This window comes from Cinclus cinclus, chromosome 8, assembly GCF_963662255.1.
Source record: "Cinclus cinclus chromosome 8, bCinCin1.1, whole genome shotgun sequence".
Taxonomy (NCBI): Eukaryota; Metazoa; Chordata; class Aves; order Passeriformes; family Cinclidae; genus Cinclus; species Cinclus cinclus.
In genome coordinates this window covers 19,473,617-19,605,232 of record NC_085053.1, presented here as the reverse complement: position 1 = coordinate 19,605,232, position 131,616 = coordinate 19,473,617, and the positions used below count along the sequence as shown (strand labels likewise).

General features: G+C 39.4%; 1 protein-coding gene across 1 annotated transcript; it reads left to right on the top strand.

The window, feature by feature from the left end:
- The first annotated feature begins 60,478 nt into the window (after positions 1 to 60,478).
- Positions 60,479 to 129,457, top strand: ST6GALNAC5 (ST6 N-acetylgalactosaminide alpha-2,6-sialyltransferase 5). Its single transcript, XM_062497583.1, has 5 exons — positions 60,479 to 60,544; positions 61,191 to 61,412; positions 116,986 to 117,395; positions 122,475 to 122,582; positions 129,226 to 129,457. Exons 1-5 carry the CDS (start codon positions 60,479 to 60,481, stop codon positions 129,455 to 129,457), a joined length of 1,038 nt encoding a protein of 345 aa, XP_062353567.1.
- The last annotated feature ends 2,159 nt before the right edge of the window (positions 129,458 to 131,616 follow it).

Here is a 131,616-nt window from a genome sequence, read left to right as displayed (position 1 = left end):
CTGACATAACAGACATCATCACAACCTTTTCATCCCCATTAAATGTCCAGATCACATCCTTCTGCTTATCCAAGGCCTCTTCTCAAAAAGAAAAAACATTAGTCTGTATATACAGCCAAATTCCCTTTCCATCTGGGCTGGGAGGCTCCATCTGCAGACTACTCCTATCAGTTACATCAGTAAATGGGAAGGACTGATGGAGAGCTCTACTTAGGAGCAGATGGTGTTCCAACTTCTAAAAAATGCCCCTAAAGTGCTTTAGGCAAGGAGTACCCGTTGATCTCTCTTGGAAATATTTTACTGAAGTGTTCCATTTCTTCAAATGCCTTTAGCTCCTGTGTAGAATAATTGTCCTACTCTCTCTAGTAGGAATTATCAGCAATGGGAAAGCATGCCCTTTACAGGAAAAAATGGAGGCAAATTCTGTGTTGTTAAATATTTCCACATAGAAACCACCAGGGATATGAAGAAGTCAGCCTGACACAAATTATCTGAACAATCACTGATTTAGGAATCTCTGAGGACTCTCTTCAAAACTAATGGAAGTGGCTTTGGCAAGTTCATGAGTACAGCACCTACCCCAGTAAAATCTTTGCATTCCTGGGTGCTAAGGTTAGCTGTGTTTTGTCTGGGAAGTACCCTGTACACAAAATGCTTTGCAGAATTAATTAAGAGAAGCCCATATGACTTTTGGAGGGCTGATGCTGATCGTCTTCCATTATTCACCTGCTTGTGGGCTGGACTGAAGTAGGACCCCACACAGAGATAGCTGGCAACAGAGCTCAGATGCTCAGCCAGAACACATGTCCAGGTAAGTAAGAATTAAATAAGTAATCCTTTGTGAATTATAACTGGCTGATTCTCTTGTTAAGTAGAAAATCAGAAGCACTTTACATATTGATGCTTATAATTTGCTGCCTTTTTTTTCTGCCTGTATGTCAGAAATAGTGTGTCTTTAGTTGTGCTCAAGCAAGCCTGGGGTTTGTTCCTGATGAACTTTAAGGTACCCACAAGAGTGAACCTCAGTGTTAGTATGACACAGGAGCTGTCTGTGAGCATTGTGATGGACTGTGAGCAACAGTCATGTATTTACTAAAATGTCCTGTTGTTCCTGACTATATTTAATTCCTTTGGGGAAGATATGTTTCATTTCCAACAGATGTGTCTCGTTCTGTTCCCTCTTTCCTGAGAGGATGCACAGTAACCATATAGAGGAGTTAAGCCACCCACCAGGTTCATATCTATTTTGCTGGGTGTTGCTGTGATGTATACAGCTAAAGTCGTAGGGAAGGGGAACCTTTTTGTAAACATTGTCTAGCATAATCTACAGAAGTCTTGTGTGTGTGTTCTGGATTAGAGTCTCCTAGGCAAACCCTCTAAAAGGGGCTGAAGGAGAAAGAATAGGTCTCTGTCATTGAAAGACTTCTGTGGAAGCCATACTAATACGTGTAGTGCATCTGGGCCTGCTCCCCCGGCTTTTTTAGGTTCCCACCCAGCTGCAGCTTTGGGCTCTTTCCAGCCCCACTGGAGAAGAATTCTCCATCTGACTGATGCAGCCCGTGAGCTACACAAAGCCTGCCCATCCTCCCCTTCTGTGGATCAGGAAAGAGCTGGATCTGCCCTGGGGGTGCAGTGTCAGAGCAGGGACACACTTTCCAGTCAGCAGTGTGATTTGCTTAGGGCACAGTCTCACCTCAGGTGCTGAACTCAGTTTCTTGGAATATGATAGGAAAGATATCATTGGTGTTGTTATTGTTTGTATGATTAACTCACAAAAAATTACTATTTTATGGGTGTCTTAAACAGCTGATTTCATGTCTTTTTTTGCATTGCTTAGTGCTATTCCTGGGAATTCCTCACAATATGCAGCTGTCAACATCTGCCACTGCTGTTCTAATTTACTGGAGACTGTAAACTTGAACTAATGCATGTTCTTACCATGTATTATGCATGATAGCATGTTACACATTTTATTCTCCACTATAATAAATAATGTAAGTTTTGTGTAAACTTAGTTGAAGCAGCAAAAATAGTACTTTTTCTCTTATAATGTGTTGCCCAGAGCACTTTGCTGGAGCTCTGTAAGTGCCATTAGCAGCTGGCAGCAAATAAACTGTTGAAACCAGTCAGGAAATTATTACTAATTTTGACATTTTTCACTGAAATATCAGAAATAGTTCAGCTTGCTTTTGTGAACCTACTCTGGCACTCGCAGTCACAATTCTATGTTCTGTTCTAAGGAAATCTCACATCCCTAGTGTAACTTGGGAATGACATCTTTGACACAGATGTTGTTTAAAGGTTAGGAGGGCAATGATCCCAAAGTTTTTGTATTTACAGGAGTATCTCTTTAATGGGAATTGAACATGTAGAAGATTGGCTAAGATGCCTGCAGAGTTTTTTCATAATTTTGCTACTGGAGATAATATTTCTGAAGATGGCTGAAATATAAACAAATTTTGTGCCCACTGCTCTTTTGGCTGATCGCCTGTGTCCTCCTCATACACACACACACTCACACACATCTGCAAATAAAATGAGTGTCTGTAGGGAAGGTCCCTTTTTTATCAGGTAGGGGCAAGTAAGAACAACTAAGACTAGTTTACATGGTAAATACAGCTTATAGTACTTGTTGATTAATGTTTATTCTGTGTATTTCCAAAGCCCGTGTCTGTGTTAGCAAAGAACTAGCTTAGCTGGATAGGATCTGTAGCCTGAAACTGTTGGTGCTAAGGACCTGATCTCCACACTTATCTCTAGTTTGGTCCCAGGGGCTGAATGCCACTAGTGACTGGAGCACATCCTTTGTTTCCACCCAAAAGGAGTCTGGCACACATCCTCAGGAACACTCCATCATGCAAACTAAAGCTCATTAAGTGAGGCCACTGTACTGGACTATCCCACAGGAAAGTGGAACTCCTGCTAAAACATTTTATAACTCAGGCTTTGCATGGGTATTTTTTGTCCATGGGTATTTTTCTTTCAAATTTGAGATCTGATTCCTCCTGTCAGATCGTGGGAATCAAGGGTTCCTGATTCTTCCTAAATTTACCATCCAAATGTGCTCCATAAGTCAGGAGTGTGATATAGGACTAAGTGATCCAGCATGGGTACAGCGTGGTAAGTGCTTTGTTTGATGAAGAGTTAATGTGATTCTGCTCGTGGATGTAATTTTATCCTGAACATGCTGGGTGCTTGCTAATGCATGCATTGTTTTTATATACTGCAAGACACATAATAATTCCCTTTATCATTTTCCCAGGGTTATTTTGTTCTTGTGGCCTTCCAGTTGTATCTGTATATGTGTGCATATATGCATTTATATACAGTGTGCAAGCATTCTTTTGTTCTTAGAATGTTGCTACTATATGCTGCTAACATAAACTTTTTTAGGCTGTTCATGTTACACGATTTATTACTTGTGTCCTTTGGTTGCCTTTCTGTAATGCAGACAAGTGTATTGATAGCAGATACCACTGTAGACTAAGAAAAATTTCATACTGTTTATACTTACTTTGTATGTTTTGCCATGTGTTTTCTTGCTATATGTTACTTAGGTTTTGCTCCCATTTGGAGAATATGCCTCTATGTATTTGCAAAATTGTGCCTGGATTATTTTAAAACATGAATAAATGTATACAGTTTTCCAGTTGTCTGACATAATTTATGCATGATTTTGTGCAAAATACTTTTATTCTTGTTTATGTGTACGCCACTATAATAATATCTGACAATTCACTGAACTCAAGGAAAAAAAAAGATCTTTTTTTCTAATAAATGTTATAAATCAGCTGTACACACTTTAAAGGCATTTTAAGGTGTCTGCCCTAAAAGTATTCAGCAGTATTGAGTAAACTCAGCCACAAAGCCTACACGTAAAATAATTCATTATTGTATTTCTGTGTGTTAAAACACGTTGCAGGCAAAAATGCACCTTGTGGGAAAGGTCCATTGGATCCTGGTCGTAAAGGACACGTCCTTGCCAGAGCATGGCAGTCTCAGGGGTGCAGCCACTGAAACCCCAGGAGTGGACACTGAGCACATGCTTGGGAGAGCTGTGTAAGTTTGAAGGGCTAGGGGAAAGTTCACATTTGAGGAAAAGGTGCAAACCTCTACTTGCAACTATGGTGTTGACAGGAGTGTGAGCAGGACCTATATAACTTTTGTTCCCCATGGTGCTAAGGGAAGAAGGGAACTAGAACACATTCAGCCTCTGGTCTCTAATTTTCCTATTTTCCTGTTCCCAGCTAAGAACATGGTTAACAAGCAGTAGCTCCAATCTGTAAATCTTAGCTTGGTCTGTATGTGCTGAAGTAAACATATGTAGAGTATCTGGGTTTGTGAAAGGACTGGAGATTTTGGGTATATCTGTCAGCAGTGGCATATGTATTGCAGCAGCTGTTACCACCTGATTTTGGGCCAGATTCTGGTACATACTGCTTAGAACTGGGCTGTTTTGTCAGCTACCAGAGTAAGGGAAATGAAAAAGTATTTCTACGATAATGATAAGACTAAAGGGAAGAAATGCTTTTCACACACTCAGCTTTGAGGGTCCTTCAAGTCTGATTGGCTGCCAAGGGGCTTGTTAAGAATTTGTGTGTTACTTTTTCAGGCATACTCTCTGCATAAACCATAATGTTCACTTCAGAACTATTACAGTGTGAGCCCTGAATGCATATTAGTAGCATATGACGTAATATGGGTACATTTCATCCTTTTTCCATGCAGGATGGTTGCATATATTACTCTTGAAGTACATCCAGACATGGTAATAGTGACATGGGGTGTGAATTTGACCATTTGTCATAGACCAGATAATCAAGTAAAAAAATAGTTTAATTGTTGAATTAACCCTCTTAGAGCTTTCAAACCCACATTAAATAGCCAGCCTAGACTCCTGAAGCTTTTGCTCCTTTGGCTTTACATTTGGATCTTATTTTATTAGTTTGCACCAGATCACCCAGTAATACTTGTCAACAGTCTCAGTGGTAATTTCTTTTTATTGCCAATTTCTTCCATAATGACTGAGTCTTCTGTGAACCTTTGTGCTTTCCCCTGAATTACTGATAAAATTGTGAAGTAGTGTACGGCCAGAAAGCTATCCCATCAGAATACCTGTTCTGTGATCATTCCCCATTTAAATTTCCATTTTGAAATGTCAGTTAAGCAGTTTTCCATTCCTTTAATGTGAGACATGTCAATTATGTATTATCATGTTTTCTTAACTCAAATGTCACGAATAGCACATCAAATGTCGTATAGAATCAAAGTGTATCAACAGTGTTGTCTTTCACATGTACTCACAATTGGAAAAAAAGCCAACAAATGTGTTTGGCAGTATCTGTTTTCCATATTGCACTTAGGTTGGCATTTAGCATATTTCTCCTCTTTAATTAGTTAGTAATTGAGTCCCCTGTCAGCCATTCCATTACTTTACTCCAGATCAATTTCAGACTGACAGGACTGTAATTATCTAGGTCATTAAGTTTATCCTTCTTAAATATTAACACAACATACGTTTTCTTCCAGCTTTCTGGAACCTTCCCAATTGTTCCAAAACTTAGCAAAAAGCATTAATAATAGTTAGAGATTCTGCAGTCAGCTCTTGAACAACTCTTGGATACAAGTTATCTGAAGTTTCTTACACAAGCGTTTCTTACTTTTCTTAGTTCAGTAGCTTCCATTTAATTTTATTTTTCCTTTTTTTTTTTTCCTTTTGTCTGGTAGTTTATCATCCTCATAGACTATCATCAATTGTATGTCTTTTCCTTAAATACTGAACACAAATACTTATTGAACACTTCTTTCTTGTCTTCATTACTCTTAACAAATCTTCCACTTCAATCTGATAAAGAACTGGTACCATTGTCAGGGTTCCTAATGATTTTGAAAAATATTGTCCTTAATTCTCTGGCCATAAATTTCTTCTTACAATTTGACTACACTTACTGGAGGAATTATATATCAAATGCCTTAGTTCTACTCTAGATTCAGTGTTATTACCTTTTTTCATTTCATTGATTTACAATTAAGTAGAGGTTTTCATTAACCCTTTGATGTAGATATTTTTTTAAACACATACAAATTTCTTTCCTGATTTTTCAGCTATTAAATGTTTGTATTTTCCAATTACTGACATGTTTTCTCTCCTAGCCAATTCTGCTTTTCAGTAATTTTTGGGTTGGTAAAAAGACTGCACCATCCATATAACTGTGGGCTTCATTCTCTTTGTGCCCATAAAGAACAATCAAGTTATCATCATAGCCACTAATATTAATTTACTTCTCTTACCAAAAGCGTCTGATAATTTTTCATTGTTTCTGAGATGCTGTCTCACATAAAATTCTCACTCTTAGAGAGTTCTTCATTTTGGTTTAAGAAACATTCATATAGAATGTTCAATAATTCAGTGGAGGTACCAGCATTGTGAAACTCCAGGCATATATCAGGCAGGCTGCAGTCTCAGATGATTGTGCAGCCTTTTTGCTCCTACACATTACAGAAGGTGCAAAGGCATCCAGTCATCCTGCTGTCTTCTGTGATTTGGTGATTTGCAGACAGCAGCTACTATCCCATCTAGTGTTTTATCTGTTAGAGTATTGATCCATTGCATTCTCATCATTTGCTTCTGAGCTGCCAGTGTCCTGAAAACAGACTGGGGCTCTTTTACTGTGGAGTGCCACTCTTCTTCTCCCTCTCTCTACTTGATCTTTCCAAAAATAGGTTATAACCATTGATTTTAATGTTTCCGTTATGCAGTTCTTCCCATCTAATTTCAATAATACCTGCTACACTGAATTTATAAATATGTAATTTTAATTCATTTCATTTTTTACCCAGACTATCTGGTATTGTTTTACAGAAAATCTACTACTTTTACATTCTCCATGAATTTTGGTTTTGCCATCATAATTACATCCAGAAAGACTGGGAGGTTTTGGTTGGATTTGGGTGGGGTTTTTTATCACTTCCTCCTTTAGTACTTATTTTTAGCCTCTTTCCTAGCAGGCTGTTTGCCTTTCCAGAGAACAGGAGACCACCTAAATGGTGCCATCCTTTCACCTGCATCAAAAGACAGCTGCTCCATGTTCAGAATCTTTTTTTTTCCTGTCTTCCTTCATTCACCAGCCAAGGATAATATCCTGGAGGATCACACAGACATTCTTCTTCTTAAGTAATGTTCAGGGTTCCCTGACCTTGTCTGAGATCTGTGGGACAATCCCTATGCAGCAGAGCCACTGATGTGTACAGTCTTTCCAATCGTCTTTCATCTCCAGCCTTTTCCCCGGATTGGTTGGGCTACACATGACCTAACTGCCCTTTTCTGAGAAACACTTCAGCCTCTGGAGAATTCTTGCATTTGAGTGGGGGTGAATTGTAGATGGAGGGAAGCTGTCTGTTCAGAGGAGGGTGAAGGCTGTGTTGACACATCTGCTCGGGCCGTTCTGTTTGTTGTTGCACAGAGTAACCAGATCTCTGTGAGCTACACAGTCCCTGGGCTAGCAGCTCCCATATCTCCTCAGGACTGGCAGAATTTGGGAACTAGGGAGTCTGGGTTCTGAGACTATGTATAAAGTGAGCAAAGGAACTGTCAAAAAATTAAACATTAAGATTTGTCTTGTTTTGTCATAAAATTGATCAAAAGCTGCATGTTGTATGGGAGATTTAAATTACAATCAGCTAGCACTCTTCACTGGCAAAAAGAAAACATTCTACCAGAGAATTTCTGATTAACTCTTCTCCTGTCCAGAGGAGAGCTATCTAAATTAATTGTCTTTGACAGGTGAGGTCTGTCCTCATTTTGGTACAGGAGATAAGATACTGGTTACGACACAACTGGGTAGACTTGCACAGCTTTTTAATTACAACAGAAGTACTTATCACAAATGTCTTGTAAACTGAGTGTCAACAGTGCCTGGATTGCAGCTGCCTTGGGGTTTGATGACTTACCTCTTTAATAGACATGATGAAACATTATCCTGCATTCTGTGACCAACTTTCCTTCAACCTGTTTTTATAGTGCCTTATAGTTTATCAAGCCCTACTGCATAGGTGTAAAAATAAGGCAAATCAAATCAGTTGGGTCTCACATTGCCTTTTTTTGTCAGCACTCTAGAAAAGATGCTTAGATGCTTGATCTGACACAAGTTGCATTGCTTCATCATCTTAGTGACCTGATTGATGAAAGACACTTGATGTGTGGTGATGTCACCAAGTAAAAAGTCTAATTGCTGCTTTGTCCTGTATATTAGTTCTGCAGAACTAGGAAGGGAGCCAAGCAAATGCTTCCCCTGGATATACTGTATAGAAACTAAAAATCTTCCAGCACCTAATTTTGCAGGATAGATCCACATGGTACAGTACAAGCCCCATGCCATGCAGAGATATTCCTCCTGGTTCTGAATGAACAAAACACGTCTGCAAACAAATGGCAAACCATTTGTTACATTTTTGTAAGGAAAAACATGAAAAAATATCTGTTGGACCACAGCCTTGCAGCTCCTGGTTTCTCTGGCCTGCGCTGGGAACAACAGGTTGAGTTACTTGGAATTGTGAATCAATTGGTATTGTGTTGATCAATTCACACACTCGCATATACACACAAAATGGCATGGTAAAAATGTCATACGCTAAAAGATCAAGTCACTGTCATGTACTTTTTTTCTACAAGTGTTGTGGAAGGAGGGGGAGACAGCAGAGTTTATACTTGCACAACTGGCTGAAAGCTGTGTACAGTAAGCACCTTGATAACATCAAGTTATTGTGAAGGGAATTATTATGAACACTGTAATGATTTTATTTTTTTGTTATTTCTTCATGCTATTTTGAAAAAGATCAGTTCTTTTCATCAGCATCTCAAAGATTCTTCTCCAAAAAAGTACAAAGCAGACTGACAAAGAATTTCTGAAAGTGGTTTCCATTACATGAAAAGAAGCAGTGGGAATTTAAGAAGGGCAGAGAAAAGAGTGAATATTTAAACTAAGGACATTGAGACCTAAAATGCCAGCATTTTACATACTGTACTTCTCACTGGTATCAATGGGACCACTTACTTAAAGCTTAGTACAGAATTCAGGGATTCCTTCATATCTGCAAATGACACAGAAAAAAAAAAAAAAAGAGGCCAGTCGTTTCTGGTGTGAAGCCTTTGTTTTATTTTTCATGATACTTGAAATGGCAACCAGCTTTAGCGATGGTTCAAGTGTCAGAATTCACTTCGCTTCCCCTCCCCACCCAAGAAAAAGAGGACCAGAGAGTCAAATTGCATCATTTTTCTAGGGCAGCCTTGCAGTCCTTGGGAGTTTTAAGATGTAGAAAGTAATGTATTAATTTGAGTGTATCAGTAGTGAATGGGATAATTTAACAGCACCTTCCCCTCTCAAGTATTTCTGTTCTTGAATAGATTATTAGACAGCATGGGTTGAGGATACAAACCTTGAATCATGAAAGCATGTGTACATGCTGAGGAGGTATTACAATGAATTATAAGCACTGGTAATAGTTTAGAATCCAAAGGGCTGGTGACCTTTGCTTTTAAAAACATGCCCTAAATGTTATCATTCTACAGCACCGTCTTCTCTACTCTATCTCCTAAATGCTTTTGGACACACAGACCACGGGATTAATTATATACTGCAAGCAACAATTCATGAATATTTAACACGCTCATTTATACTTAATGAATAAATTTGCATTTTGACAGTGTTATTTAATGTGGTTTAAGGAAAAACTGCTCATTACCTTTCAATTTTGCAGATTAGGAGAATGTAATTGGAATGATAAGGTAGGAGAGAGGCTGCATGATTGTTTCACACGGTTTGTTCCCACAGGTTTTTTGATCAGAACGGCTCAGTTTGGTTTGTTCGGGGGAAGTTTGTCTTTCTCGGTGACTCCATCCCGCTGCCTTCGGGGAGGCTGAATCAGCGAGGGCTGAGTCGAGAGACAACTCAGCCCGGCTGCCCCGGGCCGGTCCGTGGGCTTTGGGCCGGGCATTCCCCGAGGAGAGCGGGGCTGCCGCTGCAGGAGAGCCGGGGGAGCCGCCTGGCCGGGGCTCTGCTGGAGGGGCAGAGGGTCCCTGGCAGCAGGACGGATCCTTGTGGCGATGGCGGGCACGGCCCGGGGCCCGGCGGTGCGCGGGGCCTGCGGTGAGCTCGCCGCAGCCTCGGCCGTGGCAGAGCCTGCTCTGGAAAGAGCCCTTCCAGCCACCTGCACCCAGCTCCGTGAGAGCGGCTGCCGACCTGGTGTCCTGGGAGAGCTTCCCTGGGCTGGGAAGGGCCGGGCGAGGCTGGGCAGGGCCGGGCAGGAGGTGCCGGGGCGGGGGCCGAGCCAGACCCGACCGCGTCCGCCCTGCCCTCACTCCTCCTGCTCTTCCTCCCCCTGCCCTCATTCATCCAGCCCTCCCTCCCTCCCCTCCCCTCCCCTCCCCTCCCCTGCCCTTCCTCCCCCTGCCCTCATTCCTCCTGTCCTCACTCCCCTCCCCTCCCCTGCCCTCCCTTCTCCTGCCCTCCGCCCCCTGCCCTCCCCTTACTTATTTTGGTTTTGTTTTCTGTCAGCAGTCCTGATATGAGGACTCTGTCCCATTTACATTTCATGGATTTTTTCCCCCTGTTGTTTTAATAAGGCTAACTACAAAACCTTTATACCTGGGTATCTTTGCTTTGCCTTTTAAGAATGTATTTAATCAACTCAAATGTTTCCTTAGGCACAGAGATACCATAAAGATTTTTTTAGCTGGTACAAATGAGAAGAATCAAAAATAATCAGGAGTTTAAAAAGAATTTCCCAGGACTTGGTCTCGTATATTTCTGTATTGGAACAGCAGTGGAAGAGAATATCCCTAGGTTCCTAGGCTTTAATACCAAAGGTTAATTTTGTAAACCAGTTTTTAAAATGGGTTACAATTTGCTTCTTTAGCGAAGTATATGCATTGTTTCTATTTGTCACTTTGAAGTGCCATATGGTGGCAGATACTAATCCACAATATGTTTCCATAGTTCTCTCTGATCTCTCTTGAAAAAAACATAATTACACAAATTGAGACTTGACCTTTCATTCAGCTTTAATGGGCTGGTTTTTTGAGCACATTTTTAATCAAAGAGAATTGCATGAAATGTTATTGTCTAAGTTGGCTACATACATCTTGTCTGGGAAGGGAAAAATCTTCAGGCCAGAATTGGGTTGTTCACCAAATCCCCATTCAGCAGACAGAGTAATGACATCTTGATTCTCACAAGGGGCTCTGGAAATGTCTTTGATGTTAAGCAAAACAGAGATTTGAAATGTAAAAACTGTGTTAATATCCTTCCCCTCTGGGCAATGATGCATAAGCAAAGATAGCCCATCTTTGACATGCCCCTCATCCTGTGGGAATATCTACACACAATATTAATAGAGGGGAATGTACCAGATAAAGCTTAGATCTGCATTTTAGTGTTATTTTCCCTTAAATTTTGTAAGGCTTGAAATCTTAGATACTGTTTTGATTGAATCAAGCAAGCTAAGATCTCATGATTTGCACTTAGATTCTGAAACTGCCTTGGCCTCCATCACTGTACATCTCCAGATGAAGAATTATGTTTCAGTCTCTTGGTGACTTAATCTAATTCTGTTTTTAATATATCAAAATAATCTAAGCTCCTGGTAGGATATATGGGGCAAATCTAAGTGGACTTCCTGTACATGTGTCCTTTTTATTTAATACAAAATGGAAAGGATTTGAGAGGGGCCAAGGCAGGTGTGTGCAGGCACAAGGTCAGTTGTTTCCCATTGCTGTGTCTGCAGCTGGTGCTGATGGGCTGTCACAGGCTGGGATATGCAGCTACCACAAAGGACAACTGCAACACTGCCCGTTCCTCCTGACTGGGAAAAGGTTCTTTTCCTACTTGGGAGGAGAGTTTGTAGCTATGGTTAAAGGTTTTTGACCTTGTTTTGGTCACCAAAATGGTTGATAATATTGACAATGCATGAACAATAGAACCAAAGGTTCATTATATTGCATAATTATTTTTTGACACGTGCAATACCCTCTTGGTCTGGAATTTGATAGCCCCCAAAACAGTTTTCTGTCTGGAACATAGGATTTCTATCTGAGGATACTTCCTGGGATATTTGTTGCTGGAAGTGTATGTTGCTTGCCACCATTTTGATAAGGCAGAAAAGCAATAGAAGTCCTATCTTTAAAACTTATCCCACTGGGAAATCTTGAGTTTGTGAATATGGTGACTGATTATATGCATCACAAAGCAAAAATGCATAATTGAACAGCAGCAACTGTCTGAAAATAATCTACTATTTCAAACAGTTGAAGGCTCCAGTGTGACGAGTCACCAACTATTTAAACTCTTTTCCCATGCTCAGTCTACATGCTACCTTGATGAAAGGTATTAGCTATGAATACATGAAAAAATCATTTTTATTCCTCCCATGCCCCAACTTTAAGTATGCCTAGAGTCATGTTCGATGGGGCACAATAGGCACTAGATCAGATGTCATCAGGCCCCTGTAATACTAGCTGGTTAGTTTTACTTTTTTTTTCTCAGTATTAAAGGTTTAAAACTTCAGGGAACAAGAAGATGATTCAGGATAAATTAAGCTTGTCTTCTGACTTTGATGATTCAAATTTACTTGCATAATGTAACTCAATAATGTTTTGCTTGATAATGCATGTGAACTGGGAAATAAACAAGTGAGGAATCTATAATTTTTCCTGAATTGTATTCCAAATTTACTTATTTCTGTTGAACAGATTTGTCAGTTGTATTCAGATGTTGGGAAAACCATATATGATGTTTGCTTTGGATTTTATAAAGCGGAGCTACTCACATCCAAGTTATAAAAAATTAGTACATTCATAATTTGTAATGTATAAGGGATAGTTAGCATCCAGCTTGTTGGCTATAGGAATCAAGCCTGGGGGCATGTTTAATTGACTCAGAGTCAGACATATTTCTCCTGTGAGCAGGAAGGTAACTTTTCTGAGACAGAGAAGTCTCTCTCATTTGTATCTTGTGCCAAAGATCTTTAAGCCTCATGAAAATCTTCCTCTCTGGAGCATTCTTCCTTCCACTACTGTATTTCCTCTTAACATGGTATTGCTCTTCTGCTGTTAATGTTAATGAGAGTACTAAAATCTCTTAATAAGAAAATGTTTGAATTAATGAAGACAATGCCTTTGCTATTCAGGATCATCCTGATTCCTTGTTCAGAAATTTCTATGGACAGTTTTACAAATTACTGTATTTGGCCTAGCCAGGGGCTCTCTGGCAACTCTATAATTTCAGGGAACAGCATAAATACTCTAGTCAGCCTATTTGGGAAGATAACACAATAAAATATTTTACCAATGTATTATCTCAACCTAAAAATGTTGACACCTGAACAGAGCAAGTGCTGCTACATTCATTTATAATGAATTAACTAGGCTTGCCCAAGCTTTTGAAGGTTATGTGACTGCATTTATTGATCTCATTTCAGTGATATCAATAAGAGCTGAAGTTTCTTGTTACCCCATAAAGCCATTCATGCCATTGTCTCCCAGATTCATATGGAGCCTTTTCTTTGATGTAGAAAGCTAAAAAACCTGCATGAATCTTTGGAAGAAGCTCTGTCTGATGAGATTGCTCTATTTATTGTCAGTGAAGGGACATCAACAATAGTCCTGTTACTAGTTCTGGGAGAAATTAAGTCTGGTTAGCAATGGATTTGTCCTTAATAGTCTGCATTTCTCCATTGATTTTGCTCCACATTCCCCATGTCCCTTAAAAACCTTCATACACTGTGATATCCCTATGTCTTCTGTTTTTTCCACACTGCCCTATGGCTCTCTTGCCTATCCCATGTGTATTTCCAGAGAGATTTTCTACCATGGTAACTGAAGTTAAGGTGGTTTCAGTGCTCCTTCATATATTCTCTACCACCTTTTTTCCTGTATTGTGGTCCAAAGAAAACACACTTTGGCTGGTTTAAAGTTATGTATAGACTTCTGGTCCAGTTAATAAATGTGTATCCACTTGCTGTTTTCTGCTTCTTCCCTCTGAGCAAACTGAACAAAAAGAAAAGACAATTTAAACTGCTCCTGCCTTTCCATCATTTAAAGTTCTAGTCGGGGCTCTCTCCTATTATCTGGCTGTTGAGCTTCATGAAACTCATGCTCATATTTGAGACCTTTGTTTTTCTATGAAATTAGTTTTAAATTGCCCAGTGAAATCCAAAGTTACTTAATGGAGGTAGACAGGCATGCAAACAAGCAGGGTGCCCGTGATCACATGAGCTTTGTTTGCATTGGCACATTAGGCTGACACACAAATAAGTGGGAAGATGGAGGTGGTGATTTACTAATCCTGTGGACACCTTTGCTAACTTTCAGGACCAGTTATGAGGCAGATTGCTATTTCCCTTTTTGTCACAGACATAGATAGGCTGAAGGGAGGCAGCAAGCGAAAATCTTGGATGGTTTTATCACATTTTGTTTTATGTGTCTTTCTTGTTCCTATTTGATCATATGACAGGTGGCAGTCATTTGATTTTTAAGAGGTTGTCTTGGTACCTGGAGAACTGGAGGCACCTGTTTTTTATATGTTAGTACTAGAACAATAAATCAGATGTAAAGACAGAAGCAAAGTATGCATGGAGACATTGTGTAACAGTAAACTGTGGGAAGAGATTTGGAGAGGTCTGGATTGCCAGCTAATGGGGAGGAGAGGAAAGAAAAGAGCAGCCTGACCTTTCTGTGGTGCCCTTATAAGAGGTCAGAGGAATGAAACAATAATGGCAGCCTTCAGTCTCGAAAAGGGCAGCAGGAAGAGAAGGGCAGCAGCAGAACTCAGCTACTGCTGTATAGTCGATTAACATTTGCTGCTCACAGTCCCATAATTTTTCACTGAGTAGGAGCCAGGATAAAAGCCATCTTACTTAGTGTGCATTTCGCAAAGTAAAATCTAATTAGTTAAATGTTTAAAAGTTAATGAAGAATATGCAATGTCAAAAAATATGTTCTAGTGTAAGTGCAGCCCTCTCATACAAGCACTCGTGCTGTTGTAAACTCAGATTATGTAAATAACACCTCAGTGCCAATGCTGTAAAAGGCCATTGGCAAAGGTCCAGGAGGATGCCATGCAAAAATGTCCAGTCATTGCTTTAGGGGTTCAGCTCTGGTGTTAATGAAGGCACACAGACACATACGTGAAAGGATCTTAGTAATTTCTGGAGTTTGCGTGCCATTCACATCTGTAACTGAAGAATGCTAGACAATAAACCTGAGAAAGTGTTTTATCTGGGCATGTGGGATGCATGCACTGCTTTGCTTTAGGACTGCTGCTCATACATAGGTGCAGTCTAGCTTGAAACACTTGCCCAAGAAATCAAGGGGGAAAAAGCCCTGAGAATTGTCCGATGAGCTTCAGATATCACTGGAGTACCTGAGCTATCCAGCTGAAAGTGCATTTATTTGACAGGTAAATACTCGATGCTTGAATACAGAAGTTGGAATATTACATTTTGAGGGTTCCAATATCTCCAGATGAAAATTTATGCTATAGGACTAAAATTCAATATTATGTAATATAATATTTTTTCTCTACACAGTGAAATTTCAGCACATTCATCTCTGGAAAAGTTTCCAGGAATTATTATGCTTCTCCAGGAGATGCATCAAAAAATGAAAAAAAAAAAAGAAATCATTGAATCAGACAAAGGCAAACCTGTTAAAAAGAAGTATTGGGTGCAATAGTACCACAGAGAACAAGGCCAGATTGTGTGTGGGAGTACATCAGCATTACTCCATTGAAGACAAATGGATGGTCTGGACTGAATGTTGAGTCCTACAGAGATCTTAGGTAATTTCTTTCTGAGCCTCTGTTCTTCTGTCTGAAAGCTGGTGGATTGCACCCTAGCAGAATCTAAATATTATCATTTCAAATGTGTCCTCTTTTTACAATAAATATTCATGAAAATTAATTCCAAACTCCAGTTTGTCAAGATTTAAGTACAACTAATATCCAACTAGGATACAGGTGAAGCACAAAGCCTTTTCTCATTATATAGTTATCAGAAACACTCTAAAAAAACTACAGTAGGAAAGACATTCTTTGCTATTTTGATCTATGAGTAATTATATAAAATAGAAGGGATATTTTAGAGGGAGCTACAGAATAATAATTCTGTGACTTGAAGAGAAAGGAACAAAAGGTTGTAGCTGGAAAGTGATATTTTTTCTTAAAGAAAAATCAACGTCCAGCAGGAGGTAGATGTGATTAGAAGAAAGATATAAAAGTGATCCCTAAAGAGTGAAAAGTAGAAACTTTTTAAGAGGTGGCTGAAAAATAGTGAAAGAAACAACTACCAGGCCTCTCTGGAGGAGTTATTCATAAGAAAATGCTGAAGAAAAGTGAGTATTCTAGAGACTTGATGTGTAGTGTGTATTCAGACTCAGATAAGCATTCACATTTCACAGCCTTTGCAAGAGTAGCTTCTGTGAATATTTTAACATTAACCTGGCGATCACCTGTTAAAGCTGTCACTGTTATCTTATTTCCTGCTCTCTGTATTGGGTTGTTTTGGTTTTTATTGGCAGCTGTGGTTAGTGTGAAGATCCTAGTGGATCAATTAGGAATACTTCCTACTTGAGTTGGAGTGGGTTTGCCACTATGAGAGAACCATAGGACAGATTTTGATTCAAATTTCATACCTTTTTACACTAAGTAGTGCATCAGAATCAGAACATCTGCTGTGAGGTTCAGTGTGACAACAAAATTCAGGTGTTTGCATGGCCACAAGTCCTTCACCCCAGTGCAAGTTCCCATATCTTTGTAAGGCTTCCACAGCCTTGTTTTGCCAAAAGAGATTTTCCTGTTGCTGGGTCAGCAGTGAGCAGGGATTAGGGCATGTTGTGGAAATTTAAAGCAGCACGGAACTGCCCCCTACTGCTCTCAGGTGAGTTAAATAGGAGCAGGATTAAGCCACATATGTGGGATGGCTGCAGATGCTCCTCCATATCTGAACACCTAGCAATTTTTATGGGGTACCTAAGGAGCAGTAATGCTAGGTCTGTGATATTGGATGGAAAACCAGCTTGAAAGCTTTCAGACAGAAATCATTGAACAGTTAAACCATAGGAGTCTCCCTTTCTCCCTTTTAGGGGGTTCTGGAGATGTGTATAAGTACTGCAACTGTCTCTGTCCCCTGCCTTATGCTAGACTGGTTTTGCTAAGAAAACAGAATTTCTGAACCCATTTTTAGTTTTAAAGATTTTGTCAGTTTTGGGGATTTTTCTGTGTGTCTTAATAGCACAGTTTACAAAGACTGGTAGAACATTAGTTACAAACATCTGAAGTTTACACCATTTCTTCTGCTGCACCAAGAAACTCTGTGGACTTAATTTCAGGATTTACTCTTGGCTGGTCAAATATTTTGAACAGTTTTTATCATTTGGATGGGATGTGAAATTAGAAAAGGAGCAACTCATTGGCTGAATGTGGCCACTTTCAATTTGTGAAACTGGATACCTCCCACAGATCTGGTAAACATATTTTATTAGCACCTTTGTTGTTAAGATATTGATATTTCTGTGGCTTCCTCATGGACTTTTTAGTGAATAATTAACGTTTGAATGGTGTGAAGGGATGCCTAATCACATGGCATTAGTCCTGTTCCTTGAATAGATGCCCACAATGCTTTTAATCAGAAAATTAGTTTTGGGAGAGCCTGTTAGGAAATTACTACCAAAAAAAAAAAAATAAAAAAAAAAAAGAGAGAGAAAGAGAGAGAGAAAGAGAGATGGCTCTATAAAGGGCAGTGGAACAATATTCTGTTTGTGGTCCTGAATATTGCACATGAAATAGCAAGGACTGCCTGCCTACCTCACTGTTAGCTTGTAGTAATTGTATTTAAGTTATCTTTAGTTTTTCTCTCTTCAGCGTCCTTCCACACTCCTCTTAGTCTTACTTCTACAGAGAATTTCAGAGATGAGGGTATAAACTTTTCTGACCTAAGGTGTGTTTGTGTGTGAATACACTTAGAGAGGGTCCATGAACACTGGTGTGAATGAGGTAGGTCTGTACAGACACTGAAATGCTCCTCAGAAGATAAAAACAAAAAGCCATTTCCCCTTATCCCCAGTCTCTGAGGCAGGGTGAGCACACAGAACAGCCATGACAAGAGTATTTCTAAAATCTTTTTGATTGAAATTAATTCATGAGGGCAGATTCTCAGTTGGTGTAAACTACATATTTCATTCATTAATCTTGCTATGCTGATTTTCACTGAGAGCCAACTCCATAATTTTCAGAATATCATCCTACATGCTTCTTGCCCAGACTGCTGTCTCACAGGACGGTCAGATATGATGACAATGGATATGGTATAAATAAGCAGAGACAGATCTCTGAAGGGATCATTTTGAAAAAGCCAGATGGCAACAACCACATTTATTTTTTTTCCCAGTGTCACAAATATGCTTTGCAGTAGGGTTGTGCTTTTTCATTCCAAATGAACCCAACCAAAACCCCGTGTATCTTTTCCATGTATATTTCAGTTCCTCAGGGAGACATCTATGGGCACAATTATACAAAGTCCAAGCCTCATTTCACTGATTTACCATCCAGGAAATGCAGTGACATAACCAGATTGCTTATAATTGTGGTTTTTTAATTGGCTTCCTGAAACATTAAAAAGGAACAGTGAAAAGCACAGTTACTGATACAGGGTCCCATGAATACCACTGCTTTGCATGAATAAGCCTCTGATTAATTCTGAGATCCCTTAAAACACATCTTAGTCATCCTAAAACCTAAACAACATTTCTGTGTTCAAATTAAGAGCCACATCACTCACTCAGTACTCTGCTCTTGATATTTCTTCCACTTCTCTGCCAAATTTTTCCCATTCTATCTTCTATCAGCTGGTAGAAGTTCATACCTTTTCCTTGATAATTCTATGCATAGGAGACAGTAGCTGTCAGATGAATAAAATCAGTTTTTCTTCCCTTACTATGTCTATAGCCAACTGTAAACTTTTTTGTCTGTAATGGAGGTAACACTATCCAGAGGAGGTGTTCTTTTGGCACTAAGCAGCACTCTTGAGTCCAAAGACTCATTAACTGAGTTGTAAGCACACTGTATAAAATTCTGGATTCTGGATTTTTAAACTTCATACGCGAGATCATACGTGTGCCTTTTCTGCTTTTGCCAAGTTTTTACTAATAATCATTAAGAAGTACAATTAGATCCAGCATTTTTCAGCCTAAGTCTTCACTGACTTGAGCATTTTTTGCATAATAAGAATTGCAATTTGTAACGTTATAATGCAGAAGGGGAGAATTTGTGGAGGGCAGGTTCCCACTGAAGCACAGCTCCTGTTCAGAGGAGGAAGGAGATAAACCCAGATTCCTTTCCCCTGCTCCCCTTGCTGGTTATTTACATTGACCCTAAGGTGAGGCCACCCAGCTAACCTGCAGGAAGGGCTTTGCTTCAGGGTTGCTCTCACTCAGTCTCTGTTGTGGGAGATGCCTCTCCCCTATCTGTAAAGTGTTCTGTAATCTTGTTTGAGGTGTTTGCTTCTCCCTCTTCTCCCGGTGAGTTGACGTTCCCCTTTCACCAGGCGCTGTGAGGGTGGTGGAGAGGTGCTCAAAGCAGCAAGACAGCAGAGGAGCAGGAAGGCTCAGGGCTGGCAGGTGCAGCCTCAGCCCATCCTGCTCTCGGGCTCAGACCGAACAGCACCCAAGGCAGACGGCCTGAGCTGGGTGGGAGATGCAGGCTGTAGAGCTGTCTTTGTGCCAGCTCTGTCCGGTGATCACACCATCAGCTGCCTGATCTTTCAATATGTGATACTGAATGTGGTCGGCAGTGCACTGGGAAAATGCAGGGAAATATGTTTCTTTGTATTTTCCAACTGTGGTCTGGACAGGGAGACAAGTGATTTGGGGATTTTTTTGTGTATTTTTATTTCTGCTCAGGGGAAGTTTACAGCCATTTTTGATCTGTCTTATGTTTAGGGACAGTAAAATAAAGGAAGCAATAAGCCTCTGTAAATACAGTTTTCTGGAGAACAGTGGCAGTGATACTGATTAGTGATAAGTGCATTATTGTTCCCTGATATCTCTATGAAGTGGAGGCACAAGTATTTTGCTCCCTGGTGATCACTCACTTGAGGATAACTTTGCAGGAATTTATGCTCAGCTGCATTCTGCCCTATTTCCTGGTATTTTTGGTAAATCAAACTGGCGCCTTCAGCAGTCTTGCCTTTGTACTTTGAATGGATTGTCATTGCAGAGATGACAAATCCTTTATACATATTTGAAGGATAAAAATTATATGGCTTTTATATTCAAATTTGTTTACAGAATGATATTTGCAGATAACTCTCTAAGTCACCCTCTTTATTATTTTTATTTTTTTCTAAGTCATGGTGTAGTCAGTATCTTGTTCTTTGCTTGGAGGTGTATTCCTTTTATGTCCATTATTCAAGATGGTTCTGTGCTTATGCTGTGGGAATCTTCTGCACTCAATAAATACCATTTCATAAAATTGATGGACTGTAGCTGGCACAAGTTTATCTATAATAAATTAAAAGATAATATATCATGCAACCAGTTTGTAAGAGGAGTTTATAAGTTTTAAAACATATACAGATTTATTATGCATTTTCTGTTTGCATTGCTCTGTCACCTCCATGACCAAGTCCAGATGCCTCTCAAAGCTAGAATTTGATTCTGTTTTTCTGTTGACATGCAGCAAGCCCTCTTAAGGATTTCCTCTGCTATGTGACCTTATACATTCTTCTGGGAAAATTACAAAGCTTTCAATTCTTATAATTATTGCATTCTAACTTAATTCCTTCTGCTAGTTCTAACAAGGGAAACTTCATCTTCTCTTTCAAATACTTGTGTGCAATTTCAGTGCTGCACACTCATGTCTCTATGCAGGCATTGTTTATGGTGTAAAGGTGAATAAACACAACAACATAGAGAAAAATTACAAAGAATTTTGAGAAACACCAGGGTTTCAGTTTTGTATACACATTAAGGGAAAAATTGCTGTTGTTATAATGGTCTAAGAATACAGATAATACAACATTTTCGGGAAAAAGTCATATATATTATTATAACAGCTATTTCAATTTTTGAGGGGAAAAACCCCCCTCACTTGGCCTTGCAGATCCGAAGTTGAGCTGTTTGTCTTTACTGTGTTCCCTTGTATAATAAAGGATACCACCACTCCCTAATGTGTCAAATTTACATTTTTCATAAAATCTGACCTTGCTTTTGTATTCAACAAGTAAAATTTTCTCACAGCCACCAGCTTTTTTTTTTTCTTTTGGAAAGTGTGCATTATAATAATGAGCTAAAAGTTACATAGCATGGAGATTGTTATTATAGTGGACAACACAAACATGATGGCTTCTGCACTCATCACTGTAAAAGTAAATTGCAGATGGTGTGAAGTTCTGTGGTCATCTGATTACTTTAGGGTGGTAATACATTAGCTTAATGTATTGAGGGTCAGGAAGTGTACATCTCAGTGGCACTAAACTGAAAATCTACAGAATACGACAGAAACCAGCAACAAGTATAATAAGTGATAATCATTAAGAAATTAATTTAGCCAAGGAGAGTTATTTCTAAGCAGTAGTGAAGAGCAGAAGGCTATAGACCTGTATGCAATTTTGCAACCACTTTTTCTTAAGGAATGTTTTATTTGTCAAGTGCCACTCTTCCTGCAGACACAGTTACAATAGTTTCTCCTTATGCATATTGGTCACAAAAGTCTATCCATTAAGAATCAGAAATACAGGAAATGCAGGATCAGAGCAGATTTTTGAATACTGATGGTTAGTAATTTGGTGGTTTGTAAGAATTCTCATTTTATTCAGATTATATTGTTGGTCAGACTTTTAGATCTAGAAATATGGTCTGGATTCTGTGAGCACACAAATCTACTTGACATTTCACAAATGCTAGAATCTGTTAGGCTGTTCTTTGTTGGATATGAATTGGTTTTGTTAAGCTGTTCATTAAGAGATGTAAGAACATATAAAGCAAAGTACAAGACAATTAATTTGTTTTGCTCTGATCTGCTGATGCACTGGAAGACATGAGAGAACCAGAAAGCCTAGCAACTTCGGTATGTTCCTGGGCTGATACTGAGGTAATAATCACAGACTGTGTTTGGCAAAGCATTTCTTAATCCTAGGAACATTTATTTTTTTTTCAAAGACTTTAGAGCACTGAAAATCTGAAGACAAGAAAATTATTTTTGATCAATCATGCTTCACCTTAGACTCTCATTCTGCCTAGCAACCTTGGTCCGAATAGATCCCTCCTGCCTTTTCTTCTTCCACCTAGTTCTGCTTCCTAGTTGCAATAAAATGGATCTCACTTTTCAGACAGCTCCTGAAACTCAGTGTTCAGGTAGAACTGCAGCTCTCAGAGCAAACCATGGGAGAATTTCACTTCTTTCCTATGCAGGCTACTTTCTGAAGTCCATTCAAAGACTTTACTGCTTGGAAACTCTCTTTCTTTGAAGATGAGACATACACAGCTGAGATCCCACAATGACTCTCAAGTTTGTAGTGGTTTACATGTTTTCTCTCTCCTGCCACTGTATGGATGGTTTAATCCTAAATGGAGCTTGTAATGCAACAAGTCAATGACAAAACATTTGCCTTTAGCTTTTAGTACAGAGCTATCATCTTTCAAAATGGACAAGTCAGAAATACTGATCTCAATGGCAGAGCACTCCTGAATGCCTTCCACAGTTAGCAATGCTTCTACTGAATTTTATTATTCTTCCTTAGTGACCCAACAATAAAGAGAGCATTAATTATTTCTATTGTAATCTGAAATATGGTGTGGCTGTCAACCAGCCTACAGGATTGTTTAGTTTATGAGAGGTGATGAGTTTTGAACTGTAAATACTGTGCAGTGCTTTCCCATGATTTGCAACTATGACATATGTGTATCCATGTTTAGTTCTTACTTAATTTCTTAATTTCTGAACTGATCCCGAGCTGAACTGGAGAAGCTGAGCTTATATCTCATTAGTCTCTTTTTTTCCCTTTTTTTTCTTTTAGCAGTCAGAAGAGCAGCATGTATAAAACACTGATTAGAAATATTTCAGAAATGCAATATAGTTATATAATCAGTTTCCAAAACAGTATTTTTGAAGACTTTCTACCTGTTTTTCTTCCCCTTTCTTGTCTTTAGTCAAAAGGATGGTGTATTACTGGATGTTTAGTGCATTAATTTTTGTGGTATACTGCTGCTTAGAAATATGTGCAAGCAGCCTAAATTTGATGGGAATATGCAAATATCATGCAATATGACAGCCTGTGCTAGAGTGGAAGAACACAGACAGTGGATCTCAGTTTTATAACAAGGTAGTTTGTTGTTTTTAATGAGGCCATTGGACAGAATAAAAAGGGTGTGACTTTTTTTTCTTTCACTCATTGCAAGTATATCTCTCTGATCTTCCTTATCTCTTATCTTTGGATGAGCTAGATTATAATAGGATCCCTCAGAATCCTTTGTATTTTTTGAGCCTTTCATATCTCTCATCTAAGAAATAATCTTTCTTCTTTTATAACAGACTTTCTAATGTAGCTTTCTAGCTAGCCTGTTAAACTGCTTTTTCAGACCTGTTCTGTTTGTCCAGTAACTGAAAGAACCTGGTCTGTCACACTTCCCAGTAACTCTCCTACAGACTGAAAAGCATCCTGCCTCAGAACACTCCACTCATAACTCAATATGCAGACATTACCACCTGCTTCCCTATTTCATCACTCATTGGCAATTACATGACTCATGCATGCAAATTAGGGATAAACAATTCTCATGAAATTTGAGTTTACCCAAACTTTCCAAACATTTTCTGATGTTTGCAGATATACTTTAAGTTTGTGAAACTTTGGGAGGCATTATTTTTTTTCTATTTTAAACAACTATGTCTTGCTGCTAGCTATGGAGATGCCAGTCCAGTTCTAAAGCATAGAAGGAATCTAAGCAAGTAATAAATAATATAGTCTAGTTGCACTCTCAAAAAATGCAGCCATGCATAGAATTCTCTTTTACTGTCTAAAAAAATAAAATACAGACAAACATTGAAAATATGTGAGCTAATTATTTATATTTATTTCCCCAAAGTAGTGAGAATCCAGAGGTTTATAATTTATTTCAATTAGGAATTTGATGCTGTAGTCTGCTGACAGGAAATGTTTAACTTCTGATGGACCAGACCTGAGAGACCCTGTCACACAGTCAGTGCCATCTGAGTTGATGTTTCCCACTCATCTTACTGAGTAGTTAATGGCAAGAATATTGTGGGTATTCTGCTCAACCCATTTAAAGCCTTTCTTCACTACCCACTGTGCTCTTCACAGGCACACCTTTGGATGTATTTTTAGCCATGTGGGCAGATTTATCTTGCACTGTAGAGTTCCTATCTTCCAACTTAGTAGCACCTACATAGGTGTACACAAAGCAGCTTGGATCCAAAGCACCCCCTTGGTGTCACAGCAGGGATTCTTGGGGAGATCAGCTCTGTCCTGCTTCAGGTCCCAGCTGCAGTGTCTGTGTGGTGCTGTACCAGCACTGGATTGCACTGACTCACAGAATTGTCCTGTATTTCACTGCACAGTTGCCCCAACACAGTAAGTGGAATTCCTTCCATTTATTTTTGTGAAAAGAGAATGTTTCTTTGAGAGGAAGCTCTTGGGAGAACAGGGCAAATCCTTGGTTAGCAAGCTCTCATACTCTGGTAACATTTAATTTAAAAGTTTTCTGCAGACAGAAGATACTTGTAGATAGTCTACCACATAATAAGAACATATTTGGAGCAGACAGATGGAGCTAAATGAACCAGGAAAACCTACAGCTCATTTAAAAAGGTCTGCTGTAGCACAAGAATAAAACAAAGGGGAAAAAAAAAAAAAAGTAGCTTTATAGGGTAATCCTGAGTGTTTGTCCCTAGTGTATTGACTATCTGAATGGCAATTTTTAGAATTCAGGAATCAATTATATCAGCACATTCAAGAGGATTAAAAATTACCTAATCTTGCTTTATCCTTTGCTATAGTCTTTGTGTTTTTTAACAGTGACTTTCTGTACTATTTGAAAGATAATCATGCTAGAAAAAAGCACACATATTGTAAGAAGTTTCAGAAGGTATAAGAGCAGGGTCTTTCTCTCTGAAGGATAATGAGCAGAGGGGCACCCAGATGAATATGTACAGCTTGTAAAGAAAAAAGTAAAAACTCCTCTCAGCAATTTCTGAGGAAAAAGGAAGTTAACAAGAAAGAGAAAATTGATATAAACATACTGTCTGACTCATACAAATGCTGAATACCAGCAATTAAAACATTTAAAAGATGGCACTGCATGCTAATGCTTCTTCAAAGACAGTGTCTATTCTTCTCTAGTCTTGTGTAATATGCATCATCTCTGGGAAGCTGAAAAGTTTGAAGGGAGGTCTTCAAAATACTGTTCCTCCTTCTGAATGAATCATTCCTCCCAGAGACAGTTAACTATTGCCATCTCTTTGCCATAAAACAAATGATCACCTAAACTCAATTGTAATAGTAATGTGGTTTTCTGTAGCATCATTTCAAAGCAGGGAACCTGAGGATATGTTTATTTATTGCTTGGTGAACAAATATATTCTCAGCAGATGACAACTGAGGATAACATCCTGCTTTAATGGCACAATTTCATGGTATGTTTTTTTCTACTTTTCTTCATACTCACCTTCTTGTATTTTATATTTACTAGTTTCTGATATACACACCAACACTAATCAAACAGGCTATGCTTTTAAAGCTCCGTTCTTAGTCATGCTTAGGTTGAATGTGTGAAATCACCACCTTCCCAGCCACTGATACATTGCAGTCTGAAGAGAAATGTTTGAGGCACTGACAGAACAGCCACTGGCAGCCACTGCAAGATGTAACCACAATTTGCATGCTGATGCAATACACTGCTAGTGTAAGTATGGTCTGAAACCTCTACAGCAGTTTCTTCAGGAAGATGGAGGAAACAAGGAGGAAGTATATGTGGGAAAGAGATATAATTTATAGTATCATGACATTTTGTCTGGCAGGAATGCTTAAGAACTGATGGTACCAGTGTCACTAACTTCAGGGTACACTTATAGGTAAACATAATTTCTCTTTCAGGGGAATTATCATACTGTATTTTCTCACTTTATCATTCACAAGTCATCTATAAATATAGACATTTATATATTTATGCATTTCAGAAGTAAATTAGTTCTGACAAGAAATACAGGGTTATGTTTACCTTAGAGCTCCTTAGTGGTCTTCTCTGCTGTCTCTAGAACATGTTTCTCCATAGCCTATATGGTCCCTACTCCTGAACTTGAAGAGATTTCTGCTCTCAGTGATCTGGGGGCTCATTTCCAGCAACTGACACTTCCTGAGGAAAGCATGCAGGGAATATGGATATATTGAACTAGCTCCATAAAGTAACCAAAGCATGTAACGAAAGTTGATTATTTTGTTCCTGGCCTTAGAAAAACCATTCATAAGGCTATTTTTTGTGTCTTTTAAGACTCCATTCCCCAATTAGTTGATCCTATTTGCTTTGCCTTTTAAAGTCAAGTCTTGGTTTCTTTGTTACCATCTGCACCAAATGATAAAATATGAGACTTGAGGCTCTTCCTTTGGTTACACTCTCTGCCATTCCCAGTTAAATTCATACTTAAGTTTTGAGCTCTTCTGTGGGAATGGCTGAGAGCTGAAGTATGTTTAATAAAGCTGTCATGATACACTAAATGAAGTAGAAATCTGATCAACGCAGACTGATTACTAGTTGGGCTTAGGATGCATGTTTTAAAAACACTTCCATGACCTGGTCTGGAACACTTAACTTCCACAATGCTTAACACAGGGTCACCAGTTAAATCATTGGCCTGGGCAAGGTTGGCATGGCTGTCCTCTGAATTTCTGTCAGATCACTAAATAGGTGGACAAACAACATATCCTGTATCTTGTACCAAAACTTTCACCAACTTCCCACCCTTAATTTTTTTGCCTCTGGTTATCTAAAGGAAGCTAGTTTTAAAATTTATATACTGCTTTAATCAAATATTACACTTCCACATGAAACAATTGAGACTTTCCTCCATAACCTCCCTTGTTTCATCTGGACCACTCTTTACTTCTTTCCATTGCCTTATACCCTCACTTGGATATATACAGCTGAAAATTAAGCAGGCCAAATAAATTATATCTGAGTCCCACTGTGGGAATTTCTTAAGGTGCCTAATGGGTATGGCACCTAATCTGTCTTGATAAGAAATAACTAATACTTAATATTTTCATTCATGAAGAAGTAGCTACTTAATCTGCTTAGAGGGTACCTTAAATTTTTTTGCATGCTACTTATTTTTCACTTCTGTATGTTCTTAAACATCTTCCTCTGTCTGTTTGTTGACTGATAAATCTAGATGTTATAGTCTTGGTGTAGACATCATTTATACCTAGAAAAGCATATCTGAAAATAGATTACCTTTAAATACTGGGATCCATCACATCTGAGTTCCCATGTCTGATAGCCAAAAAGCTCCTTTTCATTTTGGAAGAAAAATTGCTTCTGTCAAGGTAAACAGAATGCATTATCCCCCTTTAATAACCATTTTTAAGCATGCTTCTGTATTACTTTTTCACAGCTGTATTGCAATAAGCCTTAGAGTAATTGCCAGTTCTTCTGTCTAATAGGTTCATTATTCTTTTGCCATAATTGCAGCCATTAAACGTCCAATTGTTAAATTTCCACTCCTACGTTTACTTAGTGTTACTTTTTATAATGGGCTATGTCATTACAGCACCCCAGTGGCTACAGCTGTTGTTCAAAATGTTTCTAAAAGTCAATGAGACCTGAGATATGTCTGTATTCTTGATTTTTCACATATTCTCTCCACTGTACTTCATCATCTTATTTTAGGTTTTAAAAAGATAGCTGCATTTAGATACCCTTTACTGAAAGTTTAAGAACCTGACCTATTCAAGATTACATAAAACTATGACTTTAATATTTCTAAAGTACCATTTTTTCATTTTTATGAAATGATTCATATATAACAAGGTGATGGAGCAAAGATTTAACTAAGGGAAATTAACACTTATGGCTTAATAGCTTTTCAAGAGCACTGATTTATCTTTTGTCATGTTAAATTTGTTGGGCTTTTTCTTTGTTGCAAGAGAAGCCTAGCTCCTAGTGTTAGCTACATTTGTGGTAATAAAACAACCTTTCCAGTGCCCTTGCTTCATAACTTGGCATTTCTGGACATGCTGATAAGTATTCTAGGGTTTACTTCTTATTTGTGTGAGAGGGACTTCTTGATTTGAAATATTGCATGTAGACCTGATAATGAAGTTTTATTTAAAACAATTAAGTTAAAACTATTAGGACTCCTCTTTTTTTTTCTCTTTTTTTTTTTTTTTTTTTTTTTGTAAGACACTCATCTATCTAGTTTGTGTGTGATATCTGGTCACAATTTGCTTTTTTAAAATAACACTGAAAAATGGCTTTGAGACACCTATACTAATACTTGCATTAGTTTTTTTTGTTGACAAACATGGAGAAGCTGTCCTGGAAATTGCTGGTAAGAACCATTGTCAGTGTCCTGGGAAATCAGTGTCCTGGGAAAGCTGATACATAATACCCAATCACAATTTGTGGGGTTATCCAGCCTCTTTTTAGGATATAGCTTCATGTCACTTTAAAACTTTCATAGGCGGTGTGTCATTTTTATTACTTAGATTTCATCCTCCTCCATAAGGGCTTGATTAAAACTGCATTTGAGATGTATATCACATACGGTTTTTTTATAGACCACATTTTCTTTCTTAACCTCGTTACCAAGCTGTAATTTTTTTCAGTGATTAACCTAAAATTGCAGCATTTCCTATCAGTATATGGAGTATCTCCTATCTTCTCCGTCACACATTATAATAAACATAATATGATATGGAGTACAATTGATTTATAGGAAAAAAATAGATTTTTATTTAAATACTTTTAAAGAGAAACATTTTTACCAACCAAATTCCTTCTCATATTGTACAGCATACACTGAAGACAAAAACAGAAAGAAAAGGGTTCACAAAGAAAATCAGCTTGTTTTTTTTTTTCTGTGTGGAGCTAGACTTTGCACAGAGGAAGGCAAAAAAACCCCTTCTGATCCCTACTTCTAAATTGCAGCTCAAATCTACATCATTATCAAAGAAGAAAGTTGTGACCACATCGTGTCTGTGTACATTTCATGACATTTATCTGCTTGTTATCATGATGTTTCCAGTGCTGAGGTAGTTGGTAATTAATTCTTTCAGTGCCTGGCACCAGATTGCAATTATTCTAGATATGCCAAGGTGTTGAAGATGGCATTCAGATGTTCTGTTCTCTTGTAGAGAGGTTCTTTTTGAGCAAGGTAGATGTAGCAAATTTCTACTGTAATTGTCAGCTTTACAGCTACAGAACAGGCTTCACTTTCCAGTATCCCTGAATTATGAAATTCAAGGACATGCAAAGGTTGAGAGAAAAAACTCACCAGCTAATAATTTGGGAAAAAAGAAAAATAAAGATGGAATTATTGTTAATATAAGCAAATAGGTAATAGAAAATATTTAATTAATTTCACCCTGTTTTTATCTCTTTGGGGCACTGGGTAGAAGAAAAATATATTCTTGATTTAAAAACCAAGAGTATCACAGTCAGCAGATTATCAGATTGTGAATTTCAGATGTTTTAACCAGATGTACAATTCACAAGTAAATCACAAGCCATTCTGCAAGCCATAACACTTAGTTAATAAATAGAGTTTGCAATTCACACAGGCTAGAAATAATTCCCATTTACATTTTTCATTAGAGTTGTTACAAGTATCATCATCTTCTCTCTTTCACCCACCAGCCATTATGGCTATAACAGCACAATTGTGCAGAAATCATCAATTCAACTCAGCAGTGCTATCAAGAGGAGGCTGCAAATGCTGAAACTCCTGGCTGGCTGTGCAGCCTACAAACCTGCCCATGCACCTTTAGGCAATTCCTGGCACCCTTTAGGAGCTGTGGGTAAGCCTGGGAGGCTGGGGGAATAATCTGCAGCATAATCTGAAAAGCATGGCAAGGCTTTTGCACTGAGTTTAAAAGTTCAAGTTGTTTAAGGCTCAAGTTCATAGGTGAAATTTCACTGAAAGACTTAGGACCATCCATAAATTGAATGTGAAGGCAAAGTGCTTCCCAAGGTGAGGAAGAGTGCTGTGTCACTGGGGCTTGAGTGCTGGATGGGGACTTGGAATGTATCATGATCTCTAAAAGGTGCTAGAAGTGATGTCAGGGGTAGGCTGTTTTCTGGCCAAGCTCTGTGAAAGTATGAGGATGCTCCTCAACTTTCTGGAAGAGGTTTTTTTTCCTACCAGAGAGTGTTGAAACCAGTTACTCAAAGGCAGAGCTGAGCCTACTTTTATGGGGGCAAATAAAAGTACACAAATCAGGGACATGGGAACATGGCACTGATGGATGCCCAACACCATTTTTAAGGCTTAAAGAGCCAAAGAGCCTCACAAAGGTTGCCACTCCCCAGGATGCTGCATGGGAATGGGAGAGGAGTGCATGTGTACAAAGGTGTTGTCATTTGAATGGTAAAGTTCTATAACAACTCTTGCTTGTTCATCCAACTGAAGTATCTGTGCAGTAAACAGGACCTTTTTTCTGTCTGTGCTGCATGAACACCATCGACTATATTCCAGATGTAAAAGTAGTAGTAGAAACAGAAAATATGGAAGAAATGTAGTTTAACTTTCCGTTCCCAAATGATGGTTCTTGCTCACATTGTATTAATTGCAAACAAGGCAAATCCTTTCATCTTCTAGACTATTAGTCAGAAAGAAAATTTCCTGTGGTTTGGGAGTAGAATGACTTTGATATGGTATCACTGATGTTGAATGTAACCCACAGTGGATCTGCCCTTTTTTGTAGTGGAGTAATCCCAAAGTCATTACTACAGGGACTTTTTCTGACTGACTCTGCTTTTACTCCTGCTATTGTATTCTTTTCTTTACTCCCAGTAGTGCACCAGCATATCAGCCTGAGCTTGAAATAATAATAACATTGTAGATAGTTTATGACACAGCCTTAACCTTCTTTAATAGCAGTTTTATGTATTCAATATTCTGCTGCTCTAGTTGGCTTGCAGTCTTTCAGAAGCGCTGGTCACTAAATAAAATAAAGTTCATATTTATTGCTATGTGTCATCTAAAAGCAATCACTCAAAGCAAGAATTATAAGATCTTCTACAGATGAAAATGTTTTTGTGATGGAAGTTGGCAAGGCCAATCTGTTATCATGAAGCATGGAGAAGAAAGGCCAATGTTCTTGACTGTTTAGTGAATGCACTTATTTTCTTTTTGTAATTTTCATTATGGCAAATTGTTTGACCTAGCAGAGAGACACCTTCTCAAGGCTGGGATCATATTGTTTTGCTAGTATAATTCCATCACAGTCAACAATGGATATAAATGGAAAAATGAGGCAGAAAGGTACAACAGTATAGAATGATATGTTTTCAGATCAGTAATCAGTGTCTATTTAAAATAAAATAGAAATGTATTAAATGACATGCTTTGACTCCATTTTATTAAGGTGAAGTGAAGTTTTATTACTAGTCTTATGATCAAATGAAGGAAAATAGGGGTAGTGAGAGCTATGCACAGGAGAATAAAGGCAAGCAGCTAAAAATCTACTATATTAACTTAACAGTTTTTGACATTCTGTAAAGTCATTGAGATGTGATTTTTCATCCAAAGCTAAAAAGTTGCTATGATAGAATTAGTTAAATAAAAAAAAAGGAAAATAGAAGTCCTGGATACTGTGTACATCTCCATTGCAGGAGACTATTATATTTGATTTTTTTAGGGAAGTGTAAAAGAATAAAAATGCTAATTTTTCTCATCTAAATTCTAGAGAATAAATAGAAAAACAATAGCTAAAATAGTGAAAATTTCTTGCAGAATAATAACTTCTACAAACAAAAGCACTGCTTTTTCCATTGCCTTGCCAAGTCAATACAGTGGCATTTAACTGTTCATATTCTTACTTTCTTTTTTAAATGAATTTGTTTCTTTTTTGTTTGATTTTTCAGTGTAATGAAAATATCAAGCCTAAGGTCATTCTTTCTTCAATTTTTTTAAGTTAGCAAATATTATTTTACAGTATAAACCAGTATGTGAAGGATCATCAGCCCTTAATTTATGCTTTTGCAGCCCAGTACTCTCGTGTGGTTACACTGGACCATATTTAACTGGAGGAGAAAAACAGACACAGGTTGATCTTATGAACTTTTAAAGACGTGAGGTGTTTGCTCATGTCTGTGACTTCACAGAAGTTAAATTGAATTATGCAAATAAGACCACATGTATACATGCTGTCAGGTTCCAGTTAATAAATGCTCTTAGTCCTCTGTTATTTTCATGAACTGTACAAAAAAAGATGCTTATGTAGACAGTTCCTCAAAAAATATGAATATAATTTCCTATGAGATGAGCAAAATAACACCATTTAATCTGGCTGTGAATGAAACTGCAAATACAGTGTTTCACTTTCGGAATTTCTGAACTGTTTTAATTACATTATGAATTTTTCTCCATATGGCTGCTGACATGCATTGAAACCATAGTTATTAGCCATTTGAATTTATGTTCTGCTGGTCTTTGGTGGGGCCTGATCCTAATTATTACATGAAGTGTCTGACACCTGTTGAGCAGTGGAGAGGAGCATTTCAAAAAATCTGCTGAGATTTGCTCCCCATTTACAGCCTCATAACATGGCCAAAAGCCAGAGGTACTGTTGCCGTAGTGCAAATTATAATCAGACCCAGCACTTTCATGCACCTTTACTTTAGATCCTGGCATTGCAGGTGTAAATATGTACCCATGTCATAAGAGAGTGGACAACTACTAGAAACTTGTGTAACATGGCAGTAATCTTTGGAAGGAATCACTGCCATGCACGCACACACTTACAAACACCCAGGAGACTGTCTGCAAGCACCAGTGCCTTTCAGAGCTTAACCAGCACAGAGGCACAAGGCTTATGATCATCTTCAGCAGCTTGTGCCAGCTCTTGCAATGCTTCTCAAGCATGTGACTCAAACACACTCACAAACACCCAGGCATTGTGCTCTGCCTCACCTGGCCTTTTGATCACCAGTGGTTTGGCTTCCTGAGAGAAGCTGGGAGAAGTGAATGTATTATTTGGTCTTAGTTTCCTCTGGGTGTGCAAGATATGATAAAAGGAGGTGTGCCTTGCCACGTATTAGGTCATGTTCAGACTTAGTTTAGTTCAGACTACTGCAAGCCAGCTCAGAGAAGTGGGAGGAAATACTGCTGTGTCCTTTCTCATACATCCTTGCATGAATTTGCTTTTGACTAGTCCTGCACTCAGACGTGGTGGAACATAGAGTGGAAGTTGCTGCCTTGAAATAATGAAGACATTGTAAAATAAGGTTATTTTATTTAGTTACTGCTTGCCAAGCTATTTCTTACAAACCCAAAATTTTTATTTTCATTTTACTGGTGCATTTTAGACTGAGGTGAAGTTTTTTTTAGTTTGAGATCATGACAAATTCAACTGTTTAACAATCTGTTTTTTAAGAAGTTTTTCTGACTGACCTATGAGTTGCAAATCAACTCAATCTTTCTTATTCTCTGTTTCATTTTTGAGCTTTATTGATAGTGATGATTCATATGAAAAAGATTTTACATATGTTAGTCGTTACTGGAATTGTTAATATAGTTAGCAATGACTTGCCGTAGCAGTGGATGAAATTTTTTTTATGGAAAATTCTCTGAGTGGGAGCTCACTGTTGATATACATTATGGAGTGGCTGGCCATGTTTGGTCCCTCTTCCAAAATTTTGAGAAGTCTGCTATATCTCATTATAAACCTGACATTTAAGAAACAAAGGGGTTTTTTCCTTTTTCTGAACACTCCAAATTTAACAGGCGGACATCTTAGATTTACTGAAGAAACCTATATAAGCTACAAGAAGAAAATACTAGTTCATATTTTCACTTTGGTTCTCTTCAACTCTATTAATTTCAATGTTAACCAACACAAAGATGCTGGTCCTGAAAACATACATATCCATGATCTTATGTCATGAGTTCATTACTGATCAGACTGCCTGAAGTCCAGATGCTGTCTGTGCAATTCCTCCTGCATCACCTTGCTTTAAGACTGGGTGAAAAAATGACAAACTGCAGGCACTCAAAACAGAGCCCTTACATCAAAGATGTTGCTCACTTACCTGTTCAAACCATGTACTCTGCAAGTACACTGCTTAATTGAAGTAATAATAAGAACAATCAAGCTGACTGGGGTGGTTTTTTTCAGTGTTTATTAGGCTGTAAGGACTGTGAATATGCTTTTTCCCAAATGTTGCTGAGGACTCCCTGCCATGTGCAACAGGCATAGTCCAGGTGAGTGTACTGTCTGCTAATTTGCCATTAAAAATTCCACTCTGAAAGCAGTCAGAGGAGTGAATATTTGACTTATTTTAAATCAGTGTAAACTATGAGATATTGACAATATTTATCATGTATTTGAAGAGAAAACTTATTTTCAAATGGGGTAATTAATTGTGGCTCCTCCATATCTTACAATTTTTGCAGGAATGTATTTATTTTAAGAATACAAACTAAATTTAAATTGCTGCACACTTCTGACATTCCCAATCCTACACTTTCCAAAATTGGATTCAATTTTATCTTCTTTTTAAGCTTTGAGAATATTTTAGAAGCTGTTTTACCATACTATTTTATCTTCATGAGACTTTTTTGAACCAGATCAAATTTTTCAAGACTGCATAGAAACTGTTTTTACAATAGCTTTATTTTGAATATATTTACAATTGTGACAGCAAGTGCTTGTGGCTGTATAGCAATGGATGATAAAGGAGTAGTCAGAGCTTTCTCTGGAAGTTACCATTGAGAGCAGATGAACTGTCAGAGCTTGAAGTGACAGAAGTCACGTCCACACTACTGAGGTGCCAATTAGCCAACTTTGAACATGGTCTATTTGTCAGATTTTAGGGACCGAGCATTGCTGGTAGCAAGAGACAGGGAAAGCTATTACTGGTGTAACACATGGAAATATTCAATTGCTCTCTACAAGCTGTAACTTTTGTTTCATCAGCAAGTATGGAAGCAAACCTGGTCAGGCTTCCTGACTAACAATTGTAGCACAGCTTTCTTTCATCAGATTTTGATAACTTCATCAGAAACAGGTAGCAGTCTCTGGATTTTGACATTGTCAATTTAATATAACTTGATAAATTCTCTGAAACGTATTAAAAGACTCGGCTAAGTTTCAGCTTTTAAAAATTCCTTGGTGCTTTGTGTGAGTATCCTGGGGCACAATATAAATATTAATAATAATTCTAAGGTAATGCTGATTTGTCTGCCAACATGAAAAAAAAAAAATAAATCCATTCTTTATCTGTTTCTTCCCACTATTTTCTATCAATGGTGGTTGTTAAAGTACAGAAGCAGTCATGAACCTAACATTTCTCTGTTTAAGGCTTTTTGGGAAAATGTCTGTCAATAAATTGTGTGTACTTCTACAGAGCCATAACTGAAGCTAGTTATTTAAAAATAAATCACAAGTTAGGTTTTTTTTCTTTAAGTCAATAAATATATATGGACTGCAGTGAAACAAGCACCTTTTCATAGTCTGATTTAGATGTTAAAACCAGATATGAACTGTGTTTTTGAAAAAACATATTGTGGTAGAAACAATGGAAATACTAAGTGACTTCTTTCATAGAGAAAGAGGATTTATGTGTATTAGTCAAAGGACTAGTATTTTTCTCTTCTTTAACCAATTTTAGACATTCTCTAAGCTTCCTGTTTAAGTCCTACATCAATTACTTAAGTCATTGCTTCTTTTACCTAAGCCAAATCTTGAAGGCAATGAATACTTGCAAATGTTTTACTCTTGGTGAGACTGGCCCAGGAGGCTGCACCCTGTTATCCAGACTAAAATAAAAGTGTTACCAAATCTTTGCACACTCATGTGGGGCCCATGCTCCCACTTCTGGAAATCCCCGTGACAGAATGGCCTGGTATCAGCTTTGGCCCCTCTGTCTCTCATGGGGATGCTTTGCTGGGGCTCATGTTAACCCTGGTAACCTACGTAGATTATCAATTCCTTGGTCCTTGTCCCCTTTTTGGTTTACCTGACACTCTTAGGGTGCAATAATTAAAGCTATAACAGATATCAAGGTACCTGGCTTCCCCCAGCTGGCCTCCATCTCACTTATAAGGCAGGATCACTTACAGGAGGAGGAAAGGGACATAATGTATAGATTTAAAGTTCCATTTCTCATTTATTTGGTAGGATGTTTTTTTATTTCGATTTGCATCTTTCTATGATTCCTAGTAATCTAAGTGAACCCGATCTAATTGTGTCATCCTTGTGACCAGGACACTCCTTTTTTCCTTTAGTAACTTCCTCCCTTGCTACTCAGCTGCTCAGAAAAGAACACAACTGAAGTTCCATTTGCTTCTTAACAGTAGTGAGCAACTAATTCATTAAGTCTGAGAAATATCTTTAATAGCTGTTTTACCTGACTTGATCATCTTTCACTGCCTTCTGGAAAGGTTTACTGGGAGATCCTATTTTTCAAACTCCATACTCCAAATTGAATCTGGAGTCTAGTTCTTGATAACATTAAGTGAGATAGAAAGTTAGATAGAAGTGAGATGACACTCTACCATGTGCTCAGAAAGATTCATGAAGCTGACATCCATTTCCTGACTTTCACTGAGTTTCTCAAGCAAGTTCTGCTACTGATGACAGAGAGAGTTTCTTTCATTTGCAATAAACACTGAAATTGGCCACAGGCTTAGGAAGCTCCTTCTAATATTCTGGTTATGTTTGGTTTTTTTTGCTTCGCCTTGTTATTCATTATTGCAATCCATTTTATAACTGAAAAAATTCACTTCCTTGTCAAATGTAGATGTTTGTAGATGTTATAATATTCCCTATAGCCTTTCTTTAGCAAATCTTAGCACTTCTTTTAATCCTCCTTCAAAAGCATCCTCTCTAATCTGCACACACCCTCTCAGGCTTTTTTCTGAATTATGTTTAGTTCACTGGCAACTTTCCAGTATTACAGTGCCAAAGCCTGGGTACAGAATTCCATATGCAGTGTCACCAAAGCCACAGGGAGAAAGATTATCACCTCATTGGGCTGTGATACAATATTCCTACAACACAGAGCCAGTTTCTGTTTTGGCTTCTTCAGGTCTTCACTGTGAGGTTTAATTTACCATGCTTGGATCTCTAGACTTTCCAGTGTGTCCTTTCTATGGAATTGTAGTGCATAACAAAGCGTGGCTTGGATTTTTGGAGAAAGAATTTAATTCTTAATATTTTTATTCATATTTCTAACATTTAAGAGGGTTTTTTGTATGATTACTCTTTGACTGAAATATAAAACTGGCAAATTTAGTATGCAATTATATGCTAATATATGAAATATATGGAATCTTTATTTTCTACTTCCTTTAAACTGTCACTATTAAAGCATTCTGGCCCCCTGTTTGTGGTAATTTTTGCTTGTAGTTGCTAAAACCATGATGACATCTGAGATAATTTCAGTACATTTTTAATAAGATTGTGTGAGAGTTATTTTGTAAAGTCTGTTTATACATCAAACTCTAAAGACAAAATAAGTGCAATCCCAGAACAATCTTTCCTGTGTCTGGTTTTATAAGCATTTTGCTATTGATTGAGATTGTGAAACAGAGGATAAAAAAAAATTCAATGTAGATCAGACCAAAAGGTTGGGAGGGCCTGTAAGGGGGAGATCAAAACTGAAAATGGTGATGAAAGAACATTGCCAAATGTTGGATAAACATTCTGAAATCAGTAAGGTGACATCCAATAGAGGCAGATCTGTAGATGGAAACACCAACACACTGTGAATTGATTAGCTGTGCAAAATCACTGCAGATAATTATCTGGCCATAAACTGAATAGGAATCACTCCACAAATGTGAGGCTGGATGAAAAAGAAAGCAAACGTGACTGTGAAGTGTGGAACAGGAGTGTGATCTAATTATGCCATGATATTTGGTACTGCTGGGGCTCTCCAGGACCACTGTACTCCACTTGCAAGCTCACACTTAAATGTGTGGACAGTTTGGAGAAAGCTGAGAGAATGCCAGCAAGTACATGAGGTTTAGAAATGAAAGACTGATAGAAGTGTTTGCAAAAGAAGCAGCTGAATGCAATAATCACCTGCAAGAAATGTTGTCATGAAACAGACAATTATATGGGGGGTTTATTTCCCTGTTTCTACTGACAATAAAATAAAGAAATTTTGAAACACATGTTGTTGTTCTGATGTTAGGAAATCCTTTTGATTTATAAGAAAAGAATTGGGAGCAGGCTACCTCTGGGAAGTTTTGCAAGATTTTACAGAGGATTTTGGGAAAAGCAAATAGGCCAACTATTACCTGTTCTGACTCAGATTAAGAAGAACTCCTCTTAAGGCCTTGTCTACTCCCTATAGTCATATATTTCCATGCACAGTTCTGTTGCCACCTCTTAGTGTTAAAGCAATATAAACTGAGTCAGAGAGGACTGACTTGATACTAACTGCTAATTTTACAACCCAGCCAGCTTTAGGATCCCTCTTGCAAATGTTAGTCTAGCTTGGTGTAGAAATAAATACACTGAAGTCAAGTTTCATTGATAACAGCAGTTCATTGAAACATTTAAGTTCAGCAAACTTTCCCTGGAGTGAAAGCAGAGTCCTGGTTAAAACATCTATCTCCAGGTGAGTCTGCCCTAGGGAAGGGTGGTATAATTTTAGGCTCCTGAGTCAGACATAGAGAAATAACAGATTTTATTTGCTTCTTAACTATCCACAACACCTTTCCTTGCTTCTCTCTTTTTACAGACCAAACTTGGAAAAAAAAAAGAAAAAAAACCCAAATCCACAGTGTGGGCAGATCAGCCGTGTTTTGAATTAGTAAGATAATCTTCCTGATCATTTATTACCTGGCCTAATTTCTCATTAGTGTGCTTTATCTTTTTTGATATCTTCAAATATTCTTTTATTCACTGTTTCTACTTTAACTAAAATTACCTCAGCGCACATTCTCTTGCTCTTATCTTTGTCCAGCTCTCTGCTCATTTATGTAAAATTCTTTCAATTTCCAGAACATTCTTGCTGCCCTCCATTCTTTGAGTACACATTTGGGAAGCTGTCTACCAGCTGCTTGGCATTTTCCTTCCTTTATCAGCAGAATTATATTGTATTCTGATGCCTTTCAGGAATCTCAGCATCCTTGAACTTCAATATCTACCACTTGAGGAATCCATTCTTTAGCATGCACCAAAAGACTAATGGGCACTACCAGGGAGTATCCCTATTATTTAAAATCAGCTCATAGTATGAAAAATTACAGTAAAGAAGGTTAGATCCATGTTGAATAGTCTTTGCCTAGAATCTTTACTTTTATGTCTCATAAAATTGTCTCTTGTATACCTTAATTTTCAGATTTAAACTCTATTATTTTGCCACTTTGCAAACACAAAGGAGCTACATCCAGGCCTTATACATCCTTCTATGTATACTCAGAAACTATGACCAGCCCTAGAAATTATTACCTATATACAGAGGTCAGGAGAGAGATACTCCAAAACCACACTGGAGCTCATTCTAGTTATCCCTGTTTTGTTGACATGGGTAATAGAATGCAAGTAAAAGTAGTAGGAAGAATTACTCCTTTGGCAGCTGTCAAACAGGGAAACTGAACCTCTGCATTTCTCACACTCTTTCTAAAAGGAACAGGAACCAGAAAACTAAATGGAGAGCCAAGGCTGGTCATTAATTCACACTGGCCATCCAAAAGTGTTTGAAGTGTTTCTGTATATGGTTACTATAACCCTCACTGGATCACTCCATTAGTGGTACAGGTTTTACCTGAATTCTTCTGTGGCCACCTCTCAACAATCCTGGAATGTCTCACAGCCATTAAGTTTGTCTATCCACACACCATTCCCACAAAGTCACTGTTATTTGTGCTTTCTACATAGGAAAAGTGAGTGCCAGGTAAAAGTCATGTTTAAAGCCCTAAAGGCTTGCAGCAAATCCCAGGTTTATAGGAACCCTAAGATTATATGTTAGTTCAGGTTATTGAGAGCAGAAATACCTGAGGATTGAATGAAATAAAATAACCTATAAATAATCTTTTTAAAAATCATCATTGGCTGTGGCCACTATGCATCCTACTTCTTTAGGAGCAGCAAGTGACTTCTACTAAGTGTAATGAAACTGAAAAATAAAGTTTGACAAAATCAACAGATTCTGAATCTCCTCCTCAAATTTGAAACACCAACATTTTATCCCTGCATTTCTTTTAATCAAACAATGCCAATCAGTTCTGCAGAAATCAGGACATAGCAGTCCCAGCTAATAAAACCGTGGAATGTGTTGGTACTATAGATGTAGCAGTTTGTGACTGGTTTAAAAAGTAAAGTTTTTATTTGTACTAGGGATCCATGAGAGACAGGCAGCAAAAAAGGGGAAACCATAAGATAAGGAAGTATATGTCATCAGATACTGATGCAGTTATAGGTAGATGCAGGTAAATGGAACTCCTCTATTTTTAATTTAGAATAATTTGGTATTTCTTATTACATCTGTGTTTACCATTATAACATTGTCTGAAAATTAACACATACAGTACTTCTGGAAACTGGGATTTTACAGCTATTGCAGCCTTCACTTGTAAATCAGTAACCAGAGTTTGAACTTGAAATATACCCCTTCAACCTTTTAATTTATGGAATATATTAAGCTGTTGAAATGTAAATAGGCATACAAGGGGAAACCTATTAGCTAGATTACATTCTTGATTTGCCAAAGCAAAGGAAGACTGACAAACAGCACAGATATTGCCTGTGCATTGTCTTATGGGAAGATCCATGTGTGGTGGATAGGGGAAGTAACACGCCATCATCCATTCTAACCAGCCCTTGAGGAACACGTTCCAGATAACAGAGCCAGAAAAAGCTCTGTAGATGAAAGCAGGAGATACTGGGCACGGACAAAGTCAGCCCATGAGCCATGGCATACAGTGTTCAGAGAACAAAGCAGAGATTAGAAAATGAAATACAGAAATAAAGCAAAAAGCATATTAAATAGTTGTATGGAGTGAAGTGGACATGCAATTAAAAAATATTTTGTGACCTCCTATAAAGCTCCTCTTTCTTCAGATTATCAATTTTGCTCTATTGATAACTACGTAGAAAGAAAAAGAGCAAGTACTGTCTTTGTTTATACTCTTGGTATAACAGTAAGGAAATTTCAGGTGTAGAATTTAAATGAAATATTTAATTTAATTTTCTTTGCACTGCAGTGACACTTGGACCACTTAGTCAAGCCAGACGAGTGGACAGTGGGAATTGTAGATCTGCATTTGCTCTTACATGTTTTACTTCTTTAGACATATTTAGTTTTCTTCCTGGGGCCTGATAGTAGCCCCAGATTTGGACTCAGGCCACACAATTACAAAGAAAGTGGGTTAATAAAAAAGTACTGCAACTGATTGCTTAGTAACCAGGTGAAGTTGGGATTGATTTGTAGGAAATTTGAACTGTGTCCTACTACACGAATAAGCAAAGTAAATGACTCATTCCTGTATTAAAGCAAGGTAACAACTGTGAAGATTGATACCTTTATTTTCCAAATCTCCTGAGTGGACCCTAAGTCAATCCTACTAAACAGACAGCAAATATTTTAAGATCTGATTAGTGTGTAAGCTGATGGCTTTATAACCCTAAAACCTTTATGACCCATCTCTGCAGGCAGGGACGGTATGTTTTGATCTTGTCCTGGATTACAGTCTACAGTTGTTAGAGAATAACTGACAGCTTAGAAAATCAAAGCAGCATTATTTTTTGTACACACATATGTGTGTCTGTGTATGTATTTCTATCCATAAAGCCTTAGAAAATTCAAAAGCAACTTGAGCACCATGTTGATTGGATCATATGCAGATTTTATTCCAGCAAAATTCCTGTTTAGTTCAGAAAAATTAGAAAAGGATGGCAAAGATCTGTCCTTAATCATCAGAATGGCATATTTTCTGTAGCAATTTATGTCCCTGGCTGGTCCACATACAAAATTCTTAGCTATATATGCTATATCTTTCTGCCAGCATCTGAGTCCAGAAAAAAATTACAGTTGGCAAATTAATAGAACTCAAAGTAACTTTCAAATGCTTTGTTTTAAATTAATTTATCAATATTTGGGAGCCAAAATTAGCTTCAGCCTGTCACTGCAGATCGAGGTCTGCTGAAGACTTTCATCAGGCTTGACTCCTAAGCACATCAGTCATCCTTTAGATATAAACGTCTGCTAAATTGTGGCAAGTAAAATATGTGTATTTGTGGATGAGGGATGCAGGATGAGTGCTTGCAGGATTAGGGCTGTGTGTGGAACTTTGCAAATTATTTTGTCACCAAAGAGTTTCACAACTTTACTTCAAGTACCAAAAATTCATTAATTTACAGCATACATTAATTGCAGGAAACTTTGCTCTTTTTTCTTTACATAAACCTGAAAAACATCTTAAGCCAATGGGGTAAACAGTGTACAAAGAATCCAAAAAATATTGCAGCTGCATGCCATTCTTCAGTCATTTTTAAGCTCATTATTATTGCTTATTTATAAATCCCTAGAAATAGGTGTAGCCAATAGATCTGCTGATAGACCCTGAGCCAGTCACACAAAGGGCAGGCTCTAATTAGACAGGGGGCAGGGGAATGAGTCTGATGTTCTGCCAGTGCTCGTTAAAACAGGTTGTGTACTCCAGTGCACAGAACATCACTCATGACTGGTAACAGAAGAACATACTACTGGCTGAGTAGGGAGGAGAACATGAAATTATTTTTCTAAAAAAAAAAAAGAGAAAAAAAGGAGAAGAAAGGGGAAGTAAAAAGAAGAATGATTTTTTTCTTTTCAAGGACTGAGATAATGCTGTTCTGACCATATGTTGGCAAACAAAAATGCAATAGCCTGTTACCATTTATTAGCAGGGCAAAGGTTTACTCCTCCAAGGTGCCAAGGCCAGAGTCAGTGTCTGTACTGCCCAATCTGACTGTCATTTATTTGGCAAGGTGAACAAATTTTTTGGCAGATCTGGTAGTTGCACTTGCCAGTCGTGTTCTATACATTCCTGTGCATTTATGTTTGACAGTATAAAAAGATCTGTGTGGTGCCATGAGCTGCCATTTCTCATAAAAATGATGCAGTTCTAGAAAGCATTTGATCTGGGGACAACTTTGATGCATCCTTACTCATCCTTGCTTTCTAATGGCCAGGTTTTGAACCTGAAGGATGCTTTTCATACATAGATAACACAGATCAGCACCTGTCCCAGCAAGGTCAAACAAAATACAAATTGTTATCTTGGTTTTGCTGTGTTTACTTTGGCCAGGCAGATTGGACACCCTGCATAGGGTAGCAGAAGTGGGGGGGGGGGGGGGTGGTGTGTGGAATGCTGTTGGATGCAGTAATAGACTCATGAAGCTTATTTTGCAAACAAATATTCTGTAGTTCACAGAAAGGTAAAAAGCAGTGAAGCAGGAGTGTGTATAGCAAAATAGCCTTAGGTGCATTGATACCCACTTAAAGGAAGAAGGAAAAAAAAACTGTATAAAATACTAAGATACAGTGAAAAATTAGAGCAGATGTAGACTTGAAATTAAGGTTTAGGGTAAGTTGTTTAGAAACCAATTAACAAAATTAGTGTAATGAAGCTTTCTGTTAAAAATGCAAGAATATTTCCTTTCTGTTGATTCCCACATAAGAGGAAGCTCTGGCGAGTCTGAAGGTTGTTTCAGACATAGCATGTCAGAATAGGAGGCCAAATTTCAGCACCTCTTCTGCACAGATCTTGACAGAGAACATAGGTCCTTAAAGGTCTAACATTATCTGTTAAATACTTCTTTGGCTTTCATAAATCTTGCCTTAGTATAAGATATTATTCTCTAAATCCTGTACCAAGTAAAATACCATTCTTATTTATATAGGGCAGGTGAGAAGACTTATCCCCAGTTTGGTTGAACTGAAGAATTGAACAGAAATTCAGTTAGTAAATGGTATGTATCTCCCAGCAAACTAGATTTATGATTCCTTGTTTGAATGCAATTCCGATATCCCATGGACATATTGTGTCCATATTACATGAAAAATATGACCCCTGTTCATTGCTTATTGATCAGAGATAATAAAACTCCCTGGATCCGGGTCTGGTTTCAGTTGCAGTCCTATAAATCTAATGGAAAAGCAAAGCTGATAACTTTTCCTCTGTAGAAATGGGTGAATCCAGACTGAATACCTCCCAGCCATTCTTAATCCAAATCATGATCAAATGACCACATATTAACATGTCAGTGTAAGATTACAGTGAGGCAAAGTACTGACAGAAATGCTAATGAAAAATAATCCTTCTTTATTCTAGGGAAAGCAATCATCTCTAAGATTTGCTTTGGTAGCTGCTCTGGAGTTGGGGGCCATAGGTAGATTGACATTTGCTGAGAATCTGGGTTAGAGATGCTCTCCTCTACACAGTAATTTGGGACTGGATCTTACAAACCAAGACAACCATAGAAATCGTGGCTTTTTTGGAAAGGAAACTTTTTAGTGCTTCTACTGCTCTAGTGTGTTCTCAGCTACAGTCATAACTCTTCAATCTATGCCAGTGGTTGGACATGCTTGGCAAATGCATGGAAAAGTTTTCATTACAAAATCCAGGGAACAGCAGAGAATGGTCCTGGAAAAGGGGAATTTTCGGGCTCTGTGGTACATTGTAACTGGTGAAATGGAGAAGTCAGCTGTGCTATCAACAGTTCTTGACTAAGAGATTTTAGGATGTAGATCAGGACCAAGCAGATAACTTGCTTAAGCCATCATACAAATTCATAACCTAGAATAACCAAAACCTACAATTATTCATAATACTAAACATAGAAATTAATGGTAAAAGTTGGGAATATGTAGTAGAGGTCCCTACAATACTTCCTACTTTTGCTGTCTTCCTTATGCAGACTTTCTCTTTGTAAATGTATGAACAGGTGTTAAGATGAGCCAGCAAAGAGGTTACAAGAATATTAATTGCTGCTTTGAAGTGTTATCTTTAGGGAAAGTAAATTAAAACATAAACAAAGCAAGTAATAAGTATGCTCCTGAGGCAACAGATAAGACTCACTCAGAGAAGTTTCAACACCAAATGACCCAGTATTATACTGCCACCGAGGGAGCAGAAAGGCTGTCCTCTATCTCAAGAGGCCATTCCTGAAGTCAGTGAGATATTTAAAGTGGATACCAATTTCTTGTTGTTCTGAAGTGAGAAGTTCAAAACTTTTACATCAGTTCTTCACCAGAGGACTATCCTTTAATTAGCTGAATCTGCATGTCTGGCTAAATGGATGCTCTTGCTGTTTTGTACAGTCTGTCTGGAGGCCTGGCACACCCTTTTTGTGGTAAACTTGTCCAACTGGGTATTTGAGAGTTTTTTTTTAACCTTAGTAAACTCCTAAGATGTTTGGTTGCAACTCTGTCTCACCTGGGATAGCACTTGCAACCTTGAAGTTTACATGACAGGTGAATGAAGTCTGGATAAAGGCAAGGGAATTAATCCTTCTTTGGCAAGAATAATTTTGCCACCAAATTTAATGGTACAGAAAAGGTTTTATCTAGTATATGTAAATCTGACTCTTCTCTTTTGATCACTGGTCTGTCTTGATTTTAGATGTACAGCAAGACCCATTTGGAATTAAAGTGCTTTTGGGTGTCAGTTATTGTGATGAACTCCCAAGATATATTCCAAGCTCTGGAATGCTTGCTAGATTTTGGTCCTATTCAGTCATTTTTGTTTCAGTTCTGGGATCTGATATTTCATATTAGTAAATGGTGTTTGTGAGACAGTGGGCATTAATATCTGAGTGGGCAGGAGTTTTACAGACCCTGACATTTGATGAAGAGCTCATCTACCTACATAAATCATCTTGGCTATTGGAAGACTGTGATGTGTTTATTTCTGAACAATAACATAAGCCAAACAGATACATCAGTAAAGGGAAGGAAAGAACATATCAACAGGAGTCTGAATGGAGACCAAATATTGATGAGAATGAAACCTTATCTCAGGATGCAGGAGTTGGCATTTCCTGCTGCCAACAGCTTTCACAAGCCAAAGAAGAGAGAGAAATATTTCATAAAAATTATAAAGAAGTTGGTAGACTCCCTTAGATAACTATCCACCTACATGTAGCTGTCCCTGAAAAACCAAACAGCAGGAATGAAATCCAATAAATGCTTATTCTTCAGTACAGCCAAATGTCAGCTGTGGGGCTTCAGTGAAATGAACAAGCTCTGTCCTGAGTAAATATATATATTAATAGCTTGGAGCTGCACTATCAAAGAAAAACAGCTGAACAGCGGAACAACAAAACAAAGAAGCTCTGAGGCCTTCCACTGCCTACAGCAATATGCAGTTCAAGATGAATACTCTGCTCATTTCCATACTAAACTAAACTCTATCTTCAATGCCATCAATATTATCAGTGTCATTACTGCAACTGCAGTGTGAGTTTAATGCAATAGCTATTAATTAGACCATTTTGCCCTCCTCCAGAAACAGCCCTAGTGCATCAGTTCCTAATGGAGTTCATCTTATGGTATTTTGATTTCTCTCAGAGCAGCCTTTCTGAATTGTAAGTTACTGTATGGTAGTTCAAAGTACAGCGAAGGTTATAGAATACCCTTCATACTTTACCAGCTCATCTGCTCCACAACATTACACACCAGCAGCATAAACAGCCAACTCAGTAATGAAGAATGCTGACATAAAAAAATAGCACCCTACAATCACACACTCCACCTCTTTTCACTCCTCTCTCAGTGGTCAGCAAGGTGAACAAAATTAGGAATGTCAAAGAGAGAGGGCAAACCAGTTAAAACTTCACTTTCAGAGGTAAGAACTTCTCATCCTTAAAACATCATCAGATGTTCCATTTGTTTTGTACCACAATGGTTATCCTGTATAGCTTCAATATTTCTGGATTAGTGTGAATCTCATTGTTTCTTTTGTCAGCCTATATTTAGCATGTTATCTAACTTGCTGGTTGGAATCTTTCCATTGCAACATGAAAACAGCAGTAAGTTAATTTGCAGTGTGGGAGCACAGGTTGCTGCATCATCACTGCATGGGGAGTGATGCACCTCTGCCTGTACTGACATTGTTCTGACATCACTGTGCTCCTGCCTCCTTCAGTAATTGAGTACACAGGACATGGAATATATGCCTTTTCTTATCTACCTTTGTCTCCTCTGGTCCTCTGTGTTTTCATAGCCCCCATCACAAAGAGAGATCAGCTGCTCAGCTTCAGCAAAAGGAAAAAAAGGAAAACTCAGGGTATCTTCTGAAAATACAGTTCCTTCAGTCTGTTCCAGAAATTAACCACAAAAGTTAAAGATTTCCTAACATCCCAACCAACAGTCAGCTCCATTTCATAATCTGTGAAGATGACAGTTGTTTCCCACCAATTCATGAAAATGTAAACTGATATTTGCTTGTAATATTGGAAAGGGACAGTGGGTTTAATTGATCATTGCTATTGTAGTCCTTGCTGCTATTGTCAGTGAGTTTCTGCTATCTCTCTCAAACAAATTATCTGAAGTTTAAGAGCTAACCTATCAACCGAGGCAGTTTTGATAGCTATACTCACATATATATACATAGATAGATATACACACATATGTTAGTGTGTATGTTAGAATCATCTGTTTCATGAAATTGCTATTTCCTGACTTTGGATTGTGGTATATTTTGAAGGAAAGCACATTCTGGTCAAATTTCATTTCAGTAATTAGTGAGAAATGTGGGCTTGGGGTTTTTTTAATGGAAAAGAAACTAAAATGGAACCTCATTTTTTGAAACTGCAAAATTTGATTGCTTTGACTCATATTTAGTTCCAGTTTCTGCTTTTCAGGTTTATTGTAACCTGTAAGCCAACATTTAACTAGATTGCAGGCATCTGATCCAGCAGCTTCTATGCAAGCAAACCCCCCACTGACTCCTGCTGACTTAAGGGAAGCATCTTATTGCTACTGATGATGAGTTTGAGTTCCTACAAGTGTGAAGCTTTAGGTCCAAATCTGCTGGGAGGCTTAAAAATATCCATGAACAGAACTGTAGATAATCAGTGTTGCTGAAATGTCAGAGAAGTTACTCAAAAGTGTCGTGGTGCACTTTCCTTATCACTGAAGCTATCCCTGAAAGGAAAGAGAACTACAGGGGCTTCCATAATCTTTTTATAAAATCATTATGGCTTCCTCCCTTTAGAATACTTGATACTCTTGGCTCCCTGGAGTGGAACAAGAATGAAGTGAGCAAGTGGGATACTTAGTCCTGAAATCTTTGATTTTGAGATTCAGTGCAAGTTCTGCCTGAGTGATTTATGAGGAAGATGTTAGGAAGGAAGCTTGAGGATTTAGCTCCATATATCTTTCTGGTTTGGACTCACAAGTATTAAAAACCCCATTATTGTTTTAGTAAATCTGTTTAAGAATTTGCTGAAAACACTGTCTCCCTTGATTCTTAATGTCTACAGGATATTTCTTATGATAAATATTAATAATTTTCAAGGACATGGATGAATGCATTTTTATAATTATCAAAACCCAGACATACTGGTTTAGTGTTTAAAATTAATTATAGTATGGAAACCAGCATTCCGTAAGGGAATTATATTAACTCATCAGAATGAGTTCATTTTGCCTTTAAATTTACATTTGTTGAATTTTGTTTACTGATTTTGTATTTAACTTCTAAGCACTTATTGAAATCTCAGTTTTTATAACTAGAGGGCCTTATTTCTGAATGTTTGACTTGACGTGTATTTAATTTAGATCACCGTGTATTTGAACCTGTAACAAGTACATAAATACAAATAACTTCAGAGGAGGATAAGAGTAACTAATTTTCAAAAAGTGCCTTCAGTTGCAACATTCTTTATCACATGAGAATGGAAGATTAGTATTTAAGCATTTTGGATTGGTTTTCCTTCAGGATACCTCAGTTTACCATGTTACTGAAAGGCAAAGGTGAGCAAGAACAAATGGCTGTTACACAATGCTGATTTCAGGGCCCACTAAATGTCCCATCACCTTATCTGGTTCTCCTGTGTACTACAAGAAGGATTACATTCCACCTAAGAAACCTATTTGCTTGGCCACGCAGTGTCAGCAGCAATCTTTTTCATAGTTGGCATGATGATCTTATTACATTTAATTGCAGAAGCCTGTGACAAATGGGAACCAGCTGCTTAGTGAGTTTCATCAGGTACCTCTCAGCATTTCACCTGGGCTTTGCACATTTCCCTGTTTCCATAGGGACTAATTCTAGCTTCCCAAATCTGCAGCACTGGGACTGGTGGAGGGATACAGGTTATGGCTCTAGAGTGAGCTGAGTGGAAGGATCTCTGCCAATGCCTGTCCACAAGAAGTTCCAGGCTCATGTGGTGCATGAGAGAACAGCAACAGTAACTAGGGATGGGAAAGACTCAGGTGAGGGTTGATCTGCACTGGAGGGTACCTGTGGGGTAGGATGTTCTCTCAGCATTATTGATGCAGGAAAGCAGTACAAAAAAACCTCAAAAATATCACAGAAGAGGGTTCTTATATTTAATGTGGGGAAGCAGGAAGCTGAGGAATAGAGGAAGGACCTGGGCTGCAATTGCTCACATGATGTCTGGTTTGACTGAAGGTATTTTCTTTCTGTTTATAGAGCCAATGACTTTTCATCCTAATACTGCTGGTGTACTTCTGACTCCTCCAGAACACTGAAGAAATGTAATAAAGAAATTGTCTAGACTTTTGAGAGTTCATAAGGATTTGTCCTTTATCTTCATTGTGAAATGTCTTACTGCAAGGGGAAGAGCCCCTTTTCCTTCAATCCCCCAGTGATCACAACATGGGAGAGCAGTCCATAATGTTTCTAAAGAATTCTTCCTTCAAAAAGCCATGTGAAAATCCAAGTCTGAAGAGAAGTATTTTTTCATTTGAGGCCCTACTGTACCTCATGTAGGTCATTGTGAAGGTCCTCAGACTTGTGAGTTTTCAGTTTTGCTGTTAGTGAAGCACTCAGAGCAGTTCCACAGTTATTGTGACTTCAGTTCCAAACTTCTTAGCTGAATCCTAATCTACTGCATATTTTGGAAGTTGTTTAGAAACCGTAGTTCCCTGCAGACTCTGTTTTAGAGAGTCTCCAAAGGGTTGCTAATGTATAACAAAATGGGACACCATTTTAAGGGCAGTTCTCCTATTACAAGCTCTCAGCTCTAATGCAATCTACTTTAGTCTCCACCCAATCTCCACAATATTTTGAAGACTGGTTTGCTTCTAATAGCAAAAATAGCACTGAAAGTGGGCACCCTTGACTACTCTCCCTCGAAAGTCAAAATTGAGATAGTATTGTGACATTAGTATACATCCTTGCTCAGAACAGTGTAACTGATGCAATACATTTAGAGCAAATTTTAAAATTTCCATCATAGTAAAGAGAAACTGTCATTCAATCCAGTGAAATGCTTTCTCAGCGTCAAAAGATGCTATTACCACAGGACTGGCATCATTTTTCATCTTAAAGAGGATATTAAACAAGCACAGCAAATTCATGCAGGTGAGCCTACTGTACTAAACATAAAATAAAACCACGCATTGTTCAGGATGAATTATTTTAATGCTTATATTTTGAGTCAATTGGCCAATAACTTGGCCAATTTGTTAATACCTGCATTTAGGAATAAAATGGACCTATGTAACCTATATTGCTATAAGTTTCAGTCTGTTTCAGTGTTGCCAGAATCAGCACCCTGCAGTCAGGGAAGTATCTGCTGGTCAGCACCTGGTTTGCATAATGTAGTGTTACAAAGATGAAAAAATCCAGCCAACATCAGCTGGCAAAAAAAAAAAAAAAAAGTTCCCCTTTTGAAATGTGAAGGCTAACCTTGTCTAATGGTTACAAGATTTATGAACAATTCAATAGCAATAGACTATAAAAGTGATAGGTCAGGCCACGTGTACACAAAGACTAAGCAGCTTTGGGTGAGATAAAAGATAAGTCAAAGATCCAGCTTAGATGCAGAGCTGTATTTTCAAGACAGCCCAGCATGCTGAGCAGTAACATCTTTATACAGAAATACTTAGGTTTGAGTTTAGGAACATGTTTTAATCACACAGATTTGAATAAATTGCCTCGCTTTTCATGGATCTTGAGCTCCAGGCAGAGGGAAGAAAAGATGTTATTTCCCTTTATACCCCTTCTTTATTAAGATTCATAAATGGTATTTCACTTATATTAGGTATGATCAGGGAGCATCTATTGCAGACTATACTTTGTGTGTACCATCTTCAACTTCTAAATCCTGATTAGTTGGCTTGGAATGTCAGCAGCCATGGGTAGCTTTAGACCACACAGATTTCTGTTTGTGTGAGTGAAAATGCAGATCAGACTTACTCTTTTCATAATGTTTTGATTGACTTCTTGACTGTCTGTGATGCTAAGACATTGTTTATCCCTGAGACACCCTTCAAAGTTCTTCCCATCCTGCACTGTTTCTGCATTTGCTGCATATACTCTTTCTACCCTCCTCTAATCCCTTTCCCTTCCTCTCTCATCCTTCAAATATGTAAAGCTGTGAAGAGAGCAGTCTTTCTTCTGCACGTTAGTTAATAATATCCAGATTGTGAAACTACAACTTACAGTACTGCATTTCTAATTAATCTGAAAGACATGCTGTAATAATATAGCTAAAGACAAGGAGCTCTGCTAGCAATCACTCATTGCACTGTTGAAAAGCAGCTTGCCAAGCAGACCAATCATTAGCCAATTACATCATGGAGCTCTGTATGGAATGGATTTGATTACATACATGGTAGAGCAGATGGTGGGGAAGAGTAGCCAGGGAGGACCTGGTTCAGCTGCTCAATAGCTGGACAAAGAAAAGTTTAAAAAAAAAAAAAGGAAAAAGAACATAAGCAGTTTTAGTTGAAGATAAGAATGGCAGGATTTGAGAATGGTTTCTGTCAGATACTAGTTGCAGGTGTAATGTGTTGGAACAATTAGTACAGGTAATCTGAAAGCACTGCAGTGATCGTGGCTCTTGGTTCATGGTTTCTGGTTCAGGTCTACATGGTTTCCTGTTGTGCCTTGCTGTCTAGACAGGAAATACAAACCAAAAAGGGCTGAGGGAAAGGAAACTGCAAACCAGAGTTGGACCATATGCCTGAAACATTTGCTATTAGAAGCTGGCTCAGCTTCTCATGAAATGAGCCTGAGCATAGCCTTTGTCATCTGGTGAGAGTGAAGAAAAGTTTTCTTCCGATGTGCATTAGTCTTCCGTGTGTCTCATCAGCTTTTGATAACTGCTAATGGTAGTTCAGGAAACACTGTGAGGTTTCATAATTTATGGTAGCTAGAAATGTGCAGAATCAGAATCAAGTAAACGTCTAAGCCAGTATTTGTTTGAGGTCACTTCCCACCCAATTCTGTTTGAAACTTCTTTCAAGCTGAGGTGGCAGCAGCCATCCTTGGGTGATGCTGAGAAAGTAGAATTCTTGGGTTTGAGAAGTCAAGAAGATTCAAATTTCCAAAATAGCCTTCTAATTTTCAGTGCCCAGCTTTAGGCTTTGTGGGTTTCAATACTCAAGGTACTGAATCTTCACAGCTATAAGGTGACAGCTTGGAGTTGAGTGAGCAACATTCCTTACCTTCACTACACAACAGCCTTCTGGAAATAGAGATTAAGCCATATAGATTTTGTGAGGACTAGTTAGTATGTAGACAATCCTTGAATATGAATAGTGCTCAGGAAAAAAATGTTGAGGATCCAAAGAAATTTCCAAAGTCGGGTTGATTAAAATAACTGAGCCAGCTATACAAACAACACTGGTACATAATTCCTTCTTTCCTCATTTAGGAAGAAACACTGTCCATGTTTGCTTACTAGCAGGACATTAAAATATATACCACAAAAATCTCCAAAAGCAGTGACTGAGCAAACACAGAGCAACTATTACATTATTTCAAACTAACATGTCATGCTCCCTGATTCCCTTCTCTGCTAAGCTTTGGTTCTTCTTTACTGTTTGCAAGTTCTTGAACCACATCCCACAGTCCTTCAACCCAGCAGACTGCTCATGAGATGAAGCTGATGTGCAGATGGACTCGAGCTCCTCTGCACAGGCTCCAGACTGGGTGATGTGAGCCAGCTTTACCCCAGAAGGCTTTAGTTACAGTGATGTGGTTCTGTGCCTGAGTTAATGTGCCAGAATAGACATGCTTTCACATTCCAAGCTCTGCATTTTCCAGACTGATATTGCTTAGAAGCAGAGAAGCTCTCATTTATCAATGGACAGAAACTGAACCCACCAAAGTGGAGGAACCATTGCTGGAGAGTGACTCAGGACTGTGACAGAGATGAAGCGGTAGGAGACTGAGCAGAGGAAGCTCATACAATGAGCAAGAACAGCTTGTGTCACATTACCACCTGTTCCTTTGACATCTGAATTTATGGTCTAAACCATAAATGGCCTAAGGCCTCATTTATTTGAAGTCAGGATAGAAACAGGACATGCTCTACAAAGCTCAGCTTCACATTTCAAGTACTAAGCACATGCAAAACCAAACAAATCTTATGGAATTTGGGGGCTTTTCGGTAACAAAATTAGATACCGTGCAAACCTATTGTAAGGGAAAAGACATCTAATTAATCCCATCTAAACTAAAATAAATCATAAAAAAGGCAAAAATAAACAGATAAATATGAATGTTTGAGGCCAAATGCAATTCCCACCAAGGAAATAATCAGATGGCAGTAAAAGTACAGTGGCAAACTCCAGTTAGTAAGTTCCTGGCCCTGTAGTTTATAGGAGAGGATAGACATATAATCATCACCTTGAATAAAATATATGTCATGATTGGAAAAAGGATAGGATTTTTTGAAATTATGTCACTTGAATGAAAACTACAAGGCAGGTGGGGATGACAAAGGTTAGGGAAGTGATAACATATATTATTAGCCATTCAAAGAAAGAAGGGTACAGCTGCTGCAGGAAATGTTGGATCCAGCTCTGCAGCTGAGCTGAGCTTGGTCGTCTGCCCTGAAGTGTTAGAAAGAAAAATGAGCGTATGTAGCCATGGATTTGCTCTAATCCATGATTTGAGGATGCCAATAGACACCCAAGATATCTATCCTGTATGGAACAGAAAAGGCTTGTTTTTTGTATTTGTTTAAGAGTGGCAAATATCAATAATATGGCAGAAATGTTTAAACAAGGACACAGCACATCGTAAAGGAAAACAATCCATCTGTTTCAGCAGCTGGTTTCAAGCATCCAGTTAGGCATCTATTGCAGTGAAGAAACTTTCCCACTGTTTCAGGCTAATTCCTACAATACTCATTAATCCCTGCTAGAAGGGTTGTCTAGGGTGGTTTGCAGGACCTGATTTGGACACAGGAAATAATTTTATAGCTGCTCTGTATTCTCTTGTAGGTTTAGATTCCATGTTCAACTGCAATTAACCAAGCAAGCAACATAAACATGATCACTGTTCCCATACCTTTCAAATGAATGCACTGCAGCCTGAGATCTCTGGTGTCTAGTAGCAGAGGTCTGTCCCCATCTGGCTCTGCAAATGGCCAGAACCAGCACTGCCTCAGCAGCTCACCTGAGTGCAGAGATCCTCCTTCCATCTCTGTCAACTTCCTTGGGAAACAAGAGTACTTAGGACCTCTCAGCACTATGGTGAGATCCCTAGTACTTTATTTATGTATCTGTCTCTCGAGTATGCTGGGTAAAGGGAAGACATTTAAGACATTTGTACATTACAAAGGTGGCCACTACATAATATCAGAAGCAAACACGACTCAAGCATGAAATTGCTGAGCTATGACAGAAGTCACTGACAGCTACTCTCACACTGTACATTAACATTATTGCTCTGAATTAACACATGCATTTATAGTGATATACTAGGTGAATAGTAAAGATGACTCCTCTAAGCCTGTAGATAAGAACAGTAGCTATTACCAACATGAGATCTGAATAGCTTGGTCACTGAAGGACTTCACTTCATTCTGTGTCTGTGCCTTTTCAGCTGGATGCTGGTGGATCCCCCTGTTGCCACAGTTGTTCAGCCTGTCATCATAAGTGATGTTTGTGTTTGTGTTAGAAATAGCAAGAGAGTTTTCTATCGACTTTCTAATAATATATAAAGAACTGCAAACCAATCCATAATGAGCATTTATCCTTCTTTGCTTCCTTTTTTTCTTTAATGCTTCATGTCAGATATTTGCTTGGTAAGTTTTTTTTTCAAGTTTATAAATTCTTTTTCATTTAACACTTTGACTTCCTGTTGGTGTAGTTGTTCTCTCCAAAGGAACAAACACATATAGATTGAAAACTGAACCATTCAGGATCCTCATAAGATCTTGTACATTACAGCAAAGATACCCCATATTTAAATTTTTCCAGTCTCTCACCAAATCATAAGTAATGATGTCCTCAGTTGGTTTAGTTCATGTGTTAAATCTGTGCTCTGTTTATAAACAGGATATATGCCTTCCTTCTCTTGTTTTGGTAGTGAATGGTAAAACAAAAGGCCATGGAGGAGATCCTGGTCATGCCTGTTTTTCTTCCACAAGTGATATTGGGTAAACTCCAACTCAAGCCTCCTGTGCTAATTTCTTAATCTTCAACGTTTCTGACTTTAGATGAGGAATTTTGAGTGCACAGTATATTCCAGGATATGTCTTGTTTAACTTCTCCAAAAAGTGATTAGAATGAAACACAGTGTTTCATGTGTGGTATTAAAGCAGATGAGTCAAGTCAGTTGAGCTAGACATTGTTTCTGAAACATCCAATACCTTTATTTAGACTGGGGAGAAAACTAAGAAATAAGAAGGATAAACCCAGCAGATTCAGTAGATCTTATCTCAGTTATTTCCCCCTCCTGTTTTCATTTGCACTTCTATTTCCATGCAATATTTCATTTCTTTGCGCATCTATCACTGCTTCTGTCAGAAGTTCAAAGGCAGCCTGCTTTCATAAAGGAGAGGCAGTATTGACTGATCTATAATATTGTTTCTACCTTTTTTGACCAATCCTCAACGCATATTTCCAGTTTTGAGAAGCATTTCATGAATCACTGGGCAGTTTGAAAAATCTATAGTGTAGGCTCATTACTTTGCTGGCTGCTGAGTGTTTTCCATTGGTTGTGTTGCAAGGCAAAAATACAGCCCTTTCTCATAAGAAAAAGAGGTTAAAATTTCATATCTACATAAATAATAAAACAACACATAGAGGTGAGAGCAGTGCGATGTATTTCATTTCCTATATACCTTCAACTGCCCTGCTGTCCACTAATCCACACGAACTCCCATCATATTCCAACCTCCTTAGCACCTTTAGTCTCACTTTTCTAGGTAGTCAGTCAAAAAATCTTGCTTCTTTCCTCTGAAATGTGGCATTCCCAGCCATCCTCCCAAATGTCACTGGCTGCAGGCCCAGGACAAGCAATATTCTGCTCTATGCTAGTGATCATGGTTTAAGCTCAAACCTCATGAGGCTGCACAATTGGGAGCTTTATACTTCCAAGTGAGCTGCCTGCCCCAGCAAGCAGACAGATGAAATGGCTGTAGGAGTTTACTTCAGTAAGGCCAGGAGGCTCAGCTCCTGAGGAGACAGATCCAGGGCTTCACAGACCACAGAATATAATGGAAATGACAAAATGATGTAACTTACCAGGAGTCACTTTTAGATTAATTTTAAATATTTAACAAATATTTTATCATGTTTCCCACCTATTGAATCTTGGTAAGTCAGATTCTGCATTTCAAAGGCAGAAGGATATCAAAGTGGTCCTGATACAGTTAACCTCTCCCCTCCAATCTATTTTAAGCACTTCTATCACCAACATTTTTCTCAAAAACACCATCATACACATAGTGTGATGAGAGTGTATTTAAGTGCTTTCAGCACTCCTGCAGAGTGACATGTAGAACTCACCTAGAGTTTAACTACTAATATCACACCAGATCCCTTTTCTTCTCACTCTTTTGTGAAGGGTAGTAGATAAACAAAAACTTCCTTTCTCTTATTCTCTTTAAAATTAGACACAGATCTAAATCAGTTTTGTAAAATATCATCCTTTTTTCTTCCCCCAGCAAAGGACCCACACTGCCATCAATGAGTCACAAAATAATTAAACATTTAAGACTGTCTGGGCTTTTGTTCTGAGGAGGTGACAAGGCTGAAGGGTAGCTGCAGCTTCCAGTTTAGAGGCATTCTGTGTTCTGACTGTATGTGAAAACACTCTGCCTCTGGTCATGGTGGAAAGGAGACAGGGACAGCAAGAACACAGGTAGTAGACAGTGCAGTTAGGGAAAACAACATCTGGATCATCAACAGAAACACCAACCATTGCCTTCCTCCCAAATTCCAGTGAATATTTAGGCTACCAGTTGCTGAGGTGCACTTGCACAGAGGCTCCTCCACTCAAATACTCATTGCAGACCAACCATCACATGGAAAGTATGTTTATAATTGTACATTAAATTAAGATGTAAATTATGCTATATAATCTCTATATGAACTTCATGAGAAATCAGCTATAGCTTGAAAGGGTTATTTTATATCTATCTAAGGAAATCTCTGAAAGACAAACTGTATTATAAAAACGTAGTTATTTCATACATCCAGACATCTCAGGGTTGCCATTTGAGTAGTTTTATTTAGGAATCAGTGAAAGAGCTCTGCTGCTCCAAGTCCATTGTCACTTTTGAGAGGTTTGTCCCTTTCTGCACCACTACTTCTTACCCAGATTTCTCACTCTGCATGGACTTTTATGGTGTCATTAGCATCTTAGGTCCTCCTGAAGCTGTCACAAGCAGGTTTTTATTCTATATGGCTATTTTGTCAGCCTGTAGCTACAAGAAAGGTGTAAATGAGAAGGATAAGTTTGAAGAGGAGACAACCCAGACCATTCCATGCAGATGAAAAGCTCTCCTCAGTCATACTTGGTTGAAAACCCCTACTACCACTCTGCCGTTTTTCCTCCTGGGCTAGGGAAAGCATAACATGAATGGTTTAACCTCCTGTCTTTACTCCCAGCTCTAAGGAGGAATAGAAATACATGGATCGTTCATTATCCCTTACATATAGAAAACAAATTGGTTGAAGCAGAAAGGCAAATGGATTTTAAGAAGTTTTCTGTATTGACTCATTTCCAAGTTGATTAAATGCTTTTAAGTGCAGCCTATGCTCTTCTCCTCGCAAATCTAGCTATTGGGTATACAGATTCATATTTACATGTATGCAGATTCCAACAGTGTTAAAAACCCCCAAACCTCCAGATAGCTAAAACTATTAGTTCATAGGAATTTAAAATTAAATTAAATAGCTGGGCTGCTTTCCAGATGATTTTTAAAGTTCCTGTGCTTACACAAAAACCTCCATAGGATTTACATTACACTACTGTATGTGTTTCAGTGAGCATTTGACTGCCAAGAATACAGTCTATGACCAAAATGGCAATCTAATTAAATATCTGACAAGCAGAAAGCTGGACATTATTCAAGTCAAGCATTAAATTAGAAAATTTAGTTTGCCTTCTTTATCAGTAGATTTTAAAATCAACCCATTCTACCAAAACCCATAAGTTTAATGAATTTGGTCAGACATACTGTGTAACAGATGTCTAACATACAGCCATGAGCCTAAATCATAAAAATGATGTTTCACTTTGGCACGGCAAAATATATATGAAAGACTCAGAAAGGTCAGTAACCAGCAACCTGCTTGCTGGTAGTTGAGAAACAGCACTGTAAAATGCATGAGCTGCCTTTTGTAGTCTCTTATAGGGAGCCTTGGAGAGACACAGATAATTTGCTTTCAGTGATTCATCAAGTTGGCCCTTTGTTTCACTAATTTGAGCGTCAAGTGCAACTGCAAAATAAAGAATTACCAAGACCTGATAAGACTCTTCTTACATTGCTCTGTTTGTCTGAACAAGTGGTTCTGTTGAAACCAACCCTACAAACTGCATAAACAGCAAGTGTGTGTGCAACTGGCATCTTCTGTAAAATGATAAAGTGTGTTTACTGCGTTATCTGCTGGTGAACCACACCTTCATGTTTCTTTTTCCTTTCTTAAAAGGCACTAATTACAGCGTGCTGTGCCTATGCTAAGAGATGGCATTTGTTTCACTGGTAGTCCTCCAATGAATTAACAAAGATTAAAAAATGGATTTCAAAGACAATTCCAGCCTTGAGAAAGGTGCTATTGTGACCATGGTTGAGTTACCCTGCTGATAGTTTTCCCCTTAAAGCAATCTTTAATACTATATAGCTGTAGGTTAGATGTGAAGCCATATATTAGAGTTACTATTTCAATGAGTAGTTTCAAGTAAAATAACTTCATGATTAAAGAAATAGGTTTTTTTTTTAATGCTGTTAGTCTAATAACTTCATAAGAGATCAACCCTAAAAATGGTTTGTTAAGAAGGGGCACATTTATAAATGTGTAATTCCCACAGCAAAAGATATGTTATCTGAGATCTGATAAAGTTATCAAAATTGAACTGTACACTAACAACGCAAAGAAAGAATAAAAAACTTTAGAAGGCTGTTTGAGAGCGGGAAAATATCCGCCTTCAGAAACCAGAGAGATGGCATGGGGAGTAAGTTTGTGAGATTTGATTTATAAGATGAAGAAAGCTTCTGTCAAAAGGGTTTGAAACCGGTTGTTATTGCTCCGGCAAGATCGTGTGAGGGGGTACTGCCAGCGCCGCTCAAGGAGTTGAAGGCGTCGGGTTTTTTACTAACGTGGATTTCAGGTATTGCCTGATCACTCCCAGCTCCACGAAACCCAGGCAGCGGTGGGAGAACGAGAAATTTTCCGCTAGGGGAAAAAATACAAATAATGTAACGTGAAGATCGTGGCCCGGTACCACAAGCAGGACAGAGGCCTGGGCAGCCGTAGGGAAGCAGGAAAGGAGCTCCTGCCCCTGCTCCGGCTCGCTCGGGGCCGGAGAGGCGCCGCCCGCCCGGAGCCCGCCCGGAGCCCGCCCCGATCCCGCCGCTGCCGCCCCCCGCGCCGCGGGCTCGCCAGCGGAGCAGCGCCCGAGCGGCGGGCAGAAGTTAACTTCCACCTGCCCTGAAGTCGCCGCTGCGCCGGCAGCAGGAGGCGGAGGCGGAGGCGGAGGCAGGCGGGGCAGCCGAGGACCCGGCTCTGGCAAGCTCCGAGGGTCCGGCCGAGTGTAATTCCCCCCTAATCCCCGCCACGGCGGCGCTTCCCTGGCCGAGCCATGTCTGCGGCTTCCCTGCCATGCCGAGCCTAGCGGGGAGCGGGAGGACTGGCGACCGGGAGGCGCACAAAATGAAGACCCTGATGGTAAGTGCATTGTTGGCCCGGCTCATCCCGGCTCCGGCGGCGGGGAGGAGAGCAGGGGAGCGGCGCGCGGCGGAGCTGCCCCGGGCACCCCTGCACACGCTCCAGCCTTCGCCGGGCTGCGTCCCCGCGGCTCCCCGGGATCGCGCGAAGGCGACCAAACCTTGGTGGCGGCGGCCAAGAACTTTCCGCATGCTTTGTTTTATTCGTGTTGTTCGTGGTTTGGGGGTTTTGTGTGTGCGTGCGTTTTAAGGAGCGTACAGAAAACCGATCTGCTTAAAGAACGAAGCTGGAGGTAGCTGGGCGCGGGGGGGTGTGTGGGGGGGGAAGCGCTACAGACCCCAAGACTGGTTAAAATGCACGAATAAGGTGCCCAAAGGGGGACGGGAATGAGAGGCGCGGGGTAGCCGGGCGCACGGAGGGGAAAAGAGGCGAGGCAGCAGGGCTGGGGGACAAGGAGGGAGGCGCGGGAGCGGGCTGGCGAGGGGGCAGGAGGAGGACGGAGGGGCTTCCCCGGTTCTCTCCTCGCACTTCTGCCGGGTGTGTGGTGGGTGAAACTTGCGGGCGCGCCGGCGGGGAAGCGGCGCGCCCCGCCGGGCTCCGTGGCGGGGGGAGCCCGCTGAGCCGGCTCTCTCTCTGCCCCCCGCAGCGCCACGGGCTGGCCGTCTGCCTGGCGCTCACCACCATGTGCACCAGCTTGTTGCTCATGTACGGCGGCATCGGCATCGGCGGGGGCCACCCGGAGCCGCGGCGGCGGCAGCAGCAGGTGGCGGCGGTGCCCAGCCGCCCGCCCGAGCGCGGCCAGCGCCGCCCGGCTCTGCCCGTCGGGGCCGGGCTCCTGGAGGGCTACATCAGCGTCCTGGAGCACAAGGTGAGCCGCCGGCCGCGGGACCCCGCGCTGCCCCGGCCTCCCTCGGGGGGCACCGACCCCGAGCCTGCCGAGTTCTCCCTCCTGCCCCCGGGAGATGCTCGGCTCCCCTCGGCGGGGTGGACGTGCCCTGCCTGCCTCGCTGTCGGGGTTGGCTTAAGCGGCCTCCGGCTGCCGTCGCGCCTGGCCCGAGGGCAGGAGTTACCGGGGTCAGGAGCCGGGCTCCAGCCCGCGGTTGGGAATTTGTGCGGCGCTGCGTCTCTTCTCCCTTGCACAGCAGAAGGGGAGGGAGGGTGAAGCGTTTTCTTTCTAATGTGTTATGCTCTAGGTACAGTACAAATACATGTTTATGATGGTATTTGTAAGGGTTAAAGAATGAGGTTTACTTACTGGAGGGCAAAGTCAATAGGTACGTGTTTATTCTTAGCTCATTTTGTCATAGGAAAGAAAAAAAGAAGTCTCCTGCAGAAATGACCTTTTCATCCCCCTTCTGGGAAGCAGAAGTTGTGACCCATACTTTCAATTCTATAAATTGGGGGCACTTCTTTAATGGTGAACAAAACTGTGTTCCTCCCCTTGACAGAAGAATTACAAGGCTGTATTGTCGGACTAATGCTTGTTTACCAGGGATAGGCAGAGTAAGCTTTGATAGCTCACAGAACAGATACAGTGACATAAAGTGAGCAAGGTGGCACATCCATGCCAAAGAGATGCTCAAGCTTCAGTAATTTTCTTAGAAGGCAGATTCCTCTGCTTTTTATTTGGTGTTTGGTTTGTTGCTTTCAGCTGGAAATTCCAAGGTTTTCCTCTTCCAAAACCCCAGATATTGTTTAGTACACACACATCTTGCAGTGAAAATTTGCTTAAAAAAATAAGCAAGAGAAATGTAGATTTGCAACTTTCTTGTTTTCACATCCAGACTGACAATCTTCTGAAAGATATGTTGTCAGACAAGCTACTGGGCTCAGTTTAGAGGTACTGTGTGAAGACTAGTGACTTTGATATACAGAGATTTTTATTGTTCCTTCTGGCATAACTTTCTATGCAAGAGTTATCTGTAGGGCTCTTAGCACAGAAAAATAGCACATGATGGTGCCTTGTAGGCTTTATCTGCTTTCTTACATGGTTCTTCTGGAAATTCTCAAATGTAATGTCTGTAGAAAAAGCAAGTTTGGCCATGGGCTTCCTACTGTCTTATGTGTACTCTTGTAATTCTTTTGTTCTTCTTGGAGATGACTGTAGTGATAGGTGTAGATATATGTGCACATGGTTTTTATATCCAGCAGTAATTGAAAAGACATCTGTGGGTACTTTGGCATGCATGTGTGAGTAGCCTTCTGATTCTGGTAACACCTCACACTGGTTTCTCCAGACTCACAAACACCCCTCATTAACAGATCATACTTAAAATCACTATTCTATTATTTTCCAGGGTAATTTTAATATTTCCCTGTGTTTTGGAGAAAGATGATCCTTTGGCTTTCTAATATATCGTAATATGTCCCAGGCCCCACAGATACTCCATTTCTGTCATTCCATTTCTGTCATTTCACACAGCTCATGCCACACTGTAATAATCTGCAGAAGGTTTAATAACTTTTCCACCTAACTTCTGTGGGTCAAATAGAATATTGTGCCATCCCTGCTGTGTTCCCAGCTTGCATTGTCTTATTTTAATGCACATGAGATCATGCAGAGAGCTGTGCCACTGTGGTATACAGAGCAGTGAGGACACTGCATTACCATAAAGAGACTGGGGAGAAAGGGGCTTTGTCTCTTAATAGTGTATTTATTTTTGTAATTTAATTTGGTAGTCCATGTACTTGTAACAGATTTACAATCCCAGAATACATAGGTTTCACACATAATAAAAAATGGAGAATGCAGAAAATCTCAGGAATTAGTGGTTTGGAAAAAAGAAGGATGCAGAATTGGTGATGGTGAAAATAGGGAAGGACATAGAAAGAACTGAGGAGACATGTTCAGAGAACATGTGGTTTGGGTGGGACATTGGAAACTGTAGAGAAGACAGCTTGAATAGCAAGTGCAATGAGGAAATTGGGGAAGTTTTAAGCAATGTGAAAAGACCTGCAAGAAGATAGCAAGGCAAAATTCTGTAGCTGTGGAAAAAGACATGATATTTGAAGAGATGGGGAGGTGTGGAAGGAGATGGAAGTATCTGTTTTTGGAGGACAACAGGCTTGCAATGAGTTCAGCAATGGTACATGTTATTTTGATAGCACAAAGATAGATGATGGTATGAAATGACAATGAATGGTAGATTTTTCACAGTATAGCTTTCTTAATTTCCCATAAAGAATCTTGGAATTATCTACCAGGTTGAATGACCTGAATCTGAATGACCATTATACAAAATTCATCCTTGGTATGTGTTCATGCATGAATGACAGGTAGCAGTAGACTGAATGTCTGGATCATTCTTGTGCTTGTTTCTGGATCCCATAATTTGCTTTAACAGGAAAATCTCATTTCATGTTCGTGGTGTTATACCCATTCTGGTGCATTTAATGAGAGTAAGTATGCACATATATGTAGAAGCTGTAGGACAGGTACTGAAGTTTTTAATCCATAATCCCAATGCGAGTATTGACACATGAGCTGTGTAAGTATGTGGTAGTAAAGATGTTTCTCTTCAGGGATAAAATTTAACAATTGTCCTCATTGTGAAATATCATGTATTACAAACGTCTGTCACTCCTAGCAATACAGCTCATTTAGTAATGCCAGATGATCATGTATGGAGACTATTTGCCAGAAAATCTGGGCACTTAGTACTAAGTAACAATGATTTTGAAATATAGCCTGCAATATCATAATTACCAATTATTTTTCTTCTTTTATTTTATATTCAGTAAGAATTGCAGTTCCTCATCCATACTGTCAAGATAAGCAGGCAGTCTCTGAGAACACAGTAAAATATGTCTTTTTTTTTTTTTTTACTGGGTTGAAGAGGGTTTTTGCAGGAGTTTCTAGTCTTTGCCTTTAACATTTCTGCAAGCCAATTTTTCCATGAGTCAAGCATCAGAGATCAGAACCCCTGTACTTAGCTTTAGTAGCCTTTCACAGTTTAGCAGTGTGTACATAATTTTTGTTGAGCTGAATTCTTGGAACAAAGAAAATCAGAAATGCTGTGGATTCAGAGATGCAGGTGGGTTCTTGTCATTTCACCTTTTGCATGTCCCAGAGTAACAGCAGTTGACAACCATTGTTGATGGATGTTTGAAGTGAATAAATAGTATGTCTTTTTGTTCTCAATAGCCAGATGTTGTATCCTAAAAAAAATCTCACATTTTGAACAGAAAATATGGTTTCCTAGTAGTTGTTGAGAGGTCAAGGACTGAAAGAAAGTGAAGTGGCAGCTTCTACTTCAAGGAGCTGTTGCTTCCGACAGAGGCACACCGAGTGTGCTAGCTACTGCATCTGCTCTGCAGTTAGAAAGGACAAGAGTCCTGCACTGTCAAAGTGACATCTTTCATGAATTCTTTGAGTGTTATCCTGAAATTAAAGAAGTTTCATCACTGGCATTGAGGGAACCAGAATTATGCTCCTCTGTGGGGAGGCATGGGGATAAGTCTTTCTGTTGATTAATCATAGTGCCAGCAAGAAATTACAATGCTAATATTTTTGAAGCAATTACTGCATACAAACAAGAGAAAGTTAATGAAAGTAGGAAACCTAGCACCAGAAATTTCAAGAAATAAATATTTAACCATTCTATTATGATTCTGAAATGAATGTGAGAGCATGTCTCTGGATAGTTAAAAGTTTTTTTTACCCCGTATTGACTCTACAGTTGCTGCTGCAAATAAAATATGAGTTTGTCACATATGTAATTGAATAGTCTTTCAAGCCATCAAGGATTTTGTTTCTTAGAAAATAAAAAAAGTTGAAATCAATCCTGCAGTCAAAATGTATGATTTATTAGAAACACTTTTAAATACCTTATGAGCAAATTGAGATCAACATGGTAATTTAAGTGATCACAGCGATTTCTTAATTTATGATAATGTAAATTATCATATGCAAAGAAATCTTGGTGATCCCTCTAAATTAATGCAGATCAGAAACTGGTGTAGTTAATGAGGTGTTTTGAGGAAGAGTCATTCTGCAAATGGTGCTGCTATAACTCCTCGATCACTGAGTTACAAAAAGTTGCTCTTGGGTGAAACTGTTTTTTTGAGGGATAGTAAACTTTGTGCACTTAAAATCAGGTGGGAATCTTGCCATGATTTTATTATTTTTAGTAATTATTAATTCAAATGAGTTTGGAATTTGAATTTTTACCTCATTAAACCATTGACAGTTTGGGGCTGGATAGTTTTGGGGGCTTCACTAAACCAGCCAGTTTTATGTTAACTAAATAGAGATGAGAAGGAATCAAATTATTTTGAAGGTTTTAGTGTTTTTCAAATGGATTTTTCGCAGAACCATAATGTATCTTACAGCAAAACAGCTTTTCTTGCCTGAGGTGAGATCAAGCCCACAGAGTTAGGTAAACCATGTACCATGGTTTCATTACATGTTCCTATTTGCCCCTGAAATTCTTACCTGCAAAGGAAGGAACACAAACTTTATTATGTAATTAAGGATTTGATGGAGTTTTTATTATGTGAGAGATCCACAAGGGGGAGACTTTATTCTAGAATAACCTTGTTGGGGACACTTCCATCTGTCAGAGACCTAGACCAGGTGGGATTCCAAAATGCCCTTTGTTCAGTGCTCCCTTGGCTTCCTGGCTATTTGTATTTTAGGTACCATAGCTACCTACTACTGATAAGCTGTAGGTTTATTTAAATCCTTATGAAGTTGGCATCTTCAGAAAGTGTAACTGACTATCCACAGACAGAGAGCAGAGACAATTGTTTTTCCAGATTTACCCAGCTTTTGAATAATGACTGTCCTATGCTTTACAATTTCTTGCTTTTGAGCTACTGCAGTAGTGTGCTTTTTCAGGCTAACATTCATTTTCATGATCCTTGTCTAAAATTTTTAGGAGCTTCTGTGTGCACTAGCTGCTCACTGCTCACAGGGCAGTACAGAGCCCACAGCAATCACAGCAAATTGTGGTACATTTTCCTGTTTGCCAGGTTGCTTGGCATCTCTGCAAGGAACCAGTAGTTCTAGCATGATGCTGCTTCTACTTTGAATCTTGAAATATTTTAAATGTTTACATGTAGGTATCAGGTTCTGCTCAGTTTATACATTTATTTTAGGAAAAAGGCTGTGTTCCATAGTTGGACACATCTTTTGTAGAATTCTGACTCCCATGTGTGCTTCAGGGAGAAATGCTAGCTAGCAAAAAGTAATATTTTACGGTTTACAGTATTGCTTAATTGTTTCTAAAACTAGTGCTGTTGGAGATGAAATTTAACTAGCAGGGGTAGTGAGTCCAGGCAGAAGTCAGGATCTGTTGCTTAAAAAAACATCTCAAAAGAGGACAGGTACTATTCAATATTGAAATGTCCCTGAAAACTGAAAGATGCTTGGTATGCATACAGTGCATTATGTTGTAAATGTTCATTAATGTGGCGTGGTGGATAAAAACCTACCCAGCCACGGACTAGCCATGTTCTGATCATTTCCTGGTGATTGGGAAGATAAAGGACAGACAATCATTGTTGTAATACTGAAAATAAGAGAAGGTTTTGGAGTTTATACCAGGTGAAGATCTTGCCCTATGTAATTTGGGACATTATGTGGTATAGGTTTGTTCCTTCATAGAAACTGAAGCAAAAAGATTATTTCAGAGACTGCATCACGAGATATTGATGATTTATTTCAGTACGAACATAAATAGTAGGTAGTCAGATCGACAGCTGGAGCAGAATTGTGTTTTAGTTTTCTCACATTTAAAAAATGTCCCATCTCACCACAATATCTGATACCATGTATTGGTCATGAGATGTTATCTTATTTTTTGCTACTGACCAAGAAAAAGTGGTTTTTTGGGTTTTCATTTTGTTTGTTTGTTTGTTTTTGTTGAGTTTTTTTCTCTCTGTAGAAGAAAAACTGCAGAAGCAGGAAATTGTTCATTTTTGCACTTCTTTTTTATTGATTCTGGATTATATGAATTTTTCACAAATTATCATAGTTTGTGAAAGGTGAAGAATGAGTAAATATGCTGTTTTCTGTTTTATGAATAACATACACATAATATTTTCATATGTGGGTGCTGTTTCCCTCATCTGCTTACCTGTCTTCTTTTGTGAACATACAGAATTCTTAATAAAATGGATTTGCAAAATATTTTCAGGCAGGGAATTGGTAACACTTTGTCTGCTAGTGAAATTTGTTCATGTCTCATGAAATGCCCCTTAATTTTTTTCTCCTCTCTTTTCAGCATTAATTTCAATGACCACATTTGTGTTTTTAGTATGTGTTGAAGTATGTTTGATAACCATTTAAAGTTGCTATATTGTGCACTTCTTTTTCACATGATCTTTCACTGTGAGCATTTTAGGCTATTTTTATCTTCCTGTGAAGACAAAGTGTTCTTTTGAAGGTTTTTAATCCTTGGTGGAAGCAAGTCTGAACTAAATGAGATTTTCAATGACATGAAATGTAATTTTTGCTCGCAGCTGATGGATATCTCTCAATAGAGTTCCTTAAATTCTCCCCTTCTGCTTGTCCTGGGGCATAAGTGGATATTGAGTGTCATCCTAACTATGTGATATCCTCAAAACTGTAGATTGCAGGTAGTTTCCTTTTCCCAGTGACCTTCCTTAGGAGTTTAACCTGTATTGCTCAGTAACACTCCATGTGCACATCCTTGATGCTGAGGTGGCATTGATATGAAGAACTCAGTGCATTAATTGAACTTCTAATTAGGGCAATTATGATCAAATCAGCAGCCATTTGGTGCTGATATAAGCAGATGTGACAGCACAAAAGCTACTTTGAAGGTGAGGTGAAGCATCATGGTATTTAACCTCGCTCTGTTTCACCTCATCCCTAAGCAATCTCCATTAGTCATCGCTCTTTCTTTAACACTTAAAACCTGAAGTGCTAAGACCACGTTAACTACTGAAATTTGCTCTCATCTGGAAAAGCAAGTATTTTCAGTTCAAAAACTGCTATTAATTTTTCTCTATTGTCATTCTGAAAATAGCCAAATGCAGTTCAAAATAGGAGTCACATAGGCAGTGAAGGAACGAGTCAAGGCTAAAACTTTCTGCCTTCAGAGCATCTGTTTGCAACAGAAGTGCAAAATACTGATGGAGAAGGGGAGCTCTGAGGTAGCCCTTGATAGTCTATATGAAAGACAGAGCTGGGCACTCAGGAACATGTACACATTGCTATAGAGAATCCAGCACATTTGAACTGGGGTTAGGCAAATCTGGTAACACTGAGTGTCTGGGCTGTATTCAGAATGACACAGGAAGGAAGAGAAGCACAGTGTGTTTATTACATGCAGTAATGGATACTGAATCTTTACTGAAACCTTGTGAGCAAACTTCAGAATAAGATTGGGTTATTTTAAAACACAGAGAGGGAAAACCGATACATTTAATAGATTAGTAGAGTATTTTTTTCACAATGACAGTGTAGTACAAAGCATTCATTGTGCAAGATAAGAGGATGGTAATGGGTTTATATGGTATACAGGCAGCATAGATCAGGTTTTCTTAATTCAGATTTAATAATGTGGACTGTTGTAGGTAACACAGAACAAGAATGTGTGTCTTTTTTAATACAGCATGTTAGGAAGTCACTGCAGCTTTGGAAAAATTTTTATTATGGAATGGAAGGCTTAATTAGAAATAACCTGGAAGAGGAAAATGTTTCTCAATAAATGTTCAGTACATTTGGAATATGCACTTTTGTTTAGTAAATAATATATTTTGAATTTAGCGTGTTATTAGCATCCTCAGGTATTGGCATGATGTTAATACTGAAGGAACAAAATACTCTGTAAATTTTGTACTGTTAAAATATATCTCGCCCACAGCTATAGCAGGTCATAAAAGTAGATGTAATAACATTCAGCAGAGCATCAGACTAAGAGCTAGCTCTAAAGAAAAAAAAATTCCACAGTGCAAATTTGTGCAAATGTACATATCTGTACCAAACCTTGTGCACAGGAAAGTTAAAGAAATGTTATGTTTAAGAAATGGCTGGCTGAGAAACAGGGTTCTAGAAACTGCATCCATCACCGTGTACGGGCTGCTTACCAGTTTGTCTGCATGAGGTTCAAAGCTTTCCTCCCAGTTTGAGATACCAGGCTGTGTTTTGCAGGCATTGACATGAGTTACAGCCAGGCTCATTCCCTTCTAAACTTTCTTGTCTGCACTACTTTCTCTGTGGATAGACACTTTTGTTCCATTTCACTGAACTTCACGCTTGTGACTTGTACAAAACAGCATCTGAGGAAGCACGTAACTACAGAATCCTAGAACCCTGCTGCAGTTTGGCTTGGAAGGGACCTTAAAGATTATTTTGCTTCACTCTTTGCCCCACCGTGGGCAGGGACACTTCCCACTAGACCAGGTTGTTCCAAGCCTTGTAGCACCTGGCCTTGAACACTTCCAGGGCTGGGGCAACCACAGCTTCTCTGGACAGCCTGTGCCAGAGCCTCACCATGCTCATAGTGAAGAATTTTCTCCTAATATCCAGTCAACACCTATTCTCTTTCCGTTCAAAACCTTTCCCTCCTGTCATACAATACAACATAAAATTCTGCTTCAGCTCTACTGTATTTCATGTATAGTACACACCAAACTTAATAAAGCAAGGGATGTAATAATCTGCGAGTCTATTTTAAACAACCACAGTTGACACAGCAGACAGGAAGGTAGCACGTGGCTGTGGGCTGGTGGAATGGTGCAGAGATTCCAAGGCTGGCAGAGGCTGGGGCAGTAAGTCTGCCTAGTGTAGTTTGAGGCAGCCTTGTTAGCTTGAAACCAGAATAGTCACGTTGTATCTGAGCAAGCAAATCCTGGCCTTTGGCAGCCACATTTCTTCTGGAGCTGGGCTGGCTCTGCACTGTGCTTTCTGTAGCATTTGGTGGTCAAGATAGGTGGAAGCTACATGGAGTGCCTGGGGAATAGTGGTAAAGACACACCAACGCCACATCTGGACAGTTGTCAAGTGCAGTGCCAAGGACCGAAATTGCATTTGGTATTCTGGCTGTTCTTTAACTTTAGCCATCCAGATTATGTACACCTTGTATTTGAAGAGACTGAACCTTTGGCCACAGCAAAGACATGTTTAGGAAACAGGGTTGTCCATGGTCCTTATGAGAAAGCTTTTGGCCAAATACATGGAAGCAGTGCTTTCCCAGCTTTATCCTGAGTGCACAGTCCAGAGGCTCACAGGGAGTATGTGCTGTTGTACACCCTGTGCTATCCCTTCCTTGCCCTCCTTCAGCTTTCAGTGTGGCATCTTTGGGTCAGTCCTTCTGACACTTGGCTTAATTTCATCCATGGAGATTAAAATAATGTCACATGTACTCCTAAATTTGGTTGCTGTCCATTTTAGTCATAATGCTCCTGTAAAAGGGTTAGTTTTACACATCTCAGCATATTGGTTGACTCTAAAATAGAAACATAAAACCTCAAAATACAGCCGGTGGTCTGAATGCAGCTGCTGAAGCAATGCAGAGTTAGCACTGCCTGTCCTTGCTCAGCTCATCTGCCTGTGCCAGTGAACTCCTGTTTTTAAAAAACAAGATATGACAAAACACTTTGTGTTTTATTTAGGTAATTTTTTTCTTAGATTTTATATTCCATAAAGTGGTCATTGTTGATGTTATTGATAACTGTCTAAAATACATTTTACAAATAAAATACCCATAACAAAGTCACTGCTATTTCCATTTGTTCACCTACTTATGTATTCTCTTTGTAATACTGCTCCAGACTTCTTTCTGTTTTTAATAGTGATTCATGAGCCTTACAAAGACTGAGACAGTTTGTTATAATATTGCTCACATTATCCATGAGAACTACCTCAGCCATGAATGGGACTGTACATAATACCCAGCCCTTCAGTGAGGGTTTTCCCAGTGCCAGCTGACATGATGTCTAAGCATATGTCAGGATGGGATTTTGCCAGCAGACAGGAGCCTGCTCTGCCCTCCCTTTGAGCTGGTTGGAGATGCACAGGCTCCACTCTGGCAGCAGACCCACTGCAGTTTGCCTGTTGCTAAGCCAGAACTAATAAGCTTGACTGAAAGGCAGGGTTTAATTGTGCTGGGCTCAACATACGTGGTGTGGTTTTGTAGCTTTCACATGGAGTTTCTGTGAGTCCTGCAGCGGATTCCTGGGCAGTGCTGGCATGTGCTTGGCTCTATGGAGCATGGTCAGTATTTGCTTGCGTCTCCCTGCAAAAATCTCCTGGTCCATGTCCTAATAGCTTCCTAATTCTGCTCGAGGGGAGATTTTCAGTCCTCTGCCACACTGCCAGGAATTTTTTGCCTTATATGACTGGAGATTATACAGAGTACTCTTGTTACTTAGATTTTGGTCATTAGTTTGCCACATGTTTAGCGCACTTAACAAAAAAGTCTATTTTTCATAATTTCTTTCTTGTACTGCAGCCTAATATGATAGATGATGTTGTGGATCAGGTTTTCAAAGTTTGAAATGAGACACTAAATTTGGTTCGCAGAGCATGATTTAGTCATCTGAATCACCACTTAAACAAAATCTGCTGTTTTCACTGGGTAGATACTTGCTGAAGATTTTCATTTCTTTGCTTTACAAAATCATGTTTGAGCATGAAGCTATGTGGTTTTTGCTTGTAACATGGCTCTTTCTGTATGCACAGGTTATTTAATTTGTAGTGTCTGTGTTTTCATTTGTCTTTTCTGATACTCTTACCATGTATATATTGCTTCTGAAATATTGATGACTGGATCTTAATTTTGGTCAGTGAAGAATTGTTGCTGATAGGACATTTAGTAATGTCTTCACTAACAAGAGACTGCTTTGCCTTTGAGCCTCGGTGTTACACTTTCCATATGTAATTTTTATACTAATGGATTTAATTTTGATTTAATTTTTATGAATAGCCAAAAGCTCTGGTTTTTACAAGCAGAATCAAAACTAGAGCTGCATTTTTCACTTTCGCTGTATCTGCTTTGTCTCAGTAGCAGTGCAAAGAAGCAGTGAACCTAGTTATAGATATGCTGAATATTCTTTCTCAGGGGTAGTGTTGATGTGTCCCTGGTGGTTTAAGGGCATAATTGAGGTACTTTGTGCAACTGGTACATGTGGAGGAGGGATACCAGGGCCAGGAGGGTATCTCTGGTATTAATGTGTCTGATTTCTTCCAGCACAGTGAACCCTTTTGATCTGTAGCAGTTTATGTAATACGAAACAGCTTTCAGGGTATCTTTAATTATGCCTGCCGACATTTTGGGATGGAAAGTGAAATGAGGCTTTGGAATCACCTTTCACTCTCAGCTGTGCTGATTTGAAACTGGCACAGCTTGTTAGCAACCTGTAAGTGTAGGGATCATGTTCCTGCTCTCATGAAAGCCACTGGATGTGCAGCATCCTGGGCTTCAGTAGAAGGTGTGGGTGGCTCTCAGTCTTCCTGTCAGAGCTCTCAGTGCTGTCAGGAGGGAAGAGCAATATATTCCATACACAGAGATCCATATAAGCTGTAATAGCGTGTATCTTCAGATCAAATTGAGGCTTGAGACACCTCACAGGACCTGCAGACCTGTCTTTGAGGTTTCCTATTGCTAAGGAGCTCAGTGAGGCAGCTGCACTGGGAGCAGCTGGAAGTAGAGTGTATGCTAAAAAGAGACTGAGCTTCTATCAGTGCTCCCAGACAGACACATATAGAATAAATTGATTGATGATACAAGGCATCAACTTTATTAAAAGTTCCTCAGAAATTGTATTGTTTAATTATGCTGCTTTCTAGGTATGTTTTTTAGCGTGTTATGAAGATGACATATCATGTTTGTAGTGCATAATGTGAAAAAAACTTTTTAACATGAAAATTAATGTCCTAACATTTGAACTTTCAGGTATGCTATTGAATTTTCTTGGCCTCTAGCAAATAAAAAAGAAGATTAATTCTTTTTGAAGGTGCAAGAGGTGATCTCATCCATGTCGTACTAAGTCCAAGGACTTAACAGTTATTTAAGTTCTCAAAACTTCTTAAAATTGAGTGTATTGTTCACAGCAAATGGATGAAAACCTTGTGACTGAGATCAGAGGTAAAAACAGCTATAAGAGAGCAGTGTGTTAGCCAGTTTAGCTAAAATTGAGTCCCTCATGACTGTGAATGATGAAGTTGCATCTGCTTGTATCTTTTTTCTTTTTTTTTTTTTTTTTTTTTTTTGTATACCAGTCCTTGCAAAGCACTGAGGCTGAAATTCAAAATACAAGTAATCTCTAAAAAATAGTTTTCCTTGGAAAACAAATAGATCTGTCAAATTATTTTTTGCTTCATATCACATACTTGACATCAGTAAAACTACTGAAAATTACATTACACTCTGTTTATTAAAGTTGTGCTCCTATGCAGTAATACACATAAGACATCTTATACTGCCTTAAGCATTAGGTTAAGCTCCTTTGTCAAGCCTGTTGGTCTGGCAGGACTGTTAATCTTTAACTGTCAGATTCTGGTTAGATCCTTCTTTAGTCTGAGGCCACAGCTAAGTGCAAAGAAATTAAAATTAATCAACTCCTGGTATTTATGCTTTCACGGTTTTGCACAGAGCAATCAATAAAATGAGAAGCTGGTTTAGACATACATATTTCTATAAGAAGATTGTATTTCAAGCTCTTATTTAGCAGCATCATATTTGCTTTATGTTTATGGTTATGAAATATGAAGACAAAGTTGGCAGTGTTCAAAACACTAAATTCATGGAAGTAAGATATGCTTAGGGTGACAGGTCATTGAAAGGAGAACAGAGGATAATTTTGTGAACCTACATTTCCTGCTTAAAAGTCCATCTACTGGATGTCCATGTTTTATTGTTACATCGGTAATTATTCCTACATTTTCCTTCCAAATTACAGCATTAATCCACAAAAGAAGAAATATGCTATAATGGCAGTATATTTAGACATGACAACACTTGAAACAAAACTGTATGAAAAAGAAGGTGAAGCTGGGAGACAAAGTTAAATTAATTGTGAAAGATAAATTTAACATTTTAGCCCTAAAAGGGTACAAAACTGGTTGTAAGGAACCATAATATTGTGCTACAGGCATCAGTTTGTGTTTCACTGAGTGTCTCTATAATTTAATTTACATTGTTCTTGCTAAAATTTGTGAAGAGGAATTTTTTAATAATTATCTAAAAATAGCCAACCAGTGCAGTTTGTGCAAATATTAATCAATGAAGCGATACAGGTTGTATGTTGAAGCAGTAGGTAAAATATACTGCAAAGAAGCTTTTGAGTGTGGTAAGTGCCTAAATTGTACTTTGCTGTACATTTTTGGTTTTTTTAGTAAAAGAAGCCCCCAATAAAAACATTTTTTTACATACTTCTTCAAGTATAGTTTCAAGTGTCTCTTTTTGCATTCTGTGCACTTCCCATTTTTCTGAAACAAGAGATTCTTTCCCTCAAATCATTAAATAATAATGCTTTCTGCTTACATATCACCTTGCTGCTGAGGATCTCCGAGTGCCATAGAAGCATTACATGGAGACTCCTGCCATAAAATACAGGAATATTAATTCCTTATGACATAGGAGGATAGCAGAACAAAAAAGTTCAAACTGTAGTTTTGATCTTGGGTGTCCAAAGAGGGATTTAATGCAGGAGTTTGGAATGCTCTGGAGTGTTGAAAACTGAGGGGACTCAGCCTTGGGCTAGGCACACAAGCAGTCACTTTGTGATACCTGACTTTCATGCATGGCTTGGAAGTTAAATTTGAGACCTCATTCTATGTAGCACTGAAGTTGTATGCAGTGGATTGGGAGAGTGATGCAGCTGAAATGGATTTGAGATACCTGCTCTGCTGTACAGAGCTGCCCAGCAGAAAAAAACTGAAATGTGCTTTCAGTCCAGCCCTTCTGCTTGTACAGGGCCATGATGGGGGATGGTTTAGCCCAGGTAACAGGTGACAAAAGAGAACACAAGTTGTGGGTTTCAGTTGCAGATCTTGGAAATGGTGTCTAGAGCATTGGAGTGCCTTCTCCAGGAGCTGTTGAGGCACAGTTTTGATTTGGAGCTCACAACTCTTTGGAGCTTTCCAAAGAACTTTCTGATCTGTTTTACGGAGCTGTGTAACTCCTCCAATTTTGTCATAGGTGGAAGTGTTTTGGCACAGGTGGATGTCCTGCAAGGTTGCCAGATTTACCTGTAAGACACACAGAAAGAGCAGTTCCTTAAATGCAGATTTGGGTGGTGGCTGAACAAGGCTTTTGTAGACCACACTTTCAGATTCTGGCTTTCAGGTTCTGTCAAAGTGTCTGAGACACAGATCTCATTCTAAATTAGTACACAGGCACTTAAATGAATGCCTTGACTTTTAGAGCATATTGAGCCACATACACTTTGCAGCAGCTCTGGTGGCTTAAGGCAGGTTAACTCTTTAGGCATTAGAGTTGATGTGCACAGCAGGGCTGCACATCACAGTGTTTTGGGCTCTAGTAAACTTCAATGGGGTGTGCACACACAGGCACTGAACAGCATTAAATAGGAACCCTCAGGTCCTTAGGAAAACAGTCTATTCATCATACTGGCACCAACTACTAATTTTACATTAATTTATTATGCCTTGAAATATTTGGTGTATGTTTTACAAGGCACTGTATCATGCATTTAGTATGTATTATATTACATTTCATCAAAAATATATTATGTTTAAAAATAAAATATGTCAATTTCATTGATGGGGAAAAGAATCATGATAACACATATTTTTTTGCTTATTCAAATAGTTCTATCTTATTTTAGTTCAAACAAAAATCTTCCTGGTTCCAGAAGATGACCAACAAATAGGATGATATAAAAGATACTGGAATATAAATGTAGCCAGTAACTTACTGATAGTTTTGAAGTATGAAGTCTATCACACAGTCCTATGAAACAAGAGTAGTTTGGGAAGAAGAGGAAAGAATCCTGCCATATACTTGTTAAGACCATCTTTAAGCACAAAGACAAAAGTAGTATTTAGGCTGCCAGTTGCGTCCTTAAGCTCTCCAATGCTGATCCAGAGTTTTCTTGGACACTGAGTTGTGGCAAAATCACTTGAGTTGTGACTGGGTCTGATCTAGTAGATTAAAACCATGTGTCTCTTTAAATTCCGTAGACCGTAAGGGCATCCACTGTATGCTTGGTCTTTAGACATTTCTCAGTTTTCTTTGCCAAAAATTTGCGAAGTATAAAGAGCAAGTACAGAAATTATAAATACAAGAGTGCAGGTACAAAAGGTTTCAGTTATTTTATGTGTAGCAGTAGTGAGATATGAGCAACTGGGTACAGAAATGCAGGATTTATGAAGTATGATCTTTGAAAAAAATTGAGGTCTTCTTTCAGGCTTAACATAATGCAGCTAAAGATTAAATGACCTCCGTTTTCTTTGCTTTCTATGGATTAGGAATAAATATTTTTCTCTTCCCTTCCAAAGGGTAAAAATCAAGATAAGACAGTTCTATTCTCATTTAAACTAGGAAAGTTTGAGAAGAGAACTGCCAAGTAGTGCATCATGTTATTGTGGATAACAAAACTGCAATAAAAGCTGCTGTGCACCCTTTTCAGAGTGAGGGCGTTCAGACCAGGCCATTCTGATTAGACACTGAGATAGAGGTACTCCACAGCATTGTACCTTAAGGTTGGATACATGACTCACAGATGGTGAACCCTGGCATATCATCCATCAAGTAATGTTGAGACTTTCAGGCAAAGCAGATTCAAATAACGTTTTGTTTGTTTGTTTGTTTTTTCTCTTTATTATAATCCATCACTTCTTTTTGTGTGTCTCCTAACACTCTTATATTGACAGACATTCTTGTAACTTTTTCCCTTCTTTGTATTTCTTGGGAGAACAAAAGTATAACACTAGGTAAATTGGGCCATTCCCATGTGCTTTTTGCAGAGCTGATGAGAAGATCAGGAAATGCTGTGAATGAAATATCATCATTCAGAGAACCCAGCCTTGCTTCTGCTAAAACTCTGTGGAATTCTCCCCTAGAAATCAGTGGAAGCAGGATTAGTGCCCAGGTCTGCAGCCCAATCAATTGTTATTAGCAGAGGCTGTCAGTGCTGCAGGTATGGACTGCAAGATGTTAAACATCAGCTGCTGATCACCTCTCCCGTGTTGGTACATAGATATTTTCTCATTCTGCTGTGTACTGTTGAAGTCTATAGATCAATAAAATTTGAAGACAGGAAGGGGAAGGGTCAGGCCAACTCTGTCAGGTTCATACAGGTTAGAAAAAAGAGTGTGAGGCTGCAGTCTAGGGCAGCTGAGGGAGCTGAGTTGTTTAGTCTGGAGAAAAGGAGGCTCGGTGGACACTTCTGAGAGGAGGCTGTAGACAGGTGAGAGTTGGTCTCTTCTTCCCAGTAATAAATTTCTTCACTGAAACGGAGGTCAAGCACTGGAACAAGCTGCCTGGGGAAGTGGTGGAGTCACCATTCCTGGAAGTGTTCAAAACACGTGTGGATGTGGTGCTCAGGGACATGGGTCAGTGTTGAGGGTGACAGTGATGAGTTAATGGTTGGACTCCTATTGGTCTTTTCCAGCCTTAGCCATTCTTTGGTTCTGTGATGAGGGACACTGCATCTTTGTCTTCTTCTTGAAACTAGCACTAAGCTCAAGTCCCAGCAGTTCCCTGAAAGGCCAGGACTTCTTGCTTAAACCACTGACCTTTCTTCTTGATTATCTTTGTTAACTGGTGCTGTTTTCTAGTTAATAGAACTTTGTAATCAGTGAGCTAAGAGGGATAAAGTAAAGTGACATATTTTGCTGATGGTTAGATGTTAATGTGAGTCCTGAATGCCTTTTAAATATTATTCTAAATCTGAGGAAAGGGAGAAAAGCTCTTGTAAGTATTAAAAAGCCTAGGAAAAAAAAAGAAATGTCACTTGGCTCATGAGATTGAAGGATGTGTCACAGGACTTGAAACTGGAGCTATGGGTACAGAAACTGTTTATAAGTACAAAACTACAGAACTACAGTGGTTTTGTATACTTCTGTATGCTTGGGGGGAGGAAGATTTACTATTTAAATATAAATCCTGTTTGTAAATATTACTACCCTGTAAATGACTTTGGCTTTTGTAGCTGAGGCTGAAAGAGAAATTCAAATAGCAAAGTATTTCTGGAACTGGACTGTTACTCTTGTTCCTTATTGAGAGAGCAGCTCCATCTCTAAATTTATTCTCTCCTTTTGGTAATATAATTTGCAGTGGTAAACAAAGTAGTTCAATTCTGTACTGTTTCCTGCTGCCTATACTAATGGCTCAGGGAGAGGTTGGTGTGAAGCCATTTTTTGACACTTCACAAGATCTGCCCACTTGAACACTCCTATATAATATTTTACAAGTATGAAATGCACTTAGGGTAAACTAGAAGCAGGCTAACTAGTCCTATTTTGGAATCTTTAGATTAAAACCACAGCCCTTCAAATGAATTTCTCTGTGTCTGGATGTGTCTCAGGTTTCAGAGTGGGTGCTCCCAGACAAGAAAATTCAGGCTCCATGTTGTGAGGTGTTACGGTCTTTCCATACTAGACCTTATGGTTGATAAGTTTGTTGCAGGCATTAGCAGCATGTTTAAGATGAGGGAGAGCTCCATGTCTCCTTACCTTTGCTCAAACTCCCACTTCTAAAAGCTCATCTCTTGCTCCTACAGAGACTGTTGGGAAATAGTGAAGATATAAAACTCATGCTATCAGCACCATCATCTGACCACAAATTCAAGAGACTTGGGAGGGCATTTTCCTGTGTTAAGCATTTTTCTAAACACTTAGGATATGTTCTTCTGGGACGCCTCCCATGAAATGATGTTTACCTAGTGCTTTGTTTTGAAAGCATTTAAGATAGGCAAATTATAATTTGGCTTTAATGAATTATATTTGTCAGTTCATTTGTTTTCTTAATACTGAAATGAAAATAATAGGGCAGCACATGAGAAATTTTTTATTCAAGATTATATAAGAAGTGAACTGTTACAAACAGGCCTTGCTGTTGTTCCTGTCAATGGGCTAGTTGGCTTTGAGAGCAAAGCCAGCTGGACACGGAGAAAAAGATGTTCATTTATTTTAACCTTTTTCCTTTAAGTCTTCTTGCAGAGCAGGTTCTGAGGTGCCAGGTACTTTCAAACAGGGGGCAAGGAGACACTCCCATTCTGTTGATTGCTCTTTTACCATGATGTACCTCATACCTGCAGAGCTCTTGCTTGAATGCTTTGAGCCCTTAAGGTAACATATGGATCAGTGTTACAGCTCTCATTTTAAAGATGGAATTCCAAGTGGTAATTTCACTATGAACTAGGCAGCCTATGGTTTTAGAGTGATCCACAGGGGTGCCTCAGACTGAAAGGCAGCTGTATGCTGGGGGATTCTCTCTTTCCTAGCCAGTGGCTCTCCAGGAGGATCCTGGCAGCTGATCAAGAGCTACAGCCTGGCTAGTTGGCATAAGACTTGGTTCACATCTGTACCCACACTTGCTGGACCTGCTGTACGTCTGCTATGGTTGTTTTAAGGGGCTGACTCACAGCCATAAAATGGGAAAGAGACTGAAATTCGATGTTATATTTGTGTTGCATAGCAGGGTTTTAGTAGCAGGGCTACTACAGGGGTGAAGCTCCTAAACACGTTCCTCGTGTGCAGCAGTCAAGATGGACCTGCCATGTCAGAGACAGTGACAGTGCCTGAGGGATAACAGATTTAAGAAGGGGGGGAAAGCCTGGGAAAAAACCTGTGCTGGAAAGAGGAATGAGAGTGTGTGAGAGAAACTGCTGTGCAGGCATCAAGGCCAGTGAGGAAGGAGAGGAGGAGGTGCTCTGGGTGCCAGAACAGAGATTCCCCTGCAGCCTGTGGTGTTGCCCACGGTGAGGCAGCTGTGCTCCTGCAGCCTTTGGAGGTCCACAGTGGAGCAGAGATCCACCTGCAGCTCATGGATGACCCAACACCAGAGCAGGGGGATGTCTAAAGGAGGCTGTGACTGTGTGCAAAACCTGTGCTAGACCAGGCTCTTGGCAGTACCTGGGGACCTGTGAAGAGGGAGACCACCCTGGAGCAGCTTTGCTGGCAGAACTTGTGGCCATGAGGGTGACCCACGCTGGAGCAGCCTGTTCCTGAAGGACTGCACCCCATGGAAGGGACCCACACTGGGACAGTTTGTGAAGAACTACAGCCTCGGGGAAGGACTCATGTTGGAGAAGCTCCTGGAGGATTATGTCCCACGAGAGACAGCACGTGCTGGAGCCGGGGAAGGACTTGTCCTCCTGAGGAGGAAGGAGCAGCAGGGACTGCCTGTGATGAACTGACTGCAGCCACCATTCCCCATCTTCCTGTGTCACTGGGGAAGAGGAGGTAGAGAAAATCGTGAGTGAAGTTAATCTGGGAAGCAGGGATGAGTGAGGGTGTTGTTCTAAGATTTAGCTTTATTTTCCATTATCCTGCTCTGGTTTGATTGACAGCAAATTAAGCTAATTTCCCCCAGTCAAGTCGTTTTTGCCTGAGAAGGTAATGGGTGATCAATCTCTCCCTGTCTTTACCTCAACCCAGAAGCCTTTTGTTCTAGTTTCTCTTTGTCCTGCTGAGGAGGGGAGTGATGGAGCAACTTTGGTGTGCACTTGGTGTCCAGCCAGGGTCAACCAACACAGATGTTTCCACTTTTGAGTTAAACAGTTGTCCTACAAAGTTGCATAACTAAACTGTTTAGGTCTGGCACTGGGTGAAGCATCATAATCCTTGGAAAACTGTACACAAAGCATCACAACCTGTATTTTGCAATCAGCTGACATGTACTTTTTTGTGGAATGATTCCGTGATGTTAATTTTTATTTTACCTTGTGCAGCATATTTAACTGCAAAAGTAGCATGCTTTCTTTGGTATTTAATCCAGTGACATCTGTGAAATCACCACTTTTGAAGATATGAGCAAGGAGACACCAGATCCAATATTCTCTCGTAGGTAAATCTTATGGGAAGATTCATCAGTTGTGCCAGTCAAGATTTGTCTTTCAGAAGGGTCCATCTTCTTATTTGCAGTAAACGTGAGTGTATGGATAGGGTGGGATACAGATGGGATTTGTAATTCACCTCTAGTGAAATTGTGATATATAGTGGCTTTGGTTTAACAAAAGGAATGGTTTGTGCTTTGAAGCCCAATGATGACAATATAAATCAGCTTTTAGTTACATTGTAGCTGTGTTTGCCTCAAATTGTTTTTGAGACTCCAGTGCTAAAGTGGAACATAGTGTAACATTTGTTGTAAAGTCAGGGAAACTCACTCCTTGGTCGTCTTCTGGTAAAGGTTAAATCCTGTATTGGAGAACAGAACTTTCAAAAATCCCAAATGTACCTCATATATCATCTTGGTGTGATTTTTTTTTTTTAAGGTCTTTTTCCTGTGTGTTATTTTCTCACCTCAGTGCAGTCTGTTATTATGCATTCAAATGAAAGGTACTGTTAAGACGTATAATACTTGAAAGCCTCTGCTCTGAAGTCCAGTGAGACACATTTTCTCTTTTACTAGTAGATAGTGATAACATAAGTCTCTAATCTCATTAGTTTATAAAAAAACTCCATAGCCCCTGTGTGCTTTAAAAAAGCAGGAGGTAGAAGAGACATTATTAAGTTTTTAAGAATTGTAGGGAAAATGTTTCTTTTGCAGCAAAAATACACAAATTACTTCAGTATTAATGTTTTGGAAGACAAGGGGAGGGAGAGTCTTTGATTCTGAAGTTAATATGCTCATGTCCTGCATGAAAAACCTTAGTATTTACATAAATATGTTTGTGACAGAACTACAAAATGGCATGTTGATATCTTTTACTATGTATACTTTACCTTTCTTTTCCTTGTTTATCTTGCCACCCTGATTGAGAGGAGCTAGCAACTTTGGTTTTGTTTATGATTATTCTCAGGTGTGTTTTTTTTAATTCTTGGCAATTACTGAATTTATCAACTCTTCATAGACATTTTTAGTAAGTAGCATTATTATTTTATTCAAGCTTTTAAATTTTACTGAAATTCATTTATTTGATATTTTCTGGGCTTATGTTAGAAGATCAAGCATATGCTATAGAATCTAAATTTCATTTTTTTTTGTAAAAAAATTGCTGATGATTTCAGTGTATGATTTACATTAAAAAATAAGTTTGATAGGGGACAGACAAGAAGCAAGTAATAAGAAAATAGTTATCAGATGAACTCTCCATGTATTTGTCATTCACCTGAGTAATTTTCTCCTTGTTTGTAGGTCTGTCCTATGCTTCTGGACATCACAAGTCTCTTATTTCTTTGTCCTATTCTTAAATGTAAATGTCAACTTAAATTTGGTTATTAGGCTGTTTTGTTGAAAACATGGAAAAAGGCTAAAAGGTCAATCATATTGCATAATGCACATTATTTTCAGTAATTGTGTTTTCACTCCTCATTGATTCTAATGGGACATAATATAAGTGCCGTAAAATCAATATAAAATAAAAAGTACTATATATAGCATTATGAGTTAAAAAAAGAAATTAAAATTAATATCCATGTGATTTTGTATGTATTTTTATTAGCTGTGCAGTATAATTTATCAGATATGGTGCACTGAATCCCATTGGAATCAGTGAGAAACAGATATGTGGCTATTCACTGTGCTCACTGACTAAAATGCCTTGGTTATTTAGAGTTGCTAAGTGTTTATTGTCAGTATTCTGTCCTTTTTCTTCACCTCCGGGGAGGGGTTTCTCTGAAATTCGGTGTTTTTCCAAGCTATCCACTCAAACACTCATTCAGTAGTGCGCTCTTCAGCTCTGTCTTCTGGAATGTTAATGTCTAGTACTTCCTTAGGGTTATCTTGGTTTTCATCCTGAATGTCAGGTAGCCTGATGTGGTGAACACGACATTAGGCATTCCAAGTATGTAGACGGAACTTTGATCTTGTACTTGATTAGAATTTATTAAATGAAAATGTCTTGCATTAGATTCTGGTGTCCTGGAGTCAGTACTAAATACATCACTGACTTCTCTGGGGCATCTCAAGTAATAAATACTGAAATATATTCTGTGGTTCTATTGTTATTGAAGGGAAAAAGTATTCTTTACTTTGGAATGTACAGTCTTGTCTCAAGCAGGCTAGGAGATACATTTCCTTTTGCTTTGTTTCCCAAGAACTTCCAGTTCTGTAGAATTGAAAGCCATAGTCCTGCTAGCATATGAGCTGTTGAGCTGTTGTAGTAGTTGTAGTCGTATCAGGGTTTTGTTTAGTAATGTATGTGACAGACATGAGAGGTTGTACTGATGTAGTTCTAAAACCAAAGGGTGCTAAAGGACTGAGTTGCTCTAGCTTGAGCTGCAATGGACTAATACCTGTGGTAGAATACATTATACTGGAGAGATATATGTAGGGTGATGGAATCCTAGAATAATTTAGGTTGGAAAAGTTCTCCAAGATCATCAAGTCCCACTGTTAATCCAGCACTGCTAAGTCCATACATGTGTGTATATATACATGCATTATATATATATGTTTGTACATATATGTATATGACTATATATATACATATATACACACATATATATATATGTACACACATATATAAATATGCAATGAGATAATATAATAGATTATTGTAACATGCACACTGGAAACTATTTCATTTCCTGGAATATGAGAAAAACTGAAATACAGAGGAACTTGTATCATGAATCTTAACACTTGAGTTAGAAACTTGACTAGTTCACACACCATCTACTTGCAGCTTTTAAGCTGAACTGATTAAACACTTGTCTCCCATCCTATACATTCATTAGCACACACTGTCACTTTTTGAAATAATAAAAAATGTTTTGAGCTTTGTTGTTTTCCCTCTTTTATGAGTAAAATTATATGTTTTTTTTAAAAAAATATTTTTAAGATTGCAGTTTAGAAGTTCAACTACTCTAAACACAATCTAGTATCATTCAGTCTCTTGAACACTTCTGCAATATTGGTCAAATGATTCCCACTGTCTGCTCGAGGCTGGGACTAACACAGTTCATATGCTTTCCTCTGTAAGTCAGCTCTTTCGATTTGGGTGTAAGAAAAGTCCTTTCCCCTGTTCTTTTGTGTTCTCTGCAGGATTTCATTGATGTTTTGCAAGTGTGTCTGAAGGGTTGGTGTGCTTTGTATAACACAGTTCTCGATATTTTAGGATAGAAGTGTGATACAGGGTCTGGTTTTTTTGCACAGATTTGGGGAGCAGAGTATGATTTTAGAAATTTTTAATCAACAAGTATAGATTAATTACTTCTAATAGCTTATTTGCCTACTGCTGGTTTTGTGTTGTAGAAGGCTGTGACAGAAATTTTCGTCCCTGAAGCAGTGGTTTGAAAGTCAGAGCAGCAACAGTGGCAGCAGCCACAGCCCTCTGTGCTTGTCATCCTGCTGGGTGCTGTGTCTGCAGTTCACCCTGCAGCCACCCTGTGTGGGGTTCATCCTGTGTGGGGTTCATGCTCCAGCCACCTCCCTTGGGTGGTTTCTCTCCTGTAAGCTCCTGATGCTGTATTATCTGGTTTGATTGTCTGGTAGGTGCAGTGAGCTTTTGATCACTGTCCTTTTTTAACCATGTTTTGATGTCAGGAAGAAAGCTGATGAATGCTTTTTTTCCTCATCCTCTCTGAAGAGGTATGTTTGAAGGACCATGAATTGTGTTCCTACTTACTGAAGAAATTCTCTTTAAAAATTATCTCATGTCAGTATCCATTATATTTTCTAGCACTCTCTTTGAGACTTATGGATTTTGTCTACTCCATAAACACTACTCTTCATGAAATGTAATATTTTTTTGCCTTTAGCCCTCTTTCCTTCTTTCCTTCTTTCCTTCTTTCCTTCTTTCCTTCTTTCCTTCTTTCCTTCTTTCCTTCTTTCCTTCTTTCCTTCTTTCCTTCTTTCCTTCTTTCCTTCTTTCTTTCTTTCTCCCTCTCTCTCTCTCTCTTTCTCTCTTTCTCTCTTTCTCTCTTTCTCTCTTTCTCTCTTTCTCTCTCTTCTCTCTCTCTCTCTCTCTTTCTCTCTTTCTCTCTTTCTCTCTTTCTCTCTTTCTCTCTTTCTCTCTTTCTCTCTCTCTCTTCTCTCTCTCTCTTTCTCTCTCTCTTTCTCTCTCTCTTTCTCTCTCTCTTTCTCTCTCTCTTCTCTCTCTCTTCCTCTTTCTCTCTCTCTTTCTCTCTCTCTTTCTCTCTCTCTTTCTCTCTCTCTTTCTCTCTCTCTCTGTCTTTTTCTTTCTGTCTTTTTCTTTCTTTCTGTCTTTCTTTCTACTTCCTGCTTGCTTAGGAAATCCTGTTTAATGTTTTGTTTTACTTCTGCCTTTCAGTTTTCCCAAACTTCAGTTGTATCGTTGTGCTAAGTACACCTTGGAGGTTTATGGCACTAATCAGGGTTTATGATGCTTGTTTTGCCTATTACATATAATAAGGGTCAATACCTCAGCTTGATTCCACCTAAGACCTCCATGTCTTTAAACAGGAATTAGGTTTGAGCCCCATAACCCTGCTAATGCAAGACGTCACATCTGTATTCCAGCAGCTTTCCTGCTCAGGAACAGATGGAGATTTGGAGGACTGTAGCTCCTCTGTGACCACGGTCAAATTTCCTGAAACTCTGAGCCTAAAAGAGCCAGACCTCCCTGGAGTAAATCTAGTCAGGTATCCAGCTTGGAACTGGGCAGAATTTCTCAATCCTATTTAATTACACAGGTCTATCTTTAAATTGTGTTTCTGCAGGTGTGTTTATTTTGTCATAGAAAATTTTAATCCTAAAAAAGGAAGGGGTTTAAATTTAAGCATTGAACAAATCTATGGTTAATTACAAACTACACTAATACAAATAAAGATAAATTTGATACCATGTGCCCAAATCTTCATGTTGATTACTAATTTAAAGCTATCCTATACAGTCAGTTATTTGCAGCTGTAAATATTCTTTGTTATTATGTATCAGGAGCTTTTATGGATAGCTGGTTTGGCTGCAGTTGTAGATATGTTTTTGACAACTATAAATATTTGTTTTTTCTTTGTAGGTGATTGCTTAGAGAACAAAATTTGCCTTCTAAAATCCTAATGAAGTTAACTGTCAGGAGTAGTCCAGAATTTAAAAAATGTTATTTTAGCTATTTAATGGATAAATTAATAGCCTGCACTTTTGCAGTTTTTAACAGACATTCATAAATAAGCTATCGGAGAGATGCAATCACTTTAGCATTGCTGTGTGTTGTCCTAGAATGAGGCTGAGGCTTGGTGACTCTAGTTTGTGGAGAAATTAATGATATTGAGTATACAAAATTACTTTAATATACATTAGATTTCCCTGTGTTTTGAAGCTCAAAGAAAGCATAAACATGAAAACAAATAGGATCTGTTTACTTATTTTGCTCTAAAATAAGGTGGAATCCCAAGTGAAATTGAATTTATTTTAATTATTGATTTCATGTCAAATAACTTGCACGGCAAGAGTGTTTCTTCAGGTTTTTTTTAGCAAATGGAATTGATTGGAATGTGTTGCATATAGTTGGTACACTTTGTGTTTACCAGTGAGCCATGTTACAATACTCGTGAGAGGATTAGCTTCTTTCATAATTCTCCCATACCATTCTGTATATAAAGGAACCTGCCTTAAAACATACTTTGATATCACTGTATCTGGCTTCTTGTAGGGACAACCTAACAGAAAGCAAAAACATTAAAAAACATTTCAAGTTTTTGTTGTGGTTGTTTGGTTTTTTTTAATTGTAGATATTTCAAAACCATGTTTTTATATTTCATACAACATATTTTTATATACTTTTTTTTTAAAAAAAGCATTTTAGGATAGCCAAGTTACCCTAATATTGAGAGGAAAAGCAGTTTCCAAGAACCTTAGGTTTTGCTTGTTTTTCTAAATTAACAATTTTCAAAACAGAAGTTTTTGAAGTATTTTGAAGTATTTCCTGTGAAGAGAATCAGTGTTCAAATTGTGACCATGATCAGTATTTTGCTTTTCCTCAAGAGGAATTGGTTAGTAACAACTATGGTGGGGTATTAGTTTCAGAGGTAAAGATGTGACATTAAGAACTTGTATTCATTGTGCAAATCATTAATTGCCTTTCAAAGTCCTGTTGCAATGTTTTAGGTTTGACCATTAAATATATGTAACTGAATATTTGCCTACATCTGTAAGTATTTTGGGCTAAGACTCACCTAGGTCCTTTCAAACAGTTCTCCTTGACTCCTAGTACCTATACTGTATAATTTCAGATTCTCAAATGAAAATACACTCCTGAAAATCCAAAACTTATTTTGCAGTCTGTAATGTTCAGTTATGAGCAAGCATCTGATGCAGTAATTCAAGTTCCAATGTTACAGTATGTCAGGGGTTCAGTGAATAATCAGGGCAAGTCACATTTCTCTGTACTAACAAATTGGGTGTTTTCAAGTGTACCATATTTTCAACTTGATAAATGTTTAATGATGACAGCATTTAATTATGTGTTCAAATTCCAAAGATTGTGTTTATCATGAATTATTTACTAGGGTGAAGATTTTATTCATTTTTTTTGTTCAGTATGGATTACTTTAGGAAAAGGGACTTCAGAATTGATTTAATGCCTATTTAATACCTAACTGACTTTGGCTTTCTGATGCTTCATAAACCCTTTGATGGAGGGGAAGCGGGGGAGGAATATTTAGTCAAATATTTAATCTTTATTTCCAGATCACAGGATTGTGAGTCCCTTTTGGGTCCCTTCTCAGTTGGAGTGACCCAAAAGGATCATCAAGTCCAACTCTTAAGTGAATGGCCCATACAAAAGTTGAATCCCACTCCCATTTTCTGTTTCATGTTGTACCATAAGATATGAAAATGCATGAATTTTTGTGCATTTATGGGGAAAGTCTTTTTGAGAAGGATAAGAATAAAGGACAGTATCTTTTGGAACAGAGATCTAGTGATACTCTGTAAATCAGAACGCACTCCACAAATCCTTCAAAGTATAGGTTATAGAGCGATGATAATTTTTTTTCCAAGGGTGGTTAAATTCTGCTTATTTGGTCATATGGGTCAAGCTGGGTTAAACTATCCTCTCTGTAGTTGTAGCAGATTTCTGTGAGTGGAACAAATTAGCATTACTTTGGCCAGAGAGAAGGAAAGAAATGAGCACTGGAGTGTTAGTGGGGTAGGGTCCATAGGGGATTGCAGTAGAGAACCTTTTCTGTTACTGTGTATTTGTTTTAAGGCACTAGTGGGGAACCAGCCTCAGTGTGCTGGAAAGTCTATAAACATGTAATAAATGGATGAAGGGCCAGACTTAAAGAGTTTGAGGGCTAAGTCAGGTAGAGGCAGTAGGTCAGGCGAGAAGTTGCAAGGTAAAACATAAAGTAACAGGTGCCTGTTACAATATACTCCTGTCTGAACTCTGAGAAGTTCTCCTAAGCCATGAAAGTGTTGTAGATACTGATTATCTCATATTGATACAGTTACACAGTAATTTCAGTGATGTAACAGTATCAAACACGGGACACTGGCGGGGGGGAGTGAAAAAGAAGTTAAAACATCAGAAGAGAAGCAACTGCCCTCCCTACAAATGTCTATGCTGATTATATGTGCCTCTGCAGTGAAAGGTTCCTTCGGCATTGCAAAGTGTCCCAAAGGCTCTAAACTCCTGTAACCCAAGGTGATTTGTTTTGTTAGTAGAACAGAGGTTCTCAGTACGGGAGTGAGGAGGCCTGCCTGTGTGTGTCATTCCTGGTTAGGCTAAATGTGGTAGGTAGAATAAAATGTTCTACAGTGTATAAAAATATACTAGATGAGATTATTAACTACTTACTAGGCTGCAGGGGAAGGTTGAAATACTTCTTTAGAGCACTGATATCAAAGCAACATGTCTGATGCATGCAAAACATCTACTGTGGGGATAGCCTCATATATCAGGTGCCTTTTTCAGTTGATGTCTGCATGCCTGCTGCTTTCTCAGATCACCCATCTTGTGTCCTCATGTTTGGTTGTGATCCATTAGGAATACAAAAGGCCATATTTTTGGTACTACTTCAGCATCTGTAGAGGTATCACTTCAGGCACACAGTGAGAGGAGTTTTTAGAGTATGCATTTTTAGTGGCACATGAATATGAAAGAATTTTGGCATTATGCATTTAATTCTTGAAGTATGTTCTGAAGGAGCAAGCTTAATACTGAGAATAAGTTTTGAAAGAAAGATTTAGCCTCATTTGCGTTTGCTGTTGTGACACTGCTCATCAGCTGTGTGACACTGTGAGGAACTTCAGCATCTGTCAGACTTGTAATCTGATGAGCTATACTTGGAATAAACCTGAGTTGATGAAACAATCAGTGAGCCTTTGGCTCTCTCAGAACTGATTAGTGAAAATCTAGCTGGTCTTTGCTCATGTGACACATAACACTGTGCTCTATGTACTAAGGCTGAACCGTGGAGATTTTGCACCGTGCCTGACCATTACTTAATGCTAATAGCTGCTAAGGGCATGCTTGCCTCATTAGAGAGAGCCTACATCCTTGCAAACATTAGAATTGTGATTATGTAAATACTTCAGTATTTGCTGACAGGCTGGGGAGTTTCTTATTGCTATTCCAGACAGCTCTGGTCATTTTTCCATAGATATCAGTAGTGCAGTGACTGCTAAATGCAGAGAGATGATTGATTCAAATTTATGCATGTTGATTTTCAAACTTCTGTCTAGACTCAGTAAAATTAACCAGTCATCCATGGAGATACAGCTGAATTTCAAGGTATTGCTTGGCACAGTCTGACACGTGCTCATGTGACACCTGCACAAAAAGCAGTGACTGCTTAGCTGATGCATGATACATACAATACCCTCTGTGGTATACTGTTCCATGCATTTGGTCTGTAATAAATGCACTCCACATGGTTCAGGGAAGCCTTCTATTGGAGAAGGATTTGTACAAACCAATTGATGTGATTACTCACATATATCAGATTATGGGATTGGTCCTGAGTTCTGTGGGTTTATTTGAAAGTACAGTCAAGGTTTGTGGCTTTCATCTGCAAGCAAGCAAGAACACTACAAAATAAACTGATATACAACAGTGTTATACTGAGTGCCTTGATCCAAAATCTGTCTAATAATAATTCAGTGAAATTCTAGAATGTCTTTTGCAGTCTACGTTAGTATCAAGTAACTATCTCCAGCTAAGATAAAATGAGGGTCAAGATTGGTTCTGACTCAGAGCTAGAGTGTTATTTGTGTTATTGAACATGTAAATTTAAAGCTGCATTAGGAAGAGATGAAAAACAAATCCTCCAAAGTGAATTACATAGTGACTTTTTTGAAAGACTGGTCTCAAGTTGTTTTTAGAAGTAAAGGAGGGTTACTGACACTTAAATCTATGTTTGTTGAACAGACACAAGCTGCCATAAATTGCTGTTAGTGGAATACTTCTTGTGTTGAACTCGGTATCTCACTTTTAAGGCTCCTAACTGGAAAGATCTCATTTCTTATAAAATGATTACACTAGGTTTATAATTTGGCATTTTGTGAAACTCATCAAAATTATACACATGGAAGAAAGATCATAGCCTGCTGTCTTAGCCTGATGTACTTTAGACTAATAAAATAGTAAATGATGTCACTTGGTTAGTGTGGCTTAGTCTAGACCTGCCATCCTGGAATCATTGTACTAAGGTGTGATGGGCAATGCCATCTCAATGTTTGTCTGGTACTTCTAAATATTACAAATACTACTTGACCTGTATGTCCTTTATCTGATGCCTAATTTCAGATCACTGAATATGAAACTGATGTTGCTGTGGATGTCATGCTGCAGCACAAACAGTTTCAAGGACTTTCCTGCCCAGCCTTTCCCCATACATTTTTCTTCTTCATCTGTGCTCTTCTCAAAATCTGTAGACACTTTCTGCAGAGGTCACATAGCAGTTCTGCTTGTGCTTTGGAAAAGGATGTGAACAGCTCTTCCCACCACTCCTGTGGCCCAGGAGCCCCATTTGAGCCCAGCCTGAGGCCCAGTGACACCAACCCTGCAGGAGTGCCAGCCTCCAGCTGTGTCCCAGCCCTGCTCAGCTGTGTCCAGCCCTCAGGATGGCATCCTGTCCTGGCCTTAGCATATCCCTGTCCCCAGGGAGCTGCCTGTGCCCAGGACTGGGGCTGTCCCCAGCTGTCCTGTTCCCTGGCTGGAAAGCTGAGGCTGTGCCCCATCAGCTCCATGGGGAGCCCCCACTGCTTCTGCATCCCAGGGAGATGCTGGACCTTATTGGCACACAGGTGCCATGACAGCGTGGTAGGATCAGCACCTGCTACTTTTAATATAACTCAGTATTTCAGGGGTTTAGGACCCTGATTTTACAGTGATATCAGTCTATTAGCCATCACCATGGGAAAGGATCAAGCTGCACAATATTAATCCTTGAAACGGTTTGAAAATGCTCTAAATTCTAATATAAGATTATTTTTTTCACTGAGGAGGGCGCGGCAAATCTCAGCTGATAGACTGTGTGACTAAGCCAATTTCTTTCCTGTGTGAATACATTAACTGTGATGGTAATACCCTGAGAAATCCAGAGGGTCCATTCTTCAAAAGTAGTTTGATGAAAATTTGCATTCATTTCAGACAGATTTCAGTGTCTATCTGTTTTAAAGATCTAAGTGAAAATATTTTAAAATCCACATCATGAAGTAGGAATAATGGAATGTAATATTTTTTGACTGTGACTCTGTGTTAAGTGAATGTATTGGTTAGTTGTCCATCACTACTGTGCTTCCCACCTGGCTCTAAATCGGTATTTGAGTGGAGGTTTGTTGGAGTTAATCACTTTTTTATAATGACCCCTGTAAATCCTAATATAAAAATATATTCGCAGTTGTTTATATTCATTTCTTCTAGCACAAGAGAAATGCTTTAGAGTATGAATTTGCATCAGAATAATTCATAAAGCAGTTTGTTTCAGGGCTGTTTATTCCCTTCTAAGCCTCCTCACAAAGTAGTCACACTAGAATTATGAATATTGAGGTATCTTTTTGAATCACTTTTACAGTTGTCCCGTGGGAGCAACTTGATCCTGGACAGGGATTTAGTAGATTGTGGGTGCAAGTTAGGATTGCAGGGGGCATTGCCAAAGAATGCAGCTGGAGATAACAGTGCTCAATGCCAGGGACAAACAGCACAAACACTGACATGAGTTTCCATGCCCCACAGAGTTGGTGAAGAGATCCAGGCAAAGTAAGACATTATGTATGTTCATCCCAGCACATCACAGCTAAGAGGAGGAAAACCTCGTGTAATGGACTTGTTGGTGTCACAGCAAAACGTTTCAAGTAGGTTGGTGCCTGGAATCTGTCTGGACTGTATCTACATCTACTCCCATTAGGGGAAGGTATAGTATTTTCACAATAAAGATAGCTTTGGTTGTACTCATGAGTTGTGTTGGTTTTTCAGAGGAATGTGTGGTTAGCAGGTAGGATGGTTCTGTCAGTGTGAGTCATTTCAGTTTTACCAACAGATACTCCTATCTGAGCAGCTGTCCTGCAGGGGTCTGTTGCTTTGCTTCTCAGACAGGTTTGCCTTGTAAACATTTTGGTTCTTATCAGTCCTGTCAGGAAGCAGGCAGTTTGCTGCTCTGTCTATACATTAAATTGTATTCTGAAAATGGAAATATTTGGAACACAGATGCTTTGAATAAATATTCGAAGCAGCACAGTGATACAATGCAGCAAAAATAATGAAAATGCTAGGCTCAGTGTTGCAAAATGATAACTCCATTGAAAGCACCTTGTGGTGGTGGGTCTATTTCTGTTTGCTATAATTACACAATATGGAGAACTATTAATGGAAAGCATGTTTGTGCAAACCCTGAGGAGGACATCACTGAGATGCAGAGTTTCCTTTGTGTTCATGATGGCATGCCTTTGATGTACAAACAAAAGACAGCTGCTTTTTTCAAATGCTTTTTTAATCAAAAACCCCATTTTCCCCTTTTCTGTCAAAACGTGCCCTCTTTTGCTGGGACTGGTCTGTGTGCACTTTTCATTCCATTATATTCATATCCCTGATGGAAACTGTTGTCTTCTGCCATGGGCATAGATGTATAGTAGTGTCAAGATACCTTATCCCAGAGATGTCCTTTATTCTTGCTTTCTAAGAGTTGCTTATCATGGAACAAACACCTTTGTACCTCTAAGTCTCCATCCACATTAAGACAATTGTACCACTTTAATTACACTTTTATAATTAAATGATATGACTTCTGCACGTGCAATGTATTACATTGGACACATTGCTTTTGAAGTGTTTTTTTAAGATATCTATCTTATTCCTAACGTGTTTGTGTATAATCCTACCTCTCAGTCCCAGTAGTCTATTATGTGTATCTAGGTCCCTGATGGTGCATTGTATCCTCAAGTCATTTAGCCCTTTTTGGTTCATAATGACATGACTGACCTCTTGGAAGCAATTCCCTGAAAGAAGATAACAGTTTTCCCCCTGACCTTGACCACCAGGCTGACTGTTGTGTTCAGCTCTCCTGAGGACACTGTTCTGTTTCCCTCAGGAACGACAAAAAGTAATTTCCCCAGATAAGAGCCAAAAACCCAATTAAGCTTAGATTAAAGAAAAAGAAGATTTATTGGCATTTTATGGAATAAAGAGAAAAGGAAAATAAAAGATAGGAGATGCTAAATTGCCTGAAGTAGAGACACAGACTGTCCAGTTTCTAGCATTACTCTAGCGTTTATGGTATAATTGGTGGAATTTTAGGTGGCTTTAGCCACATAACATTCAAACATTGTCTCTATCACCGCCCAAAGCCATGTCTGTCTTTTTCTGTCAGAGCTGGAAAGCCTGTGACACTGTTATGAGGCTAGAAAACCCCCTCAGTGACTTGGTCTCTGAACTTGATGTGAAGGTGTCAGTAGTTACAAAACATGTCATATTTATTTTCCCTGTGGGGTGCTAAAAGACTTGCAGATTGGACTAAGTGCACAAGATTTTAATTTCCATTTTCCTGGTAATTATATTTCAACACATGATTTTTTAACACCTTTTGTACAATGTATTTCACATCTCATTGTGATCTTCCAGAGGATCCATTGTGTTTTCATTACCTATTTGAATGGGACACTAGGTACTTCCTAGTTTGGAACACAAAAACATGAATTATTTGCATATTTTTAATTAACCCTCTCTTTGTATAGATTAAGATTGCCTTTAGTAACTGTCAGGTTTCTTGGCCGGTTGAATAAACAGCTCCTTGCATGCATTTCAATTACTGTACTATTATATTGCTAATGAGTCTAAGCAAGAGTTTCTTGGAGGCAATCTTAATTTAGCTATTTCATTCACATTTTTATACAGGTACAGTGTTCCAGCTATGTAATTATTGGTGCCATCTCAGCTTTAGAGGTGAATAGAGAATTAAAAATCAGCATGACAAATACATCAGGTATAATTCAAATTGTGAAGCCATGTTATAACTTACCTCAAGTTATTTTCATACCACAGAGTCCCAAATTGTTTTACAGTGTATACACAGAATGTACATTAAACAGACCATTCTGCCCTCAGAAGGCAGCAGCCAAAGGTGCAGTATTTGACTTGGGAAGGTTTGTCATGGCCAGAATATGCCTATTGTGAACCAGACATACCATCCTCATCTCTGGGAGCAGACAAGCCTTCAGGGCTTTTGTGTTCTTGTTGGGAGGGTTTCCTCATTGCAGAAGGAGTGAGCCTTGAAGGGTGAAAGGTCAAGCTTACCAGTCTTACCAGTATAGCCAAATTCTTACCAAAACCAGTGTTTATCTGTACAGTTGCAAATTTTGAACTTTCAGCAGCATATAGAATGTTTTGTGAAGCTGTGGGCTGATGGACAGCTGCAACAGCAGTGGGATAAACAGCAGTAGGATGATTTGTAAATGAACCTTAGGTCTTTTGTAGTTAGAGAGAAGAAACATGATTAGAAATAATTCTCACTGTACTGTTAAAACCAGGGCTTCGCTTTTTGGCCAGATAGTTCAAAGTCAGCTTTGGAGCTATTGTATTAGGAAAGCAACCAAAGAAATTCTAGGGTCAAATGTAAAGCAGCATCAGGAAGGTCAGAGAGATGCATTTGCAAATCAAGAAGACATTGAAGGGGATCTAATTATAGGCTTAATTGCTGTAGGTAATGACAATTCAAGCTACTATATTTAACTTAGCTTGGATAGTGTAACTGAGGTCATCCAATAAATGAATCAACAAATCCAAAGCAGATTTTCAGAAAACATTTAGGAAAAAAGGGAAGGTCCTAGACCCACTGAGGCCAAGAGGACTTTTATCAGTGAGCCAGGTTTTCCAGCAGAGCCCAGGTTTCAGCCTTAGCACGGAAAGGCTGTGGCTTTGCTTCAATGTGATTATTCATAAATTTCTAGTAATGTATCTGCTTATCATTTTGTTGGAGCAATGCCCATGGTACTCTGTGGGGTTTTGAGCTGGAAGTTGATCCAGGGAACTATGATCCCATTACCAGACCCATTTCTGGCTCGAGTGGTGACTTTGGCTGAGGAACATGGGAATATTTTATGATTATTTACTCCTTAGTCTCTTCACATCTATAATGTGTCTTCTTAAAAGCTTAAACATCTATGATGAACAATTCTGTGTAAGTGCAATAACTTAATGCTTAAGGAGGAGACAAACAAGGCCCAGTGAAGACTTGACTTAGGCGGGTGAAGTTACTTGCATTTACTTCATTCCTACTTGTTCATATTTGTAGTTTACAAAAGCGGAAACAATGTAGTATTAGTTCATGGTCTATAAAGCAAAATCACATTTTTAGTCTTGCATTTCAGTTGGTCTCATTTTTATGAACTTTGCAGTTGTGTTTCACTTGGGATGTATTTGGCTGCTTGACAAAGTGACTGGAGATTTATAATTCCTTATTAGTAACTCAGGGCTCTAAAGGGAATAACAGAGTACTTATTTACTTTTCTAGGTCAGACTCATGATGTAGGAATTTAATGAATTTCTGCTAAACAGGAATTGAGGCAGAATTAAAATTTCAGAGTGCATCTGTCCAATAAGGTTATTAATCTTATTTTCTATAGGTTAGATATTTTTTACTTGAACACAGTAGTTTAGGCTGAATTTTCTAAGTAATCAGCCGAGAATATGAGATTGTCATACAGAACCTGGTATTAAGTCAATGCACTGATGTGATTTTGCTCTGAAATTGCATTATGTCAAATAACTGTATTTATGTATCAGAGTTTAGGGCAGTAAGATCCCAGTTCACATGTGCTGAAAAAGAGTTTGTGATTCATGTTAGCAGCCTAACTATTGCTGCAATTCTGATGCCTCTCAGATGTTGTTTGTATCAATGAGGTAGGCACTTCTCTGTCAAGAATACATTGAAATCTATCTTCAGGAAGAAAGGTACAGTATTTATGCTTCCCTGTTAATGTGAAGGGAATCCAGTGTTTCATATTCTTACAGGGGATAAACACTGGGACTTACTTGATGGTACAAAATTAATGATGGAGGTAAAGATGCATGAAAGGAAGACAAAAGCATGTTACATAAATAGTCATGCTTTGCATTGGACTTGTATGGCAGGAAATAACATCTCCTCTTATAACATTCAGGAAGGTCTGTGAAAGTGGGTAAAACAGTAATATATTTGAAGTATTTAAATTGATACTGTTTAAACCGTAGAGGTGTAACTGTATATGGACATAAAAATGCCAAATCTGCTTAGTTTATGTAGTATTCAGTAAATATTTATACATTAGCATAAGACAGAATATAGTTATCTGGGGGGGAAAAACCAAAAAACTTAAATAGAAACCAAGATATAATAGAAAACAATGAGGGAGGATTTGTCTTAAATATCTATCTTTATGCTTATTCATAGCTCTGAGGAAAATCCTTCCTTCACTCTGTCCTAATGCTGCTCTTGAAATAAGTTTCTCTGCCCCTTTTTCAAAAATCGGTGATCAAGGTAAACTTCGTAAAAGTTCAAAGTTAAGCAAGGTTAAATCCTCCAGTTAAACAAGGAGCTCCTCTGCTTTGCTGTGGAGAGTAGCTTGGTGGTTAGTGAGTTTATCTACAGTGCAGGAGGCAAACCCTTTGTTCTTCCTTGGTGATTTCAGAAGAGATTTGCAATTCTTTCGCAAGGATGCAACCCTAATCTTTAAACTACAAACTCATGTAGGGTTCAGACTGCTTTGTACTTGTGGTTGAAGCTGTGCCTGTAGGCACAGAGATCCCAGCAAGGGGCAGTGTGAGCTGAATGCTGGGAAGAGCTGGGTTCAGCCACTGCTCTGTCTGCATCTTATCCAATGTCCATTTTACAGAGAGCTGGTGAAAGCCCTCGGGGCATTGATGAGCTTCTTGAGCCATCAGACAAGCGTGTTGTGCAATATCTGTTCACCATCTCTTCTTATTCTCTCTTAGGCTTGTTTCTGCATTAAGTAATGGAAAGGAGTATTGAACTTAAAATTCATTTTCTGCCTTACTCATCATCAACCAAGTGGCCAACTGGCAGAGAGTTTAGAATCCTAATTATGCTCTACAATGTAAGAGAGAAAGCACCTGACGTCCAAATATTGAGCTAGGCTCTAAGGGATACGGGAAGAAAACTAGGCTGTAAGAGATACAGCCATTTTATTAAATGAATCTAATATGAAAGAGAGTGGGAGGAGGGATTTTTAAATTTGCTTTTCTGGTTTTGACCAGAGAATTACTTGGCTCAAAAGCAATTAGCTACCATTATTCTTGTAAAAACCACTTAAGTAGAACTTCAAATAGTGAGATGAAGTTCCTATTTAGTAGTAACCAAGCATGGCTGTTCTCATGTGACAGCTAAGCAGAGAATTGGATATAGGAAGCTTTCAAAGCGTTTTTGGTCAGCCTGATTTTGTAGTTAGTGAAAGGACTGGTTGTAGTTGCTTGTTTGCCACAAAGAAAGACTAAAGCAGTAGGAAGTTCTAGAGCTTTTGAGGGGAATGCCTCGTCCAAATGGCAGTGGAAGTTGTTGCCTTCTGTAGGATGTGAATAATGGGAATAACTTCTTGTGTGCTTCTGTTGATGGTGATGGGAGGATATTGGACCCCAGACCTATGCTAAGGAGCCATGTAGATGCTGAGAGAGTTAAAAAGATGTGATCACAGCCAGCCACAGTTGTTTTAGAGGAGACACTAACGTAGAAGGATTTTTAATGTAAATCTGGCAGAATTTGGCATGATTGAGGGAGTGATGCAACTTGCCTAGTAAAAAGCACTTTCTTTGCCATATAGCTGAATCTCTGTTAAGATTACTTTTTCCCAACATAATATGCTAGTTGTGCTGTAACAATGACAGGTCTCTAGAATAAAAAATGCCTAAGAATGGAAAGGCTGACTACAGAGGAAAGTTCTCTCTCTTTCTCTCTGGGAGGGGTCAGTAGAGACAACGTGATAATAGCATTCCTATCCTTTTCATTGATACAGTTTTTTTTTTCCCCATTAAGATATATGAACTGCCCTGAAAACTGGGTCAGCCTAAATGCTGTCACAAGTGCTCATCACCAAGCATATATTGCTGCATACCTGTCACATTCAGCAGCTGGAACAAATTTCTTGAAGAAACCAGGGTAAAAGGTGAAGCTCAGCAGGATTAGTGGCTGTGAAGGAATCACCCTTTTGCAGTTTTTCTAGTACAAAACAAAGAAAATGGGTGAAATTATGCTTAATGCTGATAAACGCAAATAGTATTTGGCTTTTTGTATTTAAATGGATATTTTTGTTAGTCAAATTTATTTGCATACATTTGGTAAATGCAGTGTAATTCCCACGGTGGATTATTCTTGCTGCTTAAGAGACTGAATTTATTGACATATCTAGACATGGAAATTTACTGGGAATTGCTTCAAACCCTTTAGGGGTTGAAAGTTCTTTAAATTGAGTCAGTTTCAGTATAATAATGGGCTTGTTGGTGATAAATTAAAATATTATATATTTTCTGCTCACCAGGGAAGAGCTTTTTAGGAGATGCTCTTTTTTATATGCCAAAGTGAAGTTGCATGGATAAAATCCACGGTGTCTGCTCATGGCATGTCTTTGCTACAGCAACTCTTGATCATGGCTCATCATAGTTTAGGATTTGAGCTGGAGAACTCCAAGATCTCATCCTCGAGGGACTGTCCAGCAGTGCTGGGAAGGCCTGGAGGTGTCTCTGTGCTGCATGTGAGCAGGGAGGTCAGGGCTCAGGGCTGCGCTCTGGTCACCGGGTGAACATCAGCTGAAAGCATCCCGTGGGACAGGTCACAGACTTTTCTGTGGGGTAAGAAAGTGGCAGGGAGCAATAGTTCAGGCTACCTCTACAGCTGAAGCCTAGGAGTAAGTGACTCATCTGCATCCCTACCTGTTCAGTCCTTGGCTTTTTCCCTGACAATACCTTCGAGAGATGCCAGAAGGCAGTGGTGGCTTTGTGATGCAAATCAGTCCTGCCAGGTCTAAGAAGGTAGCTCATTCATTCCCCATCAATTTTTAAGGCAGCCTGTAACATCTCTCATTTGGCATAAAGGATTTTGGCAAGTGTTTCAATCAGACAGTTACAATCTCACTCAAAATTTGTTTTAATTTTTTTTTTTTCATTCACATTGTCACTCTGAGTTGTGCATGAGTGCCAAGAGCTGGACTAAGAGACTGAAACAGATATATTTTCTCTCCCGGGGTGAGAAGAAATTTTGCCGGGAGAATGAGTTGAAGAGTTGCTGGGTTTTCCTGAGGAGGAAGGCAAGAGCAGAGGGGACAAAAATAATCCAAATGACCATACTGTTGTCACCAGGACGTGTGCCAGGTGACTCATTAGTGGCCAGTTCTGCAGAAGGGGAAGCAGCACAAGAGTCTTTTGCCAAAGTGGGAAGGATATAGCAAATAGAGGCTCCAGTGCATCAGTTTGAGAGGGATGGAGTAAGAATAGATTTCCCAAAACGTAGGTGGCAAATCCTGGAGTTTGGGGAAGGAGCCAGCAGCAGGGTGGGTAAGCAGAGAGGAGTTGGTGTGATGCTCTAAGTCATGTTACCCTGAAGAAGGTTTGTGTATACAGGATAGTCTCAGGTTTTGCTGCAGAGGTGATTCTGGGGAGAAGGATGTACTAAACTGAGGCAAGGGGAAATGCTGGGCTTAATTGGTGGCAGAGCACTGTTCTCCATAACCCTGGCAGGAATCCTCATGCTAAGAGGGCTAACAAGGAGAATATGGCACACTTCACAGTTAGGACTACTTAAAAACTCCTGGATAAAGAATAGATACAGTTTAAACAGAAATATCTCATTTGTGATAACTAGAGAAGCCTTAAGTGAGCATATGTGGCTATTCTTCACACATTCCTTCGATATTGTATCTCTGTCTTTCTGAGAAACTTGTTCTTCTCCGTCACCCCATGTGCTGGAAATTTGAGAAAAACACACAATATTATGAAATATATTTAAAAATTGTGTAATTGGCAGTATGGTAAGAAGAATAAACAGATCATCAATCATCAAAGATGCTGCAAAAATCATCAAACACTATGATATGCAGCAATTAATTCTCAGTTGGTGATGCCTGAGTCAAGAAAAGTGTTATGTAGTTGCTAGAAGGAAGGTTGTCTACTAAGGTCCAGAAGTGCTGTAATTTCTAGATTTAAGTCATATGGCAAATACAAAAGAAATAGAAAAATATATTTAAGCCTTGCAGAAAGCCCAGATGATTTCTATTACATCTTAAAATTCACATTCATGTTGTCAGTTTTTGATCTGCTTCCTTCATATTTAAAAATTAATTTCAGGATGTTTCAAAGGCATTCTTAATTTGCCATCTTAATTTACCGCAAATGTACTTAATTTATAGTTGTATCACTGCAATGGTATGTACATGGTGTAGAGATTTTAGCCTAGGAAAAGTTGATGTACTGGGGAGTAAGCAACCATGAAAGAAAGGAAAAACAACACAGAAAAAATACTGAGGAGAAAAGCTTGGTGCAAAGGAAATGGCCTGGGTTGGAAAGAGAATTCATTGGTGCCAGTCTGCCTTTGAAAGCTTGCCAAGTGCATTAGACAGTTGGAAACAGAGTTGTAAAGGGGAAATTTAATCTACTTCCTAGAAGACAGCAAAATTTAACTGATGCTGGATAAAGGGGAACCTCCTGTGATGCTGCATGGCTAATTTTCGAGAGAATATTTAATTCTTTCAGATATTGCAATATGGCATTTAGCACTTTACTAAATAGAAATTGCTGCTTAGGAAAATCTATTTAGTAAATGTTATTTTGTAGGATGTGTTGGCATGTTAGGCAGTCCTGAGGCTTCTTTATCCACTTTGATCTGACCTGCTAAACGACTGCAAATTTTCCTTCATTCAGTGAAAAAACCCTGCCAATGCTCAATAAAACAATCAGATAAGAAGAGGCTTGGTATTAAGATTCACGGTTAATATGGGAGATATTTTTCAAGATAGAAGTGTTCTGCTTGCAGTTCTGTTAATTTTATCCATGCATGTATAGTGCACAATTATGCATGTAAATTATGCATGTATACATTATGGTGTAAAGGATTACATATACCCATGTGCATGGTATCTACTAAATCTTTACTCTGTAAATAATTTACGTTTATTGCCAAGTGGAATCAGAATTTTCCAGTCTTGAAGGAAAATAGTCTTGTCAGTCTATCATGTTGTCATTATCACTGATGCCTACTAATCAATTCCAGGAATGTGCAAGTCTAACTATCCTACCTCTCTTCTCAGATAAGTTGTTTGATTCCTGAGACAATTTACTCAAGTTGCATCTGTCTTTCTCAAACTTCATGCAGGATTTGCTCTGGGTGAGAAGAACAAAGAGAATACTGGTACTAGTTTGTGCTTTGGCTAATTTGGAAAGAGCTGAATATTTTATATTTTGTATCCCACCTGCTGCTAGTCTTGCTAGTAGGGAGAAAGGAGGCATTTTTTTGCTGTGATACTCACAGTGCTCAATTAATACTCATAATACAGAGCTAAGCTGTGTAAAAAAGCAACACAGATTTATTTATTTTTTAATTTTTTTTTTCTGTGTGTGTGAGCTTTTTGTGGTGGATTTTGTATTGTTGTTGGATGTTGCTTTTTTCATGAAAAGAAGAGAATCTGGACAGCTGCCATAAGTAATACAGGAAGGATGCAGTTACTTCTGATCAAGACTGCCTGTTAACATTTTGTCTGCCTGTGAGCTTGGAGTTGGTCATTCCAGTATTTTATTCAGGAGGAATGACCGTGTTGTAAATACTGTGAGATAATGTTGGATAATGGGTCTTCAAATAGAATTAAGAGGCATCATTCAGAACATACAAGGGAGCTGTTTTGACATGCAAAATGCATAGAACCAGGTTGCCTCAGACTATATTAATCAGCAAATAGTACATTTTCACATTTCCACAGTCAGAGTTGCCTGCACAGCACTTGCATGGCCTGTGCTTCATAGGTGGACACTGTTGAAGCAATTCAGGGTGGTGATCAGTCAAACAGACTGCCAGCACTAGGATGGCACTGGTATGAGGTTTTCTGCCAATTGAGAAACAAGACCTAGGACAGGGTGCAGAGGAAGCCTTTTGTTGATACCAGGTTCTGGCATTATGCTCTTAACCTGCTGTCAGCCCAGAAGGAAAGGTGAATCTTCTTTCTTTGGGTTGAGATGCCACTACCTGTCAAACCAGAAATGTCTTCTGTTTATGCACATTAAACTGAGCACTAAGAAGCATATGTCTTTATTAGGACTTTGCTATTCTTAAGTAGCAAAGACTAGGATTTGTTGCAACATAGCATGGAAAAAATTAGTCATACATGAGATGGAGTAAGGTAGGTCTTTTCCATCCTAATTGATTCTGTTATTCTGTGATTTTCCCTTTCACACGTTTTTTCCATTTCTGCCTTGTAAGCCACTAGCCCTTTCCTTCATTTTAGGTGATGTATTTGCAATTTCAGTTTCTACATTTCCCTTTCTGGTTTTACTCTTCATTTGTATACAGGAGGGAAGTAGATATGAGAACTAGGGGAAAAAGGGGTGAGCACACTCAGAGCCACAATAGAATGGTTTGGGGAAAAGTGGTGTCTTTAGATATGGCTGTGACATCTGGATACTTGGGAATTACATCCATGTGTGTGAACTAAAGTTAGAAATGCCAAAATATAAAGGGTACAGTTTACAAGTCATGTATCATTTTTGCACTGAATAACTGATTTGTCTTTGCAGTTAACACCATTTATGTCTGAAATAGAACAGTAAGTGCAGTGTCCCTGTTTGCTAGCACTTCAGGCTTGGGACTGTAATGTAAAGTATAATGTCAGGCAGTGCCTTGCCGAGCCTAATTTATGGGTTTGGAACAGCTTGTTACACACCCGGTGTGGGACTGGGTGATGGGAGTAAAGAAACCCCCACCTTTCCATGTGCCCTAAGAGCAGATTGCCAGGTCTGCAGAGATCTGCTGCATCAAAAGTAGATTAAATCTTTATTTAAGAAGCACAAGATGGTGATAGTGCTCTTAAACAGTAGCTGCTATTAAAATGTCAGCATTGCTGTCAGTCACCACCCAGCACCTGAGTTAACGCTGCTTCCCCTGGTAGTGAGAATGGAAAATAGGTTGCTACTTACAGTGAACTATTGTAAATGAGGAGCACAGATCTAATCCTTTTTGATATGGCTTATTATTCATCTGTAAGATTAAAAATGTATGTTGTATTACTTCAGGGGTTGCACTGACCTCTAGATTTCATGCTCCTGTATTCTAATACTTCTTATGTACTGTTATGTTTTTATTCCATATTTTGGCAATACCAAGGCTTACATGTGAAAGAAAATATAAAGTTACTGGTAATATGGTGATTGTCCATTTTCTGAAAACTTTAGAGTTTTGTTTTGTGAGCACTGTGCAAAATGGCAGATATTGATATCTTAGCTAATTATTCAATCAAAGAGTTGGCAGGTCAGTCAGAGGGAATGATGTACAGTGGGCTAGAATTGATCACACTTCATTTCCCATCAATTGGCAGAGCAAATGGTAGCTTGGATGATAAGTTAGGATCATTGCCAGTCATTTCTTGGGCTCATGTCTTCCATTATTTATTTTTTTTCCCTCCAGTTGAGACCTCCCCCCCCGCCCCAGACTATTTGATGAAAGTGAATGTCCTCTGATATTGGTGAATAAAGCAATGCAGAGTTTTTGTAGCCTCTGAGGGACATGAGACTGTTTCTGGCCCATAACTGATGCTTCTGCATAGTCCTATAATCACCTAACCTTATTGAATTGTCCCCATGTGAAGATTTGATTTCAAATTTTGTAGTCGTTATACATCATTTATTTTCACATAGATTACAGGTTCATCTGTAGAGTGACACAATTTCACCCCAGAGCTCTTTGAACATTCAGCTTTTCACTTTAACTCTTTTAGGATATGCTTCTGACGCTTCCAGCTTTGGTGATTTACTGGTAATTAGTAGGGTTCTGTGGCATATTTATTGTAACCTTCCAAGGAGTGATGAATCGGATATGTGGCTACAAAGAAGTGGTTCCCTAAGATTTTTATTTAATATAGAAACCCAGAGATAGATCCCATGAAGAGCTTTGGTGTGTGAAGCAGGACTTAACCCAGTTAAAGCTCTACTCCTAAACCTAAATGTAAAGTTTCAGTTTAAAAAAAATCTTTGCTTAGCTGCTGACTAACCCTGAAAGCACATAAATGAGCTTTGCTGTTACCTCATTTGAATTTCAAGTGAACTGGATGCCTACATTTGTTTTTCTGCATCTGCCAAAATTTTTTGCCTGAATCCTGTGTAAGGCTGCTCAGGAGCTGAAAATCAGAATTTCTTTCTCCCAAATGCTCTGTCAGGTTTGGCAGACCCAGCCTGCATTCCCACTGCCATCGATGCCCTTCCACAGCTGGAAGGGACTGTGCCATCTACCCACAGGAGCTGTTTTTTCAGATCACTCTGAGCTGGAGGGTAGCTCAGGCTTGCTGTGGGGATTCTGCATGTGCTCCAGTTTCTGGGGTTGTGTCATTTAGTTCCTGTCAAAAAGGTAACATACTGTTTAGCTCTTGGGATAGATATTGATTCCTTTTTGAAAAGGTGAATGTTCAAAAATAATCTAGTTGTGATAGGCCCAATGTTTTTGCATTAATAAGCTTTCTTTTGAAAATACAAATTTTGAAAATACAAATTGCTTTTATTTGCTCTCCCAGGTGTCTATTGGTCAATACTAATTGAAAAACAAATCTTATTTCTGAATATGAAACCCATCTACATGCTAAGTAAATATACATTGAACCAAAATAAGCTATTTTAATAACATCTTTTTAATTAAATGCAAATGTAGCATCCTTTGCAGTCTGTTAAAGCAAACAACCCCCAGCACATTTAGCATGTTAAAAAGAAGATTTTTGCTGTGTTCACAATATTACACAGTAATTAAAAAGGAAACCAGCTAAGCCTTCGGAACCTGTCCCCTTCTCTAAAATGTAATTAATTTCTGTTTAATTATAATAGTAGGGCTGTACCGTGATTATTATTTTTGAGGGGTAGAAATCTTGCACTCTTGCTTTTTTTTTTTTTTCCTGAGTGTGAGTTTCTGGAAGCGGAGCGCACGACAAAAAGGGAAAGATTTGAACTGCACTCCAGCTGTAATTAAATGCTGACACATCAGTGCAGTTTTGGCTGCGTTTCTTCAAATGTGGGTTTCCAGGACAGGCTCCTCCCGGCTGTGCTGTGCTGACACGAGCTGGGCTTTCTCCTGGGAGCATTCTTCTGGTTTTCTCCTCGGATGTGCAAGTCTGGGAAATAGGCAGGACTGACACAGTGCAGACACTGCCCTGCCCAAGGTGAAATTCCCGCTTTGTCCGGACTGGTTTTTAGGATGTCAGGTTGCCAGCTGTCCTCAGTGGCTGTCCCTTGTGAGCGCTTTGGACTCTCCTGGTCTCCCGGTGCCTGTGACTGAGCCAGGATTATGCTCTCGTGCCATCTCCTGGCAGATTGTCCCCGGTGTGCCCCGTCCTGCACAGATGTGTTTGTCACTGTGTGCCAGCCCCGTTTGTCACTGCGGGCCTGTCTGGTGAGATCAGCATCACAGCCGGGGCTGCAGGTGGCCTCCAGTGTGTTCCGAGGGTCCCCAGTGCAGGTACAGGGATGCTGCGCAGAGGACACCGCACCTGCTGAGGCTGCTCCAGCCTGGGGGCTCGGACCTTCCACCTGCACAGGGCGTGCACAGCGAGGGGGGACAGCCCGGGGCTCCGAGGGTGTGCTGGCAGTGGGAAGCACCAGGACTGTGGGCATGTGGGCAGCAGATTCCCATAAAAAAGCTGTTGTCACTCCAGTGTTTCTCCCTTATAAGAAGACAATATCCTGCCCTCTGTCCTGACAATTGTAATTGTGACTCCAGAGAACGTCTGAGTTGGTAAAAATGTGCTGTTCAGATGGGTGAGCCTTGTTCGGGGCAGTAAAGCTGGAAAGATGAACTTACATGTCCAGTGCAGAAAAATTGCTTTAGAAAATGCCTATTGCTCTGAAGAAACCGGCAGAAGTTCATTCACATGAAACAAGAATCCTGGGCTGCAGCCAGGTGTGGTACAGGGCCCCGAAAAGCAAACATTAGTTATAGAATTTAAAACTTCCTGCTGACAAGTTATCAGTTCGATGTCAAGGCATTCAGTAATGGTGATTTTTTAAACAATGAAAGATTGAGAGATACTTCGAAGAAGTATCTACAACATAGAACTTCATGGTTGTGGTGCCGTGTTCTCCTTTTCATTCTTCCATCACCACCACCACTGTCACCCTTCTTATCACAGTTATCTGGGCTGATTTTTATGTGCATTCAGTGTCACTAAAGACAGCAGTGCTGTGCATCCATCTGTGTTTTTGGGTTTTTTTTGTTCCTGCCTTCTTTTGACTTCTTTTTGTGCCCAGTTCTGATTGTGAAATGGATCCAGGGAGTGATCCAGTGAAATACACTCCACACAACCCCCCCGACCCCCCCGACCCCCAAGTGAGCAGGAATTGTTCAATGCCACTGCCAGGTAAAATGCACTTAAATGACACACACCTCTCATCCAAGGAGTATAATTTAGGACTAATAATGTAAAATAAAAAGCAGATAAAATGTATAAAGCACTCAGAAATCCCCTGTGACTCTGGGACTCTACATTTCACCTCTTTGCAGGAAGGTTTTGTTTCTGCTGCTGCTCACTGAGAGGCGATTCCTTTTTTCTTGATTTCTGTTTTAATCCTACCTCTTTCATTCTCTCTGGCACACCGTCCTACACTTCAAATTCCTTGACCAAATGCATTATGTAGCTGTGATTTTAAGTCATTTCACCGGTTTAAGATCAGTTACAGGTTTAAATAAGGAATATTACTGTAGAGTGTTTGCTAAGTGCTTGGGAATCATGCTTCACTCAAATTAATTGATGGTAATGCATACACAAAAGCATTTGTGTGCCACAGCCACAATCCACTGCCCTAAACATCTGTGAAATACACAGATCTGGAAAGAGACTTTACTTCTAGCAAGGTCAGCCCCTGCTCTTGTGATTAGCTGACTTGCTATCAGCTCTTCCCTGGCTCATTTTTTTAAGGGCTTCCCATTCTCCTATGTCCTGCAGCTCAGGGTACCTTCCGCTGAGAGAGACCTTCCTTTCTCTCCAGCCAGCCTTTTCCAGTGGTTCCTCCAGGGATTCCAGTTAACCTCGTCCTTTTCACCCACACAGAACATAGCTTTGACATCCTGCTGTAAATTGAAGAGCACCTCTTTGGAGAAGCAATGCCACGTTGGCAGAGTGGCAGCTCTTGTACTTGACTGTCTAATTAACCCTCACTGGCAGGTTCATTTCAGTGCTAAATGGTTCCATGTACAAAGCGTTTAATTTCATATTAACCTGCATGTAGACAAATAGACTCAATACAAACATCCTGATTGGATAAATGTGTTTATTTTTGTCTCCTGATCAGGACTGTGGTAATAGTGAACAATTGGAGAGACATAGTCTGAATATGAGAGAGATCTTTTAACAAAACCCCCAAACCTGAAAGAGCTGAACCCTGAATTAAAATATTTATTTTTCAAATGTAGTTGTTGTCCAAAATCAGTTAAAATTGTAGTGATACATAGTTGCAGATATACTGATGTTTATATTTCTGTCTTTAAGATGTTTCTTTGCATCTGTTTTTTGTCCAAAACTAAATATACAAATACTTTAGCACAAAACACTCAAAGAGAGTTTTCTACATATGTGCATGGGAGAAATTTGCAGTGTTTCTGCAACCTGTCACTCCTAAGTTAAATGGATGTTTTGCCCACTTCAGCTGCCAGTACCTGTTTCCAGCATCTGTCTTTGGTGTCACTATGCCAGTGATTGTGGAGGCAGCCTTGGGATCCTGCTGTGGAGGTGGTACAACATTGTCTATTATTGAATCCGATACATCCTCAGAAAAACATTTTTTATTCAGGTGCAGTATCTTCTGGGGGGGGGAAGGGTTTAAATCTGCTTTCTTTAATTTTGTTCTCTAGTTTCTCTTGTGCTGTTAGGTCAGAGGGACAGAAGTAAGAGGATATAAAACAGCCTGGTTTATATAAAACAAGTTGATGAAGATTACATGGAGCTACCACATGAGAATCAAAAAACCATGAGTCTGAATGTTTTTGACAGATTTTGAAGGAAAGACATGCGAAAAAAAAATTTAGCAAAGACGTTTCAAAGGAATAAGGAGTGTTATTTTTTTATTTCGCTCTACTTCAACCAGGTAGAGAAATACAAGACAAAATATATTTTAGAAAAATTATCTGTGGGGTCAGTAACTTTCTAATTAGAGATTTGGTCTTACATTTCATCTGGCCTGTTCTAGGGGCATGCTGTGCTAAGTTCTGTTAAAACTAGATTCCATTGGAAAGCCTTGTTTTGTCCTTGCAATGCCCATCACATTATTGCCTTGTATAGATAATAGTTGTAGAGGGAGTTTAGATGCATTTGGATGTGCCAGATAGTGCCACAGAAAGAAAAAAGTGTTTGAATTTGAAAACGTAGGCTAACTTTAAAGATCAGTGATGCTTGGCTTTAAAGCTGGGTTAGATAAAAAAAGGGACTCTGTGAAGCTTGAAGCTTAGAAAATATCCTGCATAGCCATGACAGGTGCAGAGGGAGCATATTAGAGCATACTTACAGGAAGTATTTAAACTGGAAAGAACTGCCAAAACATAGCAAAGCAAAGCAGAGAAGTTGATGTGAAAACATTCTGAAGCAAGAATCTGAACTGTCCAATACCTTTCCTGGAGGTCGTTACAATTTCTGGTTTTCTGACACTTCAGTGATAACAATTTGCATAGTTAAGACATCATGCCTGTGGCTTTATTTCATTTTAGTGCAAGTACTTTAGCTGCAGAACAAAAGGAAAGCAGTTTGATGTAATATGGATGTCTATTTGCAGTCTTTTTAAGATAAACATTAGGCAATAACCATTTCTTTAGAACCTGTATATTGTTCATATGACACTCTCTCTTGTATAACAGTTCATGTTCATCAGCATGATACATTCCTTCCTGATTTTCCAGTTCTGCCTTTCATTGAAGGTATTCTTTTCTTACTCTGATTGCTTTTTCTTCTGAGACCATTACTCTAGTTGATAGCTTCAGGTTATCATTGTATCCTATCTCCCTCTCCAATAAGCCTATGATTGATACTAATCTTCCTCACGGGACACATTTATAGGTTTCAGGATGGAAACTACTCTCTAAATCTTAGCTTTATATGTGCTGACAATTTGCAAGGTTGCACCTTATATTCACTTCAGGTGGCTTAGGGGAAAACATCAGCACCTGGTAATCATGCTTCTAAAATAAGAAGAGAAATGTGCCCCATATACCAAAAGTTACCCTGTTGTTCATCTCCTGTGCTGCCGCTCCTGCTCGTGAGTTTTATGTAACTAGAAAGGGCTCGGTTTCTATAGGCAGTCAATGTCCTGTAACCAAACTCATGCCTTTTCTTTCCAGTGAGAGAAGCCATATTTTAATTAATCTAATGGAAGCTTTGACTAGCAGGCAGTCCCCTGAAAACGAGTTAATGTGCCGGAAAACCCTTCACACAAGCGGAAGACTCTTCATTGACTAATATGCTTAACAGTACTTTTTCTAAGAAAATTGCTCCAATGAAAGCTTTGTGGAGTGCATTTGTTGGGCTTTTTTCCCTCTTCGTAATATAGCCTCATGTTCTGAAATGTAATTAGATCTAAGGACCTTTTGAAATAGGTTTATTGCATTTTTCCTACAGGTTTTGCAGATGCTCCCCAGTAGGGTGTCATGGCAAAAAAAAATATATATATTTGATTCCATGGCAGAATAAAACATAAGGTGCTGTGGTCCCTGGTGTGAGGAATGTGCTGGAGTTTGACTATTTCACTGTCTTATCTAATATCTGAAGGCAGAGTCCAGTTATATAACTAACTCAAAGGAATCAATGGGAAATGACAATGCTAATGTTTCCACAATATTTTCATATTCAAGCTCCACAGCCCAAGAAACAAAGAGAAGTAATAAGAAATTCATTTGTTTTATCTTTTATCTTTTTAAACAGACACACATTTATCTTTATGAGTACACTTGCCAGACCTTTTTTGAATTGCAAAGTTTCACTTCAAATGCTTGTTATTTGGATTTGCATAAGGATTAACAATGTTGGGCAAGTGGTATCTCCTAACCCTTTCTGTTTACTTGTGCCGTACCAGTCGCTGGGATATAGTTCTGAAGGCAATCAGTGCTTTTAGTTCAGTGGATAATGCAGTTTGTTTTCATGGTAAATTCTCTAATGTTCCAAAAGTGTACTTCAACAACAATTATAAATGTATTTTCTCAGAGGATTTTTTTCCCTCTTTGAGGCCACTGTATCTGCATAAAGTGCTCTTATTTAGCATAAGGGCTAAAGAATCAAAAATTATGAAACTTAAGGGGGAAGTCTGAGCTGGCATGCAGAGTGTAGAAATTAAGCTACACTTCCTGTATGAATACACGTGTCCAAATGTCATGGTCAAAGCAAAATAATCTTTTAGATCTGAGCTTGGCACCACCAAATCAAAATTCACAGAGACTTTAAAAGGGCATTTTCCTCAGCAAGGTGAAAACTCTACTCATGCTTTATATGTTTCAGTTTGGGTTTTTTGCTCCAGTTTTTTATGCACAGAAGTTTTACCTACAGTATTCCGCTATGCATCTGAATGACTTCTACTGTTCAGAGAAGCTTGGCCTGATAGCATCATTTCATAGATGGGCCTTGAAAAATAGAAAGCTCTTTTGGTTTGTATGCGGTTGGGGGGGGTTTGTTCTGTTTTATTTTTGTTTTTAATTTCTTATTCCTTTCATAGTATTATGAAAGCACTGTTCCATAAATATATCACAAACCAAAAATAATCAGGGAACCTGTATTATTTGCACAGGATCAGGTCTCCCAGAGTCCTTGCATTGTGGAATTCATTTCTGAAGTGCACAGCTCTGCTTTACTAATGAGACAGCTTGAGCCCCACCGCTTGCTGCATTGGCTTACAGAACACAAGTTACTTGGCAAATGTGAAGCCTCAGAGTTTCTATTCTTCTTTAAGGTGGTTGCTGGGAATCTCTCAAAGAAAAGCAGACTTGGCCTTGTGGTTTTCAGTCTTTTAAGGAAAATAGTAAGGAAGGAGGTACACTGATAGAAACAATACATGTAGCTTGTCATGAGGGAGGGACATAATGGCATGAGAAGCTCTACACCTGGGGCAGTGCTGAATGACAGGGGCTCACCAGAGCTGGAGCGTTCAGCTGTTTGTGATGTGCCAGCAATGGGCTGGGCATGGCTGGAGCTCCAGCAGAACTTGGGATGTGGTTGTGACAGGGGGATTATCCTCCAAGCCTCTGGGAGAGGAGCACTGGGAAGGAGCAGACAGTCTGGTGGAGCAGTGCTTCCAACCCAGCAGCCTGTGAGAAACCTCAGAGCTGCTCAAAGCTACAAGAAAGTGAAAAAAGTGGAAGCTGCCAGGACAAAATATTGTATCACTGGCAAAGCCTTAATTATTTAGTCTTTTTGCTGGTGGCTGATGACCCAGCAATCAAGAGCAAGCCAGAAGTAATAAATTGCATTGAACATGGTGTCAACTCAGGATTCATTAGCATTGCATAGGAAGTGTTGATTAAGTTCTATGCACAAGGCAAAGAACATAAAAAGCAAATAGTGAGGTAACATACAGTGAGTGTCACAAGCTGTTGTGCTTAGGCCAGGCTCAATGGCCACCAGATAGGGGAGACATGAAACTCCTTTTAGAGAAATCACCTGCTTTGTAACAAAAAGAGAAAAGCAATGCTGCTCTGGAAAAAGGTCATTTTCTCCTGAACCAGTAAGACTGGCTCTTACAGGGTTTATGCATACTTTTACAACCATTAACATACCGAATTCAACTGAATTAATACAGTTGGAAATGGAAACAGATTTGTGTTCCTGAACATCAATCTTCTTATTTGTACCACTGCTTTTACTTGTGCAGTCAGTCTGGGATCTGTTGCAGAGAGGCTGTTGGTTCAGTAAGACAGTTCAGCTTTGTAGCCTCTCATTCCAGCTCTAACAAATGCTGGCCAGCAATAGCGGTGCTGCAGTGCAAGAGAAACATTTTGCACTTCGTCTCAAGTGCTTAGTTAAAGGTCATCCATCCAAAAGGAATTTGGATATTCTTTAACCTTTCATAGTGTCTCTTGTCTCCCAATACACTTTGAAGTAATCTGTGATATTTCCAGATGTACCCATGAGGAATGCTGGTGTCCATGAACTGACAGGTGGTCTCTGTCTGCTGAACTCAGTAGTGAGCTCTTCTCACTCCAGGTTTTTTTTGTTTGGTTCGGGGTTTTTTTGGGGGGGGGCATGAGTTTGCTTGTTTGGTTTGATTTAGTTTTGTTGTCGTTGTTGTGGCCAGGTCATCATTGCCAAGATAAAATACTCTGGCTTTTATTTATAGAACAGAAATTTTTACACTACTGATAATGGAGTGGTCTGAACCCAGGGGTCTTGAAACTAGGTCATTAAGCACTGAGTATAAGAAAAAGTGTGTTTTACATTGTTCATGATATTACTGGAGAGACCTGTCTTCTAATTCTTGGCTTAAAAATCAAAAGATTTCTATAAGCAAAAAATATTACTTGATTTCATCGCAAAGAAAATAATTATATCTGAGAATAACATATTTTGTATCAGGAACATTTTTCAATTTATTTTTCTCGAGCACTTGAGCACTAAAGTGTCTGAAAATAACATTTTTCGATCATTGGACAGTATAGATTTTAAAGTCAATAACAGAGCAAATTACCTCAAATTGGAAAATACAGAAGCAGCCGTGGCATTGTTTTTTGTTTCATTAACCAAATCAGGCATTTGTGATCGAGCAGCAGCACTTCTGGGCTAATCTCTGGGAGTTGCCAGGAGTCAGTTTGGCCTGTGGGAATGCTCGTAGCTCTGCAAAGTTGCACTTACTTGTGGGCACAAAGGAGCTGTTATGGGGCTTACCCCATGACAAAGTTCCCCTGCTGCTTTCACTCCATTGGGATAGCCCATCTATCTTTAAAAAGCACCAGCTGACTTGCCATCTTCTGGGGCTCTACACTGTGAACTTGTACTGTAACCTCTGTTCTCCCTCTCTTCATGCTTGTCTTGAGATGACTGAAATTGAGAGGTGATTTGGGCAATTTTTTTGGACAGTGCTTGGCTCATGTGCTGTCCAAGTGCCTGACTTGTGTTGTAGCAGTAGCCATGTGCTCTGCCCTGTCACAAAGGTGCTGTCCATGGAGTTCAGGTACACATAAACTATGGCTGCTTATTAACAATGGGCACAATTCAATGTCAGCAGTTTTTACATGCACGATATGTTACACTTCAAAGTAATTAACAAAGATGCTATAAAACTCACCAACCTCTCACCCCATCCCTTTTGAAGCAAGACTCATGAAATATAACTCATATTTCACAGGATTTGCTTCTTTTTTTTCACTTTGCTTTTTTTCCCCCCAAAATATAACTGAAATAATTACTATTTTCTGTGGCGTTAATGTTCTTCTGGCTTAATGGCCCCTGGTGATTCTAAGGCCATCAACTTTTTCTAGCTGGTCATCAATCCCAAAGAACTGCCTTGTGCCTCCATTATTACTGCTTAAGTAGATGACATTACAGGTGCCACCACTGCCTCCCAATGAGTTGATATTACAGCCAATGGCTTTTTCCCCCCCTTGCTTTCACTGATGTCAAAGCATTATAAACAGCTGGAGTGAGAATGTTGTGGCTGTTCACCGTGAATTCCTCTGACAATTTTTAGGTGCGAGTTTTGTAGACTTCAGCTGAAAGAATCTGAGGCGACTGAAAATTACTTGCCTAGAGCAGCTACAAGGGCTCAGCCCCCATGCATCATTCAGGAAGTGGCTAGGCAATACCTGACTGTTTCAGTCTAATGACTTTTTCCCAGAAGGAACATGTTTCAAACAAGATCTGGGACATGTTCCGGGGGGGTGTTAATGTTCATTATGTAGCCTCAGACCCTTGCCCAGGTTTGCACAGCTCTGCTGATAGCCGCCCTTGTTTTTAACAATTGATGGATTCTGTGGCAGACTTTTTTAAAAAAAGCAAGGAAGTTGTAGCTCAGTAGGCCATAAACCAGCAGAGATTGTTTAGGTGAAAATGCCTGGCTGTGTGGATGTTCAAGCATGTGTGAGTTAACATTGGTGCTGACTACATTTCCTTTAACCTCATTAGCACCTCATCTTGCTTTCCCAAGCATGGTGGTGGAGCAGCTAGTTCACCTTAGAGCCTTTCACTAGGTAATTCATCAAAGTGGCAGATGAAAGCTTAAAGGAAAATGCATGTAAATACTGCATTAGGAACCTTGACTCACAAAGGCATGAACATTTTCACCCATACCATTAGCTCTGGATTATAGTCCACAGATGCTAAAGGGACTTCGTTTGTTGGGGGAGATGGAGATACAAGGTTTACTGGTTGAATCACTGTGCAGATTGTATACTTTTTCTTATTTTTTCTTTAATTAAAAAGCATTAAGCATTCATGAGTTAGTCTCACAGAAGAATCTCAGACTGTAATTGTAACCACTTAGTACCTTGAAAATTCAAAGCAAGTTACTGCAGTAAAACACACCCATCAAGTACTCAGGGCCAAAGCATTTTCAGACAGAAGCCGAGATTGTGTCAAAGCTACATCATGTGTCCTTTTAAGCTTTAGAGCTTTAAGCTGTGCCTCACTACAGACTGATTTAGTCATTGGATTCCTGGATACGTGTAGATCAGAGTGATCAAGCAACTGAAGTTCAGTCTCTGTGCCAGGAGGTTTTTCTGATATTTTTTTTATTGGGCTGTTTTTTTTTTGTTTTGGTTTGGTTTTTTTTTGGGGGGGGGGGGGGGTTGGGGGTGGGCATTGTTGTTTGTTCACTTTGTTGTTGTTTGTTGTCTTTCAAAGACACTAAGGTACACAACCAAGTGCAAGATACTGTTTCCTGGAGGGTTACCAAGGCACATTCAAACAGTCTTTATTTACCTCACAGTTTATTGTATCTTGTTAAAAACAAGCACTTTGGGAATAATGTTAACCCTTGCCCCTTTTAGTTCTCATGCTGAGCATTAGATAGTGACATGCTCCTCTATAATTGATACCTGTGGTGGTAGCATACTTCAGTAACATGATTTATCATGCATTTTCATTTTCATGAAAGCTTATTTTACTCTTCTGCTTCCATTAGGTCAGCACTCACTGAACAGGCACCTCCCATTCCATTTTACTGTGTAACATTCAAACATGACCTGACAAGGTAGCAAAGGTTCAGTGCACTAACTCACTGTCATGTAAAATATACACAGACATTACTGACCAGCTCTGGCTGTTGAACCATAAAGGATGTACGAGAGCACTTGCAGTGGTTGTGACACAACTTGCAAATAGCATGGAAGGATTTGGGCCAGGATATTGATCTCTTCCCTTAGCAAAATGTCCTGACCCCAGGGTTGAAAAGCTATTCACACATGAACTTATAAAGACTTAGGATTTATTATTTCCTGAAAAAAAAAAAGAGGAAGCAGAAGAATAAAAAAAAATAATTATAGCTCTTACAGCAAGTGGAAAAAGTACAATCCTAAGCAGCTGGGAAAAGTAGAGAAGCTGTTGTGATTTCTGTTTATGAAGCAGCAATGGAAAGGAGGATTTACACAATGGGCTTAGCTCCACAGAGGAACTCCAAAAACTGTACTTCTACACCATATTCCCCCCAAAAATGTACAGGTAATGGGTCCCCAGCTATTTGGGAAGATTGCGGGAAGAGATTTATGTACATTGCTCTGAGATTTTTGCTGTGTAATATGCCACGAATGTGTAAAACACAGCCATGTAGTGAAAGGGAAAATGTCTACAGCTAATTGTGAAGTGTGTATGTCTTTGCAGCCATTAAAGATGCACTGCAGGAGCTGTGCCCTGGTCACCAGCTCTGGACACCTGCTGGGGAGCAGGCAGGGGGACAGGATCGACGAGAGCGAGTGCGTCATACGGATGAACGACGCACCCACGCGGGGTTACGGAAAAGACGTTGGGAACAAAACGAGCCTCCGAGTCATTGCACACTCCAGCATTCAGAGGATTTTACGAAATCGCAACGAACTCTTAAATATGAGCCATGGTGCTGTGTTCATCTTCTGGGGCCCAAGCAGCTACATGAGGAGAGATGGCAAAGGCTTGGTCTACAACAACCTGCAGCTGATGAACCAGATACTGCCTCAGTTAAAAGTGTATATGATTTCTCGCCACAAGATGCTACAATTTGATGACCTTTTTAAACGGGAGACAGGAAAAGACAGGTGAGAACTTACGTGGATACATCTGGGGATGGCACAGAGTAATAAAATAATGCAGTTTATATATACCAATTTCAGATCTGCTCAGAGGGACAATCCTACCCATTAAATCCTCTGCCTCATGAGTTTTAATGTGGCATGACATGCCAAATAACATCACTGGTAACATAAGTAAAAAATACGCATCAAAATGATTTGTATGGAGTATTGCCTCATCAGCCTAGAATACCAGACTCTGTACTATTTATAGAGTCAAGGAGGCAGGAGCTGTTTAAATCTCACTTTGGGGTAATATACCTTAAAGTTTCTTTCACTGATTCTGAAAAATTAAAATGGATAGGTTATGTTTTCTTATAGAGGAAATGCCACCATTCAGTGAATTATAATAGCTGTTTATTGAATTTAAGCATTCTTGGAACATTGCAGCTGTAGAGCTTCTTGTAAAACAAATAAACATTAGTCATACATTAGGTGCTTCAGAACAGTTCATCTTACATTTGCAACTGGAAAATGGAAAGTTATTATGATAGTTACATCTTTATGAGACTGTTTATGAGACTTGTAGGCTGATCTTCAAATCAAATTTTTAGTAAGTGACCCACTGCAGTACTTGAGTATTTTCACACATAATGTTTGAAAATGGGCATTCAAACCAAAGACTTCCCAGCATGAAAGGCATTTATTTTTAATGAAATTCTATTTTTTTACTTATTCAATATGCTGCTGTAAAAATGGCACAGAGTCCCCATTTAGATACAAATGAAGAGGTAGGTTTATAGGTTTATTGTGCAGTAACTCACAGTCAGATGTGCTGCCTTACAAATACAAAATGTACACACCAAAGATTGAGCAGGGATTGATTCTCTTCTGGACTCAAGCACAGATTTCATTTTCTGGGCTACATGAGAAAGGCAGAACCAAGGTCAGAGGAAATTGTTGTATCCTCTTAGCTGAAGGCAACGTTTGCTTGGCATTTGCTGTCTTTGTCACACCCCACATGGTTTGCTTGCAGAGCTCTGTTCAGTTATAGTGGATCTGAGTTCGTGGCTGACTGAGGCTCAAACCAGATCACAGAGTAACTTGGACAGTTTTGTAATATCAAAGGTTCTTCTTCTTCCAATTGGTGTAGTTGGGTCTCTGCCAGAACAAGAAGGATAACAAGGGGAGATACCCTGCCAGTTGTGATGTATTTGTCTTTTCCAGGGTAGAGCAAAGTGAGAAGGTGAATTAAGCATTTGAGCCCTTCAAGAAATGCGTAGAGGGTTATCTGTGTGTTAAGTATTTACAAAGGCATGAAAGTCAGAAAAGCTGCAATTGTGCTGCAAGCTGGCCAGCATGAGCCCCAGCGGGAGGCTCTGGACACAAGGAATGCACACTGCCACCTCCTTTCCTGGATGATGCTTTTGGTGATCCAGGGTAGGATCACGTGCTGTCCCCTGTTCTGAGGAACAGTTTCCCTCCCTGCTTCACTCTCAGAACTTCAGTTCTGCCACGGGGAGCCACCGTCCCCTTCCTTCCCTGACACTGCCAGGATCCTGTTCTTTTTCTGACACATGCTGTACAATTTCAGGCAAGCTGCTCTTTCTGGTTCTGCATCACCCATCCAGAGCCAGAGGCCTGTAGTGACTGTGATGAAAGCATTTCTTTTTCTGCACAGGCACCGGGCTTAGCTCTTGAAATATTCTCAAGGCATTTGAGCCATTAATGACATTGTAACAAGTTTATAGTGAACTCAGTCATGGGCACCCTGAACTCCCAGTGTGAATCAAGGGCACTCAGATGCCAGCAAAATTCATCCTGAGGAACAGGCCCTGTTGATTTTAATAAACTGCAGGCTCTGATGTGTATGAACCACTCCTTTAGAGGGCACAGACAGCATATTTGAAGGGCTAAGAAGATTAAAACAGGAGATGAAAATAAATGAATAAGGAAGATGAAAAGAAACATGGGTAGGAAACAATTTGTAAGGGATAAAATTATTAGGGTACCTGTGGGGGCAGGAGCACATCGTATAGCACAGAGTGCTGCTGTTCCCTGGGAGGTTTCTGCTGAGCTCTTGATATTAGTGCCTACAAAAAAAAACAAAGGAGGAAGAGAGAAGCATGACTGCAAGGTTGCAATAATCAGACTATTCATTTCTGTCTTGAAAATGAGAAAAAAGGTAATTGGATGTATTGTGCTTTTTGGAAAAAAAATATTTTGAAATTAAAAAAAAGCCTTCAGAAAACATTGCCAGTTAAACAGCATGGTGAAAGACAAAGGCTGCAGAGCAATACTTGGTATCATAAAGTAACTGTACTTGAAAATAACTTTATAATTGAATAAGGGTACATTAAGAAAATACGATTCAGAACCAATATTTTAGTAATTAGATAAAAGCAGCATAAATGAAATAACTGCAGGAAGAGTATTTCCATAGAGATTATAAATGAGATTTTGGTGGAGCAGAAAGGCCTTTAATTGTAATTTAGTGTGCACTGCAGACTTATCAGCACAGTGTATTAGTTCATCATATAAAAGAATATCTGATAATTTCCCCTAATAAGCACATGACAGTTCTTCATATTCTCTCATTACTGCTGATTAGGTATAAAAAGAGTGTTCTCTTGTTGGACTCTTGCTCAGATCTTTTATGAAATGCAAGGCACTGTAACCCTGTTTCTGTGTTGCTGTCCTACAGACATGGTATTTAAAGAGGGCAGAGTGGTACTTGAACGAATTTTTGAATCCTTATTTGATTATTCAGTTTCTAAGCCAATTTAGTTATATGCAGTTGCTCTCCTGTTTAGTGAAAACACTAAATGACAGCCTAAGTGTAAGCAGAAAGAAAGCTAACCCAGCAGAGAGCCTAGCTGGGTGTCCTGACCTGTGCAAAGCTTTGGTCATGGTCTGGCTGCAATTGCTCCCTCAGTTTTGGAATGGAAGTGTTGAGCACCTGGAACAGTGGACTTGTGCAAGCTCCAGAGCACTCCTAGCCTCAACATGTTCCTGAATTATCTAGTGATTCAGAGCTCAGAAACCCTCAGGTAGCAGAGAAGCAAATTTTTTTTGGCTTTTCCCTCCCATTTCTTCCCTAATAATTTTAAGCTAAAAATTCTTACTTACTGTTTTATATTGTTGCTGTGCCTGAAGGCCTCCACTGAGCTTATGACTCAGCTGTGACATTGTGACAAACTGCACCACCACCCCCAAGCTTCAGTGCACAGTCAGAAAATAAATAAGGTCCCCATAATTGGAAATAATGAGATGCTTATAACATGTCATTCTCCAAATGCTAGCTTAGCTTGAAAGCCTGTGTGTCAGGAGCAGTAAAAATGTGTTTTGGGAGTTTATACGTTACCGGGTGATCCACTAAGGACGGGAAAAATTACCTAGGCTTCCCAGCATCCTCCAGGCATATTTAGTCAGATAGAAGAATTCCCTTATGTTTAGAAGTGTCTTTTAAGCAGCTGACACAGACACTACCACATTTCTTTTTTCCTTGTAGTAGTCTGGTTCCCTGAGGAAATGGAAAACCTTGGTACAAGGCATTCCTCAATCTGACAGTGCTCAAAACACCTCCTCCTACTGCCCTGTAGGTGACCTACTTGGAACCAGCTTGTTTAGCATTAGCTTGGGAAGCTGCATGGTGGCTCCTGTCGGCTGAATTAGATGTTAGTGATTGCTGGCATTTGCTTGCAGTGGCTTTTGTGGCCTCAGGTCCCTGCTTCCAAGACTTTCACATGCTGCTATCACTGGGTAAACTGCAAAAGATGGCCTTGGAATTTGGGGCAGGAGCTGGGATTCCTTGGAGACTTCTCTGAAGAGAACCTCATGTTTTCTGCTGTGCTTTTTGGGGGGGCTGTGATAAAGTTTCACAGTTATCTGGCAGATAGATACAGGTGTGGAGGAATGGGATTCGTGTAGGTCCCATATTAACACCCTTCCCAGAGCCTGCACTTGCTCCCTTGGTGCCTCAGCTCTAGGAGGAGATGAAGGGGTCAGCAGGAATCTGAGCACTCTTTGGGCTGCACATAACACAAGCTTGAACTTCTTCCAGTGGGACTTTCCTAGCTGGGTGAGGAGCTGTTAGGGAGAACTCCTGTCTTCTTCAACAGCGTTTGAAAGGAGACCTTGGAGTGAACTTGTTTTCTCTGGAGCAAACACCTGACTTTCTGTGCCTCTGTGTCTAAGAGGGGTGCCAGTCCCTACAGTCCTATGCCCTTGTGACACCTTTAAGATGTTTTCTTTTGGCATTTTCTTTCTGGCATTTCCTTGATCCTCCCGTTCCAAGCTCTCCCATAACACAGAACCACGGCAGAACTTAAGAAAGGACTGGGAAGTCCAGTGCATGTGCCAGGCATCCAATAACCATCACAGAATCCAGCTCTTAGGAACTAAACAGCACTACCAAGAGTAGTGCTACCTGAGAGGAATGCTACTCATGTAGTAGCTACATGCTACTACGTGAGAGGAACAGGAAGCATTACTGTTGCCACTTTGCAGAAAAGAACCTGTGATACAGCAGAATTTAAACACAACTTGTAAATCCATTACATCTGTGAGCAGTTACAGGGTGGTATCTCCTACTTTGCATAAATAATACTGGGATCAGTTGAGCTTCTTTTAAAGCCATATCCCAGCCTGCAGTGAAGGCAGGGCTCCCTGCCAGCACTGTCATTCCCATTCTCAGGCTCCCCTCGGGCAGGGATGGCAGCAGGGGTGGTTCCTAGGAGGAAGATTTTCCAGGCTGGCTGTGGGACACTCAGAGCTGCAACCCACTAAAGAGTTTCCTACCAGCAGTCACAGTGAGGAGCTGGGAGCTTCTAGAAACCAAGTCAAAAAGTCAGCTAAATATTAATGTTGCTGTGCCTAAAATTAATTACAGTGAGGAAAGTTTCTGCCCAGATTATTCCACTGACAGGAGGCACCAGAAAAATCATTAAAAGATGGATGAGCAAAGTAGTCTTGGTTGCCCAGTTTTCAAAGCCTTTTACAAGAATGAAGAAAATGCCGAGAAATTGCTTCAGAATGCACGAATAAATAAATAAATCTCAAGAATTATTTGCCAGCTTAGAAACTTAATTATGTTTTTGCTTTCAGGAAGATATCCAACACTTGGCTTAGCACGGGCTGGTTCACAATGACTATCGCATTAGAGCTCTGTGACAGGATAAATGTTTATGGCATGGTGCCACCGGATTTCTGCAGGTAGGATTTATTTTGGAACCATTATTAGCCAACAAAGTTAATGTTACAGATAAATATCTGAATCTTTTAATCTTTTTCCTCTGCCACAAGTCTTCAATCCTCTTAAAGCAATTAATTAAGATGTCCCGTGATCTCATTCTGAAAACAACAAACAGCATTTAATTATGTTATATAAAATATTTTAAAATTTTGTTTGCACTGTGGGAGAATTAATCCATCTTGTTGCTTTCTTTTAGTCTCTGAATATTTATCAGCTAAAAGTAATGCAATAATCGGCATGAAATTAATCTGAAGAACGAAGTACTGGAAAACATTACTTTTAATTTGTTTTTTGAGTTCCCCCAAATTAATAGAGGAATAGTGTTCTCACAGTGACTAGTTTCTAAATTGAACTTTTTGTGCAACTCAAATTAACATTATTGTACTTCTGTCACATGAATGTCAATCTTGCAGCTTCCTAAATAATCCCCATGAAACTCCTCCTTGTGAACTTGGAGCAGAGAATCAGTCCTGTAATCATCCATTTTGGGCATGGCAGGGGCTGTGTCACACAAGGCAGAAGCAGCACAAGTTGTGTCAGTGGAAGCTGCTGTGTAAAGGAACAGCTTGTGCACTTTCTCCAGCTGGGTCGTGCCTGCAGCCGTGTTCAGATGCAGGTCTTGGTTAAGGTTTTCCCACTATGGATCAGTGACACAGGGAGAGGCTTCAGAACTTCTAGTGCTAGACCAAAATGGCGTTAGCCACCAGATACCAGTATGAACACAGACAGATTTGTACTACCTCAGCAATCTTGATGCTGCCTTAAGTCTCACGTGCCCACCCAGCACTAGCCCAGCAGTGAAGTGGTTCCTGCCCACAGCCAGTGCTGATCCCATTTGTCCTGCTGGGTGACCCAGGAAGAGCTGGAGCCAGTCTGGAATGAGGCATCAGTGCAACGTTTCATCACGTCACAAACCCCTTTCACCAAGAAGTACTTGCTTAAATTTTCTATTGCAGATGTACTGATCTCTCTCAAGTCTGGTTCATTGGGTAATTCCAGCTGCCTTTCAGGGGCAGGGAGAGCAAAGCTGCAGTGCTGGGTTAGTCTCAAAGAATGGGATTGCTTTGACTTTCCTCTGAGCATTTAAAAGGAATAAGGAATCTGCATTTGTCTTGGGCACGTTGTGGAAATCCCTGCAGAAATCACAGCATAAAATGTCAACACTAAACTCCACTTTGTGACAATTTCTACAAATTACAACAAAACACTGATGATAAATACTGTGATGTACTGCCAGACTTCATCATGAATTCTCCAAGGAAAATAGCAAACTAGATCAGGTATGCCAGACAACACAAATACCTTCCACAGCACAGCATCTCATTCCTCTGTCATCTCAGTTAGCCAGTACATACTACTTGAGTTTGTCAGTGGCTGGTCTGTCTTACTCTAGAAGTGGCTGTATTCCAGTGGCACATGGAAGTAATTCTTACAATGATGATCTAAAAATACATAAGACAGCATTTCACTGCAACAATAATGTGTAATCCTGACTTTTCAGACAGAGTCAGAATCATTTAGATACTTATTAAAAAAAAACCCAACTCAACCCAAACAAACTGTTTTTACAGAGACTAAAAATGTCACTGAGAACATATGAAAGTCTTTCATAGAATCAATACACTGAAATCACATGGACTGAAATTATAACACAAGAAAGGCTGATTGAACTACAGCCAGGGAAAGATATAATTGTTCTTACAGAGTGCATTAAAAAAAATCTTAACATAAAGGTATGCACACCTGGTGGTAAAAAGGGAAAAGGTCATTTCTTACTCAAAGTGATATGAAATGTCTTTACTTCAGCTTGGTTCCCCAGATGATAAAGGGGAAAACTGTAGTTACCACGCCTGGAAGAAGCTGTCCATGAAGATCTGTGGAAAGAGTTTTTTGCCATAAATACAGTTAACCTTCTTAACTGGCTCTTCACCCACTCATTAAGAAGTTAAAACATTGCTTCCTTTCAAAGAAATAAGACAGCAGAACAGAAGAGCAGAAAGAAAGAAAGAAATATTCTGTAATTGTAAGCCAAATTTCCTGGTTTTCAGTCAGACAGAATAAGAATCTGCCATTAAAATTTAAAAAAAAATCAAATCAACAAGTCCCATCAAAACAACTAAAATGTTTGTGCTAGATGGTGTGTGTATCCTGCTTGCTGTGCAAATAAAGAATCATTAAGAGTGGGGGGGGAAAAAAAAACAAAAATCTTCTTTCTGTTCAGAATTAATATCACCAAATCTGTAACTTCAGCAGATAGATACCTATTCATTTTTAAGCATTAATTTGTGGAATAAGTAATGAGTGTGGTGATCACTGTCATGGAACTAAATTAGTGTCACATCTGTAACGTGAAGGACACCTCAAAGGTACCATGAATCTCATGCTGTTGATTCTGCTACAAATTATTAGATTAAGGTCATTAACCAAATTGCTTTGCACCCGTGCAGGAAAAACAGTGTAGTGAAGGAGTCTGGAGCACAGGCTACAAGATTTGTCACTGTTACTTGCAACAAGGTGTTTTAGATTCATTTACTTTCACTGGACACTGTGTTTCATAGCTGAACTGGACTTGGTGTACTGATTATTATAAATTTCTGGTACTTTACAGCAAAACTATAAATAATTTCAAACCCCTTTGCTTGCTACAGATTTATGCTGTATTAATGGTTAATGGCTTGATACTGCTCTCATGCTGTCTTGTACATTCTGTAATAAGATGAAAGCTTGTGCTTCCATGCACATTGCAAACATTTTTGTGATGTGTGCACACCTCTCATTCTTCTGACAAAGAACAGACAGGCCATCTTGCTGTATTTTTTTTTTTTTTTCAGTGCCCAGGGATCCAATCCAAGCCTTTCCCAGATGGGAAGCACTTCCCTCTCAACTCTCTTTGGCAGCCCGTTGCATGCACAGGACTGACTCCTGCACTGGGCCATGCAGGATTCTCCTCTTGCCTCCCTTCAGCAGCAGCCTAACAGTGGTGCCCAGATGCCAAGACAATTCCTGAAGGCACTGCAGTGCTGATGCTTCCCTTTGTGGGTGCTCAGCAGCAGGGCTGGGAAGGACAAGGCAAGCCCTAATGAGTCTGTAGGAATTCCAGTCCCTGTCTGTGGCACTATGGGCAGCAGGGATAGAAGGCTGGCTGCCTGCAGGTCTTAGGGTACTCCTCTATGAAAACTCAAGGGGTTAGTGAGATGAACCCTCTTTAACTCTTCTCCTCTTCATGGGCCTTCTGGGACTCCCAGAAATTTAAAACTCAAATCTGAGCCTTATTTTAACTAATATGAATAATTTTTGTTCCACTTATTGAACCAGATAATTTTCCTATAAGAATCCTCATTTGACTGCCAGGCCATTTTCCATGATAATTCACCTGAAAATAGGTATTTGAAATACTTCAGTGTTTTCTTACCTCTCTCTTTCTCTCCACTTTCAGTTCCTTTAAATCAAATGCAAAGCAGCAGTTGTTGCTGGTTACATATCCTGGAACTTATGAGAGACTGTAAGCTGTATGTGAGCTAGTCCTGCTCTTCCATATGCCTCACCTCATTAGCTTAATAACAAAATGCATACATGGTTTGGAAAACAGGACTAATTATGGAGGTCAGGGAAAGGAGATCTTGAGAATAGAAGGCAAAAAAATGATCCAGAAATCTTCATCATCCTGACACAGCAGCTTGCCCATCACTCAACATATAAATGAGACTTTACTTACACATCAAAATATGAATTATTTTACAAAGCATGCGAGTACCTATAGTTTTAGAGGGTTGATTTATTATGGCTCTTCACTTCTAAGGAAAGAGGCTGACCAGAATGTGTTATGGGGTGGCCTGGTTTCTCTGCCTTGTTTCTTGTGTGCTGTACTTCCAGCTTTTGCTGTAGGTGGCTACCATCTGTGGGAAAATGTGCACTCAAGTGGCAAACAGTAGCTGACAGACAGGGCTACAAGCACTTCCACAGGTGCTGTGCTGGCAGGTGATCAGGCAGGAAGTACAGGATATTTTACAGAGGAACTTCCTGAGATTCCTCCCAGCTGTGATATTAATATGCATGCAGAGTCTGACAAAATACTGATTAATGTCCAGTATCAGTCAGTGATAAAACAGCATCTGTTTTAATGTTAATAAATGAGGTGGCAAGCAATTTCCGTATAGAAATTACTCATGCATTTCATTTGCTAGTGACACAAGCTAATTGCAGAGTTAGAAGATAATGCAGCACAGTTAATTTGGGTTATGGTGTACTCAAGCCAGAGTTCAAATCCAAAGCTTACATGCTATCTGGGGGAATCCAGAACTCCCATAAAATGAGAAGGTCTTCCACATGTAAATATCTTTCAGAATTCCCAATCTAAATGAGAGCTTTTGGAATTCAGCCTTAAAACCTCAGTCAACTGCAGAGTAGTCTTAGAGAGCCAGCAGCCCCCATTCCTGCTCTGATCTCACCCCCAGTTCAGCCAGCAGAGCTGCACACAAGGGCTGAGCCCCACAGGCTGCCTGGGCTGAGCTCCTGCCTCTCTCACCTGTGCATCAGGTGCTTCTGGGCTGTTTCTGGTGGGATGGTGCACAGGATTCAGTGACCTGGTAGAGCCTGGCAGGAGCTAAGGACATCCACTCAGGGTACACTGCTGTTATTTCAGAGCCTTCGATGGAAAGTGGAATCCCAGAAAAACACCTTGCTTGGAGGTGTCAGGACCAGCAGCCTCACAGGCTCACTGTGCCCCGTTATCCGGGGCTGCATTTTTCCCCAAGTTTGTTGGAGATATGATTTCAACTTTACCAATCCTAACTTTAAAGCAGTGAATTTGCACCAACAGGTGTACCACTGAGAACCCAAGAGTAAAATCCAGCTTTAGTGCAAGAAGAAAGAGCAGTCTGAATGAGAGGCAGAGGCATATTTGTTTAGTAGTTCTTAACAAAAACACATCACATGAAAATGTATCCTATTAGATTTAGAGTAACCATATAAATGATTCATTTAAGGGACAGCAAGAGGTCCAATGTATCAAAAAAATGAAAAAATAATTGAAGATTGAGTTCTAATAGTTGTAGTTTAGAGATAATAAATTTCTACATGAAGTGCAGATTTAGATTGCAAATACATTTTCTGTAGGTGAGGTGATGAAGGATTTTGTTTCATTCTTATGTATTCCAGTGAGAATATATTTCATAAGTTTAGAATCCATCTTATTCTAGAAGTGTAATTTTATTGTTGTTCTGGTCTTATAAGATTGATCACCATGTTGTGTTACAAGGAAGCCAAATTGATCAAATTAAAACGTTAATCTAAGGCACAAATGGAAAGCAGCAGCAATATCATACATTACCTCTGCATATACAACATGTATAATGGCAAAATAAGAAAAATTAGAAAATTGCGTAGGTGACAGAATTACATAGTAAAAATAATGACCAGTACAGACTACTGACAGATTGTGGATGCATTCAATTGAAAGTGACCTTAAATATTAGCTCTTCAAAATGAAAATAATCAACTGTATATTAGAGCTGACAGCCCTGAATCTGTATCAGATTTCTTGTTCTTTGCTAGGGTCCTGTTCAGCTCTAACATCAAGCAGCTCCAAGGCTTCACTAAATGCTGATACTGGGGAGTTTTCTGCCACAGCAAAATAGCTGGTAGCAGCTGGGGGTAAAGGGATACAATTGGATAATTCTGTCTGGGACAGCTTGCTCTCTTAGTATTTATGACACAGAGTTGTGTGAGTTCCTGTCAGCCCAAAACACCCATGCCCAAAGTAAGAAACCATTGTGGGTACACGTTAATGTATAGATTAAAACAAAAGGAGAATGAATTGCTCTGTCTTATTACAATACAAAGGTGCCATTTACAGAATGTTACATGGAAACACTGAGGTCAGAACTGCTAAAATGAACTTTATCCTAAGTATCTAATTGGTGTTTGGCATATCCAGTGTGTCACCACAAGTCGCTCTTCTCCCCCTGGGAAATGTGAACAGGTTCACAAGGTCAGCCAGATACTGTGGGTCAACTGTTTTAATTTTTAGCTCAGATACATGAAAGCTGCTGTTGTAAAATAAAGAACTCATTTGTGCATCAGACATTTGATTAAAAGCCAGCAGCAGCAGCCTGTACCACTGACCTGGTGTGCAGACACTCATTGAAGTTGTGCTCTTGGAACGTCACACAGTGCTGGGAACGTTCAGCTGAGCTGATGTGACACGGATAACCACCTCCATCTATCATCTTCTCTTTCTTCCCCAGTTCAGCAAATACCTCTGCAAGACCTTTTACAAATTGCAATCTAGATTTAAATCTCTTTTAAGCAGTTTACTTCAAATTTCATAGTAGTAACACACCCCTGCAGCACTCTCCCTTGTTTCTAAGCTACTGCTGTCCTTCATTTAACTGGGAGGAAGAAGATTAAAGGAGAGCAAAAGAAAAAGCAAGGAAAATACCTTTGCCCCATTCTGATGTATTAGATATGCAAGGAAAAAAACAGCTACATAATTTACCTGGGAGAAAAGGGTGGATTTGAGCCCATCAGATCATTAAAGATAGCATCTTTTCAATCAACGAAAAAGAACATCTTGGGCTTCCATCTATTTTCTTTTTTCCACAGGGATCCTAATCATCTTTCAGTACCTTATCACTACTATGAGCCGCAGGGACCAGACGAGTGCACAATGTACATTTCCCACGAGCGGGGCCGCAAGGGCAGCCACCACCGCTTCATCACCGAGAAGCGCGTCTTCGAGAACTGGGCACGGACATTCGACATCCGCTTCTTCCAGCCAGACTGGAAACCAGAGCCGCTCCCCGTAACCCCCCCTGTGCTGAAACCGCTGGCCTGAGGGACGGGTGCGCGAGCCCCGCCGCAGTCACCTCCCGGAGCAGCCTCTGGACCTTGCGGGCCAGCACGGAGGCCTGGAGGAGAAGGGTAACAGGGTCTGCAGCTGGCAGCCACAGCCGCAGGCAGGAAGGTGGCATGGAGGAGCAGCACACACCAAGAGAACTTTCTGTTAAACTGCATTAACCCGGTCTGTCGCCTTCTGGGGCCATCTGACTTCCTGTGTGTGTCCGTGATTCGTGAAACGCGACCTGAGTGTCATTAAGGGATGGTTAATTCATTATGGCTTTTCTAGGTACGATGCCACTGAATTTTCATAGTGAAAACTTTCTGTATTTATTTAATGGAGGTTTTTATGCAACCTAGGCCAGTATTTTTCTAATTCACGGTTATGTGGTTGTTTATCTTTCATAATCTTTTAAATCCAAAATTAATATTGCTGATGGTTTGAAAGGTCTAGGTTTTTATTTATAAAACTTGTTTGAAATATATAATTCTATATAGCATGTAATTAATATTTGATCGGGAAATGTTGAATTTCTTCTAAGAATTTTGGGCTCTGTTCCAGCCTAAAGCCTTTAACAGCAAGAGTGGTCCCATGTGCAGATCCAGCTCACTTTACATTCTGACATCTTATGTTAATATGAAAATGGTAGTGAAAATTCTGTTTGATATTAATGTGCATTCGCTGCTGTGCTACCAAGCTGCTGTTTTTAAAATAGGGGTGGGAGGAAGGAGGGCAAACAAAATTTATCAAAAAAAAAGCCAAACCCCCCACTGGCCATGGCAGCAGCTTCTCTGTGAAGGCAAGCTAAGCTGGGGGGATTGTGTTCTGTTTTGCCTCCTGTATTCCAGCAAGAGGCTGCCAGCAACCCTCCTGAGGCAACAGACTTCAAACCAGGCCACAGCTGTTCAACACAACGTGACCAAATTTCTGGAATGAAGAAGGTAAACTACCAGTACTACAATACCAGTCATAGTGGCCAGAAAGATCACAGCACAGCACCTGCAAAAAATCTCTGCCTTCCACTGTAGCAAGATCATCACTGAACTCAGAGATTTGGGATCATACTGAAGCTTGGATGTAAAAAGTGTTCCAAGAGCACAAAATTGTCCTCCTGAAAGAAGCAAAGTTAAACTCTGCTGGTTTTTTTTTTCCATGAAGTACCTGTATGTGAGTCCCTGCAAGACAAAGGGGAAAGACAATGCTCATGCTGTGTATGGAACCTCACAGTGGGAATTACTGGGTTACATGTGGCTTGTGAATAAAGAAGATTTCAGTTACAGTATTACTTTTCCTTTTGCTTCACAAATACCAAATCTGATTTTTTTTTTTGAATTAGTAACTATTGCATGAAACATACCTCAGGTGATGAAAGGTGTCTCTCATTAGGCAAGTACAAAAGCTAGAACAAAGATACTACCTTTAAACACCTAAATCCAAGAAGCTGAACCTCAGAGGCGAGACACAGAACTGGAACCAAACACTTAAACCCCCTTATAACCCATGGTCTTCCTCTTTCCAAAACTGGATAGCAATAGCTGCAGCTGCCCCACAGATACCCTGATTCTCTGGGGACGAAGTGAACTGTCCTGGCAGGGGCAAACTGGTGTCACCTCTCTAACACTGCCTGGACCTGAAGTCAAGTCTCCGAGAGCCACTGTCCTGCTGCAGCTCTGCCCACTATCAAAAATAAGAATCTATAGTGTATTTTGCCTTAAAAGCTTTATTCTGGTGTTCTTCCTGGTACACAGCACTCAGCTTACAAACTGAATGCCAAGTGCACGTTACCTTTCTCTTGTCAGCTGGTGTGAAACTCTCTTTCTTTCACTGGTGGTGTTTTAATTCTTCCACTCGATTTCACTGCATTCTATGAAAAACAGAATGGATTTTGAACAAATGGCAGTTTGAACATCCCCTTCAACATGTGAACTTGGGTATGTATCCAGCATATATTGCTCCAGTTGATGAAATCTGTCAAACTGATTTACAGATAATTTCTAATGTGACTGCAAGACATGGTACAGATCACAGCAGGTCCTCTGATGCTACCGTCCCTGTTTTATTACTGGTACAATAATAAAAAGATCTTGTCATTTTAAACTAGAGCTCTCAGTTTTTCCATCAGTCAAGGGCTCCAAGATGTATATGCTGCATGTTCA

Bases quoted from the DNA above. Each gene is read 5' to 3' on its own strand.
- ST6GALNAC5 (XM_062497583.1), top strand. From the start codon at position 60,479: ATGCCGAGCCTAGCGGGGAGCGGGAGGACTGGCGACCGGGAGGCGCAC. The intron at 60,545-61,190 runs GTAAGTGCATTG...TGCCCCCCGCAG, and splicing joins ACAAAATGAAGACCCTGATG to CGCCACGGGCTGGCCGTCTG. The intron at 117,396-122,474 runs GTGAGAACTTAC...TTTTGCTTTCAG, and splicing joins CGGGAGACAGGAAAAGACAG to GAAGATATCCAACACTTGGC.